The 133,911-nt window shown below is 42.5% G+C and overlaps 3 protein-coding genes across 4 annotated transcripts; 2 read left to right on the top strand and 1 right to left on the bottom strand.

Annotated features, from left to right (window-relative positions):
- Positions 1–13,561: 13,561 nt before the first annotated feature.
- Positions 13,562–85,185, bottom strand: PTDSS1 (phosphatidylserine synthase 1). The gene is made up of 13 exons (XM_008001153.3): positions 84,845–85,185; positions 73,579–73,670; positions 62,938–62,982; positions 59,942–60,066; positions 51,793–51,951; positions 47,227–47,378; positions 42,879–43,020; positions 40,716–40,828; positions 37,639–37,704; positions 28,785–28,884; positions 18,593–18,661; positions 17,778–17,847; positions 13,562–15,430 (listed from the first exon to the last, which is right to left on the bottom strand). The coding sequence occupies exons 1-13, from the start codon at positions 85,021–85,023 to the stop codon at positions 15,321–15,323; spliced, it is 1,422 nt and encodes a 473-aa protein (XP_007999344.1). The 5' UTR covers positions 85,024–85,185; the 3' UTR covers positions 13,562–15,320.
- A 224-nt stretch (positions 85,186–85,409) lies between these two features.
- On the top strand, positions 85,410–108,700 carry MTERF3 (mitochondrial transcription termination factor 3). Of its 2 annotated transcripts, none has more exons than XM_038000261.2 (8): positions 85,410–85,564; positions 88,403–88,746; positions 89,990–90,142; positions 95,952–96,141; positions 101,327–101,474; positions 101,850–101,921; positions 103,691–103,852; positions 108,433–108,700. In XM_038000261.2, the coding sequence occupies exons 2-8, from the start codon at positions 88,413–88,415 to the stop codon at positions 108,625–108,627; spliced, it is 1,254 nt and encodes a 417-aa protein (XP_037856189.1). In that variant the 5' UTR covers positions 85,410–85,564; positions 88,403–88,412; the 3' UTR covers positions 108,628–108,700. The 2 variants fall into 2 exon arrangements, with proteins under 2 accessions (XP_037856189.1, XP_007999345.2); XM_008001154.3 differs by having other exon boundaries at positions 85,428–85,689.
- Positions 108,701–112,518: 3,818 nt separating this feature from the next.
- UQCRB (ubiquinol-cytochrome c reductase binding protein) lies at positions 112,519–117,174 on the top strand. The gene is made up of 4 exons (XM_008001152.3): positions 112,519–112,603; positions 114,927–114,998; positions 116,160–116,326; positions 116,977–117,174. Exons 1-4 carry the CDS (start codon positions 112,585–112,587, stop codon positions 117,052–117,054), a joined length of 336 nt encoding a protein of 111 aa, XP_007999343.2. The 5' UTR covers positions 112,519–112,584; the 3' UTR covers positions 117,055–117,174.
- The last annotated feature ends 16,737 nt before the right edge of the window (positions 117,175–133,911 follow it).

The following is a 133,911-nucleotide window of genomic DNA, read 5'->3' as shown; positions in this document are numbered from 1 at the left end:
ACACTATGGTCTAAAGCTTGCAGTAAAAATGCCAAACACGTAGTACTTTGGAACCAGTTTATTCTTGTGCTAAGCAGAACTATAAAATAGTTAAAATGTCTTATCAAGTAATTTGCCGATTATATAGACACCACTTTTGTTTTTTATTTCATTCTTTAACTTATGTGGTAGTAATATTTAATACTTTCTGATCCAATAGTTTCAAAGTAAAACTTTAAATTTCACATTTCTTTTAAAGAACTCGTAAAGCGTAACAGTGACGTCATACTTCATAAGTGGTAAAGAAAGATGTAAAATTGGGAAACATGTTGTTGGGCATACTAGTAATTGGGTGAAAAGGATAAATTATCTCAAAATGAGAGTGTGCTGTAATTGGAAGGAAGGAGCTAAAGGATGTTTCTTTCAGTTAAGTAGTATAACTGGAAGGTTTTACTATTAAACATGGCTTTTACAAAAAAAGAAAAGAAAAGAAAGGGATCTGGGGGGGGTCATCTAATCTCACCTCTCACCCCAAACAGAGATCTCTTCTACAAGTATCTGTGGAAGTTCCAGTGTCAACTTAAAGGCAGTGAGCCAGTTCTTTTGTTTTCTAGGTTTTTGGTTATTATAAAGTTCCTGCTTTTCATCATCAAATCTGTCTCCCTTTGGGGAATTCTCCTATTGGTCCCAATTTTCCCCACGAATCTATAGCAAATAGTCACCCTTCTCATTGCCGTGACTGCCGTTCTTCACATGGATAAAGGGAAGACAAGCATGTGTTGACCACTTACTCTGCTCCAAACACATTCCAATAGTCCCACTCAATAGGGATGACAGTTTCTCATCTAAGGACTCTGAAGAGTCATTAGAGACATTAAGAGTCATTAGAGATATTAAGAAACTTGTCTAAGGTCACACCATTGGAAGTACTGGAGCAGAGATTTGAACACAAACTCACCGCTTTTCTACTACACTACACTGCCTCTCAAAACCAGCCAACGCTCTTTCAGTACAGTTGTCTACGCAGCTGGGATTCCAGTGAGCTATTTTTAACTCCACATTTCATTTCTCTACCTCCTCACAGTTTATGTAATAGAAAGCTTTGCAAAACACCTGCTGGAATTAATCCTTTTTTAAAAAAACATGCTTTTTTCCAAGTGTGTTCTGTAGAATGCTTGATCAGTGAGATGGTATTAAATAGGTTTTTTGGTGCAGGACTTCTCAGAACCTTTAATGTGCTAATGTGTCCTGTGAATCTTCAACAGAAACTATAATAGCGCGCTGCATTTCCCAAAGTTGAGGTGGGTCCTTTATTTTATTTTATTTTTGCTTAGGTGGGTTATGTACTCTGCTATTTGCTCATTTGTAGTATTCCCTTGATCTCCCAATGTGATAACTGTGTGTAAAAGCAATACAACATTAGCTCTGCATGGCTTGTTCTTAGTGAACCTCTGCTAATGCCCAGTGATCAATGCTTGCTTCTATAAAGATGGTCACAGACCACACTTTAATAATCTACTCTAGAATTTTACTGTGGATTAAGACCAAGCTTGTCGACCTGCAGTTTTCAAAATCTATTTTTTCTCTTCTCTCTCTTGATACAATACTTTCTTGTTTCTCAGGGGTTAACCCACCACAACTATGAACTTCAGCACCATATTTACTGCAACAGAAGCATATTTACTGCACCTGACATGGCCAGCTGCTGTTATGGGCTTCAGTTCTCTTCTATCCGTGTCTGCACTGCCTTTTCTAGTTTGAATGGGATTCTCTTGATGGAGAACATATAAAAGAAATCTAAACAACTCAGGTTCATGGTCAAGGCAGATTCCTGACTGATGCTCCCTCAGATTTTCATGTTACTCACAAAAGGAGGTAAATGCCATGGGGATAACGAGCTAGCCTGTGTGTCTTGCTACAGAACTGTTCTGACTGAGAATTAAAGGGTGAAGATGAGCTTCCTAGTGGCAGGGTAGGGGAAAGGGTGTGATGAAAAAGACGCTGATGAATATTTAAGCAACAGAAACAGTCCGGAATGGCTGGGGACAGAGATGAGGAGAGAAAGTGACTAGGGGCATGAGGGAGGGCTAGAGCGTGGCTTATGAGCCCTGATAAAGGGAAAATAGAAATCACAGAAGAACTGCAGCAGCGAGAGAGACACAATCAGATTGAACTCTATTCCCAAGGAGTAAACAGCCATTCTTTTGTCTCCTACTCTTGTTCTATACGTGGAGTTTGTAAGCTGTGCCCATTTCCTTTTAAATAATAGTCCTTTGCTTTTTCTAAACACCTCGAATCACCCTGATACTCCTGATACTCTACTTTTGCGGGGTTTTTTGCCACTCTTGATAAGCATCCTTGGCTGGGTGCATCCTATTTTTGTATAAACATGCCCTTTAAAGTTCTGAACAGTTGGTCAGTGATAGAAGGCTTCAGAGAGTGGAGCTGACTTCTGAAGATGAGAAATGTGGTGTCAGGGAAGAGAAAAAGAAGTTTGGTGGAAAGGACACATTCCCTAAGTGTATGAAGCCCCAAGGCTGCACAAGCAACGTGTGGTTCATCTTTAGTGGCTCATGGGTGGACGTGGTGTACAAGGGCAAGAAGCTAGGAGTAGGAATCTGAAGGTGGCCTGAACCCTGGCTCTGCTATTACCAGCTGTGTGGCCCTGGCCAAGTCATTGCACTACTCTGGGCCTCAGTGTCTTGACCTATGCAATGTAAGGGGTTCAACCAAGGCTTGACCCTGAGCCCCTCCTTCAAACTTCTTCGTTGCTCCTTGTCTCCCCTGTCTGCATGTGTATGTGTTAGCATGTGATAGCTATCTCATGCAGGGTGTTCTGCCATCCAGGCCACAGCCTCCTTCTTGAACTGTTTGCCAGTCAGAAGTTGGACTACAGATACAGCATCTGGGAGCAACTCTCCTTGGATAGGAAAGAAGGTGAAAATGTGCTATTCTGTTTTATTTCCCCAGTCATCTTTTAATGTAGCCCAGACTCTGGCTTCCATCAGCAGAAGAGATCAGTAGGTGGATTATGGGATTGTAATCTTACAGAACGACGAGTCTACCTCTCCCTGTGGCCAAGTGAATGATTCACGTTTGGCTCAGTTAACACTAGGGAGAAGTCAGATTAACACAGTCACTTGCTTGGAAATGGAGGTTGTTGCACATGGGGCTGGATTTCTTGAGAGCACACATTTTCAAAAAAGCACAAATATGTTTTGTTCAGGGATAAAATGTTCTCAGGGGTCCATCATTGCCTGTCTGGAAAGCTTGCAGTAAGCGGATGCAGGAGGGAAGGTCATTTAATAGTTCCCCAACCTAAACTCACCACGACAGGATAGAGTTAGGAGGATGAAAGATAATTAGTTCAGTTTGGGGAGAACCACCAATGGAAGTGCCTTTTCTTTAGGACTCTTTTTTGATCAGAGCAGTAACTAAGACTCAGAAGACACAGAAGGAAGAATATCTTCCCTAGATGCAGAGCAGATGCAGCCCCGGCACCCTAGACCCTAGGGCTCAGCAAAGCTCCGGAAAATCCCCCACAAACATTGCAGTCCCATCTGAAAACCAGAGGGGCGGTGGATTCCATCAGGAAGGAAGCAGCTCTCGTATGGAACTGTGAGATGCATTGAAGTGGATCCAGCCAGCTCCTTATGGGGAAAGAGCCATAAAACTGGAACTTGGGGACCTGCTGCAGCAGAACTTTTTGTTTTGCTTTTGTGGCCCAGCGAAGCACCCACTTGCAATACTCTCCATTAGCAAGTTGTTCCAGGGAGGTGACAAATCTCCAGAGGCCAACGGTTCCACCTCTTTCCTTTTGAGGTAGCCCTTATGGGAATCTCCTGGATGGATTAGGTTGATTCTGGGTGGATACCAAGCCCACAAAGGGATTCCTCATGAGTAAAGGGGCTGCCTGGCTGGAAAACTGGGCTCCTCATGGGGCAAGGGGTGGGTCTGGAGTAGACTGTGTTGGAGGCTGGAACTTCCAACCTCCCTGGCACTGTCTTGTGCTTTGGGAGTGACTTTCAGGCATGGTGACACCCAGCCGCCCAAGCGGAAGCACTATCACTGTGGGGTGGAAATGGAAAACAGAATCACACCAGAGTGCACAACAGTTCACTGCCCTGGGTTGAGCTTGTGGAGCAGAGTGCCTACCTCATAGTGCCCCCAAGTTGGTGGGACCGCCCAGTTCTTCAACCCCAGTGGGTGGAATAAATACCTACTGTTAAGAGAATTTGTGCCAGGTGCGGTGGCTCACGCCTGTAATCCCAACACTTTGGGAGGCCGAGGCGGGCGGATCACGAGGTCAGAGTCCGAGACCAGCCTGATCAACATGGTGAAACCCATCTCTACTAAAAATATACAAATTAGCCAGGCGTGGTGGTGCACGCCTGTAATACCAGCTACTCAGGAGGCTGAAGCAGGAGACTCGCTTGAACCTGAAAGGCAGAGGTTGCAGTGAGCCGAGATCGCACCATTGCACTCTAGCCTGGGCAACAGAGTGAGACTCCATCTCGGGAAAAAAAAGAAAAGAGAATTTGGGTGGGGTGGAAGAAGGCCTCAGCAGGGACATGCTGCACTTCCTGCTGGTAATGGCATGTCGAGATTTGAGCAGTTAATTGGAAAAATATGAGATGTGGCTTACTTGAACTTCAAGCAGGTGAAGCGAGTTATCCTGGTTATATTAGAGGTGGATTCACTGTGAAGTTAATGAAGCTATGCTCTTGAGTCCCCTCCCTTCCTTTGCATGGGTGTCTTCCAATATCCTGGGAATTAGCCTAGCAATGGGGCCACATGGCATTCATTTTTGTGAAATTTCAAGAGTAAGAGCTTTTGATATTATTTTTATTAAAGAACCTCTAGAATTGTGAACCCCAAATGGAGAACCCCACAAAAGCTGAAGTTTGAGTTATACCCACAAACTGGCATCCAATGGAGAAAATCATAGCCATCTTTGGGATCTGGCAAGATCAAAGCAGGTACTGGGGAGGAGAGTGGATGCCTTGGCACCTGTCCCAGCTCAAGTACTAATGATCAGAAATTGGTCCTCAGTCATTACCTCCAAAGGAAGGTTCTAAGAAACCTGGAAATAAGGTATTTTCTGATTAGCATCCCAACACAGGGGCTATCAATTTCTACAATTGGTGGAGCTCTTACAAGAAAAAAGTAAGCAATGCCAGGTGCGGGCCCTCAGACACAGCTGAATGTGCCCGCTAAAGAAGTGGAGGTGGCAGGGCCCTAACCGCCACATGGAGGCTGAGGGGCACATGGGCCAGAGAACCCTTACAGCATTTCTACAGAATCAGAGGGAACCGGAACCACCCACACCGGAAGTGTCACCTCCAGGGAGGGTTAGTCTGTGCCCTCTGTCCTGCAGTCTCACTCTGAGAGCATTTACTGAACACCTGCTGCATGCCAGGTGCTGGGGATGAACTCCCAAGGAGCCTGGAGTCTAGTTGAGATCCGCAACAGCACTGGTATCAAAGAGGTGAATAACAGCACAGGAGAGCACTTCCAAGTGCATCGGGGATAAGGGGAGTTTCACAGAAATAGAGTGTAGAGTGTTTGCACTGAGACTTGAAGCATGAGTGGAGCTTGCCAGGCAGAATGCCAGGGGCAGGCATTCCAGGCAGGAGCCTGGGAGTGTGGTGCACTTGGAGGGCTGTGCGGAGGCCCAGTGGTTCCACAGTGCTAAGCATAAGGGAGAAGCATGGAGATGTAGGGATCAGCAGGAGCTGATGCTGGACACATAGCTGGGTGGGATCCTGGTGCTCCCTTGAGATGCTAAGGAGTATGGGCTTTATCCTGAATCCCTCTCATTTGGCATCAAGCCCCACTGCTTCTCTCTGTAAGGTCTCTCTGGTTTGTTTCTTCCTCTCCATCCAAAGGCTGCCCTAGTTCAGGTCCTCACCAGCTCCTGCCTAGTTTATCACAATTGCCTCTTAATGTTTCCCTGCCTCTAAAAAGGCAGTCAGCGTAGCAGTGATAACAGCACATATTTACTGAACACTCATGACGGGCTGGACACTGTTGTACGTGCTTGTAAAAGATGCCTTTGGGATTTCTTCTTAACAACCCTGTGAGGTAGGTATTATCATTCCCAGTTCCCAGAGGAGGCAACGGAGGCACAGCGATGAAATAACTTGCCCAAAGTTAAACAGTGGTAGGGGCAGGATTTGAACCAGAAAAATCTGGTGTGTGAGCTAGAGTTCTTACACTCTCACATCTCAGGTAGAGGATCAAGATCTGCATTCTAGAAGATTACCTGAGTTACTTTCTTCAAACCTCTCGTTTCTCCATCTGCAAAATGGGGCAACAGCAGTGAAGATCTCGTGAGGAATAAATCAGAAAATCCATGAAAGGCACGAAGGAAGGGGCATGGCACACAGACTAAGGAAGCGTTAGCTTTGATAGAAATTATTTTGCCAAGGAGGGTAAAAACATCACATGCCAGTCACACTGCAACTCAACAGCACAAAGGTGATGTCACTATCCTAGAGTCCTAGTGAAAATAAGATATTAAATATCTTATTAAATATTAAACAATTTATTTGGAAAACCTCAATATTCCTTTTCCCTCTCCCAATTGGAGCAGCTGGACATTAAAGAATTTTTTAAAACAAGATAAAACCATTTGCAATATTTAAAAATCAAGGGCTAAAACAGTACAAATGAAAAAGGTTGAGGTAGTGGATCTCACACAAGATGCAGACCCTTGTTTCTGTCCTTGGGCCAACTCTCTCATGCCCATTTTGGGTGAGATTTCATGAAGCTGGCCGGCTCTGAAGCAGAGCGCCAGAAGTTGTGTTTACACCATTGTTCCAAACCTAAAAGGCAATTCTGCTGCTCGCAGCAATGTCGCCTGAAAAACCCGTGACAATACAAGATAATTTACAGGCCAACAATCACATTTTGGAGCATCCATTACTCTAGAACTCTGATTCTGTCATTTCCCTTTGTAAGTTTTCCCTACAAAACTGACTTCAAATACAAGGCTGATGCATCCATTTTTTTAATCACTTCCATTTCATAATCTATTAACATAACAGTCAACCACGTGAAAGTGAAAACTGATCATAATATAGCAGAGACTTCCTGTTGACTGATGTGAGTGCTCATTCAGAGGGTGTTTGGTGATTCTTTCATCTGCCCTGCTCTTTCCGCATTCCAGTGTGTCATCGAGTGTCCTCCAGCTGATGGGCATGCATTTAACAACACTGTCTACACAAGAGGGCACCATCTGGACCAGGGGAAGCCGCTGCTGCTTTCATGTATTTATTTATTTATTATTATTTTTGAGATGGAGTCTCGCTCTGTCACCCAGGTTAAAGTGCAGTGGCGTGATTTCGGCTCACTGCAACCTCTGCCTCCTGGGTTCAAGCAATTCTCCTGTCTCAGCCACTTGAGTAGCTGGGACTATGGGCGCACGCCACCACACCCAGCTATTTTTTTTTTTTTTTTTTTTTTTTTTGTATTTTTAGTGGAGACGGGGTTTTACCATATTGGTCAGGCTGGTCTCAAACTCCTTACCTCAGGTGATCTACCTGCCTTGACCTCCCAAAGTGCTGGGATTATAGGCGTAAGCCACCATGCCTGGCTGCCACTGTTGCTTTTAAGCCAACTTTTTATTATTAATTTTTTAAAAATGTGTGTATCTAGGAGGTATGAGTGCAGATTTCATACATGCATGTATGAAGGAATGGTGAAGCCTGGGCTTTCAGTGCACCCATCACCCAAAGTGACACTGTGCCCAACAGGCAATTTCTCAACCCTCCCCCACAACCTTTTGTCGTCTTTAGTGTCTATTATTTCACTCTGTATGTCCATGTACACCCATTGCTTAATGGGTATTTATTTATTTATTGAGACGGAGTCACTCTGTCACCCAGGCTGGAGTGCAGTGGTGCGATATTGGCTCACTGCAACTTCCGCCTCCCAGGTTCAAGCGATTCTCCTGCCTCAGCCTCCTGAGTAGCTGGGGTTACAGGCACCTGCTACCATGGCCGGCTAATGTTTTGTATTTTTAGTAGAGACGGGGTTTCACCATGTTGGCCAGGCTGGTCTTGAACTCCTGACCTCAAGTGGTCCACTCGCCTCAGCTTCCCAAAGTGCAAGGATTACAGGCATGAGCCACCGCGCCTGGCCAAGGGTACTTATAAGTGGGAACAAGATGCATACTTTTTTTTTTTAACGGATAATGGTGTTGGGCTTATCTCCTTTCTGTTGAAATGTCTTAGATGTACATAAACAGAAACTCTTTGGCAGACACACAGTATTGATGAATGGACCTGCAGCTGAGGTGATCTGGGTGGCCAAAGCATAAACATACGTGGATGTTACTGAGAACCACAACGGCCTCTCCTTCATGCCCTACGTGTGGTCTGGCTAGCCTTGCACTCAAGCTGAGCCTGGCATTTTGTGACTCAAATGTGGTCCAGAGAAAGCGACAGGAAGACACAAAGGGTGAGTGTGTGAGTGAATAGGTATTTGTGACATTATGTGTTTCTGTAGGTGGATACATTTGTGATTGCACTCAAGCTGAGCCTGGGATTTTGTGACTCAACTGTGGTCCACAGAAAGCGGCAGAAGACACAAAGGGTGAGTGTTGAGTGAATAGGTGTTTGTGAGATTATGTGTTTCTGTGGGTGGATATGTTTGCCATTTCAGGCATCCTATTCTCACGCACACTCCTCCACCGTCAGCATACTTAACTGACCACACCAAGAAAGACACGGCCCTATTCACTTTCATAGATGCTGCGGCAGGCATGGGCTGTTATAATAAGAGTTTGGGAATTTTGGGCTCTGGGTGTTTTTTCAGCTTTCACCCATCATTTTGAACTGGGACGAGGGAGGGTTTAAGGGGGAAAATGCTGAACACCAGCACAGCAATACCACACATTGGCTTCTGTGGTCTGAGAACAGCAGCAGGAATTCACGCGGTGATTGGCGGCTCTTTCCCACCTCAGCAAAGCCCGGGGCTGCTGCTGCCCAGGGTGTGAAATCTAAGCCAGGCGCTGACCCACCGCTGGAATGGAAACTCAGACCTTCACAGCCTCTTTGCTTTGTGGCTGTCTTTCTTGCTCGTGGCGGCAATCAGAAGTCTGTTCCCAGTTAGGGAGCAGAGCCTTGACTGATAAGAGAGATGGGAAGAGAATTTCAAAAATCTTATACGAAAACCTCCTCCTAGAAAAGTTGAGGTGGGGTGGGAGGAGGTTGCTAAGTGAGAACATTGGGGGTTATTTTGGGGTGGAGAGACACCAGATCACCAAGGTGGTAAGTGTGGAAATGTCACTGTCACCTACCATCCCATCCCCCTCCACGAAGAGTGGCATTTCAAAGTATTTGACCAGTGAGTCATCAGAAAAATGCTATGTTTTCATTTTGGAAAAACACTGTATCACAGCAGGACATTTTGCTGTTATCTGTTCTCCCAAGAAATACAGCGGTGGGGGAGGACCCAACCCCTTAGAAATTAAAGCCATATGCATACCATATTAAAAAAATAACCCACCCAGGCCATTCCATTATTGCTGACCATAGGAATTCAGTATTTATAATTTACATTCTTTCCCATACTTTGCTGTTTTTCAGACCTGAAAAGTAGAGGTTTATGGCCTCGTCAGATTGTAAATCACATTCCTGAGGGCAGAGGGAGCTGCTACAGGGGAGAGAAATTGCCTTCCAACAGTTTGCAGAATGTGTCAAAACACTGGGAAAGAACCCACGTGGAGTATGGGGACCCCGTTCAAGGGTGGCATCTCGACTGACTTCAGGCCACAGAAACACAGGGATGTCGAGGCCGGAGTCTGTCTACTCACAGGACACAAAAGACAATGAAGGCCAACACCAGTTATTTCGTCCACAGAGCACGCAACCAGCCAACCACCCCCAGAGTCATCTGAAGAGTGGCTTGGAGGTGTGGCCATCTCTAATCAAGCAAGCACCTGACATCTGAGTCTCCTTCCAAGGAGGAGGAGCAAAGGTGTGGCGGTCACCAGGAAACTAGCTCCTTGCCATCCATTTGCCAGCTCTGGGGCCAGTGCGGATCTATGGGGCTGTGGTCTGCTGATGGGAGTAAGACATGTGCACAAGAATCCAGGGAAAGAGCCTGGCACAGAGCCTCAGGCTGTGTTGCTCTGGCGGCTCCCCCTCCGGCCCCTCCTGGCCATGTGCTCTGTGTGCAAGCTTGTGTTACTACGGCTGGGCTGCTGAGAAGATTCAGGGATGAGAGGGAAGGGGTGCGGAGAGCCCCACACAGGGGTGTTTTGAAGGCTCCAATTCTCTGAATGCCTCTGTCTGGAAGTCATGTTAGTAGTGGCCCTAGTGAACTCATTCCCCTGCTCCTGGTCTGGATTTCATCCACTCTAAGAGAGGTGGAGGATCCCTAACATTTTGAAAGCTGAAGATCTTTCTTAAGCCTTTCCCACGCTGCACCCATAAAATACCTAATCAGTCCATGACGTATGCAGTTGGAGAGATGAGAATGAGCCCAAACAGCCCTTTGTCGGGCGGGTGGGAACAGTCAGGCTTACAGCCCAGATTTCCAGTATGGATTGTTACATAAACCTTGCCTGTAATTTGACTCTCTAATGAAAGCTATTGTGTGTATACTTCAGACACGAAAATGAAGTATTTTGGTTTTTTTAGTCTCAAATGTTAGAAAACCAATTTTCTTTTAAAGACAGACAAACTTCATTTCCTGTGGTTTGTAAAGCCACAAGAGTCTCCTTTACTCAGCATCCAGAAAGGGGCTACACCCTACGCTGGAACACCAGGCTCTGACGCCCCAGGATGACTGCACCAAGGGGCAGGAGGTCGCAGCTCTGAGCAAATCTTCCTGCCACCGCAGGGCACTGTCGGTGCCCACAGTTTGCAGACCCTGGCCAGGGTGATGTCTTGAGCGTTCCAGTACCAAAGAAAAACCAGCAATTAACTCCCGGGCACAAGAAGTACAAGCGCGAGCCCAGATCACTTAAAGAGGCTGGGTGGTTGGTTGCATCAGCTGTGAAAGCAAAACCCTTGGGTAAATTCTATGTTCTGAATGATGTTACTGTCCTCACTGGGGTTACGAGAGGGGAAGGGATCTGCCAACACCCTTCTCCTCTCTGTCCAAGAGGACAACAATGCTGGAGCTTAGGAGTCCTTTTTGCCAGGAAAGCAGGCAGGAAGCTTGCTGTCACCCGCCTCCCCAGCCAGGTGTACTGAATATGGAGGTAGAGACCAGGCTTCAACCAGAGTATTATGAGTATCAGAGTATTATTACAAGGGATAAATTCAGCTTAGCCCTGTGAGGCCTTGGAGGTACTTGGACCTGTTGCAAACCCTTGAACACTGTTAGACTGTGACAACGAGTATCTCTTTGCAGGAAAAGCAGCTTCAAAATTCCACCTAACAAGCTGCAGGAAAGGGGATATCAGAGTAGACCAAGTCACAGATGAACTTTCTGAAATGGACTAAAGGCATTTTTTAGTGAACATGGAAGAAAAGGAAGATTTTTACAATTCAGCATTCCTACAAACTAAAAAAAGTTCACATCCAACTGTTTTTTCTCTTCTTTGGTAGACATCAGTGAAATAATTCCTTTAAATTCACAGAAGATAGCAAAATTGGAAAACCATATTTATTTAATGCATCAAATACCAAAGTTCAATTAAGGAAACTATTGCAATCTTCACCTGAGATAGGCCCATCATCAGGTCAGAATAAAGTGTGATAAGGGAAATGCTGTAAAAACCTCTTATGGCATAGCAACGTGACTGCAGCCCACCAGTCTCAGCCATTACTGATACTGACCCTTGCAAAGAACCAAATCTCTGATATAATCCTGGGAATGTGCACACGCATGTGAAGGAAAGAGGTGTACTACGTAATGGAACACTGACAGACGTCTTAGCTTTCCTTACAGTTTTGTTTTGTTTTGTTTTTGATAGTCTCGCCCATCGCCCAGGTTGGAGAGTGCACTGGCGCAATCTCGGCTCACTGGAACCTCCGCCTCCCGGGTTCAAGCAATTCTTCTGTCTCCGTCTTCCAAGTAGCTGGGACTACAGGCGCCCGCCACCATGCTAGCTAATTTCTGTATTTTCAGTAGAGATGGGGTTTCACCATATTGGTCAGGCTCAAACTCCTGACCTCAGGCGATCCACCCACCTCGGCCTCCCAAAGTGTTGGGATTACAGATGTGAGCCCCGCGCCCGGCCAGCTCTCCTTACATCTTGATTTCAATCCTATAAATGGGAAATGGTATGGAGCACTATCTAGTCTACTGTGGGATTTCTAGTTGTCATAACAATAAGAACCATATAAACAATGCCCACCTGGTAAACATTAGGGTGGGCCCAGGAACTCTGCAGCAGTCACTGAGCACATTCCAGAGAGTGTGCATGTTAACCCCCCCAACCCCATATTTAAAGGGCTAGCTTCAGTCTGGCTGCCCATGGTTACATTTTTTCTTCCCCACCTTGTGTTCAGCTTCCCCTTCTGTGTTCAACCTCCTCCACTTCTCAATGACCCCGAGGGCCTCTGTAAGTGCAGAATTCTACCCGAAACCCTCCCAATTCCAAAGGGTGGGCCTTGGCATAAAGAGGCATCACTCCGGGGTGCTACACGGTGGCTTCTGAGGGAAGACCAAGAAGGCTGAACCTGTTGTATTTGGGAACTAATTTTATTTTCTCCTGGGTGAGCACCATAGGAGTTTACTGTAGAAGCAGAGTCCTAGTGAAAATAAGACTGGCATTGGTAGGATGTCTTAATCATCAAAATGCTTAACAGGTCCATGAAACATCCTAGCATTGCTGTGAGAGTGGTTTGGCCAAGGTTTCTCTGAATGGTGAAAACAGACACAAGAAATGTGGGAAGAAGCTTTGGGAAGACCAAGGACGAAAAAAAGGAAAAGAACCTAACACTCAGTGCAATGCTACTTAAGGAAAAACACGTAAACGGTTCTTCATGCTTTCGGTCCAAAACAACGTTGTCTCTTAAGAGGGAGGTTTGCAAACAGAGGACATGAGATCATTTACAATCAAATCATTTCAGATATTGAATGATGATTCTGAAACATGCATTCTATTTCCATCAATGTGAGGTCTATTTCCATACAAATGGTGAAAAAAGTAGACCAAACCCAGCAGTATGGCTTCTAAAAGGAATGGCAGCTGTGGTTCCGGCCAGCCATGGAAAGCACTGGTTTTGTAAGTACTATAGTAAAGAGCTCTTACTGAATGGAAATAGAAAGTTTCAACTCAAAGAAAGGGCATGGAAAGTATCTGAGGACCTTCCTGGCTGTTTCTTACAAAGCCATGGAGAAAAAATTGTCTCCTGTGCACCCTGCTCTTCACAACACCACAGTAAAGTCGAATTCACCACCTGCGAAACAGCTGCCTCCTGTAGGCTGGCCGCGGAGGAAGCACACGTGCTCCATCAGTTGGGCCAAGGCTACAGTCAGACGGGTGTGAAAGTGTCAGGCCCAGCGCTCCTGGAAAATGAACCCGGAAACACTCAGTGAGGCACCACAGGCACGAGAAAGAAGAGACAGGTGTCCAATGGGCACAAGTATGTCATGCTTAGAGATACAGAACACAGGATGAAACAAAAGACATTTATTTGCAAAGTACAATCACGTTTAAATTGTACCTATGTTTAAAAATGGCCTCTTTGATGGGTTATAAAAGTGCAGGCAGGTTTTATAAAACACGCACTTTGCCTCTCTTCTGTCCTTTTGTGGGAAGCAGGCGGATGCTGGCTGGAGGACATTTGAGAGCTTGGAGCTGAGGCTCATCACGGCCAAACCCCTCACTTGCCAAGGCAGCGGAGCTGCCACTGATGCTTCTCCACTCCCGCGGAATCTCCTATTGAGCCCTGGGCCCCCCGAGGACAGGATGTGACCCTGGCTGGCATGATTCATTCAACCCCTTCATCTCAGAATTCTTTTGCAGAAAAAGAAAAACATGACACTTCTATGGTTAAAGATTTCCTTAAAGAAGAAGAGACATCGAAACGAACCTTTGTGCTCTGTGAAATGAGGGAACAAAAGAGATTACTTTCAGTGAGTTGGTATTTGTAAGCTAATCAACTGGGTACTGGCCTCTTGTCAGAGAAAAAAAAAATCCAACTTGGAAACCATTACCACAGGAAAAAACAATGACTATGTTGTTCATTTCCTGTTGGTCACTTGGCAAGTCTAAGAAGTAGGACATATATATCCATAAGCCCTTTAAAATGCACATCTTTTCTTTTTTCTTCTCACTATATAAAACACATATATACTGTCGTAAAGTCACTTGAAAAACACACTGACTGCTTACAATCAATGGAAGATGCCAGTAGGATGCAAGAAAATGAGCATTTTACAGACAGACCTTTGATAGGCTTTAACGTGAATTGTTTTATTTAAAACAGGGATCCATCAGAGGTGGTGAACTATCAGGGTCAAGGTTCTAGAGCATGGCACAGATGAAAGGTAATACTCACCAGCACCTCACATGGGACTCAGTGACAATGTCAGCAACACACCATGGAAGGAGAACAAACCCGATGTAAAAGGCACCTGGCTGGGGAGAAGCTGTGGTGTTCACTGCCTCTCCAGCAGGTTTGCTTTTGTGCACTGTGGATAAGTCCGGATGAATAACATTGGGAAGGGAATAATCGGAAGCAAGGCTCCTATGCAGGCAGCTACCCTCTCCTGATTGGTGTACACTCGCCATGTGGTAGAAGGTCTTACAGGAGACTGAGGTTACCAAACAGGAATGCAACACTTGTCTCCCTTTTCTGCTCTAGAAGGAAGGGGAACCCTTCCCCCAATGTCAATTTCAGCAGTGGCTTCTAAAGGCTGTTAAAAAGCATCCTAACTTAAAAACAAATAACAACAGTAACCAAATAAAAGACAGAAAAGTGGCCTGAACTTAAATCAATCAATGGAAAGGTAGATTCATAAAAATAAAATAGAAACTGGCGACCAGTCCATTAACCATGGGGTTAATGCCTTGTCTGAAGGAAGATGTTTATGCTGCATCCACGATACAGCAGGCGAGGAGCTGCTGTTGGCAACTGGTAAGGAATAGCTACCGTTTCCCTCCAACACACCGCACTGCTACCGGTGACCGCATGCCAAGTGCTGAAGTTAGAAGAGACCCCACGTTGGCAAAGGCCCCCAGGCGATGAGCTGCCTGACGCGGCCAGGTCTGTGGGAAACAAGACTTACGATCTCAAATAATGACCCCCAAGTGCCCTCGCCTCTTCCTGCTTGCCCTGTGCGCCTCGACCTCCTCACAGGGAGATCCAAATGAGTTCCGTTTCCCTCTCAGTTCTAGGCACTCTGGAACATCTTTGATTAACCAGGGTTTTTCATTTCTTTCCAACGCCATTGGTGACTTTTGACTTGGAATGCCGATTCCTTCTCCTGGAAGAATGGCTTTCGTTGTTGCTTGCGTGCTTGGGTGGACTGTCTTCAGAACCTGGCCAAAGGAATCAGAGCACACCGTCACCCTGGGCTCTGGAGACTGGTGGCTGTCCCTTTCCAGACCACCCTAGGCTTCCCGGGGAACAGGTTCTTCCCTGATACGTGCACGCCCCCTAGTGGCCTCATTCACAAATGAAGGCGAGGCTCTCCAAGAACTAGTACTGAAGGAGCACACGCCCGGCACGGGGTTCAACGCAACAGCCCCCCAAAGTCTGGGTGGTTCCTGAAGCGTGTGTACATCTGCCCTGTGTATGATGGACATGGTCATGATGGTGAGGACCAGAAGTGAGAGCACAAGTGAAACGGAAGCCCGAACGAGGGGCAATTAGAACACACACCATGCAGTGCCCATCCTGCCTTGCAACCAAGGGTTTCCATCCCTTCACCCGCTCCACACCACCTTCTAAACCCGATGTCGGGAAAGATTCTTGACACTATAAAATCAGAGCTATTTCATGCCCTCTACCACTTGATCTGGAGAACATCTTTACAATTCAGGCCCCTGCTGCCCATGATGGAGGGCACTGGGCAGCCTCTGCCCTCCAGCTGAGCCTGTGGTCAGTCCCTGCTTGGCCTAGAGGCCAAGTCAAAGGGTTCTCTGCCCCAGGGCTCTGATCCAGCCCCATAGGAAATCGCCACCTGAGGCTGCCAACAAAGAAAAAGTTACCAGAGTTACTGTCTCCACTGTAAGTAGCATTTGGCTTAGACTAAGAGATTCTTTCCCCACTCAGAAGACTTCTGTTTTTGTTTGTTTTCTTTTTTTTATTATTCCACCTAGTAAATACATCTCTACTACTGCTTATTTCTTTTCAGTGGAGATCCTGTGAGTGCCAAGGTTGTTTGTAAGGGCATGGTTCTAAATAAGATACCTGGGGAGCTCCTCTGCCCATCTCTATCAGATTTCACAACGGGTCGCTCACTGATCAATTCCGTGATTCAGGAGAAATTCCCCAAAAGGGCGGCCAGCAACTCAGCAGGGTGTATGCTAGTATCTCCCCTGGGAGATCTTTAATGAACCTGATGCCAAAAGAACTTTGGAGAATGACTGCAACAGAGCGCTTTCTTCTCCATTGGCCCACCGTTTCTCTGAGCAATTTTGTGAACTAAAATTCAGTCTTTAGTATTTGTAATTTTCTTTCCTCAGCCAAGCTTCCCAATCAGCTTATAAGAATTGACAAGGAATTACTGTCCAATGAAGTCACCTCAATGTCATTATTCTACATGTCTAATTCTTTGAAATAACCAAGTGGCCCCAAATCTTCCCAAAGCGATCCTTAGAGGCCAGTGGAGGCTCCCTAACTACACGACTGAAATCTCTTACACTGCTCTGCTCTGCCTCTTGAATAAATGCCATTAAAATGATCCCCCTTTTGAAAGCCTTTTCCTTCTGATACACAATTCTTTTTTGTTTGTTTGTTTGCTTTTTGTTTTTGTTTAAGAGACAGGGTTCTTGTTCTGTCTTCCAGGTGGGAGTGCAGTGGTGCAAGCACAGCTCACTGCAGCCTCGAATTCCTGGGCTCAAGTGACCCTCCTATCTCCGACTCCTGAGTAGCTGTAACTACAGGCATGTGCCACCACATCTGGCTAATTTTTTAAGCTTTTTGTAGAGATAGGGTCTTGCTCTGTTGCCCACGCTGGTCTCAAATACCTGGCCTCAAATGATCCTGCCATGGCCTCCCAAAGTGCTGGGGTTACAGGCATGAGCCACTGCGCCTGGCCGGATATACAATTCTTCCTGTTCACTCATGATGAAAGCCAAGAGAACGTTCCCATCAGGGTGCTTGAAACAGTGTGGGGCCCGCACGAAGGGCAGAGCTACCTGGAGCCTCTTCTTACAAACCAAGTTTTTCACTCAGATCCTGTGAGCATTTTGCACGTTTCTTTTTCTTTTTTCTTTTCTTTTCTTTTTTTTTGAGATAGAGTCTCACTCTGCTGCCCAGGCTGGAGTGCAGTGGCATGATCTCAGCTCACGGCAACCTCCGCCTTCTGGGTTCATGCAATTCTCCTGGCTCAGCCTCCTAAGTAGCTGGGACTATAGGTGCCCGCCACCACACCCAGCTAATTTCTGTATTTTTTGTAGAGACAGGGTGTCACCATGTTGGTCAGGCTGATCTCGAACTCTTGACCTCAAATGATCCACCCGCCTCAGCCTCCCAAAGTGTTAGGATTACAGGCATGAGCCACCATGCCCGGCCATTGCATGCTTCTTAATAAGTGACAGGAGACATTCAATGGGTAGGCCTGAGACCCTTCAAGGCTTATATCATCTCCACTCAAAGAATAACTAATAATTTCACATCTCAAGGACCCAGTAAAATTTTAAACAACGAACAAGAAGATACCTTTTGTCCCTTTCCTGTGATGCCAGGAGATCTCTGGACTGTAGGTGCCATCTTCACACTCTGAGTAGGTCTAGGGAGAGAGACAGGCTTAGTGCAGGAATTTCAGGAACTCCCTGGGAGAAGTGGCAGGGCAAAAAGGCGAGCACGCTGCGTCCCTGCCTCTCCCAGGCTGGGATCATCACTGGCAAGTGACAGAACCTCCCTGTGCTTATGTTTCTCGGCTATAAAAACCAGGTTCTTTCCTCTCCCGGGTGATGCAGAATCAGTCTTCCACAACATGTCTTAAGTTCTTTAGACTGAAGGTATAAGTAAAGGATGAAATTGTTATTTTTACTGAAAAAAAATATTACTGTCTGCCAGACTGCCATCGTGTCTTAAAGTCACTCATGTCTATTTTCTATTGTGTCCTCATATCTGCTAAACGAAGGTCAGGGCAAGCGTTTGCGCAGAAGGGCCATAGGCCGGAACACAGGAAGAGGCCTCCACACAGTTCAAGAGCTGGGGAGAAAACCCAGCTTCCAAAAGCCAGTCCACGGCTTTCCTATCACTTTTTTTTTTCCTCCAAACAAACATAACATTTTTTTATCTAACAAAAGTTAGATAAAAATATTGATCTACTGAACAGAGCAGTCACAAGCAGGGCCAGCAACTGCTAGGGAATGAGTTACGACATGCAGTTTCTGCAGTGGCAGGACTGGAGGCCCTGACCTCAGTGTTCGCCTCGCCATATCCTTACAGGCATGTGCTCTGAGCTAACCTGCCGAGCCCGGGGTGATTATTTTAAACAAAGGCCATCCCTGCCTCTCCTTCCATACCTTTTCTCGGTGACCATAGTGTTCTGCATACCAAATCATGCCGTACAGACAGAGGAAAGTGGTGAAAGCCTGGAAGAGAAAAAAAATGATGCTGCACAAAAAAATTCAATTGCCCAGAACTTCGGGATTTCAATGGGAATTAATGCAGGACGGCTCAATGCATTGCTGCCGTCTGGACGCAGGTTACAAAATGGCTGGACATGGCGGAGATCAGACCTCAAGGGGAGGGTGCACACCCAAAGCTTCTGACAACAAAGATTATGATGAGACCACAGTTACTACCTGTGACTCTACTATCAGAAACCAAGAAAGACCATTTTCAGATGTGGGATATGGTGGGATGCGTTTTCTTGATAGCTTTGCAGGTTCTGTTGAAGAAGACATAGAGGATTCTATGTTCTAGTTCTGATTTTCAGGGCCCATCCTCTCCCGATTTCCTCATCACATGAGAGCGCTAAGAGGACTCAGTGTGTCAGCTTCTAGGGGGAAGAGGTCACAACGGGCCCTGAGGGCCCAAGGACAAACACTCCGGGGGCAGAGGGTGGGGAGCTCAGCGGCACAGGGCTGCCCTTGCTTTTCCAGGCTTTTGAGTGTCAGTGACCCTACTCTGACCCCAGTTTTTGTTTTTCTTGGTTATATGGATAGGAAAACAAAGAGAAAATAAAGATGCTCTGTAAGGCCCTGAGTGGAATGAGGAGGGTGTGGCCTGTGGGTGCCCAGAGGCAGGGACAACCTCTACTCCACACTTGCGCCACCCACTCGGCCTGCCCCCACACCCTAAATTATACCCCAATTTAAGAAAAGAAAAGCATAGACAAGAATCCAAAATTTCAAAACATGTCAAAAAAATCAAAGCTTGGGGAAAGTCTCTGGCTGCCTAGACTGCATACCAAAGGTGGGAGGGAGGGGGGGCGAGCAGGGACAGCAGGGCCATGAATCTCCCCAGCCTCACCTTCCCCACTGCAAGCAAAGCAACCAGAACAAAACAAGGTAACTGTCTGTTCCTTCCGAATTCCTCGCTTTAGAAACCCATTCACATCAAGCCATCCCGGCTGTCAAGCCTCCATCTCTCCCCCTGCATTTCCCGTGGACACCTGGGCACCTGTCATTTTCCTGGACCCCTATCATCTTGCACCAACTGTGGGGACAGCTGTGAGAGCATGGAGGACCTTCTCAAGGAAATAACTTTGGTTCTAAGAATCATAACTTTAGATCCAAAAGGTCACCTCAGAGACCATTAACTCCATTGCCTCTCATTTTCCAGAAGAAGAATGAAAGCTCAGAGAGGTGAACATTGGAGCTGGAACTCAGGTCTCTTGAAACCCCCGGATCTGAGTTTAAGGGATGGCTATTGATACAAATATTGGCTTTATGCCTATATAGCTTTATTTCTCCATCCACGTATCCATCCCTGAGGACGAAAAGCATCATGGGAATAGCAAACAGCAGCAACTTCCCCTCTTCACGGCCACAGTCTGGTGGTAAGGTGGGAAGGCAGGGGCTGTGAATTCTCATCATGGCAGCTTGCAGTCTAGCTTTGGCCCAGTTCCTTTATCAGTGACATTTCCTGGTAGCTGCTGGATACACAGTGCCATCTTAGTTCCAAAAAAGAAAGGAGAGCAACACTCCGGCTAGCCATCCTCTTCCGTGCCAGTTACGTGGAAGCAGGAACAGTGGCAGCGTGGAGAGCGAATGAGAAGCACAAGCAACGCCACTGGTTCATTTCCTATTAAACCCATGTGCAAACTGGCATATACCTACAGGTTAGGGAATTTTTTTTTTTTTTTGAGACCGAGTCTCCCTCTGTTGCCCAGGCTGGAGTGCAGTGGCGCAATCTCGGTTCACTGCAAGCTCCGCCCCCCGGGTCACGCCATTCTCCTGCCTCAGCCTCCCGAGTAGCCGGGACTACAGGCACCAGCCACCACGCCCGGCTAATTTTTAGTAGAGATGGGGTTTCACCGTGTTAGCCAGGATGGTCTCGATCTCCTGACCTCGTGATCTGCCTGCCTCGGCCTCCCAAAGGGATTTTTTAAAAATCTCATATCCATCAAAAAATTAGGCCACGAATGAATACATTAAAACTACAAAGTGAAAATGACTTCCAACCTTTAACATACTCTAATGCTTGCCCAGATTTCTTATATATACCAACGTTAAGTGTGTCATTTTCATGGCATGGAAAGAGTGGGAAGGACTAGAGATGATTTGCAGAGTGTAAGCCTGTGTATGCGTTAGGCCCCTTACAAAGAGCAAAACAGGACATTCTGGGTTTCACACAGCGGGGAGGGGGGTTAGGTTCCACCTCCCCAAACCAGAGGGCTGTGGGGAGGCGGGTCCCTCCACTAGAAGTGTCATTGCAAACTCTGACCACCAGAGGGCAGGCACGCGGTACTCTTCCCTTCCCCAGCCCCAGGCCCAGTAGGGCAGGCAGTGGCAGCTGCCGCTCCCTCCAGCGGCAAACCGCAGGCAGGCAAGTGGAGAAGGAAAGGTGCTTATCATCACAATGGTCACACAGAGGGTCTGTTGTGATTGCCAAATCTACTTCACCTGCGTACAAAGAGGCCCATTTTACACTTGTCCCAGCAAACGGAAGCCGGTAATTTACAGGTTTGCAATCACACCTGTGAAAATCTAGGCACGTACCCACTGAAAATGTCAAGGCTCAGATTTAAAATAGCAATTGCACACGTCGTTTAAAGAAAGGGCAGGGGAGCGAGAAGAAACTACATGGGATGACAGCCAGGCTGTCCAGGACCACGGGGGCTGGCGGCAACGAGAGCGCAGGACCCCAGCTTGGCTTCATTATGGTAATAAGCATTCAAATTAATGACAGCCGAGCAGACAACCACGCTCCTGGAAAAGCTTACTAACCAGCACCCGGGATCTTTGCTTCTGCATTAATCTCAAGCTCCTCCGTGTGCGCTCTCTTACCAGGCCAGGGGAGTAATTAGGGGCTTTGCTTCTCTGAGTGGTGCAGAAATCACAGTGTAACTTGAAGCTCTCTTATTTAATAATGTTCGCCTCTACTCCTAAGTCTGAGATCAATCTTGCTCTTTATAATAAAGGTCAGGAATATAAAAAAAAGTGCCAGGACCTTGTTTCTGCTCTTCTTTAAAGGCAGGCAGTGGAGACCCCTAATCATCCCGTCTCAGGGCCTCTTTTCAGGCCAGGTCCCTCTCTCATGTCTCATCACTGGTAAGTCTAATCAGAGATTCTGCTTGTCTTCAAAATCCTGCTCATCGTCCCTGGCCTGACGTCTTATTAAGGAATCCCAGCCTCAGTCAGCTCCTCTCCCAGAGGCATGTTTCCTGAGCTCGTAACCTAATCCCAGGACTCCAACCGCGCCCTCCACATGGGCTCCTCCCAAGTATTTTATTTCCACCAACATGGAAATAAATCTTCCCAGTGTTACTGACAGATTAGAATTTCCCATCAAACAGGACACTTCCACCTGTAAATTCTAAAGGTTCCTCAAACCCAAATCCCCTGAACCAAATTCACCTCCTCCTTTCAATGGGCTTCTCCTATATCCTCCAATCTGTCACTAGCACCAGTGGCCACCCAGTGGCACTAATTAGAACCTTTGGAGTGGCACTCAAGTGCCCTCCCAGTGATCACAACAGGAACAGCATCGTGTTGAGCGGATTCCTTAAACAACTCTCAGATCCAGCCCTTCCTCTGCATCTTCAATGCCTCTGCCTTGGTTCAGCTTCGGTTACTTGTCAAGTAGGCCTGGCAGCACCTCTGACTGCACCTTCGGCCCCCAACCCATCTTCCCTCTAGACTCTCCCAGCCTCCATGGTGTTTCTCCATGAGACACAGACCAGACCACATTGTTTCTCCACTTAAAAATCACTGGGGCTCCAACTACAGCCGCACAAAGCCCTTCCTGAGCAGGGGACCCTGTCCTACTCTTCATCCAACTCGCTCTCTTCACTGTCACTCCTCAAACACGTCACCACCTTCGTGAGCCGCTGGGCACTCTCACAGCTTCCTGTCTTTGTATGTTTGTCCCCCGGCCACTGGTCACCTGTATGTCGCAAGTCTTTGTTTCTTGAACTCATTCCTTTATTCTCCACGAAGCTGCCGAGTACTTCCTGTGCACCAGGCACTGTGCTTGAGACAGTGGGGCCAAAAGGATGACTTCAACTTATTCTTTCTGAGCAAGGAGTGCAGTGTGGAGAAGACAGATAGAAACAAAACAAATTCCACTGCACTGGGGTTAGAACTGAGAGTTACGTACAAAGCGCTACTGGTCCCAAGGAGGGAGCTATCTACTTGCCTTGGAAGTCAGAGCATATTTCATGGGGGGCATATGTTTAAGTTGGTTTTGGGGTATAAGTTTCACCAGGTAGATAAGGCAGGGAAAGTCTTTCAGATCAGGCAGAGAAAACAGCATGAGAAGGGAAAAAGAAGTCTGAAAGGATGACTTGTTTAGGTAACTACCAGCAGATAAGTGCAGCCTGAGAATAGAGTACACGTGGGCAGATGTGATGGCATGCTCCCACTATGAAGGTCCTGAACACACGAGCAGATTTCATAATTCATCTGGGAGGTTTCGTGGTGGGGGGCCTTCTTCCTTCTTGAAGTTTCTTCCTGTGTGGAGGAAGCTTCACTCCTTCCCTCCACCCCTCACTCCTTCCCTGGGGAGGAGTCACACCTTGACTGGTGACTCTAAAGAAGCCAGCATTTCCTGAAAAAGGTGAATTCTCAGTAATGAAGATGCTACTCTGATCCCCATATCTTTCCTCTATCTTGCTTATCTCTTACTTATTTTTTAACTCAGGTGGGGAAAAAGATTGTGTTATTGTGCCCTCTCAAGCCCCCAACCAGAGAGAATGATTCTTAGCAGGAGAAAGAGATTGAGTTCTGAATTTGGAAGATCATTTTGACAGCAGCAAGGAGAATGGATTTGGAGGGCAGAACGGCAAGAAAATGGGTGCTCTGACAGCCGCAGGGGCAGTGGGAATGGAGAGGAGATGGAGTTCAGCTACACTGTCGAATTAACAGAGCTTAGTGACTTGCTGATTCGAAGAGTGATGGAGGACAGGAAGCAGCCTCCAGGTTTTTAGCTGGGGCCCGGGAGGTTGGGGGAAAGCCAGCCATGCACTGCAACCCTTAAAAATCCTGCTCACGTATCACCAAGGAGCCTTCACTAACCCCCAGCATGTCTGCTGCTCTAAGTATCCTTTAGCCTTATGCACACAATCTTTTATAGTATTTATCACATATTAACATAATTAATTTGCATGTCTAATTGCCATCTGAACTCACAGATCCTTGGAGGGCAGTGATGAAGAACAGTTCCCTAGAGAGAATGTCTGGGTTTGAGTCCTGGTTCTGCCACTTAACTACCTATGTGACCGTGGGCAAGTTAGTGAGCTTCTTTGTGCCTTCATTTCCTCATCTATAGAAGAGGGATAAGAAAATACCTTCCCTCAAAGTGTGAAGATCAAATGTGGAATTCATGAAAGTGCTTAGAATAGTCTCTGGCATATAGTAGGCATCAGTAAATCTTATCATCGTCATCTATCTGTGTGGCTAGAGCCCTAGGCACAGCACGGAGGGGCACTCAGCAACTGTCTGTGAATGAAGCCCGGACTAAGAGGTCTGCACCAAGTGAAGCAGAGGTCAATGGGAGCATAAGAAATGGTGCATGTCCTCAATAAGTTACAATCATACAGACACAAAGGCTAACCCATGTAAGGAGGTATATTCTAAGTGTCAAATAAGTAACCGAAAGTCTCTAAAACTTAAAGAGAAATTAGAGGGGTCCCTACAGTCTGGGTGACTGCTATGGTTTGAATGTCCTTGCCACAACTCTCCTTGAAACTTAACTGCCAACTTAACAGCATTAGGAGGTGGGGCCTTTAAGAGGTGATAGGTCATGAGGGCAAAGCCCTCATGAATGGATTCAGGCTGTTACCTTGGGAGTGGGTTCTTGATAAAAAGCATGAGTTTGGCACTTCCCTCTCTGTCTGGTGCACTTGTTTCTGCCTTCTGCCCTTCCACCATGGGATGACCTCACTGGATGCCAGTGCCATGCTTTTGGACTTCCCAACCTCCAAAACTGTGAGTGGAATAAATTTCTTTTCTTTAGAAATTACCTAGTCTGCAGTATTCTGTTATAGCAACAGAAAATGGACTAAGACAAAATTGGTACCAAAAAGTGGGGTGGTTACTATAACAAATATTTGAAAATGTGGAAGCAGTTTTTGAACTGGCTAATAGGTAGAGGCTGAAAGAATTTGGAGGCACAGGCTAGAAAAAGCCTGTATTGCTGTAAAGGGAGCATTAAGGGCGATCCTCGTGACGGCTCAGAAGAAAAGAGGGAAAGCCTCAGTCTTCTTAGAGATTACTTAAGTGTTCATGACCAGAATGCTGGTAGCAATATGAACAGTCAAGGTCATTCTGATGAGGTTTCAAATGGAAACGAGGAGCAAGGATTGGAAAGTGGAGTAAAGGGCATCCTTGTCATATAGTAGCAAAGACCTTGGCTGAATTGTGTCCATGCCTGAAGGCTTTCTGGAATGTGCAACCTAAGAGCAATGAACTAGGATATCCGGTGGAAGACAGCCAAGCAGCAAAGCATTCAGGCTACTGTGTGGCTACTTCTGACTGCATACAATGAAATTCGAGAGGAAATAAATGACTTAAAGATAAGTTATAATTAAAAGGGAAGCAGAATGGAATAATCTGGAATATTCAAAGCCTGGCCATGTAAGGAGTGAAAAAGCATATTCCAAACACTAAGGGTAAGGCCACATGACTCTTAAAGAGATTACCACGGAAAGAAAGAAACCAGGTGCTATTCACCAAGAAAACGGAAGACCCCTGAAAGCAAAAGCATTTCAGAGATCTTCAAGGCTGCCCCTCCCATCACAGACCCAGAACTCGAAGAGGGCAGAATGGTTTTTGGTTACAGGCTTGGGGTGCCCTCCCTGGGCTCACTGACCAGGGCTACCTAGGGACTCTACTCCCACATTCTAGCAGAGCGCTCCTTGGCTGCCTTAGCTGTGGCTCAAGTGGGCCTTGGTGTGGCTTGGGCTACCACTCTGGGAGGGATAAGCTATAAACCGTGGTGGTGTCCGTGTGGTGTTAATTCTGCAGATATGCAAAATCCAAGAGCTGTGGAGGACATGGCTTCCTCCACCTAGATTTCAAAGGATGCGACAAACTACCTAGAAGACTAGGCAAAAACCCGCCACAGGGGCAGTGCCACTGCAGAAAGTCACTACTAGGACAATGCCAAGGAGAAATGTGGGGTTGGAGCCACCAGAGAGGAGCAGTGGCAGCAGGGTCATCCCCAACACCACAGAACTGTAGGGTCACCAGTGTGCAACTCCTGCCTGGAAGAACTAAAGCACTGGCCGAACCCGGCACAGCCACAGGGGTGGAGCTGCTGGGCCTGGGGGCCCAACTCCTGCCCCAGGCCAGGATGCAGAACATGGAGTCAAAGGAGATTGTTCTCCAGCTTTAAGATGTAATGTTTCCCTGTTGGGTTCTGGACTTACTTGGGACTGCTTATCCCTTTCTTCTTGCCTGTTTCTCCCTTTTGGATTTGCAATGTCTATCCTATGCCTGTCCCACTATTGTATTGTGGAAGTAGATGACCTGTTTGATTTCACACACTCACGGCTGGCATAGTTCTTCTTGGCTGTGGCTCAAGTGGACCTTGGTGTGGCTTGGGCTACCACTCTGGAGGGTATAGGCCAGAAACTGTGGTGGTGTCCATGTGGGATTAATTCACCTCAGGATGAATTGTGCCTTGACTGTCACTCATATCTGATTTAGATGAGACTCTGAACTTTGGAGTTGATGCTGGGCCAAGTTAAGACTTTTGGGACTACTAGCATGAAATCAATGTATTTTGTACGTGAGAAGCAGGGGTGAGGGGTGGAATGCTATGGCTCGAATGTCCCTGCCAAAACTCATGTTGAAACTTAGCTGTCAGTGTAATAATATTGGGAGGTGGGGCCTTTAAAACATGATTAGGTCATGAGGAGTGCACCCCATAAATGGATTGATGCTATTATTGAAGGAGTGGGATTGTTATCACAGGAGTGTGTTAGTGATTGTGAGAGTGGGTTCCTGATAAGAAGGGTGAGTCCAGTCCACCTCCTGCTGTCTTACATGCTCACTTCCACCTTCCACCCTTCCATCATGGGGTGACCCTTGCCAGATACTGGTACCATGCTCTTGGACTTCCCAGCTGTTAGAACCGTGAGCCAAATAAAGTAATGTGATTTAATTTCTCTGTCAACTACCAAGCCCATGGTATTCTGTTGTAGCAACAGAAAATGGACTAAGACAGGGACCAGAGAGGACTGCCTGGGTAGGTGGCCTGAGAAGACCTTTCTGGTCACTGCTGCCTGGGGGGCAGTGGTAAGGAGGCAGTTGGGAGGCCTGTGATTTGCTGTGGTGAGGAGAGTCTGTCTTGTCTTGGGAGTACTGCCTATCTCACCCTCCCTGTGGGCAGGTGGTTCTCTGGTACCCAGTGAAGAGGGCACCCTCCTCTGCCCCCTGCAGTCAGGTCCTATTACAATTCAGATTTGAGGTGCACAGGCCGAGAGAAGCATGGTGAAAATCTCTGGGCACTTCTGACACATTTCCCTAACCGATTCCTTACATTTAGTCTCACTGACATGGAAAAATATACTTGGGCATTAATTCTGTAGTTTAAATACAAAGGAGATCATTATTCCCTTCTATTGTTCAAGATGAAACAGGACAGAACAGGCTCACTGTGCCTTGGCACAGTTAGGATTTCTAACAAGTAACCCTAAAAATAGATCCTGTTAAAGGCGATAAAAGACACATTAAAAATACAAAGGTTAGTCTTGCCAAAAAAGAGAAAAGAAAAGAAAAAATTAGACCCAAATGTGATTAAGCCTGCAGATCCAATTACCGACTTACAGAAAATACAGAGGACAAAGACATATGTTAAATTACAAAATAGGATAAAAATAAGCAAAATCCAGACTGTGGGAAAATCTATAGGACAAAAGAGCTGCTTTCTTCAATGATAAATTACGAGGGAAAGAGGGTTAGTGATAGAAGGAAAACCTATGGATTAAGAGACTTAAAAGGCATGCCAACCAATCACGATGGGTGAATGTGGATTCAAATACATTGTTAAGCAAATACAAGTTTTAAGAAAAAGTTAGTAATTTGAACACTGATTAGGTACTTGATGATATTAAGGAATTACTGTGAATTCTTTTTCAGATATGATAATGGTAGGGTGGTTGCATTAAACCTAAAAAGCATCCTGAGCTTCTTTTAGTGATCCATCCTGAGATATTAAAGGTGGATCCGTTCCAAAATAAGTTAGGGGTTGGGGCCGTGAGTACAACATAAGAGGAAACACAATTGGCCCTGAGTTAATAACCGATGATGGGTTCATGAGGGGCCATCTATTCTCTCTACTTGCACATGGCTGAAATGTTCTATGATTATTTAGAAAGCCCAATACATTTTCTAGACTAAGTGAAAAATCTTAAGCTTAAATATAAAATAAGAACTTTTCTTCAAAATAATAACTTCAAATATTTAAATAAAGAATGGCAGTCACAAAATGTGTAACTGGGTGCTATCTTACTTCATTTGAAAGGTGAGGGAAGAGCCCCAGGGCAAAAGAACCAAGGCTTAGGCCGGCGTCCCTCCAGGCTCTTCCCTTCAGAGTGGAAGGTTATATCCAGACTTGGGTTATAACATGGGCCTGGAAGGCAGAAATTGCAGGATCGAATTAGCTTCCAAAACATATTTTATTGCCTTGAATCACCATATGTCCTTTTATATATAAATCCATGTGCAATGGTATGTATGTTAAGATGTAAACGGCATGATGATGAGAAAGCAAAGTGCACTGTGATCTTCCTTGTCCCTTCATGACAGTCCCTAAATGTGTAGCCCATGTAGACAGATTCCCATGAGTGAAGTAAATGCACGTGGGGTATACCTGATGAGGGCACTGGACTGTAACCTGTTGAGGTGACTCATTTCAGATATTGTGTAGGTGTGTCTTATTCTTGAAATTAGGCTGGTGGCCTGTCTCAGACAATTACAACAGAACATCTTTTTATAAAATTCTAAGGAACTTTGACACACAAGAGGGTTTTTCTTCTCCCTCTGTTTAAAGCAATACTATGAGAGTTTAGCTAATGCCTTTGGGTAAAATGCAATGACTTACCACGCAAAGAAGCCAAAGCACAACATAGAGTATTTGGGTCTTAGAGAAGAGATCTTGTCCAAATTTTATGCAAACAATGGCCTCCAGGAAACCAATGACCCTAATCAGACAGAGAACAGAGGGTAAGTATTAATCCATCTTACCAGAGGATACACATTATCCAAAATATGCATGATTGAATCAAAAAGTTCAACTTATCACGTGATTTCTGCCCCAAACACTGGTAGCAGGTACCCCACAAAATAACACTGTTCAAGCCAACGGCATTTACTTCGGAAATAATAAAGAATTTTTCACCTCTGCCTTCTTCCCAGACCAAAATCATGACTCATAAATTTTAATAGCTAGGGCGCTGGCATCACCCAACTCAGCCCCTCCATTGCTATAAGGGTGGGTGATCACGCCGCCTCTGCTGGAACCCTCTCAGGCACAGGGAACCTACTACCTTTGCAAGGTGGCTTATTTTTCTGGTCAAACTCTTTAGCAGTTAGAAAGTTTTTCTCTGTCTCAGGCTGGTATCTGCCTCCTATACCTCCTACCCTGGGTCCTGACATTGCCCTAGCATGTCACAGGTGAGAAAGCATCATTTCAGTGGAGGAACCCTGAAGGCTTTTTTACTGTACTTCTGAAGTCTAGACTGTGATTAAGAGGCTAGCTGGCTGCCACACAGGGTGAGTTTGACCCTTCCAAGGGAGTCTTTCAATAATTTGAAGGCATTAATCACATTCCTTCCCAGCCTTCTAAGAATTTCCAGATTAAATAGCCCCGTTTTTGGTGACAATATAAACCCTTTACCTTCTCTTGATATGTAAAAGATTGTGCTAAATACAATTTTTTTTTTTAAGGAAATGCCACACACTTCATATTTCCCCTTTAAGGCATTAAAAAAGCCACTCTTGTGTTCTGTATCTTCATTTATGGCTATAAAAATTGGGCTTTTCTAAAGGTTCAGGACTTGGAGGTAAGAATGGATGAGGTGAGGTTGACACAGTTGGCCATGAGATCCCAGGCAGCATAAGAATAGTGATTTCAGACAAGTCCATTTTATGCATTGCTTGCTCAAGATAAGATCTGGACATTCCAGGAATGGTGTACTCACACAGATGTTTTCTAAAAAGGCAAGAAGGGGCAGGGCATGGGGGCTCACACCTGTAATCCCAGCACTTTGGGAGGCTGAGGCGGGCGGATCACTTGAGGTCAGGAGTTCAAGACCAGCCTGACCAAGATGGTAAAACCCCATCTCTGCCAATAATACAAAAATTAGCCAGGCATGGGGGCACAAACCTGTAGTCCCAGCTATTTGGGAGGCTGAGGCAGGAGAATCACTTGAGTCTGGGAAGTGGAGGCTGTGGTGAGCCAAGATGGCACCACTGCACTCCAGCCTGGGCAACAGAGTGGGGCTCTGTCTCAAAAAAAAAAGAAAAAGAAAAAGAAAAAAAAGGCAAGAAGGGCTAAGAAGGCCTTTGGCACCCCAGCTTACTGGCAGACACAGTGGTCACTGCCATCATCAACAGTGCGGATGGCTCTAAACAGCTGAAGGCCTGAATGCCTGGAGTTAGAACCACGTCAGCAGAGCAGAAAGTCTCCGGAATGTGTCTTTAGAGAGAGTCTGGGGCTATCTTTTCCCCTAGCCCAAACCAAATAAGGTTTAAGGTTTAAGAGTGGTTGGCTTGAATCTTTAAAGCGCTGCTCCACAAAACGTATCACATGTGAGAAAGCATCATTTCAGTGGAGGAAACCAGGTTTTTTCACTGTACTTCTCAAGTCTAGACTGTGATTAAGAGGCTAGGTGGCAGTTACATGTTTGGTATTCCAGTCTGTGCAGTGAGGAGACATAAAAAGGATGATTTTATCTTTGGTTGGGACTTCCTGAAGAACTCCTATGTTGGGAGTGTTGGGCCCAGGACATAAGTGTGATTACCTACCCATAAGCCAGACAGAACACCCTGAGTTTATTATGAAAGATTTCTGAATATTCAACTAGACTTGAGGGCCGCTACTTTTTTTTTTGTTTTTTTTTTTTTTAATGGAGTCTAGCTCTGTCGCCCAGGCTGGAGTGCAATGGCACAATCTCAGCTCACTGCAACCTCTGCCTCCCTGGTTCAAGCGATTCTACTGCCTCAGCCTCCTGAGTAGCTGGGACTACAGGTGTGTGCCACTACACCCAGCTAATTTTTGTATTTTTCGTAGAGGCAGGTTTTCACCATGTTGGCCAGGCTGGTCAGGAACTCCTCACCTCAAATGATCCATCCACCTCAGCCTCCCAAAGTGCTGGGAATACAAGCATGAGCCAGCCTGAGGCCCCTTTTAAAAGCATGCTGATTGGCCTACTAAAGCTGTGTTTCTCAAACTTTTGTGATCTAAGACCCATTAAGAACCATGGCAAGAAACACAATTTTCACTGTGATTCAGTATACAGGAGCACACACACACACACACACACACACACACTCACTCACTGAAACAAAAGCTTCATAAGACAATTTGCATCCCTATTCTGATATTTTTCTATTCTATTTCATTTTAAGAAAATACTGGCCAGAACCCAATCATTGGCTTCATAATGGCCTGAAGTTTGTTTTTATTTTTATTTTTTTGTTTTTTTAATTTTTTGAGACTGTCCCTGACTCTGTTGCCCAGGCTGGAATGCTGTGGCATGATCTCGACGCACGGCAACCTCCACCTCCCAGGCTCAAACAATTCTTCTGCCTGCCAAGTAGCTGGGATTACAGGCTCACGACACCACACCCAGCTAATGTTTGTATTTTTGTAGAGACATGGTTTTGCCATGTTACCCCGATTGGTCTTGAACTCCTGAGCTCAAGTGATCCACCCACTTCAGCTTCCCAAAGTGCTAGGATTACAGGTATGAGCCACTGCGCCCGGCCAACCTGAAGTTTTTTCTGAAGACCAGTGCTTTTGAGTTAGCGACTTTAGGATATGATTTGCTTCAATGTGCTGAGGAGTCTTAGCTAAGCCATTGTCCGTGTGTGTGGGCACATCTCATGAAAAGGTGGCTAGGAGGAGGTGAGGGGGTCGGCTATGGGATTATATAAGTGTGGAGAGTCCCGGACTGAGGCCTGGGCATGGGAAAGGCACAAGGAAGGGCCAGGAATCAGGGGAAAGGGCTGAGTTGAGGTCAGGATAACATAGACATAGAAGGCCACCCTTAGGCTTGGCTTTTAGTCTGAGGGTATCCTAGAGGGTCTAGAGCAGAGGGTTTAACACGGTTCTCTCTCTCTCTCTCTCTCTCTCTCTCCATATATATATATATGTAATTTTATTTTATTTTATTTTATTTTATTTTATTTGAGACAGCGTCTCACTCTGTCGCCCAGGCTGGAGTGCAGTGGTGCAATCTCAGCTCACTACAACCTCTGCCTCCTGGGTTCAAGAGATTCTCCTGCCTCAGCCTCCCGAGTAGCTGGAACCACAGGCGCATGCCACCACACCTGGCTAATTTTTCGTATTTTTAGTAGAGAAAGGGTTTTACTATGTTGGCCAGGATAGTCTCGATCTCCTGACCTTGTGATTCGCCCGCCTTGGCCTCCCAAAGTGCTTGGGATTACAGGCATGAGCCACTGTGCCTAGCCAGTTTGCTTAATATATATTATATATATATATATATTTTTTAATTTTCAGCTTTTATTTTACATACAGGGGTTACATGTGGAGGAATGCTACATGTGTATATTGGACCCAGGTAGTGAGCATAGTACCCAGCAAGTAGTTTTCCCACCCATGCCTCGCTTCCTCCCTCCCTAGTAGTGAGCAGTGTCTATTACACTGATGTTTATGTCCATGTGTACTCAATGTTTAGCCCCCACTTTTAAGTTAGAATATGCAGTATTTGGTTTTTCATTCCTGCTTAGGATTATGGCCTCCAGCTGCACCCATGTTGCTACAGAGGACATGATCTCGTTCTTTTTTATGGCTATTATTCCATGGTGTCTATGTACCACATTTGCTTTATCCAGTCCACCACTGATGCGCACCTAGGTGGGTTCCATATCTTTGCTATTGTGAACAGCATGGTGATGAATATTCAAAAACCTTCTGCTGACTGAACAGAACTGTGTCAGAAGACAAGAGCAGAAGCAGGGAGGCTACTGCGCTCATCCAGACACGGGGGCTCAGGTTGGGGCTGTGGAGATGGTGAGAAGTGGTGGGAACCCAACAATCACATGGGCTCCTGTAACCACCAGCAACTGCCCCCACCATTACCTCTGGCCCACTAGAGGGAGTCCTCATCAATAGCATCCTTCCAGAGGGCTAACATTACTTTTCTACCAAGACTCAGAGGGCGGCTAGTTTAGGGCTGAGGCCCAAGGCTTGAGCACAGTGGGAGCCTGTATTAAGCCCACCAGTGTGAGACCACCTACCTCCTCCTACCTCTCACCCCCAGGGGGGCTGGGGGTTCCTCCGCACAGCTCAGCAATAGGTCCCTTTACTCAGTTCAACTTTAAATCTCTTTGAACTTTCCCAGGATAAGCTAGGTGGCCAAATTGTGGCTTAATGGAATTCAGTCAGGGCCTCCATTCCCTGTGGTGCCATCCACCATCCTGTATCTTGATTTGGCAAGGTTAAAAGGTAAATAAACATTTGGGCAGCCTGAGGTGCTTCTGCTGGGAGCAGGCACTAGAGATTCCTGACCTAGGGCTGGTTACTGGCGCACGTACTCCCAGCACCCCTGATTTGAGGAGCCAGCTCCACAAGGTGGGAAAAAAGATGATGTTAATGCAGAGCCCAGAGTCAGGAGCTCTTCGGTGAGTTGAGTGAAGCAGGCATGCTAGCAGGGTTGTTGTAGGAATCTGGGGGATGAAAGCTCTAGGCTAGTGTGTGTGAGCCAAACTTGAGAAGCAGAAGAGGAGTTTTTGGCTTTCCAACAAGACTGCACGTGGATTCTGAGGATGCCACAGCAATGCCGGGGACATGGAGGCCGGGTACCTGGCTGCTGCATCCCACACGCACTGCTCCACAGCTGCACAAGCAATCCCTGGACGGCTCAGAGGGTGGGTGAGCCCCTCTCCTGGCAGCCAGGGGCCGGCCTCCAATAACATGGATGGAGACGTGAATCCATGTTAGCTCAATGACCACACAATCACACAGGATGACACGAAGCGTTCTCCAAGTTCAGGAGTGAGCTTCTAGTTCTGATTAGCGGGGGCAAGGACACCTTTTTGGAGGAAGCGAGAGCTAAGTGTGGCATAAACAATAGAAACAATTCCTACTGTGCTCCTCTGAACTTTCTAACTTCCAAAGAATCCCCGGGGCAAGGAGGGGAGGGGAGAAGCGGGTCTTGGGTGGCAAACCCAAAACTGTTCTGCTTAGTCGTTTAGATACTTAGTAGGATTTGGGGCAAGATGCCATCTGAACACAGGGGGGTCAGCTGCTAAAAAAAAAAAAAAAAGCTTTGTAACTACTGTCAGAGCTTCTGAGATGTCAGTGGAGGTGTACTTGAGTGCAGGGAATGGGGTGTGGCAAGATACAGGGAGGATGAACAGACACAGTCATGAGGAGAAGGGGAACTGGCTATAAAGCTATACCAGCAGGACGGCGGTGATGCCCTTTTGCTGGGAAGGGACTCCCCTCCTGACATCTGTTCCCCTGTGTTTGCGCCCTCTTCCTAGAAGGAAGCTCATGCTCATAGCTGCATCTACCCTTTAGACAGATAGTCGGGGCTGGGTAGTGGCCCATGCCTGTAATCCCAGCACTTTGAGAGGTCAAGGTGGGAGGACTGCTTGAGCCCAGGAGTTCAAGACCAGCCTGGGCAACATGGTGAAACCCTGTCTCCACAAAAACTAAAATATAATTAGCTGGACACTGTGGTGCATGCCTATAGTCCCAGCTACCTGGGAGGCTGATGTGGGAGGACTGCTTGAGCCTGGAAGGTCAAGGCTGCAGTGAGCTGTGATCACTGACACTCAACTCCAGCCTGGACAACACAGCAAGACTCTGTCTCAAAAGAAATAAAATTTAAAAAGAAAGAAAGCCCGAACTATGGGCCTGGAAGAACAACAGAACAAAAGCACAATTATGAGAAATTGTAAGGAGGAGAGAGGGATAGAATGGGAAGTCAACAAAGGGGATTCAAAAGAGAAAAGTGAGAGGAAATCCAGGACAGATGTTGCAGAGGGAAGAGGACAGTTTCAAGAAGGCAGATACTGTATAGAAGATCCGAGAAGAGGATGGGGAAAGGACTGGCTGGTTTGGAGCTGACCTTGGAGAGCAGCAGAGGTGGGAACTTATTGTGATGGACACATTAGCAGAGGTGGGATAACAGGCAGCGAGGAAACTGGTCAGATGAGGAGCAGCTCTGGCTGCCTCTGGGAGGCAGGATGCAGTCCTGGGCCCTCAGGCAGGGTAGGCTCACTCTCCCGTGAGGGTCCACCCCATGCACTCCCAGGAAAAGGAAAAGCCAACTGTGCACTGCTGTTCCAGCAGACCCTTGGCCACCTTCCTCCTAGGACCAGGCGAAAAAACACTGCTTCTATTTAAACTGGGCCAATACTCTTTTTGAGGCAGAGAAGCTCAATTCTAATTGGGGTGGAATGGGGAAAAGACAAAGATGACATAAACCCCACACCTGGGGAATTTGTTCACATCAGTCTGGCCCCAAAACTCCCACCGAGCTGAAGGAATACCATGTGACATCTAAATAAAGAGCCCACCTTTCCACGTGGCTGCTTTCTCCCTGTCAGGGATCCCATTCCCTTGCTGGATGGCGCCCTCTCTTTGCTGAGTGCAACACCTTTCGTATAACAGGTTTAAAAGCTCAGTCTATGGCACAACTGTTAGGGATGACATGTATTTAGCTACAACAGCAAGTAATTCATAAAAACATTTTGAGGATACCATGTTTATAGAAGAGAAAGTACCCTCTTCAGGAGAAAAAGGTTGGAGTGCTGGGAAAGAACCCCAGGCGGGTACTCCTATTTGACCTTTGCCTTTCCCCTTCCACCTCCCAAAAGGCAACATTCAGAAAGTCACTATTTAGGGCACTGCTCCCTCTCATTTCTCCACCTTACCAAAGTCTGAGATCATTCCAAAATTAGTGAAAAGAAAGTTATAAAGCAGCTACTAGTGATTAAAGGAAACCACACACTTAAGTGTTTTCTGTTTTGATAGGAGAGGAAATAATGACAAAACGTCGGGGAGATAGAGCTGGGGCAGAGGAAGGAAGTGGGTGGCCTCCGGGGTCAGGAGAGCGGGAGGTTGTGGTTCCTGTTTCACCTTCCCTAGCTGGCAGTGTGGACCGTGCAGGGGGCAGCTCTCACGGTTGTTCACACTCACAGGAGGATCCACTGGGTGTGATTTATGAGGTGGGCTTTATTATTTTTCAGCACAGCTCACTGGTTCTCACAAGATTCATCAATCTTGATATCACACTGTTCCGGGGGTTCTCAATTCTCAGTAAAGCACACTAAGTTAGCCCAATGATCCCTCCTTTGCATTTCACTATATTTTAATCACTTTCAAACAAGCCACAACTTTCTGGGGCAGTGTTTATCACTCTTCGGCATAGTTAACTTTTTTCCTTTTTTTTTTTTCTTAAAAAAAAAAAAGAGGGAGAGAGAAAGACAAGGTCTTGCTCTGTCATCCGGGTGGGAGTGCAGAGGCACAATCATAGCTCACTGCAGCCTTGACCTCCTGGGTTCAAGTGATCCTTCTGCCTCAGCCTCCAGAGTCGCAGACTACAGGCATGTGCCATCATGCCTGGCCGACTTAAAACACTTTTTGTGGAGACAATGTCTCGCTATGTTACCCAGGTTGGTCTCAAACTCCTGGCCTCAAGCGATCCTCCCGCCTCAGCCTCCTAGATTGCTGAGATTACAGGCATGAGCTGCCATAGTGGAGTTTACCTTTGCCATTTCTCCCTCCGTGTGGATGGTGTTTTATGGTTGTTCAATTAGAAAGAAACTTGTCATGACACGACCTCTCTCTCTGACCCACCTATTTTCCTCAACACGTAAATCGATACAATTCTGTGGAAAAAGAAATCCACTCCACAGCAGAATAATAAGACCTTGCTAAGGACTTTTAAATATGAAGCAAAATGCACGTGGAAAGAACGCGTGAGTGGGAGAGAAGAGCTCAAATGCAGGAAAGCCCATTTCCTCCTTGGACAATCCTTTAGAAAGAGCGGCCCACATCCCTTCTTCCAGGACACAGGGCCCCCACACAAGAAGCGGGAGCGCTGCCTCTGCTCTGTCAGAAATCTGGGAGATGTGTGAATCCTCCCTCCTGCTATATCATGAACAAAGGAAACCAAATCCATCTTATCACCCTTTACACTGCAACCACTTCGGGTAAGAAAATCAAGCTTACAACACAGAACTTATGAGAAACAAATAACAATAGCCCTTAGTCTTCTGGGGTCAGGAGGAACCTTCCTAAATCTAACCTGAGTATCAACATTTTTAGCCTTTAAAACTATGTCACCCTTCAGAATCTAGATGACAGCTGGAAACACACACACACACACACACACACACAGAAAAATGGAAAGGAATGACATTAAAATATTAACAACAATTATCTCCAAATGGTTGACTTCTTTGGGTGATCTTTAGTTCCTTCTAGATCCTTTACTGAATTTTTATCATTGTGCATGTATTACTTTTTAATTGGGAGAATGTACTGTTTAAATATCTGTGAAAAGTAATTTCTTCTCTATAATGGGTGTGTGTGTATATATATATATACACACACACACATACATATAAATAAAATCTTGTCCACCTGCCTTCACAGAAAAATTATACTGAAAGGCTGTTAACACAGGGTCAAGAAATACCCAAAGAAATTTAGGGCTTAAGTGGTTTTTAAATCTCCACAATAACAGATTACTCACCCAAACACCCAGCACTGTGTTCCTACGCGCTTGCACTGTGTGTCGGTGAGGTAAGCGTAGTACTGTCTGAAAGAACAAAGTTGGAATTCATTGAGAGCTGCTGGAAGACCAGCAAGTCAGGACATAATTAAATCACTTTGACAGAGTGAATGTAAAAACCGTCCCTCCATGTCCTATGTCAGGCTGCCTGGTCTAGGTCTGTTCAAGAGAAGAGAAAGCCAGTGCCTGTTGAAACATTCCTGTAAGAGATTCAGCATTTGGGTTAGGCTGGAGGGAGCGGGGAGCATCATTTAAAGGGCCAGATTATTGTCTGGTCTGAGTGCCAGGGTGTTTGCAACTAACTGATCACAACCATTTACAGATTTCTTTGTTCCTTTTCCACTCCCAGTGCTTCACTCAAGTAGCCTTATTAAAAAAAAAGAAAAAGAAAAAAAAAAAAAAAAACTAAAAAGAGCCAGATTATTGGCAAAGGCAGTCTGGATTCAGTGGTAAGACTTTCACAGCCCTGCCCAAAGCAAGCCCGGGTGGGTGTTTCCATGTCTAGCTCCGTGGAGGTGACTCCAGAGAGTGAGCAGCACTGTCCATCGGTTGTCTCCTCTGGTTCTCTCCAGGACAAAGGTTGCTGATTGTAACCAGGCAAAAAATATACAGATTTTTGGCTTTCAGAAACTGGAATGGGACCCCAGCTATATCTCACTGCCATTGAGTGCCAATTACTTGGAATGTTACTGACAAGTTCAGAAAAAAACAGGCAATGACATGGTGCTGAAAGGCTCAGAACAGCACCATCCGGTAGAAATGTAATGCAAGCCATAAATGCAATTTTAAATTTTCCAGTAGACATGTTAAAAAAGTAAAAAGGAACATATAAAATCCATTTTATTAATGTGTTAAACTAATATTTAAACAAATATATTAAAACATTATAATGAAGTATTTTATATTCTGTTTTGGCCCCAATTCTTCAAAGTCTGGTGGGTAGCTTCCATGCACGGCACGTTTCATTGTGGACTGATCACATCTCTGTGCTCAACAGTCACAGGTGGTGAGTGGCTTCTGTGTGGGACAGCACAGCTTGGAGTCTTGGAAGTACCCCTGAAACTCAAGCCACCCCTGCAGCAGCAGCATCTGAACCAGAAACTCATCATCTTTTTGGGGTCACTGACTCTTTGAGGATTTGACGAAAGCTATGACGAAGGCATAACACTTTGCATTAAAGTTCAGGGGATTCACAGATACCTGAAGCTCATCCATAAACTACTGTCTCCTCACCCCAAAGACCAGAGTGAAGAATTCTAATTATAAAGAATGTAGCTTTTCCTCTAACTTCATATTGTCATGTCCTAATATGTCTTGACCATTTTAGCTACTTTACCCTCTAACTGGACCCATTTCCTTACATTGTACTTTATATTATCAGATTAAAAGCATGTTCACTCAAATATCTTCTCAAAGCAGATTCGTGTGAAAGTCTAATAAAGAAGGAAGAAGCTGGAGATGTGGTGTGTACGATTTACACTGAAGCCTCTAAACTCTCCTTTCGGAACCTAACATTTGCTAAATGGGGTGGCTGTGTTAAAATCCATTAGCAGCATGTCCATCTTTCCAAGTAATTTGTCAAAGAACCTCCTTACATGGGAACTGCCTCAAACAGTGTTAAGGGCACAGGAAGTGCCTGATTTTTTAAACAACGAGAGTTGTGGAGAAATCCATAGGGTATTATAAAATTTTGAGGATCTCTCAAGAGTTCAAAACATTGGATTTTTAGTGTCTAGTTTTTGTTTTGGAATGTTTAATACTGAAATTTTATGATAAATAATACATAATTTGCTATTCTGTTCTATGAAGAAACTTCTTTCCATTCTTACTTTATTGATTGCTCTTAATTTTATGAAAGAGCTGCAGTGAATCTTTTCTGAAAAAATTATAAAATCTCAAATTAAATTACATTTTAAATGGGGACTCTAAACCATTAAGAAAAAACAGGATTTATGAGATAATGACTGCAATAGACCACTGATCTATGAAGTTTCAAAGGGCTGCTGGCTTACCCACTCTTCTTTTCCATTCTGGTCATAACAAAAAGAACAGATGGGAATGTTAGGCTTAACTCCTCAGGACTTGGACATGTCTTACTTGGTTTGTTGAATCCAGGATCTGGAGATTTTTTTTTTTTTTTTTTTTTTGTAATAATGAATGATAACAAGAAGAGGTGCTGGCTGGAAGGTCTGTTTGACCAAGGTGTGGATCTACTGTCCTTGGCAAGTAAGGCCCGCTGCTTGTGGGGTTTGCAAGCACATTAAAAATAATGAAATAAGCAATCTTACAGCTTCTGAAAAGCTAACTCTTTTAACTGCTTAGATTATATTTGTACCTTTGGCAGATTTTTGGTGTTGCTACTCATTACTGCCAGTATTCCATATTAGTTATAAAACCCAAATGCTGTTTCTAAATAGGAAAAATGAAACAAATGAAAATGCTTGCTTTGAACCGCACTGGGACCAGCCTACTTGAGGGATGGTGTCTGAATAAGCCTCACCTCTAGGGCCCCACATGAATCCAGGGGATAATGGCAGGAACACCCAAGCTTATCTCAGTTGTCCTGGAGGACTGCAGGAAGGGTCTTTTTAAAAGGAAATTAAATTAATTGGGTCTGAAAAAGCTAAAAGCCTCATTCAAAAAATAATGTCATTTATGACTTCAGTTCTACCATAAAAACATTTGCATTTTTCCAGTAATCTCATTTTTAAAAAACTCAGCATCACTATGCTGTTATTTTTTTCTAATATGATGTTATAGGAGAAAAAAAGATCAGCAGTCCAAGACTGTAAAGGAATCTGATGATAATGGATAGTACTATTGGTGTGGTGTTGATCAAGTGCTTCCCTTTTTTAATGTCTGGTTAATGTTACTGACATCTGAGAACAAAACATTTTCTTCATATTCTGGATATATAATTCTTTATGATGATATTTTCATGGAAAATCTGCTAGTTTATGTGACTTTCCTTATGCTAAACAGGACAATCTAAAGCAAGTTAATGTTCTCATATGACAGTTGGGCTTGTGCAGAATTACCTCACTGTGGGAGCCGTGATGCCACCAATAAAGAGAATTCTACCCCAACTTAATGGATGACTGGCTTGGAACACAAAGATATGCTTCAAGAAGAAGGTATTCAACTCAGTCAGCTGAAAAAGACGGAGAAATTAGTCAACCTGGTACCTCATGCTAATTCAAAATCCTCTATTCCTTAAATAGACATTCTACAATTAGAAATAATTGCTATGTTCAAAGCATTTTCGGAGAATAGATGTGGTCTTCCAAGGGTTGCTATTCAAACTAGTTAACAGCCAGTACATTATGGGCAGGGACCAATTGGAGGCCCAGGGAGAGGTGGTGGGGGTGGTGGATAGGCACGTAGGGGCACAGGATATCAGCTATTTGTCATGTTTCCTTGTTTGTATTATTGTTACTCAGCTCACACGTGTGATCTACTGGGATAGTCAGGAGAGAAATGCTTTCAGCATACAGAAATCATGAAAGCAAACCTGTGCCACAGAACACCTATGCTGCCGTAGAGAAATCAGGCCAGGTCTAAGAGAATTCCCACTGTAGATAAGTAAGCTCTTTAATAATCGAAGCTTGAGGCCATGTGCAGTGGCTCATGCCTATAATCCCAGCACTTTGGGAGCCCGAGGCAGGCAGATCGCCTGAGGTAAGTTGTTTGAGACCAGCCTGGCCAAAATGGTGAAATCCCATCTCTACTAAAGATACAAAAATTAGCCAGGCGTGGTGGTGGGCGCCTGTAATCCCAGCTACTCAGGAGGCTGAGACAGGAGAATTGCTTGAACCCAGAAGGCAGAGGTTGCAGGCTGCAGTGAGCCGAGATCATGCCACTGCACTCCAACTTGGGTGACAAGAGTGAAACTCCATCTCAAAAAAAAGCAAAAGAAGAAGCTGGAGACACGTCTGAGAGATGACGATGGACTTGTGCAGCACACGCCTGGGACAGAGCAGATCCTCTACCAAAGGCAGTCCTTAAAAGTGGGTGTGAAGGGTTGGTCCAAGTTTCAGCTGGGAGCAGTAGTCCTTTTCCCTGAGGTTAGCATCTTCATGCAGTTCATCATGATAAGTAGCACAAAATATCTTGTGGCTGGGACATGGCTGCTCTCTGGCTGGATCCCGGATCCAGGTATGCTCCATCGCATACCACCAGGTGGTTCCACCCTAGCAGCACTATACTACCCTCCTTGACAAATCCAATCATTCTTCCTTCTAATATAAGAAAGCTTCTGCTTTCCATGACATTGGGCCTGATAAGGCAAAGCTTAATCCCAACCCATCTACGGTCCTGTTTTTAAAGGTACTGACCTCTCCAAACCATGGTGACTACTTACTTAACTATTCACATACACTTCTGTATGCATAAACTCCACTTATTGAGATGGGTATTGTCTCTGTGTGAACAAGGAAGATCGTCTGTCCTAAAAGTGACATCTGCTAATGTTTTCCTTATGTTGGGAGTATTCTGTGTTTATGTGTCCAAAACATGATTTCTGATGATTCTGAAAGATCCTCTTCAGGCAAAAGCTGGTTTCTCTTGACTACTCTCCAAAAGTTGTGAAACAACCTGGGGCCAGGAGCATCATGTCAGTCAGAAACACAGATGCTTCATAATCTTTTGCCAAGACCCTGGGCTGTCGGAATCACTTCCGTCGTGAAGTGGGCCACTTGGAAATACAGCTTCTCTCCACGGAGGACAACACTCTGGAGGACTCAGCAAAAGGCTCCAATTCCCTGGCACTCATTTAGCACCCTACAGATTACCCAAAGTGGTAACAGCTGAGGAACAATTTTAACCAATAAACACTAAATTAGGAATGTAAGAAAAGCCTTCTCATTTGCTCCTTTGGTCTTAAAAATGATCATTCTAAAAAACAATCCAATGCCTAACTCATTGGATGATGGATGCTAGACACAATTTATTTCATGGAATCTAACCTGTTTCTAATTTGTAATTCAAAGATCCATATTTTAAAGCTGTCTTCACAATGAGGCAAGACCTTAGGCATCATAATATCACTTTGCTTAATTATTCTACATGCCAGCTGCAGAATATTATATCTTGTAAAGTATGGCGCTGAAAAGCAATGTAAACCAACGTTAACTCTAAATTCCTAAAAAGTTTTTATTTTAGTCTTTGTTTTCCTCCCAACTTCTAGGCATCTGAAAAAATACCTGCCAGATGATCATGAAAAGGTACACTCCGGCTACTCTCTGAAAAGAAGATTTGGGGTCAAACCATCGAACATAGGTCCAGCTAGCAGGAGTGAACTGCAGCACAGCTCTCTTGATCTTCCCGGTGGTGGTATGAATGTCCCTGTAAGAAGAGAATGGCTCCAGTGAAAATCCAGAGATAAAGCAGGGGGAAAAACAAACCACAAGAAAAAAATCCTGTGCGCTGATGATTTTTATAACAAATGCTCAGGACAAAGAGACTGCTTTTTATTTGAATTGTGACTCAAAAGTCTCTATTTATACAGGTAAAGCAGGTGACAGAAGCACACTCAATGGGGAATTGTACTGATGACAGGCACAGGGCAGCAAGGAGACTGTTCCCACCCACTGCTTCTCTCCCAGGTAAAACTGCACACACTCCGTATTCTTGCATCACCCACATCACTTCTTTACCCTATTTCTTCCCCAGAGCAGTAAACACTTTGGGTTGATGAACAGTGATAATTAACCCTTCTTCATTTTCATCCTCGAAATTACTCAAAAGTTTCATACACCCATGAAAGAACTAAACAGTCCTATAATTTACAAATGTGGACATTAAGGCTCAGAGACAGCAAGTGGCTGCCACACTCAGCATTAGGGGTGGGTGTAGATTCCAGCCCTTCCTGTCCTAGTCCAGGAGAGCCAAAACCCAAGGTACAATAAATACTATTTAATAACTGGTAATGAGTCTTTAATTCCACAAATATTTATTTCATGAACTTTCATGTCTCCAACATTGTGCTAAGTGCTTGGAGGCACAAGCACCAACCAGTCAGGCCTTCTGTTCTACTGGATGGGAGCACGGAGAGTGATAGGAAACCAGGGCTGTTCCTTCATCCACCCACCTATCCACCAACAAACTCTACTGAGAAAACATCACAGCAAGAAGATCTGTGGCACACTGGTGGCAAAAAATAGAGACCATCCAAAAATAAACAAGAACTACAAAAGACTTGTACTGTAAAAATAGCAAAGTGCATAGAAAGACTGAAAAGAAAATGGGAATAAGTAGAGATGCAGCGTGATCAAGAATCAGGATATTTAATACAGCAAAGAGGTTAATTTGACTTAATCTGTATTCATTTATACATTTAATATTACTTTAAAAAACCACCAACATGAGTTTTTGTTGTTGTTGTCTATTAGTTGGCCTTATGTCTTGGGAACTTGACAAAATGATTCTGAAGTCAAATTTCAAGAATAAACATAAGAAAACAAGGAAGTATATTGAAGCGAAGTATATTGTAGCAGTGTTTAAGAAAGCAGACATCCTGAGGCCAGGCGCGGTGGGCTCATGCCTCTAATCCCAGAACTTTAGGAGGCCAAGGCTGGCAGATCACTTGAGGTCAGGAGTTTGAGACCAGCCTGGCCAACATGGTGAAACCCTGTCTCTACTGAAAATACAAAAATTAGCCAGGTGTGATGGCAGGTGCCTGTAGTCCCAACTATTCAGGAGGCTGAGGCAGGAGAATCGCTTGAACCTGGGAGACGGAGGTTGCAGTGAGCTGAGATTGTGCCACTGCATTCCAGCCTGTGCGACAGACTCTGTCTCAAAAATAACAACAACAACAACAACAACAAAAAGGAAAGCAGACATCCTGGTGCAAATTCAGACTCAGCTGCTTGGTAGCTATGTGTCCTTAGGCAAATTACTAAACCTAAGCCTCAGTATCACATCATTCCTAAAATGAAGAGAATAATAGTGTCTACTCCCAGGACTGATGCAAGGCTCAAATGAGATACTGCTCGTGAAGCTTGCTTGGAGCAATACTTGAAGCATGGCTACTATTTTTGTTAGGTTAAATGCTGCCTTAAATGTATTAAAAAGTGACTGGGCATGATGGCTCATGCCTGTAATCCCAGCACTTTAGGAGGCTGGGGTCGAGACTAGCCTGGCCAACATGGAGAAACCATGTCTCTACTAACAATACAAAAATTAGCTGGGTGTGGTGGTGCATGCCTGTAATGCTAGCTGTGAATTACAGGCGCTGGGGAGGCTGACGCAGGATAACTGCTTAAACCCGGGAAGTGGAGGTTGCAGTGACTCGAGACTGCACCATTGCACCCCAACCTGGGTGACAGAGCAAGACTCTTGTCTCAAAAAAATAAATACATAAAAATTAGAATTAAAATTAAATATATTAAAAAGTGTCCTTGCAAGTCAGTGACCAAAGAAAGGTTTAGTAATAAAAGTGATGGGGAAAACTGGTTAACCAATGTAAAAAACATTGTGAAATCTCCTCCTCACATCATATACCAAAATAAATTTAAGACAGATTAAACACTTAAAACAAGAAAAACCATTAAAGAACTAGAAGAAAGGCCAGGCGCGATGGCTCACGCCTGTAATCCCAGCACTTTGGGAGGCTGAGGCGGGTGGATCACCTAAGGTCAGAAGTTCGAGACCAGCCTGACCAACACAGAGAAACCCCATCTCTACTAAAATACACACACACACACAAAATTAGCCGGGCATGGTGGCTAATCCCAGCTACTCGGGAGGCTGAGGCAGGAGAATCGCTTGAACCTGGAAGGCAGAGGGTGCAGTGAGCCGAGATCTTGCCATTGCACTCCAACCTGGGCAACAAGAGTGAAACTCTGTCTCAAAAAACAAACAAAACTAGAAACTACAAGAAAATACTAGTTAAAATTTACCTAAACAAAAAGATTAACAGTATTTTTGATGTTTAAATAAAAAATCCACCACAAACTAGTTTAAAAGGGGATGACAGGCTGGGCATGGTGGCTCATGCCTATAATCCCAACACTCTGAGATGCCGAGGCGAGTGATAACCTGAGGCCAGGAGTTTGAGACCAGCCTGGCCAACATGGTGAAACCCCATCTCTACTAAAAACAAAAATTCGCCAGGCGTGGTGGCATGCGCCTGAAGTCCCAGCTACTTGGGAGGCTGAGGCAGGAGAATTGCTTGAACCCGGGAGGCGGAGGCTGCAGTGAGCTGAGATTGCACCACTGCACTCCAGCCTGGGCAACAGAGCGAGACTCCATCTCAAAAAAACAAACAAAAAAAACAGGATGACAAAATGGAAAATAAAGTCATTCATGGCAAAGTCTTAATAAGCTTAATCTATAGAAAGCACAAATAAAAGAGGGTAAATCCAATAGAAATTGATAGAAATCCAGTATCACAATTTTATGTGCGATAAATTTGACAAAGGTTTAAAAATGCAGTTCAAGGAAATAGTGAAATGGATACACATATATATTACAGATGAGATTATAAATTGGTACACTCTATTTCTAAGAATTTGTTTACCAAAAAAAAAACAAGACGATGCACACTAAGATATATGTCCAAGAACGATCACTCCAGTCTTCTTTATAAAAGCAAAACTTTGAAGCAACTAAAGGCCCATAAAATGGAACTGGTTAAATACTACATGGTTTATCCATATGTTGAAGTACAAAGAAGCCCTTTAAAATCATGTTTTAGAAGAATATTTAATGATGGGGGAAAATGCTATTTTGTTATATAAAGTAAACAAAGTTTTAAACACAATTGAAGCAACCACAGCTTTCATTATCACTATCATTATTCTTCCTTATCAATGGCATGATTCCTGCTGCAAACTGAGAAGCAAGTTTAACAAAGCAGGATAAAGCAATGCCGGCAGTGTGACTGTCTTCCACTGGAAGCACAGTGGGGCATGCAACTTAAAACTAGTCAGAGAACTTCCTGGATGGCAAGTGAGCTGAGTCAGCGAAGAAAAGGATGATCAGGCTGGCCTATGGGTACACAGGCCAAGTCTCAGGTGAAGAGAGGGGAGCATGGGCACAAACAGACCCTCGGGTGCCTAGGAGGGTATAGAGAAAGGATCTCCCTACTGGGGCAATGGATGTATTGACCATAACCAAAGACCATGAGAAGCCATCACAGGGGAATGACATAATTAATCTGATGTTTTCAAAAAGAACACTCAAGCAATGTTGTGGGAAGGACTGGAGGACTTAACCTGGAAACAGACGAATTGATCCAGGGATAGGAGTCTGAATGACGGCTGAGGCAGTTGGGATAAAAAAGAGGGAGTAGATTTGAGAAATCTTTTGAATTAAGAGGATGGTGTTAGGACCCCCTGAATACATAGGGTGAGAAAGAGAAAATCATAAATGTTTGAGCATTTTCTGAACAAATGCTTGAAATCAGGCTTATAATCATTTATGAGTTTCAGTTATTAACATGGAATTTATTCCTTATCATCAAAGACCATACTAAAATGGATTCCTACCAAAACAATTAAATATATGTCATGAAAAACTGTGATAATATCCAAAAAGAAGGCAACTCACTTGAAGCTTGCCCAGTGGTAAGTCCTCATCTCTAAAAACCGGCAAACGACCATGCCCAGCCAAATACCACCGCCATTGCACAACAGGATGTCCAGAATCACTTGATCCCACCAGCACTCGGCAAAATTGGGGAGGAGATGCATGAAGAAGAGCTGAGAAACACAAGAACCCATGGTTGAAATAATAAACAAAACTGGGTTACCATGCAGATAGATACATTTCCTTTTTAATAATACATTATTTCAGAAGAAGTCGTTGACATTTCATTTTTTCCTAATGTATAGAAAATAACCAACAGTAACAGGTTCTGCAATCTGTTTCTTATTTTTTATATTGCAGATGGCTTGCAAACAAACAGCACATAGCCAAACAGCTCTTCTCTTTTTGACACAGGGCTTTAAAGAAAGGATGGTCTCTCCTGAAAAATACTACCACTTAATTACCTTGGCTAACGACAATGTGACAAGAATCTGGGAGGGGAAAAGGAGAAAAGTTTCCAACCCTGACAACAAAGCATTGTCATAATTCTCGAAATTAGCAGCTTGAGAATTCAAGTTGTGCATTTCAAAAATATCCCCTAGATATTTAGGTAAAACACTGAGTAAGTTGTAAAAGAACAGTTAGCTCTTGATGACACGATGTAGGAAGCATGACAGTTTAATAGGAAATCTCACACCAACTGATTCACAATAATGACAATCTTTTATTAAGTGCCCATTGATGTGCAAGGTGGTGAGAGAAAAGGAAGTCAAGAGTCTTGATTTCAAGGGGAGGAGTCAGATGTTGTATTTTTGGGTTTTTTTTCTGAGACAGAGTCTTGCTTTGTTGCCCAGGCTGGAATGCAGTGGTGTGATCTCGGCTCACTGCAACCTCTGCCTACCAGGTTCAAGCAATTCTCCTGCCTCAGCCTCCCAAGTAGCTGGGATTATAGGCACACACCACCACGCCCACTAATTTTTGTATTTTTAGTTGAGTCAGAGTTTCACCATGTTGCCCAGGCTGGTCTCGAACTCCTGACCTCATGATCCGCCTGCCTCGGCCTCCCAAAGTGCTGGGATCAGATGTTTATCCAGATAAACAGAACCACAAAATATGATAGACTGAGGAAAGTGTTACAATGGTGTATAAATGGAGTATGGTGGAAAAAAACATGCATTCTGACTGAGGTTGAAGGTTCCTTTGGCCTCTGGAACTTTCCTGGAGACAGCTTCTGCAAGAAAGACATATTGGAGGGGGAACATTAAGGACAAGAATGACTGATTTCATGAGATGGAGATGAAGATGTGGGCATTCCAGGAAAGGGAAACAGTAAGATCAAGGGTGGAACAGAAGTCCTCTGGAAATCAATTTGTCCAAAACAAAGGACGTATCTGCTGTGTTCAGAACAGCATGCCCTGCCGTGTGAAGGTCCAATGTAAGGAAGTAAAATTATTAAGACAATGCCTGGGAGTTCTCTGGAAAGAGACAAGCCTGTAATTATAAACCTTTGAAGCAATATAATAAATACCGCAAAGATAAAACAGTATTCATGAAAGCATTTTGTAAGCTATAAACAAATTATAAATATGAGGAATTTTTTGTTCTTAATGAACCTGCTGTCAAGAAGCTACAGAGTAGCTGCTGCATGTGATGGCTTGTGGCTGCATTCTTAACCCTGGGGGCCTGGTACTACCCTTGAAGTGTATTCCCAGGTTCCAAGCCATGAGATGGAATCTTAACTCTTGTCCTTAGAGAAGACAGAAACTTCAGCAGAAGTCCATGACACGTATTTGCTGAAAGAAAACTATGCAAGAGAAAGTGGGATGTGGAGGACATCCTCCAGCCTAAGGAACTTTCCTTGAAGGTACCAGGTTCTGGGGGTGAGATGGGCCCCCGACAGACCCAAGTCCAAGGAGGAGGGGGCTGCATTCCTTCATTCACTACAGATTTGTGGACCATCTGCCGCGTAGAAGGCAAAGTCCTTGGGTCTGGGAATACACAGGCATGGGCCCTGCCCTCTTGAGGCACAAGGTTTAGCAGAAGAGACACTTATTGAGTGTCTAACATGTGACGAGCATTTCAAAGGAGAGTGGTGAGGTGTTCTATTTCCAGCTGTATGAAGATGGAGCACAGTTACTGGAGGGGCAGGGAAAGCCTTCCAGAGCTGAGCTCTGGAGACAGCTTGTTAGCAAGTGAAGGGCGAGAAGAGAGGGAAGAGCAATGGGGAGGACTCTGTGGCAGAGAAGACAGCAGAGGCGGCTGCAGCACCAAGGGCAAAAATGAGGCATGATCAGGCTGAGGCTGCAGGCAGGGGCCAGTGAACCTGGAGCCTCGTAGGCAGGGTTGGAAGTTTGGATTCTATTTTAAGAGTAATGAAGGCCTGGCACGGTGGCTCACACCTGTAATCCCAGCACTTTGGGAGGCTGAGGCAGGCGGATCACTTGAGGTCAGGAGTTAAGAGACCAGCCTGGCCAACATGGCGAAACCCCATCTCTACTAAAAATAAAAAATTAGCTGGGTGTGGTGGCACACGCCTGTAATCCCAGCTACTTGGGAGGTTGAGGCAAGAAAATCGCTTGAGCCCGGGAGGTGGAGGTTGCAGTGAGCCAAGATCGCACCACTGCACTCCAGTCTGGGTAACAAAGACTCCGTCTCAAAAAAGAGTAACGGACAAACACTAAAGAGCTCGGAGTAGGAAAGAGCCTTGGTCTGGTGGGGTCTAAAGAGGATCATTTGGCAATAAATAGTGAAGAGACAAGCAATTCAGACGGAGATGACCGTGGATTAGAGACAAGTGGGAGCAGAGGTCCGAAGAGACGTCAGTGGACGACTGGGTGCTTAGAAGACTACAGAAATCTATAGGGCCTGGCGACCACAGGCACTGGGAAGTAGGGAAAGAAGGTACAGCAGATGCCCAGTCTGTAGTGCAAGCAGGAAGCAAGTGAGGCTGACAAGGGCCAAGTGCCTCACACAAGCCCATGCAGCAGCCGGGTTCCAAAGACACTTGGAATTCAGAAGTGGAATGTGGTGTAAGGGCAGGAATGTGGGCTTCACATCTGGAATCCAATCCTGGTTCACCTAAGGAAGCAAGGCAGTGTGCTCTGGCTCCCCCATTTGTACAGTGGGAATCTGTATACACCGCCTTTCCCGGTTTGTTGTGAGGACTTAGAAGGCATATGTAAAGTGTTGGGCACTATTATGGATCGGTTGAGTTGTGTCCTCTCAAGACTCCTATGTTGAAGCCCTAACCTCCAATACCTCAGAATTTGAGCTTATTTGGAGATAGAGTCATTGGAGAGGTACTTTAAGATGAGGTCATAGGGAGTACAGTGAGCTGCTAATCCAATATGACCTGTGTCCTTATAAAGGGGAATGCTCGTGTGTCCTTATGAAAAAGAACACATGGGACTGGGCACAGTGGCTCACGCCTGTAATCCCAGCACTTTGGGAGGCTGAGACAGGCAGATCATGAGGACAGGAGATTGAGACCATCCTGGCTAACATGGTAAAACCCCGTCTCTACTAAAAATACAAAAAATTAGCTGGGTGTGGTGGCGGCGCCTGTAGTCCCAGCTACTTGGGAGGCTGAGGCAGGGGTCACTTGAACCCTCCGGGAGTCGGAGGTTGCAGTGAGCTGAGATTGCGCCACCGCACTCCAGCCTGGGCGACAGAGCGAGACTCCATCTCAAAAAAGAAAAAAAAAAAAAAAAAGAACACCATGAAGCCTCAGACATGCACAGGGAGAACGCCACGTGACCACGAAGGGGCCATGCATCAACAAGCCCAGGGACCACGACTGCCAGGAAACCACAAAGATAGAGGAGAAGCCTGGAACAAATGCTCCGAAAGGCTCCAGGGGTAACCAGTCCTGCCAATGCCTTGATCTTGGACTTCTGGCCTCCAGAACAGTGAGAGGCACATTAACGGAAGCCACATCTAGCTGGCACACGTCTCTAAGTTAGGGTCAGGACAATGATGAGCATGGAGAAGTATACTGTGCATGTGGCCAAATGCTGTTCACTGGGAATGATTAAGAATAACAGAACAATAAAGAGGTAGTTCCCATAATTTCATTTTGCTAATAGTTTTTCAAGACTATAATTCTTTTATTAAGTAAATACAACAAACTTTTGATTACTGACATATTAGAGCTAACATTTAGAATCCATTTTGCAGCTACCAAATACCCTGGATGCTCTTATAGTACTTGAACACACAATTCTATTATCTCAAACTGGAAGCTAGTTAGTAGGTCAACTGATCTATTGAATTCTAAGCAGATCTCCTCATTCCCATTTATTTGTCTTACTTGGAATTTTAACTTCATTCTTTAGCTTTATTTCATTTGTTTCTCTTTAACACTTGCAGGACCGAGGTACACTTTATTAAGTTAACAAGGAGGTTTTTTTAAATATTTGCTTGTTTTTTAAACAGAAGTATAAAATATTCTTATGGGATGGTTTAAATACGTTTTGTACCACAGGGGCTGGAGAATGGATTAACTGACTGTTAACGGACATATTTTTTCCAATATACAACCTACACACACGGCACAGTCTGGGGAACCCGCAATGCCCTCCTTCTTACCTCAGTCAGCTCCCAGGTAATACTGATTGTCCAGCAGAGACCGTAACTACGGATCAGCAAGGCCTTCATGGCCCAGCCCCAGAAATGTCCAAATGCAAATATATCAAAGTGGCTGATAATCCTCTCCCAGGTGATCACATGGCAGTTCACAGCATACTCCTATTTAAAATAAAAAAGTGAATAATTAGTGAAACTCTAGAAATCAACTTGCTTCCAGGATTCTGCCAGTAAATGAAAAGAACAGATATGACCTTGACAACTAATAAGTCTTGCTCAGTAACAAAAAGAGAAAGTTTTAATAACTTAAGGGTCTTGAGGGAAAATGGACAAGTATTTGAGTTTATAAATCAACACTGCTTTGCTGTGAATTGCAAAAGCTGCATTAAAATGAGAAGCAAAATAATTTTACAAAGGCTCAACATATCCTAAAGAGGTGGTATGACATAGATCATGTCATCTGACCACCGGGCAACAATATTAAAGCCAGTAACTACAGCACAAATACAAGATTCCCAATAGATTTGGAAATTTAAACACACATTTCTAAATATCATGGATTAAAGAAATCATAATATAATTTTTTTAATGTGCCATAACGATAATGAAAATACACCATGTAAAAATTGAACTTTAGAGGAAAATGTAAAGCCTTAAATAGTTAGGCTAGAAAAAAGAAGAAAAGCACCCAACTTCAGTAATTAAAAGAACAGAGAACTCCCCTCCCCCAAAATATATCAGATACTACATAATTTAAATATTAAAAATTACAAAGCTTTTAAGAATTTTGGTTCCGTTTCTAGTATCTTTGTTTTTGATTATACATATTTCTAAATAATTTAATATCTTATCATATGACTGCATGACAATCTGATAATATAACATTTATCGGGAATCTCTACATTTCACATCCTTTCTTCCCAAAATTAATTTGATAGGCAGTAGTAAGCATTGGCAAATATTCACCCCCTATTATCAGCCAGCTGAAAAAAATTCCATAAACTATAATAGTTTTAAATTCCAGAAATACTTTCTGAGAGCAAAAGAGCTTCCCTGTCTCTTCTGAAACCCACCACACATCAGATTTCCTTCTCAGATAAAATGCGTTTCAACTTGCAAAGCTGAACAAACATTTTTAAGAATTCTATTTTTTGAGAATCAGTATGATGTGAGATTATGCTGTGTAAATGGGAAATCTGGAGAAAGGAGGATAAAATTCAATAGGGATGAGTCAAGATAAGGCTTAAAAAAAAAAAAAAAACTGCCCTGCAATAAGATGAAAAGTCTCTTCCCGGACTCTGGAACAGCACGTTCTTGTCACAGAGAATCACAGGCTGACAGAGGGAAATGCCCTTAGGCTGAAGCAGGTTATATATTAGGTTAAGGAGCATGGCCACGTCCCATCAACTCAAATGTCTCAACCACCCCACCCTCTTCTTTACTCTGGAATACACTGTGTAGAGTTAGATAAGGAAGGGATAAAATCTGTTTTTAGAAGGCTACTCTTAAAGTAATCACAGCTTGCAGATAACTCTGGAGGCCTTTATACTCTATTAAGTATTTCTACGCTTTGACACGTGGGAAGGCACTTTAAAAATCATAAAGACCAATCCATCTATTTGCAGTATAGTTAGTAATGAACAGATTTGCCAGTTATCCCCTTCGTAAGACTCGAGGTCCCGGTCCTGGAAGGGCCACAGGGCACTGCAGTTTAAAGCAGCAAGATAGCTGCGTGCAGGCAGAACCCTGGGAACCAGGAGGAACAGGCTTTAACCGAAGACAGCGGAGAGCTGAAGCCTGGAAAGGGGGTCAAGTGGACAATGTCTGTGAGCAAAATATGGGTAAAGACAGATTCTGCTGACCTCCCAACTGCTCCTAGGCTGAACTTGGCAACCCTACCCTCTGCCTTGCTTGCTGGACACCTAACCAAATACCAAGTTCTATTCATTTTACCTCCCCAGGTTGTTCTTTTATCCACCTCACTGCCACTATTATTTCTTGCTTAGACTTCCGTAATGACAGCTTTCGAAAACTGTGGAATGTGTCAGGCATATAACAAAGTATAGATGATGCTATAATAAGCACCTGGGCATTCACATCCAGCTTCAGACTACAGAGAGATCTTGAAAATCATCATCAGATCATGGAATGTGCATGCATGTGTGTGAGGGTGTCTGGGGCAGGAGGACGGGGAGAAAGGGGTTGGGTAGCATGCCCGTCCCAGTGCAGAAGGATCTCCACTACTGCACACACTGGGTCTCCAGCCCAACTATCTGTTCACTCCTCTCTGGGGCAGTTGCTGACTTTGGAAGAAGAAAGAGATCCAACCTCTTTTAGGTCCTCTTTGGAAATTACCTGCCTACAGACAGCACAGGTTCTCATCAGCTCCCCCAGCCATGCAGCAACTTTTATGGGTCAGGCCCTGCTTTGTAGAAGAAGCTTGTGGTTGTCTAATGGGCGAGGGGAAGACAGGCTTGCTTAATTCAGCCCAGGTCTAAAGCCATCTGCTCCACTGAGCTTTTACAGGAAGAAATCAGCTGAGATTTTGAACTCTTGTTTCTGTTTCCAAACTCCACTAGAAATGGAGGTATTATTGATTGACCTCCTAAAACATCAACACAGGTCATGTAGCTCCTCTGCTTATAAACCTTCCATGGCCTTTTCGTACATTTAGAATAACCCAAACTCCTCATCCCAGCTGGCTCAGCCCTGGCCGCCTCCTTAGCCTCAGGCAGGGCCCTCTGCCTTGTGATCCCTACACTCCTTCTGTACCAGACTGGTCCCAGCTCCCCACACCCCCAATCAGGGCCTCTGCATAGGCTGTCCCCTTTGTAACGATTGTGCTTCCTTGAATCTAGGACATGCCTTTTTCACACTGTATTGTTTTGAGAATTAGGGTGACTATTTCAATATATTACAATGTGTAGCACTTTCAATGTAAGGTTTCTTTTTCTTTTTTCTTTTTTTTTTTGAGACAGAGTCTCACCCTGTTGCCTAGGCTGTAGTGCAGTGGTGCAATCTCAGCTCACTGCAACCTCCGCCTTCCGGGTTCAGATGATTCCCCTGTCTCAGCCTCCCGAGTAGCTGGGATTATAGGCGCGTGCCACCACATCTGGCTAATTTTTGTATTTTTAGTAGAAACAGGGTTTCACCATGTTGGTCTCAAACATGGTCTCAAACACCAGGCTGGTCTCAAACTCCTGACCTTGTGATCCGCCCACCTGGGCCTCCCAAAGTGCTGTGATTACAGGCATGAGCCACCATGCCCAGCCCAAGGTTTCTTTTTTTCTCCTCCAAAAAGTCATACCTATAATTGATGGTGCATCTTAAAATTGATGTTGACCTCGCAAAGCCATGACCAACCTTCACATTATAAAAAGAGAGACCACCAGACACTGTGTGCCTCCTAGTGTGATACGTAGCACCAGCTATGAAGCAGTCCCACTATAAAAACTGATCTGGAATCTAGAATCTCATCCAGCCCCTACACCTGAGTTCTACTTTATAGAAGATACAGGGGGACAAAAAGAACATGTTAAATGATGATACTGCAAATGCAGCTGCAAAATCCAGATGTGAAAAACCCTATAGAGTAAAGCAATGTGGTTTCTTTGACAAATAAACTTTCAGGAAATGATGAGGGGGAATTACAGATGAAAACAGATTTAAAAGACACATCAACTGCAATGTGTAAACCTTGTCTGGATCCTATTTTGAATAAATCAACTGTACAGAACATTTACGAAGCAACTGCAGAAATGTGAACACTCACTGCGTACTATTCACTGTTCAGTGGTTATGCTAAAAAAAAAAGAAAAAGAAAAGAAAAGCCCATCTATTTTAGGTTTAATTTCTGAGAACTGTTTCAAAATAATCCAGGATGTGGAATGAAAAGGTAAAATAAGTTTGGGCCTGTGTCAATAATACTGACACTGGGTGATGGGTACATGAGGTTATAGATTCTCTCTACTCTTGCACAGGTTTAAAATTTTTCATAATAAAATTCTAAAAAGCTGTTGAAATTGTCTTAGGGTTCAACAGCCAACAATTATTGGTTTAATTTGCCTTCTTGTAGACTCCAAGCTCCAAGAGGACAGGGAGCATGCCCACCCTCTCCCCACTCCCTCCAGCATGGGATGGTGTCTTATGAAGAAGAAAAGCGGGGTCAGCATTAATTCGCCAAAGACTGCTGCTTCAAGACAACCCAGTCTACAAACTTGTCTGAAATTTAAAGACATATTTTTGCATAGAATCAATATTTTAAAATGCAGCAACTTTTCAATTACACAAACAAACTGCCTCTAATGGGATTTCAGTGATCCAATTTACAATATTTATAATATTATAATATTCTAAGGGATTTATAATATTTTATAAATATTTATATTTATAATATTTTATGAATATTTATATTTATATTATATAATATTTTATAATATTAATTTATAGTATTGATTCTAAGAGAAAATGAAGTCTGAGTCTCAATGTATGATACCAGGCATGGACCATGGTCTATCAAGATTAGGAATAGGTAGCAGCATGAAGGAGTGGAGAGAGTAGGGACTCTGGGAAGCCAGGAATTATAGACCTGTCTTGCATAAAGGAACCACTAATGAATAGGTCCTTAGAATTGCAAAAGACAACTTTAAAGAAGTATAAAGGGATGGGATTAGAGATGAAGAAGATGAGGCTGTTTCAGCACCAGTTAGAACTCTACAAGCTGAACACAGCCTCGTGCTTTACCTTGGCAAGAAAGATTTCGCCAATACTTGAAAACTAGAGTTTAAAAGCCAGGTTCAGCTACTTGGGGGCTGTAACTGTGACATCTGGATGTCTCTGTGAGATCAAATTCCTAAGAAAGCCAAGTGTCAAGAGCATTATTATTCGATTCAATCTCCTCCTACTGGCTGTGAGAACTGGATCAACAGAGGCACACAAGCACATCCACCTGCAAGTCAGTTTACTTTGCAATGTGACCACTTTTGGTCAAAAATGCAAGAAAGATGTTTAGGAAAATATTACATTTGGGATCTTTCTCCCAATTTCTATTTCCTAAGGCTCCTGTGAGCATCAAAGCACTTATTTTTATGACTATATACTGGAAGCACACTCCAAATGAAAAGTACAGGTTTTGACGCCAGAGAGATCCATTGGCTTGTGTTTTCAGTGAGATACTGCATTTTTAGCTTCCATCTCCTCCTCTGTAAAATGGTGATATGAACATCTAGCATGCATGCATGAGGCTTACGTAGAATATAAAGTGCCCTGCACAGTGTCTGACAAATAGACAACTCATAATAAATAACTGCCATTATCCTCATAACCGTCATCTGCATTATCATCATCATGATAGGCTAAGATCTTCGTCAACCTCTGCCATTCTCTCCCTTAGAGTAAACAAATTTCAAAACAGACTTTCTCCCCTGAGACTGATAAATAATTTCTGGCATTCTTATTTTAGCTTTAAGCATATCCCTTAAAAAATTTACAGATAACAATCTTTAAATACCACTCTAAGAAGGATTTCACCAGTGTCACTATGGGGGAATGATTATTTCTTGGACCTTTTATTAAGTCCCTTTGTATTACTTCTTGTTTGTCAAAGTAAGCCCATCTATGGCCCAAATTCCTGTTCTCCTTTTCAGAAAAGAATTAACCTGTACCAAATGTTGGGATTAAAAAACATTGGAAACAAACACATTATTATATAAAATAGTCTGATATTGTGATTCATAATAAATAAATAATTTGGTCCTTGTCCCCACTTCCTGGCCCAGAGCTCCTGAAACCCTTGCAATTTTCCTGACCAACAGGGGTGCCAGGTGCATCTTTTGTTCTAATACCTGTTCTTTGACCCCAGTTACTGACACAGAGTTCCCAATCCCTTGGAGTTTCCTGGGTGATAGGAGCATCTTTTGTTCTAATGAGGTGACTTGGTAAGTTCCTGGGTGGGGGCTGGTTATCAGAAAGACCAAACCATGATTAGAAGCCTAGAACTTTCAGTCCCACCCCCCATCTTCCAGGAAGGAGAGCAAGACTGGAGATTGAGTTAAAAATTGATCATGGGGGGCTGAGCGCAGTGGCTCACGCCTGTAATCCCAGCACTTTGGGAGGGCAAATCACCTGAGTTCAGGAGTTTGAGACCAGCCTGGCCAACATGGTGAAACCCTGTCTCTACTAAAAATACAAAAATTAGCTGGGCGTAGTGGCGGGCGCCTGTAGTCCCAGCTATTTGGGAGGCTGAGGCAGGAGAATTGCTTGAACCAGGGAGATGGAGGTTACACTGAGCCGAGATTGTGCCACTACACTCCAGCCTGGGGGACAGAGCAAGACTTCATCTTTAAAAAATAAAAAAAAATAAAAATTGATCATGGGCTGGATGTGGTAGCTCATGCCTGTAATTTCAGCACTTTGGGAGGCTAAGATGGGTGGATCACTTGAGGTCAGGAGTTCGAGACCAGCCTGGCCAACATGTTAAAACCCTGTCTCTACTAAAAATACAAAATTAGCCAAGTGTGGTGGCACATGCCTGTAATCCTAGTTCCTCAGGAGGCTGAGGCAGGAGAATCCTTTGAACCTGGGAGGCCAAGGTTGCAGTGAGCTGAGATTATGCCACTGTGCTCCAGCCTGGACGACAGAGTGAGGTGCCATCTCAAAAAAGAAAAAAAAAAAAGGCCAAGCATGGTGGCTTATGCCTGTAATCCCTGCACTCTGGGAGGCCGAGGCAGGCAGATCATTTGGGGTCAGGAGTTCGAGACCAGTCTGGCCAACATGGTGAGACCACCGTCTCTACTAAAAATACAAAAGTTAGCCGGGTGTAGTGGCGGGTGCCTGTAATCCTAGCTATTCGGGAGGCTGAGGCAGGAAAATTGCTTGAACCTGGGAGACAGAGGCTGCAGTGAGCCGAGATTGTGCCACTGTACTCCAGCCTAGGCAACAGAGTGAGATTCTGTCTCAAAAAAAAAAAAAAAAAAAAAAAGTTCAAGCCTATGTGATAGTCTCCATAAAAATCTCGGAACTCTCAGGTTCAGAGTTTCCAGGTTAGTGAACACATCCACAAGCTGGGAGGGTGGTGTACCCCAGCACCACAGAGACAGAAGCTGCTGTCCTCAGGACTCTGCTGGACCTCGCCCTAGGTACCTCTCCATCTGGCCGTTCACCTGTATCCTGTACCATGTCCTTTACAATAAGCTGGCAAACTTAAATATTTCCCTGAGTTCTGTGAGCCATCATAGCAAATGATCATGCACAAGGAGGATACTGTGGGAACCCCTGATTTGTAGCTTATTGGTCAGAAGCACAGATGACAGCCTGGACTTGCGAGTGGCATCTGAAATGTGGGCAGTCTTATGGGACAGGCCCTTAACTAGTGGGATCTCATGCTAACTCCAGGTGTCAGGAAAGTTGGAGAATTGGTTGGTGTGGGAAAAACCCACACATCTGGTCACAGAAGTGTTCACCGTCAGTGAAGAGAAAAGTAGTTGGTTTTTCCCATATAATTAGTCTCTTCAGTAAAAGCCAAAATAGAGTCGTTTTAGCCAAGAATACAATTTTTTTGTATGGTTTAATAAAAATAATAGTAACAAATGAAATAGCCTAAATCATTACAACTGGCCTCTCTGTGGCAAGCAGTGGGGCAGGACCAAGGCATCAGAGCCAGAGAGTGCAGGTGCTGAGGGTGAGGCTGACAGGTGCAGGGGCAGCCGCGGTGACCCAGAGCCTGGGGTGTTGGGGGCACCATGGCAGACCTCACAGTAGGCCTCACAGGCAATGCTACTTTGTTCACTTCACAATAACCCCCAAGTAAGTATTACTATTTCAACTTACAAAAAAATGGAATAATCTAACAAGTACTTTGCCCAAAGTCCCACAACTACCAAGTAACAGAGGCAGAATTCACGCCCAAGGCTGTCTGACGATAAGGAGTATATTCTTCCTCACAGACCCATCTGCGTAATGAGAGGATATCCTTTCCCTGGACTCTATCACCTGTGGACAACCATGCAACTCAACAACCCTCCCAAAGACCTGGTTTCTAGGTAACTACACAGGAAATATAGAGAAGGAACAATTTAAAATGTCAAGTCTACTACCTCTTACACCCAAGAAAGAATCTACCAGTTTCTCCAAAGGGCCGCTGACAAGTACATACCATGACATCTGCTTCCCTTGTGGCATATCGAAGATTTGGATCTAGCCAATACATGAGAGATTTAACCTGCTCGAAATTCAGGAAGAGTAGGAATACCAGGAACAGGAAGTAGAGCACACTGAGTCCTGAGAGAAACAAAAACATGCTGAAGTTTAGAAGAGATCCAATAGTCAGACACACACATTACACATTAGACTCGAATGGCATTGCCAAAACCAGACACTAAGATTGTAGCACAGCCTGTCAAGACTCCTCTTATAATCTGGGATTTCCTTTGATGAGATAGTCTGATTCACAGTCCTAATTCAGATTGAGAGGGGTCAATAAAACTATCTCTGAGAAACTGATGCTAACTTAGATTGAGACTTGAAGGACCGCGAGGCAAAGGGTGTGTGGGGTGAGTGTGAGGATCACACGCGACATTCAGGTAGAGAACGGTGTGCAGGTCGGTTTCTGAAAAGAGAAATGTCTAGGACCCAATATGTGGCTAGAGCACTAGCAGAGAAGGGAACAGAGCAAGGCAGCCCTGAAGTCAGGGCTTAAAGGCCACGGCCAACATTTCAGATTTGATTGTAAGTTAAGTGGGGAAATAAAATGATCTCGGTAATATTTTAAAAAGCCAACTAAGTGGACTGGAGGAGGGCCAGGCTGTGTGTGGACAGTACTACTGGTGTAAGGTTCAAGAGGTGGCCCAGGGCCACTTATTTGAGACTTACACTCCACATTAGCCCTTGTAGGCATTATTTCATTGTTCTGTCATCTCATAATTGCTATCCTAATAATCACTACGTGTAATTTAAAAAAGAAATGTTAACAATGCACTTTTAGAAGGCAAAAGCCTGTCCAATACATTTTAGAGAGATTTCAGAAACCATCACCAGGGGTTTTGTGGTTTCTCTTTCTCTTGAACCCATTGGAATTAAAATGTTTATGCGGGACATTTAGAGACCGTGATACAAATGACCTTGGATCACAGCGTCCATCCAAACTTGGCTCAGCGCTAATCTCCAGTGAGCCACTCCGGAGGAGAGCACGTCCGTGGCTGGCATGAAATCCACTGCAAGCGCTATAGTGCCAGGCCTTCCAACAGCCACCCCTCTCCAGGCCTCAGGGAGCTCAAAGGAGGCCAGGGTGGTATGTGGCCAGCCAATAATTGCGCATCCTAGGGCCCAGGGAATGCACATTTTTTAGGCAAGTCGATATGAGAATTGCCTTCAATTTGCTCTTACGCACCACCCATTTTTTACTAATTTTTACCACAAATGCCCCCCACTACACTTTTTAATAATTATGGTCCTCTTGAATAATTACATTAGGACAGAAGGAATCTGTGGTGCAGGGATTCTCAATCTGGAGTTCTCGGTTGGGCTTTGAGGTCTGTGAAGCCCTGGACACTATATGCAGAACTGTGCATGGTGAATGTCCATGGGTGCACACATAGGGAATGGGTCTATCTATAGGTCTCATTGGATTATCAAAGGGCTCCATGCTCCCAAAAGGCTCTCAGGAAGGAAATAAAACTGCTTATTACCTACCATAGATCATTTGAAATAGGAAGAATTCAGATGTGTCCAACTAGCTGAAAATAACTTATAACTTCAAACAGCACTATTAAATCAATGGGAGGTATGTATGTTATAGCCAGGACTATCTTTTTGAAAATGTAAATGGAATCAGGTCACTCTGGGAAAAACCCTCCCGTGATTTCCCCCTGCCCTTCCTGCCCTGCTCTGTACCCTGGCCCACAGTCCCCATGATTACGTCTGTGCCCGATGACTCTCTGAGCTCTCTCCTACTCTTCTCCCAGGGCTCACTATGCTTGGGCCACACTGGCCTGGAAGTGGTTTCTAGCTGTGGGCTATTTTAGCAGCTTTTCCCTTCGCCTGGGATGCTTTCCTCCCCCAGAATCTTTGCAGGCTTGGATCCTTCTTTGTATGACAGTTTCAGACTCGGCATCACTCCCTCAGGCCTCCCATCACTCCTCAAGCTAAAGCAGACACCAGCTCCTGTCACCTCCCCTGGTCTTAACTAGCTTCCTAATAACTTCAGATAGGTGATATTTTTTGATTACTGATTTGTGTAATAGTTTGTTTACTAACTGTCCTCTGTCTCCAAGTGGAAGGGCAGCTCCTTCAGGGCAGGCTCCTGTCTGTCTGGTCTTCCCTGGTGGCTTCAGGGCCCAGAGCAGCACCTGTTACACAGCACACTCAGTGAATGGCTGCTGAGTGAAAAGCTCACCAATCAATTCAAAGAGACTAAGAGTTACCTAGAAGCTCTGAAGACTGAAAGAACAATAGGCAGCCTTTAGCAAAATAGCAATTTCTTAGAGTTCTTGTACATTTTTACATAAGGTTACATTTACCAAACCTAAAATGATTCATTTGGTGACTGATTTAGGCCAGATGAAGCCAATATCCAAAGTTCTGAAGATTCATTTTAAATCCATTTAGGTGATTTCACTATTTAGACTACAAAATCAAGTAAAAATAAGACATCCAATATTTATATGCTTATTTGTAACCCTTAGTTCAAATTAGGGTTCTTTGTCAGAAGTTTTTTTTTGTTTCTGAGTTCTCTCTCATTCATAACACTGAAGAAATTTGAATTGCTTTGTTTTCGTTCCCTCCCAGATGCTCACAAGACAAATGTGCTCATAGTAGGCACTTGGGCTTGCACTAGTAAAAACCAATATGAAAACACACAAAGGAAAACAAGAGATATTTGCTTAAGTCAAATCCTGTGTACATTAAGAGACAGCAACATAAAGAGGCATGTGGAGTTGAAACAGTTCACGTGTAAGAGAATTTAAGTCATCATCAACACTTCATTTTGTGTCAAATAATTTTAAGAAACCACGTATATTAGGAACATCAAAAAGTAAAAAGCTAGAATAAAGTTTTAACTATTAAGTGTGGCAAGTAAAAGTCTTAAAGTGATGAACAGAAAAAAAGATTAAAAAAATAGAACATCCTTTTACACTGCTAATGGAAACTCACCAAAAACCATTCGCCATAAGGCTGGATGAGGTCGAGTGAACGGACCTGCAGATAAATAACATTATAAAGTTAGAATGAACTGGTTTCAGAGAAGGCTAAAACTTAAGGTGCTGCTGATCTCCATACAGATAACAATAAGATAAGCTCTCTACTGTTAAAAGTGGTTTTTTTTTTTTTTTGGTTTTGTTTTGTTTTCTTTGTCACATAAACACTTTGAGGTCAAAGTTTGGTTGAAATGTTTTCTCCACATTATAACAACTGTCACCACAATCATCACAGGCACCACTCCCCACAACAGAGATTTTTTTAAAGCTTTGTCTTAAGAAGTCAGAACGTAATTTCCCATGGAAACAATGTTGTAACAGTGAGTGGGTCACCAGGCTAGGCTTAAGTGTCTGTGATATATATTGTACCTTAACAAGTAAAATGTCCCAGCTGTCCAGGAGCTCCAGGGAAAGAGGTTCTGGACAACACAGTCATCATTGTGTGCGTGCATTTGCGTGTGTGTGTGTGCATATGTGTGTGTGCGTGAGAGAGACAGAGAGAGAGAAAGAGAGAAAGAGAAAGAGAGAGAGAGAGAGACTGAAAAATAACAGAGGAAAAAGAAACACTGTGTGGCTTTTGATTATGACTTGTGCTGACAAAACACCTCTGACATGGCAATCCAGTTCAGACACAAGCAGATTCTACACAACTGAAACAAAAGTCTCATAGGACAAAACTTTCCCTTACGACAAGTGATACGCCAATACTTTCTCTTTTTTCAGTAAAAAGCAGAAGAAGGAGAAGAAAGCAAGCTGAGCCTTGACCTTACACCTCACAGCTATGGAAAAGCACCATTCTGGTTAGTACCTGTTCTGTGCAGGGCTGCTCACGCCTTTTGAACAGCCTTCCTACACTTGCAGAATTTCCAACGTTATGAATCCCGTGTCCCCAGGAGAGACACCAGAGCTTGTTTCCCAGCCTTCTTTACAGGTAGGGCTCGGTCTGCAGTGGCACTCATGCCAGTGTTGGCCTCAGGAGCTAGTGACAGTGAAGGGAGTAGGCACAGCTCTCCTCTGTTTCTCTAGCCCTGGCCAGTAGGGGCAGTAGTCAGGTGGTGGCCATCCAAAGTGGCACTCCCTTAGAATCCATTGCAGAAGTGACACTGGGGCAGACCATAGCCCACGCTCACTGGGGTTTCCTCCTTAGAACAGTTCTGGGGGTGGTGCCTGTTTCTGGAAGCTCAGACTATGGCTGGTTTCCAAGCAAGCCTATGACACTGTGAGCCACTCCTAGTCTTTAACAGGCTCTTTAATGAGCACAGTCAGCTTCTGTTGCTTGCAATCTTGAATCCTATCTGAGGCAAATATTCCACTGTAATTTTTATTCCTGAATTCATTCTAAAATCATCTATATATTCTTAAAAAGACCACACTGAAACATATTTTAACTACTTTCTTTGGATGAGTCAAGTTCTTATTACGAAAATCAGTTACAAGTACCCCCCACCATTCAAATCTATCAGTTCCTAGGTGGCAGTTCGGATGGTGAGTTTGGTTCATGAGAGACTCTGCTTTATTCAAATGTGTTTGGTTCCTGCGTTTTGGATGGCAGGTAGTGAGAACTCAGATGGTTAAGGGTTTATTGAAAATTCATCTAAATCTGTTTGATTTCTGAGTTCTAATAGTGAGGGCCCAGACAGTGAGGAATACCTATAGTCCTTTTCAAAATCAGCTGCTTCTTTCTCAGAAAGTCACAGTGAAGGTTATAAACCAGGATCCCCCACCAGGTAATATGAAACCACCACCTTTTGTCAAGTCATTGGGAAACTCATGGCTAAAACTGTCATCTTTTCAGTTATTTTCATTTCCAAATACTCCTCTTTACTCATGGTAGGTGATAGCTCTTGACTTGTCACCGTAAGTGACTTCTGTATTTTGGTAGCCTCCTGACTTGCAAATATTACTTCATTTTTATGTTGCAAATGACAACATAAAATTAACCTTTTAGACATAAAATGGGACGTTAGTTTTCTGTATAGTTTCCTCTTATAAGATTCAACTCTAAAACTGTATGACCTATTATTTGGCTTGTGACAAAATCAGCACTTAAAAATCCTATAATGTTATTCTCAAGAGTAATCATGACAGGAGTCAGCAGTACCTTCCTGAGCACTTACTATGCACCAGGCTGTGGAATGAGACACCCCCACACAGTGTCATAAGGACTCAGTGACAAAGGTGTCATCATTACTCCCACTTTACAGATAAGGATACTGAGGCAGAGGAACCTGCCCCAGGTCATGCAGCTCATGGAATCTACCTTAGTTCCATCAGAGCCTCCTGTGTCACCAGGTTGAGTCATAAGGAGCACCTGGGGACTTTCCTATGAACTTTCACAGAACTGGGTGAGCTCAGGAAGAGGAGAGGGTTAGAGAGGGTGTCTGAGGGTTGAGCCTGGACTGGTTTCAGAACCAGGAGACCGAGGGGAAAGAAACAAGCTAGGGGTGTTTAGAGCTGATGCAATAGGGGGAAAGGCATGGCGCAGGCTTTACCGTAATGTGGAACTGATAAGCTGGCTCAGGAAAAGCAAGACCAGGGAAAGGGCAGGGAACTGATGGCTCTAAAGATAAAAGCCAGGGACCACCCTAATCCAGGGAGGTGGGAACCACTGGTAACTCTTGCCTACAAAAGGTGAGATAAGGCCCTGGAATGTAAGGTGACCCTTTCAGTAACTAACTTCAAAACCCAGTCTAGGTTTGATTTCAACCATCAAATCTTTATGTGAGGCTTGTCATAACTGCCCATGGCCTCCTGGGAAAAAAACTCTGAATTTTTTAAAGTGGTATTTTAGAAAGTACATTTTCGTAGCATTATACACTAACAGTGCAATCTTTACCATCAGACAGCAGTAAAAGTATCATTTTACTTTTTCAAAAAAAAAAAAAATTGAGGATGAGGCTGGTGTGTTCTAGATTATAAATCCTGATACTTATGCTCACTAGGTTACCTGCACCTGGCCACTCCAGTCAAGTCACCTTTGCAAAGCCTAAGGGTGTACGTGCCAGGGGTAGGGACACAACTGGGGAGGAGCCCCACCTTCCACAGCATCACCTGCCCGGCATGAGCCCCACCTGTAGCATCCTATGAACGTTCATGTCATCTCAATGCCTTCCTCACAGATCTTGTTTCCCAACAGACTACTGACTACTTTCCCAGTGGTCTTGTTAAGGCAGGCTTCCTTCTCTTCTCTGACCATTGTTATGGTTTTGAGGTTATTAGAAGGGCTCCGCCTCATGGTTGCTTTCCACAGGAGTTCCTACTCCTTATCTGTGCTTTATATCCCATTTGATGAAGGTTGCCTGGGAGAATTTGGATCTGTGGTGTGGTTACTTACTCTCTTGCTTATGTTGGAGAATTGGGGAAGACTTCTTAGGGCAGTGGTGCAGCAACAAATGCTGGGTTTTGGTTTTCTTATGAGGGACATTTAAAAACTATGTGTTTTATTTTCTTTATTGTTCCTTCCACCTAGACTACATCATTTTCTTTTTCTTTTCTTTTCTTTTTTTCTTTTTTCTTTTTTTTTTTTTTTGAGACGGAGTCTCACCCTGTCACCCAGCTGGAGTGCAGTGGTGCGATCTCAGCTCACTGCAGGCTTCATCTCCCAGATTCAAGTGATTCTCCTGCCCCAGCCTCCCTAGTAGCTGGGATTACAGGTGCACGCCACCACGCCCAGCTAATTTTTGTATTTTTAGTAGAGACAAGGTTTCACCGTGTTGGCCAGGCTGGTCTCAAACGCCTGACCTCAAGTGATCCACCTACCTCAGCCTACCAAAGTGCTGAGATTACAGGTGTCAGCCACCACGCCTGGCCTAAAATACATCATTTTCAATCAGATATTAAGAGCAAGATTAATTTCAAAAAAAATAGAAACCAAATGTCTTCATCATGAGAAGAGCTAGCATTTTAAAATCTACATCAGAAATTAGAAAATAAGATCATTGCCTGACTCACCAGAAACAGTTATACCTATAAAAAATTCAGTGTACAGGACTTCACCTTAGGGAAATACAATTATTTTAATAAAAATCAGACACTGCCTGTCCAACAGCTAACATTTGTATCCTCAGGCCAAAGGCCTCCTGGCAGACCCTCTTAGTCAGCTTCTCCTTTTGATTATTATTAGTTAGAGTTCTTCGAGGGAAATTTGAGAAGGTGAAAAAAAATGATCTCTAGGCAACTTTCAAACCTAAGGAAAAGAAAATTCATTTATTTATTTATTTGTTTTTTGAGATGGAGTATTGCTCTGTTACCCACACTGGAGTGCAGTGGCGCAATCTCAACTCACTGCAACCTCCGCCTCCTGGGTTCATGCAATTCTCCTGCCTCAGCCTCCTGAACAGCTGGGATTACAGGTATGTGCCACCCCACCTAGCTAATTTTTGTATTTTTAGTAGAGAGGTTTCACCGTGTTAGCCAGGCTGGTCTTGAACTCCTGACCTCAAGTGATCCACCTGCCTTGGCCTCCCAAAGTGCCGGGATTATAGGTGTGAACCACTGCGCTGGACTGGAACTTTTTTTTTAATAAAAAGTAGTGAAGCAGGGGACACAGGATGGAAGGAGAAAGGAACTCTTTTTGTTTTTGTTTTTAAATTCAGAAGATAGTGACCTTTTGGATCACTTTTAAACATCAAGGAGACATGATTACCATTATCTTAGCAAAGAGAAGTCAAAGGACAAACAATGATAAACTCAGGAAAAACAAGAAATACTAGTTTCCCACTCTCCTCAAAGACCTTAAAAAAGTGCTGCGTGCAGCTGAGTGCGGTGGCTCATGCCTGTAATCCCAGCACTTTGGGAGGCCAAGGCAGGCGGATCACCTGAGGTCAGGAGTTCGAGACCAGCCTGGCCAACATAGTGAAACCTTGTCTCTACTAAAAACACACAAAAAAATTAGCTGGGCGTGGTGACGTGCACCTGTAATTCCAGCTACTCAGGAGGCTGAGGCACAAGAATCACTTGAGCCAGGGAGGTGGAGGGTGCAGTGGGCAGAGATCATGCCACTGCACTCCAGCCTGGGCAACATAGTGAGACTCTGTCTCAAAAAAAAAAAGTGCTGAGTGGTATTTCTCTTGCAGACAACAAAAGGAAAAAAAGGAGGGCTTGTTCTGTGAACTTTTTCCAGGTGGATTTATTACTTAATTCAACATATGTTAATGAGAAGTTACTGCCGGCCAGGCACTTGAAGTACAGATGAGGCTGGGCTAGTTTCGGGGCCATGGCAAGGTGAAAAGGGGATGAACAACAGTTAAAGGGAGTTCTCAGAAACAGGAAATGTACACCAGAAGGACTCCCGTTGAAAGAAATCTCCAGCCAACTGGAGACTCAAATAGGTTTCTAAATTTCACTCCAGTGATAGGGTGGTATAGTTAAAATTACACATACACTTGAGTGTCAGTTGCTATAATGGGATGAAGGTAGCAATTAAAACATTTTTGTAAGGAAGCCAAAAGAGAATGAAGAGGACAACTGAAGAGGCAAAGAGGGCAGGAGAGAAGAAGTGTAAAAGTGGACATCAGACCCTCTCCTTCCCCTGCTCTCACTGCCAGCCCTCTCCCTCCACATCTGCTTATGGGACTGAAGGAAAGAACCACCCTGGGACCTAATCCTGCCACTCACCCTGTTGATTGTGACACAAAATTTTGTTTGAGTGTCCACTCCTCTGCCATATAACTCAGGGGTGGATTCTAAACCAGCGGAGATAATCCTAGTACCCTGTCATTCTTCTAGCCAACAAATATCTGTTGAATATCTACTCCTCTAAATACTATAAATTTCTGTCCCTGGAACTGATTGAGAAGAGACATGTGGCCCAATCCTAGTCAAAGACATGTAAGTGTCCTGGAGGATCACTAGAAAAGGGGTCTCTACTCAAGTAAAGACACACAAGATGAGATGGTCTCTTCATCTGCTGGCCACTGCCTGCCACTATATGGCTGGCACTGCAGGAGCTATCTCAAGGCCAGCAGGGCAAACTGCAGACTAGAAGACAGCAGAACAGAAAGGGGTAAAGAAGCTGGCTCTTCACAGGTCACTGAGCTGCTGAATTAGTCAGCTTGCCAACCACCCTATCTCAGAACGTCTTGTTATGTAAGAAAATAACGAATTTCCTTAGTGTTTAAGCCATTTTGAAATGCATTTTCTATCACTTGTAGCCAAAGCATCCTATTATAAAACCCTATGGAGAAAGTCAAGGGCCTTCTTTGTTATTTAGACTCTACAAAAAGAATCACAAGGCTCCCTTCCTGTAGGAGCTGACCAAGTCTACCACATAGATAACATATATAAACTCACACATACTTGATGAGACAAATGGACACAATCCACTTTTGGCCTATATACAGCCATGCAGGGCAGCATTTACCAGGTCAAGGATAAATGCATTTCAAGTTGCCAAAAAATTGTTCCGGGCATGCTATCCACTGCAGGCACTTCCCCAAAACTGTCTGTGAAGGGGAGGGCACGTTTGGGCTCCATTTCTCCCATTCATTTTCATTACTTGAGTTGAGAATATGTGCCAAGGGTGGGGAGAATGGAAAATAAGGGGACAAGACTGAGTGAGAAGGGGCACGTACACTCCAGTCACAGAGGCAGCCGCTGGGCATGGGCTCCCGGGGAGGCCTGTGGCCTGAGAGCAGGCAGGGAGGCCACGCACCTCACAGGCACCCTGCCCAGGGCCCTCCCAACTCCCCACCATCTCCACTGGCACCTTCCAAAGCCATCCCTAATTTGAAAATATTCAGTAACATTCTTTTATGTGGAAAAGTTAGTTTTACTACTCTTAGGTAAGGTGTGAATAAACAGATCTTCAGAAAACAAACGAGGTAAACACAGTATGTTTGCTATATATACATGGCTTCAAGAGAATCCAAGTCCTCCTTTTGCTGACTAATGTCCCAATCCCTCCTGCACAGGACACTCAACTGCCATCCTCCTTGTTTATATCTTCTATACCCATCTGAAACCTTATTGTTGGCATGGTCTGCCTTTCGGTGAATGGTGTGTGTGTGTGTGTGTGTGTGTGTATGTGCCCGGGAGGAAAAGAAAGGATGGTAGGGCAGAAATAGAGTAGAAACAGGATACAGTAGGAAGGTTTAGATCAATGTGTCAGCTCCTGCCAGTCACAGACAACACACGGGCAACGGAGCATCGACTCAGTCACCACCCACCTCCTTTGTGGGATGCAAAGCACGCTACGTCCAGGCCAACTAAGACCCCACCCTGGGGGAAAAGACAAACCAGAGACTGACAGAGAAAAAGAGAAACAGGAGGAGACAGAAACATATTATGGAGAAAGCCAGAGATAAAGCATACCACAGTGGACCTAATATGAGATATGACCAGAGCAGCACCGCGGAAGGAAAATGCACAGCTCGTGCCCTGCCAGCAGGCTGACATCAAAGGCTGGGGGACATGGTGGCATGCTTCAGCCTTCTCACTGGTAAACCGAGCTGACTGAACTAAATGAGTTCTGTGGCTCCTCCTCCCTTTGTGTGTATCGTAAAGTCCATGCAGCCAGGATAAGAAAACCGAGCTTCAGTTTTATCTTTCCAGAATCAAAACAAAAGCACAGTCCCACAACGAGAGATTGAGCAGGTAAAGTCAACTTTGAAGATTAGAGGACTTCATTGGGGAACAGAGGGGCAAAGCCAGAAGAAATCACACAAAGTGTTACATCAAATAGATTTAATCCCCTTAACCTTCAGTGCCTTTTGTACCTCAAGAAAAACATCTGCTAATGAAGCCCCAGTACTCAGCTCCTGCTAAAGACTTAGAGAAGGGACGGCTGTAAAATCACAGCTATTGAGAGACTATTCTTTTTGAATCCTCACACTTCTAAAACAGCTCTGGGCTCAGAAACAGCAAAATTTTTAAAAGGAGCCAAAAAGAAACCTTCAAAGCCATGAAAAAGTAACCCTTGAGAACTAAGCAACAAATAACACAGGTCAAGGAAAGCTGAAGACTTAAAGAACAGATCTGATACCTTTGCACTGATCAGTTTCCTGAGGACATATGCATGTATCATGCTCTGATTGACTGATAAGGGAACAAAAAGACAGGACAGAGGACATAAGAGAAATAAAAGAAAAATAGTAATAGAGGGCACAGACCAATAATGGTCATGGCATTGAGTGATGACAAAGAAGGACGCAGCAGATCACAGGATACAGAAGGCAGAATGGCTGAGGGGAAGGGGAATAAACTGTCACTACCATCTGAATAGTCACCTAGTCATGTTTCAGAGGCTCCAAATGCCTGCTTTGGTGGTGGTCAGCCTTGTGTTGGTATGGAACCTGAGAAAGAGTTCGCCGTTTCCTTGCTTTGAGTTGTATTCTTAGGCCACCTTTGTATGGAAAGGCCAGGGTCCAGAGCTCAGGGAACCCACCCTTGGCTGGCCACTTATGCCATATACAATATGGCACTCTTGAAGGAGAGGAGGGTCTACATAACACCCAAGCACTCCTCCAACCTAAAATTCAACAAGAGGGAAGGGAAAGTTGGCAAATAGCCAAAAAGCTGTTTGACATCAGGGATTTTTTTCAGCAAATTTGATAGCAGGAATCCCAGCTACTTAGGCAGCTAAGGATGGAGGATTGCCTGATGCCAAGAGTTTAAGACCAGTCTGGGCAACATAGTGAGACCCCATCACTAGCTACAAAAAATATAAAAACATAACTGGGTGTGGTGGTGTATCCCTGCAGTCCCAGCTGCTCAGAAGGCTGAGGCAGAAGGATTGCTTGAGCCCGGGAGTTTGAGGATGTAGTGCTCTATAATCACACTTGTGAGTCGCTATTGCACTCCAGCCTGGGTGACAGAGCAAGACTTCATCTCTAAAAATTAAAAAATAAAAGTAAAAATTCTACAGCAGGGTCAACACCCCTTTATTCCATGACTTACCCATATTATGCACAACTTGTCTTCATGCCCTGATAACTGTGCATTACCAGCACCATCAATCCTTACGGAAAAGCCAAACTACATTTGACATATCTGCATAAGGTACGCAGATTTTCATTAGAAAATTCTTTTTAACTTAAAAGGTTGAGTGGCTGGAGAGCTAAACTCAGCTCCCAAATAACCTGGCTATGTAGAACAATTCATTCTCTGAGGGATTCAGAGTCATGGTTTTAACAGCATGATTATTATGCTCGTCTGCTACATACTAAAACCACTACGTTCTTGTAAACATAGTGCTACATATGAGTCTGCCTCCAGAGTCCATGTTCATAATTACGATGGAAAACTCGCATTATTATTATTATTATTTTGAGACTGAGTTTCACCCTTGTTCCCAGACTGGAGTGCAATGGCATGATCTTGGCTCCTGCAACCTCTGCCTCCCAGGTTCAAATGATTCTCCTGCCTCAGCCTCCCGAGTAGCTGGGATTACAGGTATGTGTCATCACGCCTGGCTAATTTTATATTTTTAGTAGAGGCGGGGTTTCTCCATGTTGGTCAGGCTGGTCTCGAACTCCCGACCTCAGGTGATCCACCCACCTCGGCCTCCCAAAGTGCTGGGATTACAGACGTGAGCCACCGCACCCGGCTGTTGTTTTTACTCTATCTTCTAGATGACTCGTATCTCAAAAAAAAATAGGATAAAATTCCACTGCCACCATCTTAGGAAGCCTGAAGGCCTTGACATGGAACATTTCCAGGTAGCATCTGATAACATTCATAATGAGCTTCTTACATTACACATTATAGCCTACTGAATAGCATGAACAGTTACAGAAGAAATGCATCTTAAAGCATGATATTTAAAACCCGAGTAGGGCCGGCCCATGGAGAATAACCCTTAAGAAAGACTGGAACAATTTCCAAATGTCATAGGTGTTAAAAAATATATATATATAAGACAAGAGTGAGCGTTTAGAAATGACTACGGAGAACAAGTAGAGAATATTCTAGTAGGAAGTTACTGAAAGGAAATAAGAAAAAAGAAAGCAACTTTTAAGGAAGAATTTAGAGGAAAGGGATGAATTGTGAGCATGGCAGAACACCAAACTTGGTTTTCAAACAAAAGCTTTGCTTCACTCATTCCATAATCATGATAGGGGTAAAATTCAGAGTAATCCTTGTCTTTTTTTCCTGCTGATGAAAATTCATATCCTAAATGCATAATCAGCAAAGCTTATGGTGATAAAAGATCACTTGGGACAACTTATTTAAGTAATACTCATTACAGCATTGACCCTGTCCTTAGCAAAAAAGAAGAACTCAGCAGTAATGGAGTATTTTATGACCCAACTGATAATAACAAAAACAGCAACAAAAAGAACCACATTTATTGAGAGCTTATAATTTGTCAGTCATGTTCATAGTGTTTAACGTGCACCCATTTAGTTAACCCTCACAACCGTACCTATCTGTTATCTCCATTTTATAGAAGAAACTGAAGCATTGTCAGCATTCTTGGGAGGCTTCCCTGGGGCTAGGAAGTGGCAGAATGGGCAGTCTGCCTCCAGAGCCTGTGCCCCTAACCACTACACAAAACTCAGATTATTTCTTTACTCCATCTTCTAGATGACTCACATCTCAAAAAAACCAGAAAGGTACAATATATAGGAGAAATGTGGTAATGCATGACGTTACTTACCATTGGGGAAAGCTAACACACTGATGATAAGAAAGAAGAAAATAACAGAGAGGATGCCTCTCCAGATGTTGTCTTCTGGAACAGAGTCATCCCTGAAAATAGAAAAACAACATTGAGCATTTACTTTCAGATCCAAATAGAAAACCTAGAGGAAGGAAGATTTCCATGTTCTAAAAACTAGGGGACTGCTACATGTATGACAGGATTGAACTTAGGTTCTGAAATAAGAGATTATACAGATCATACAGTACTTCTTAGATCATTATATGTCCAAAAAGGAACTAACAAACTAATGCTAACTGCTAATTTCATAGACCTAATTATAAAACCAGACTACATAATCAGACACGCTTTACCTTCCAGTGAAGTGCACTTTTAATAGACACCTAGCAATTGAATATCTGCCCAGAGGTTATAAATGTGGCCCTCAAAATGCCAGCCTGATCTTTACGAGGGTACTTATGATGCCTCTGGCTTAGGTAGGGAGGCCCAACATCCAATTTCCAGGAACACCAATTTTTACTTAAGAATGGCTGCACACTGAGGGGACACAATGTCCTCATTCAGACTGACATCACATTATTGACATTGGGAATGATGATGCAACAGTAATAGCTCCCATTTATCTATCCACTGTGTGCCTGGCACTGACCAGGCAGTTTATAAACATTATCTCTAATGATCACAAGTTTGCAAAATGAAGTCGTATCAACCACATTTTGCAAAATGAGGTTGCAAAAGTTCAGAAAGATTAAGTAACTTGTCTGAGGTTGTGTAGGTAAGACGTTGCTAAGCTGGCATTCAAAACCAGGTCTGCTAGACACTGAAGATAATGATTGTTCCCCCAAGCCAAGCTGTCTCATGAAAAAATGATCTGTCACCCTAAATCAGCCTGACTTATGTTAGAAGAGGCACAGGGTTGGTATAAGAGACATTTACAGGACACACAATATGTAGGTTACAAATTAAAAGCAAGGTTGAAATTAACAACTGTTGCATAGGAAAAGAAGGTTGATTGTAACTCATATTTTATAATAAATATATTCTGGAAGATTCAAAAAATTAAAATTAAAGATTCAAAAAAATACTGGAAGAAATTGGAGAATTAAAAAAAAACAAATGAACCTCAAAACAAAGCAATCAACAATCATGAAGTGGTAAATTCACATGGCAAAGAAATCTGTAACAAAATCAAAGGAAAAGAGGTAAACTTGGGGAAAAAAATTTATAACTCATATCAAGACAAAAGACTAATTTCCTTAATATGCAAAGCATTTTCCTCAAAATCAACTAACAGGAAGAACAACAAATGAACACCGAAAAACAAACAGAAAAACGGGCAAAGGATATGAAGTTTGTTTACAAAGTAAAAAAGTCTAAATAGAAAAATGGGCAAAGCATATGAAGAGTTTGTCCAGAGAGTAAAAAATCTAACGCTCTCAGAAGTGAAAAGACGGTCAGCCTCACTCACGGTAAGTTAAAATAGAGACCGTTTTAAAAGTCTACCTTATTGAAAAACGGGCAAAGGATATGAAGAGTTTGTTCACAGAGTCAAAAATCTAACGCTCTCAGAAGTGAAAAGATGGTCAACCTCACTCATGGTAAGTTAAAATAGAGACTATTTTAAAAGCCTACCTTATTGAAAAATGGGCAAAGGACATGAAGAGTTCAGGCAAAGGGTATGAAGAGTTTGTTCACAGAGTAAAAAATCTAAGGCTCTGAGAAGTGAAAAGATGGTCAGCCTCACTCACGGTAAGTTAAAACAGAGACTGTTTTTAAAATCTACCTTATTGATAAAGGTAAACCTTTAATGACTGAGCTGGGGAGGATATGAAGAAACAGGAAAATAGGCATATGCTCATACATCGCTGGTAGCAGTATAAATAAATCGTCTTTATGGAGGCAATTTGCCAATATTTTAAGTCTACAAATGCATATACTCTGTGACTCAGCAATTTTACTTTCGGGTATTTATTCTTTAGATAAACTCTCATTCATGCAAAAATGACATATATCCCAGATTGTGCACTATGGCATTACATGTATTCTTAAAAAGTTGGAAGCAATCAAAATGTCCACCAAAAAGAGACTAAGTAAAGAAATTACAGTCCAGTCTTGCAATGGAAAGCTAGGCAGCCATTAAAAAAAACAAGGAAGCTTTTTAAGAATCAACTGATTCATAATAATTTAAAAGATGTCATTAAGTAAATAAAGCAAATTGCAGAATAGTGGGTATAATAAGCAACTACTTGTGCAAAACAAGGTGGGGGAATGTGCATGGGTATGTAGCTTATAATGTATGCTTATACCTGCATAGGATGTCACTGGAAATCTACCCCAAAAAATGGTGACACTGGTTTTCTCCAAAGAGGAAAAATGAGGGGTTGGGGAGAAGTATGGAGAGAGGTATTCACCACATACCCTTTGATGTATCTTGGATTTCAAGCGATGTGAATACATCATTCTTTTTGAAAACATTAATTAAAATTTTAATTAATGGGTTATTATTAACCACAAATAAATGGCTATGGCAAATCAGTAAATTCGTCTCTATTTAAAATTATCTACCAATCAAGATGCTTGAAAATGTACATCAGCACTAAATTTATAACTAAATGAGTAATACATTAGGATATAAAACCAATGAAATGGCAGTTTTGTAAATTTTGAGCAATTTTATTAGAAAAAGAGGATCAAATGGATGGCCTAGTTTCAGAGGGGGGAAACTGTTGATTAAATGGAATAAAATAGCAGTTGGGTCTGAAAAGTTGGCAGTTTTATATTTGTCTAATTAGGAAAAAAATGTATTAATGAAAGACAGTGAGGTCTTTGGATAAACTGAAAATACGCAGTATGGGAAGATCAAACTTCTGCAATCAAAGATTAGGAGATAGGAGAGTGAGTTTACGAAGCCATGTGAGTCCTATCAGACTAGAGGCCCCAGTGTCACACTCTACTGTGAGTTTTGAGAGCAGAGAGGGTGTCCCCACCTCATCTAGAATAGCCCCTTACCAGTCTGTGGTGGTGGTGCACAAAAAGAACAGAATCCCTGACAGGTGAGGACGCCAAACTCCCCTCTGGCCACAGGGCAACCTGAGCACACAGGGCCATTCTGTAAGGTCTGCTGTGAGTCCCTCCTTTCTGAACCCCGAATAATCCAGAGATTTAACCACATGCTGAGGTTTCCATAGTTAATCATGAAACAGAACTTGGCTACAGAGTCCAGATGAGTGGACCCCAAATGAGGGACAAGATCTAGTATCCATGGACAGCCACTATATTCTAGTGGCTTTGCATGTTAACCCTCTGAATCTTCGTAACACTCTAAAGCAGGAAATGATCATAATCTGCATTTTACTGATAGGGCCTGGCCCCAAAGTACAAGCTCTTTCCCCTACAGGAGACCATACAGTGCAGTGACTGGTACAGGCTGGGGCCAGACCACCAGCCTGTGTGACCCTGGGCAGATTACTTAACCTCTCAGTGCCCCAGTTTACTCCTCAGTAAACAGAGGATGGTAATAGTTCTACCTCATAGGGTTGTGTGAGGATGAAATAACTGAAAACGTGTAAAGCACTTAAAACAGTTCCTGGCACAGAGGAAGTGTCCGTTATTATCATGAGTTCACAATGTTTAAATGCCCTTCATTTATGTCCACTCATTCCTTCATCAAATTAATGCCTATCATTGGGTAGGGACTCTTTGAGGTCGGAGATGAAGAGACATGGCCCTTATTCTTGAGTGGATCAAGATAAAAAAGGACAATGAGACATTATCTTAGTATAGCCTTGCCCTGAAGGAAATGTTTTTCATATATAGGAACTGTCTCTGACAGACCTCAAAAAAGCCCGGGTATTCACCTGTGATTGGCCCTTTGGTGGGGTTGTAACTGTCTCCTACGGCTTTGTGAGGCTGCAGTGTGGTTCCTGCTTCTCAGGAGAGATCATGACTTGTGCTCTGGGCTGCCCAAACCTCATCTCGACTCGTCCTGGTCCAAGGGTACTTGCTCAGCTAAGATATTTCGGTTCACAGCAACAAAAAATAAGAAGACTCAAAGCTTTCCATTGTGATGCTGTGTGTGACACCTCCTTGACTTCTTTCCTGGGTCTACTGCAGCTACTAACAACAAAATGCCCCAGTCTGCAGTGCCCTGAACACTCCAAAGAACTTTCACAGCTGGTATTTTATTTAACTGCTCCACAGTTCTGTGAGGGAAGGCAGAGCAAATATTATCTTTGCTTGAAGGATGAGGAAAATTAAGCTCTTGGTTTATCTTGCCCACAGTCACACACAAATAGAGGCAGAGTGGAAGTAGGTATGAAGGCTTCTGGAATGTTGGCTCTAGGTCAAGACTGCTATTATACATTCTCCAATAAGGACACAAACAGACAAGCTTAGGGAGGCAAAGTCTTCCTCGCTGTCTGCTAAACTTAGGAGATGCTCCAGCATAGCACCGACCACATATTGTGAAAATACCAAATGTACAGCTTAAAGTAAGAAAGCTCCCTAGGGCACAAGTCCCACCTCGTTTCCCCAAGGTAGCTCTGGTGCCTGGCACAATGCCCTGGCACACAGTAGGCATCCACTTGCCATAGTAGGTGGTAAGAATGAGCAAGATGATATGGCAGAGTAGGCCAGTGACTCAGGTAACATGAGCAGGGAGTCTTAGCCTGACCCACGGGGTCCACTGGCAGCGACTTCCCTCTCCCCTTGCAGAGTGTTGGCTACACAGGGCTATTGAGACCATCAGCAAATATCTAAAAGCCCAACAAGTTTTCAAACACCTTGGCTTCTTCTGCAGAGCATTATTTCAGCTAGGATAGGGAACTACCCAAAAAGACAACGTCTTAACAGCAGGAAAAGTGTCAGGAAAGCCCTGAGTTTAAAAAAAAAAAAAGTTTGCACTCCAAAGAATTTCTGGACTCCGACTCTGATTCTGTCTCAATTTAATATTTGAGTACAGGAATTTGACCACAGGAGTGGTAACTTCAAGAAACCAAAGCAAACTCCATTCACTTGCCTACAATCTTTTAGACAAGTCTTTCTCCCTGGGGTCAGGCAGCCAGGAATGTCTAACCTTTATTATGATTCCTAAGGCTTCTAGGTTAATTGTCCCTCTCCTCCTCCCATCTTCTCCCTCATTACCCTTAATATGAGTCCTTGAAATAAAGACCTATAGGTTCATATTTAGATAAGTCACTGTTAAGGATCATCTTTCCCAATAAAAAGTTTAATCCCAGGTTACACGGTAGACCAATGTTAAGTAGCTTAGGTATTACCTTTAATACCACATTCATCTATTTTATAGAAAGTTATGATCCTCATCAAGAATTATGGGTGAGATATCAACTAAAGGAAAAGAAAGGCGATTTTAAAGTTCTTATTGAATAAATGATTTCATGCATTCCATTCATTCAGCATTTACTGGATGTCTATCCTGGGATGATTAAGATAACTGGCCTCAAGAAGCTGACACAGAAACAAATATTATGACATGTGAGATATAATAATAAGTATTTGGAAGGACATAAACATTTCTTCCTCTGTGCTTCTTAGAACAATTGAGAAAGGTATCTTGGAGGGGAACCATCCAAATGGATCGTGAAGGATGCCAAGGGTGGCATCATGTGTGGGCAGGGGGTGGTGGGAGGTGCCTTCCAGTCTGAGAGATGGCAGCCCTGCCTATGTGTGGGACACGTGAGCTGTCAGGGCATGTTGGGTGTTGGGTGTTGGGTGTGCTGTGTATGGAGGGAGGGAAACACATGGGAAAGTAGACTTACTCCATTACAAAGGACCCTGGAGTCCAGCTAGTACTTTCTTATAGGTGAGAGGCATCTACTGAAATACCAATGTCAACTAGCTTTGGTGTTATCTTTCATACCATACTAATTTCATTTTATGGAAAGTCACAATCCTTGTGAAGAATTACAGCTAAGTTATCAATTAAAGCAGGAGAAAGGTGATATGTTTTAAAGTATTTATTGGATAAAGGAGAATTTTAAACAGGGAAAGATGGGACCATGATTTTTGTCTAAAAAGATCATAGGGGCAGCACTGGAGGGAGGGGGAGCCAGGCCCTAGGAGTCAGCTATCCCAAAGGGTTGGGAGTTTGCTGAGCAAAGGCTTGGGAATGGAAAGAGAACAGTCCCGAAAGCTGTAAAGGCCCAATCAGACCTGCTGAAGATAAACCAGATGGTGAACTCCAGGTTGGGAGAAACCTAGGCTAGAAGCAACAAGGACTATGAACTGTTGAATTGAAGTAAATGGGATGCCGGGGCTGAGGAAGCAGTGCAGGCTGACTGGACTAGTCCTGGTTTTGGGATTTGTTAAGACTGAAAAACTGTAACTTCTCTACAGAAATCTGGGGCAATAGGAATGATGTCACAAGATAAATTGTGTTCCATCTGGTAATAGAACTACATCTAAAATGCTAAACACAGTTTATTCACAACAGATGAACTTGAATTAAGATGAACTGCTTACTAAAGAGGAGTCTGAAAGGCAGCAGTTCCTAGGTATATAATCTCTGTGGGCTGAGGCATCATCTAAGCCAAATAAATATTTAAGTCACCCAAGTACCCATTCACTGCAGAAGACCCCAAAGAAATATATGGCACATTTCCCCCCCCCGCTTTAATAAATTAGAAATTGTATTATGGACATAAAACTCTGGAAACAAGTATAAGAAAAAATATAAAACATTAAATTCAATAAAAAATTTAATTCAAATAGTAACCAGGGAAAAGAAATATTAACAATCAATGATAACTGGACCTCAGGTGCAACCTGACACAATGTTCACCTCCAGGGCTGGTTTAATCCTAGCCCATAATGGCTAGTTAGCACTTAACATTGCTAGTGTCAGGGAACAAGGGCATGCAGGGCTTTTGTTGCTGGGAGAGAAGGAACATGATGTATACAAAGGAAACAGGATCAAAACAACTGAATCAGCAGTATCAGGGGACATTTTCTACTGGTAATTTATGTGGTCAAGAGGGAAAGAACAGGGAAGGCTAGCAAGTATCCATAAGCAATGCAATACAGGTGGCCAGAAGTACGCCCCAATGATATGATGGTGAACTGGATTTCCAAAGCCAATAAGGGAAATTAAGCAAATATCATTATTAACAAATCAATCAATCAATCAATCAATCAATCGGTCTGTCTGTCCATTTCCCTGTCCTTGTCTGTCTCCTTAGTTCTAAATCGAGGAGAAATGAAGCACAGACAAATTGATGATCACTTAAGTACCTAAATCCGCAGAAAGGCAATCTCCTCTAGGTAAGTAACCATTTTTGTTGGACAAGTGCTAACAAAGGCTGATTCTACTGTTTAATGGCAGGTGCCTCTTTAGGAGAGGTGGGCTTCTTTGAATGTGAATTAATACATTCTGGTGTTTACTAAATCTAAAGCTTGAGTTTTTCAAACTAAAGGCATTCAGTATTTCCAAGTTTACCAACATCTGAATGCAGAGTAAATATGAGGGTATCTTAAAGGTAATTATTATACTCTGAGCTTGAGACAAAACGTTTCCTTGCCCTACTTTGGCTAACAAACTTCTAAGACATATGCATAAGCATTTATTTATAAAAATACTATTTATGTTTTAATAGAGATGGGGTCTTGCTATGTTAGCCAGGTTGATCTTGGACTCTTGGCCTCAAGCAATCCTCCGACTTTGGCTTCCCAAAGTGCCAGGATTACTGGTGTAAGCCATTGTGCCCAGCCTACTTATTCTAAAATGTGGGAAAATAAGTTTTTAGTTTTCTTTTGAGACAGAGTCTCACTCTGTTGAGTGAGTAGGGTGGAGGCTGGAGTATGGTGGCATGATCACAGCTCACTGCAACCTCTGCCTCCTAGGCTCAGGTGATCCTCTTACCTCAGCCTCCAGGTGCATGCCACCACGCCCAGCTAATTTTTGTTTTGTTTTGTTTTGTTTGTAGAGATAGGGTTTCACCATGTTGCCCAGGCTAGAAATGAGCTTTTTCAAATAGGAAAATGATTAGGTAGTATCTAACTTTACTTTTAATGATGGTGATAAAGACAGGAGATTTAAACACTGTGGTTTAACAGGGAATTGGCCTAAGGGCCATCTAGCAAAAGAACTACTTGACAAATCCACACTTGTCTCAGACTTCAGTGCAAGGTATAATCCTCTGTAATCTTTAATTCTTGCTGGATCTCTGAAGCATGAGACAGTACCCAAGTACTGTTTCTCACATACTCGTTATATGACATCCCAAAAGTATCCTATCTCCTTGTTCTCTTAGACAACTAGTCTTTGCAAAACAAACTTTAAGACATATTTTTTAAGTTTTACTAAAAGAATTGCGCTGAACAATTGTCCAACTAAAATCTTTATAAAATAAATATAAGGTACTGGAGTTAATCATTACAAAAGAGCATAGGATAAATTCTCATTTAAGAAGTCGTTACTTTCCATCTTTATGGAGGAAGATAGAGCTATCATTGTAATGCCCCACTTAGGAGTCACAAATCATAACAAAAAATGAGTAAGATTGAGTAAGTACTAATTCTATTAATGGTGCTTATGATTTTATATAAAGCGAAACTTGTTATTAATTCATTATGTGATTTCTGTCTCTTTATGAAATTAGTGGAAGAAATAAAATTGTTAACATTTTTGGACGAAGCCACAGTCTGAGGTTCAGATTATGGTTCTTCTATTATTTTGGACAAGCTGTTAAAATTCATATTCAATTCTTATACTTTCACCGCTGCAATTTATTGACTGCCTTGACAGAATATGATATAAAAAGAAATTTCAGAAGAATGTGACTTTTTATATCAGAATAGAGGAAGAGAAATCTATTTAAGGACTTAGAATCATTATTTAAAACAAAATGCCATAATTATTTTTCTAATTTCCAGAGAAACTCCCTCACTAATTTCATTATTTCAAACCCACACATAAGATGAAGTTAAACTGAAGCTAACATGAAACAGGTATGTATGTTACCTAATGTCCATTTTTCCAATGCTTTTATCCTTCTCAATTACAGAGCATATGACATCCTCATTCAATAACAAATATAACTTAGAAGACAGTAGCATACAATGAAATCACATCATAATAACCACTAATGTTTATTAAGCACTTAATACTTCCCATGCACTGAGCTAAACACAGATTATCTAAAAAGATGAACTTAATCCTCATGACAGATAATCCTGACAGATTAATGTATTGATATTTTCATTTTACACATAGATAAGGAAACTGAGGCCTAGCAAAAGTATGTGGCCACACAGCTATTAAGAGATAAAATCAGGCAACATAATGAAGTATTTGAAAGTAACCATAGTTGGGGACATGACTAATTTCTCTCCGAAGCTAGAAATATGTCTGGTCAGGTACTGTGGAAAGGTCTGGTCTTATCCTGCTGCACAGCCTTAGCAGATTTTATAGTAATAGTGGCAAGATCCCTCAATCATTAAAGAGTAAGTAATTGTTAAGCTTTATACCTTTAGGTAGATTGTCTCAAAAGGATAAACACCTACATAACAAGAACCAAGAGTCAAGTGAATCCCAGAGGTAAGGAAAAAGTGTGATGTGGGAGGATACTAGTTTTATGAGGATTTGAAAAACTGCAGTTATTCCCAAGGGAGGCACCACCAGCACTTGTGCGTGTGTACGCAAACGACTGTGTAGAAGACAATTCACTTTATGTTGTACAGCGCTGTCACATATGTCACAATACATTTAGTATCCTTTAACTGTTCCCCCTCCCAAATACTAGAAGTTCTTTCAATCCTTGTGACTACCCTATATATATATATATATATATATATATATATATATCCCTGCACATGTTCTGCTGACCCTGACAGAGAACCTTGATTGCTGGATAAAATTGCTGGGAGAGAAATAACTGACATGAATTGTATATTGTGCTCTAGGGACTCTGCTAAACGCATTCACACACATTCATTTAATTTTCATAAACCTATATAAGTGGATATTTCATCCCCATTTTACAAGTGTGGCCCCTGAGGCTCAGAGCAAGGTTATGCAACTTAACTAAGGACACACAGCCAGGTTTGAAAACAACAGTATGGCTCAAAAACTACACTACTCTAAGTTGGCCTTTTAAGCCACAATGGTGAGGGAGGCGTGACTTCCCTTTCTTTAAAGAGGTTCATTCAGAAAGTATAAATCCTTCTAAGTAGGAACCAAGGTGTGTACCTCCTTATAAACCAAGGATGAATAAGTTTCCTAGGTTAGGAATAAGGGGCCACAGGCGCAGTGCCACAGTTACATGAGGTGTGTTCAAGATTTGGGCTGGGCAGCTCCTCTGAACAGGTACATATTAGAATGTGTGTGTATGTTTTCCGGGGAATAATAGAGATGTGTTATGCTGTGTGAGGTTTATGTGTTTCATTTAACACACCGCAGTTAGTATACACCAGGCACCATTAAAATTGCTGGACAGGATCACATTTCAGCACGTATGTTAGGAAATGAGTGAGCAGGGTATGCACTGCGTGATGTGTGGCGGGCTGGTGTCTGTGCAGCCATGTACCCAGATGATGGGTATTGGGCTGTGCTGGAAAGGAAAGGTCCGCTGTGATGTGTGTGTTTAGAGTGGCAGTTTGTGCCGTGGTACAGATGGTAGTGTTTGAGGCTGGGGGAAGGGTTATGCTGGATAGATGACTTGTGTGCAATGCATACGGGAAGTGCTGCACAGGAAAGACCGTGTATGTAGCACACATGTGCATTTTTTATGTGTTACGGATAGTGCCGAATATCGGAGTTCCTCAGGAAGGGATCTAGGCTGTGTCCTGGGCCTGTGTATGGTGCCTGTAGGCGCTGTGGATTGGGGTGCTTTATATGTGTAGCGGTGTGTGCTGAAAGTGGTGCATACGAGATGATTCATGCGGTGTGCTGGGTAGGGACGGGGGCTGGAACGGTGCAGAGGAGGGGCCCGCGTCGTGATGTTGTGTGGAGCGATGCTGAGTGCGGTGGGTGGGGGGTGATCGTGCTAGGTGGCTCGCGTGCGTTCACCGTGTAACCGGAGGTGCTGTATGGAGAAGGGGCACTGAGGGGTGGGGGAGCAGGCTAGCGTACTGTGAGACACCGGGCGGGCGGAGGGGCTGCGTGGGCGGCAGGCTGCCAATGCGTGTGAGTGGAGCAGCCAGCCCGCTTCCTCACCCAAAGCCATGCCGGGCCACCCTCCCCGCCACCCTGCCTTCCGCCTCTTGCCTAGCCCTTGGACGCGCCCCTGGCGCGGCCGGGCCGCCCCACCTGGTAAAGGCGAAGTACATGAGGCTGACGATGGTGAAGCTGAGCAGGGTGATGGTATGCGGCCGGTAGAAGAAGTCAATGGTGATGTCCTCCACTTGCTGCTCGTTGATCATCCGGAAATGCATTTTGTAGTTCACATCATCCTTGCTTAGGGTCCGGCTCCCCACGCAGGACGCCATGGCCCGCCTCCCCGTCCTGCCGCGGTGGCGGCGGCCCCAGCCCGCGGAGGCCGGGACCCCGGGGGTGACTAGCCACAGTGGGCTAATTGCCGGACGGCGAAGCCGGGTCTGGCGCCCAGCAAAGGCTGGGAGCGGAGGGAAGCACAGGAGCGAGAGGGCGGGGTCGCGGCGGCGCCACCGCGGCCTGGGGCAGGGGGCGCCGCCGGCTGTCCCCACGCTGTCATCCCGGCTGAGGCATCTCTACGCACTCGAGAAGCCTTCAGACTCCAAGTCCACAGTACTTCAAGGGAGTGGCGAGCCGGAGAAGGCTATCTGCTGCCCCTGGCTGACTCTTTTCCGCGCACGTAGCCCGCTGTCTCCCCACGCAACCCGGCACATGGTCTCGCCCACTCCGGCCGCAGCCCACGTGGGCCGGGGAGCGCGGCTGCGCCGGGCCGGGCAGGCTGAGGAACCGGCGTGTGGCACTGGTGGACTGGGCGTGCGGCCCTGCGAGTCGGTCGGTCCCGGGGTCACCCGCTACGGGGCGCAGGCCTCGCCACAGGTAAAGCAGGAGCTGCCTCAGCGCGAGGATCGCGGTCCTGGCAGGAGTTCAGGTTCCGGCGCACCCGCGTCCAGACCGCGCCCCAAGGCCTCAAGGGCCTTTAGGTTTTCGCGGCCCAGTCGAAGGTGATTGGTTTTGTTTTGTGTTTTTCCCTGGCTGGCGTGAAAACTCAACCGTGTTGACTAATTAGCGCGGTGTGAGAAGCCTCAGGAGGGGGCTCTGCCTTCCTGCGGAAGTTTGGGGGAACTGAAATGGGCTAAAATGGCCTAGGAAGTATTGAGAGGCCCTTTATTAGGAAGCTACCCCCATACCTCCCTTTCTTTCCTGATTTCATTTATAGCCTTTCATAGGTAGAAATCTTGAACCCTATTTCAGTGCCTTTTTCTAGCGAAGCACTGGGCACTCATTGAGAACCGTATATATGAATTGTTAATAGACTTCAGAGTTTCTTTAAGGGTTTTCTGTAATTTTCCTGATGAAAGGAACTTGTTAGAAGACTTCCGGTTACCACCTCACAGGGCTTTTATACACATCTGCTTATCCCCTACCCGCTTTTGCATACTGTGTAAGCCAGTGAGTTAACTGTACTTGCCATTGATTTATTTCCATTCCGCAAGCATTAGAGCAGTACAAGGCTCTGGGAGAGTGGAGAATAGTCCCTGGAAGGGTGGATCCAGGGATGAGACCCAGCCTTGCTCTCGTGAATGAACAATTAATCAATTGTTAAGATGTTTAGGCAGCAATGAAATAATGTGGAGAAGATAGTGCACTTGTAAATAAAAATGCAAGGATAAACATTAGTTGTATGCACAAAGATCTTTTAATGACGGGATGAAATTTGAAAGTGAATCTTCCTGATGTTTAAGGGGTATTGAGTGTGGAAAGGCTTCAGGATGAATTTGGGATTTCAGAAGTTTGAAGTAGGATGAAGTGCTTAGACGTCAAAAAATGTTAGAGCTGATAGGGGCCTTAAGAATCATCGTATTGTACCCTTAGCCTTTTAAAAAAGCATTATTTGAAGAATGGTTATTGACCCCACACCCACCCCACATCATGGGCTAGATGTTTTGTTAGACTGCTACCAGAAACAGCCTTGTCAAGGTAGCACAACCGAGGTCTTCTGGCTTCCAATTTAGTGCCCTTATGACTACTGTGCAGAGAATGAATGTTGTAGGTTTGAGGGAAAACTTGGCACATTTGGAAGCCCATTTCCTACCAAAATCTGACAGAAACCACCTATCCCAGCAGGGTATTGTGAATACTTATTTCTCTTCTAAAATCATCGCAAAAATACTTATTTCTTTTCTAAAATCATCGCAAAATGGGCCGAGCGCAGTGGCTCACACCTGTAATCCCAGCACTTTGGGAAGCCGAGGTGGGTGGATCACGTGAGATCAGGAGTTCGAGGCCAGCCTGGCCAACATGGCGAAACCCCATCTCTATAAACATACAAAAAAGTAGCCAGGCGTAGTGGCGGGCACGGGTAATCCCAGCTACTCGGGAGGCTGAGGCAGCTGCCGAGAATCGTTTGAACCCAGGAGACAGAGGTTGCAGTGAGCCGAGATGGTGCCATTGCACTCCAGCCTGGGCGACAAGGGCGAAACTCCGTCTCAAAAATAAATAAATAAGTAATAATAATAAATAATTGCAGGATGAAAGGAGACTTTCACTTTCGTAAAATCTCTTTCAGCAAACTTCCCAAAACTATGCATCTCCAAGAGGAGATTAGACCCTCAAGTATTTGGTCTAATTTAGAGCATAAAACAAGCCGAATTCCACTATGTAGAAAAACAAAGTATAAAGTTGTAGGCCGCAATTAATTCAGCAGAATTCATTTGTATTTGGTTGTGTAATCAATAATAATGGCTAACATTTATTGAGCATTTCTTATATCCTGACTCTATCCTGTGTTTTATATGGATAATGTTATTTAATGTAAGATTATATGCATCAAATTTACCTTTCTTATTAACTGGCTAAATATAAATCCCTTCATATTCCTGGAGTTTAACATAGCACTAGCCTTTCCTGATAAAAATCTTTTTGAAAACTACTTTTTCAGTCAAAATATACAGGTATTAATTGCTGGTTGCTTATTTATTTCTGTTACCTGGTTTTGTTTGCTAGTTTGGACCTTTTCTTTTTGAAGGCTTTTTTCTTCTTTCCTACAGTGAAACAAAACTTGACAAAACTGGTTTTGTTCAATTCCCTTTGGAAGAACAGCTTTATCTGTGAAGTAATCAACAGTGTTCAGCCCTGAGAATGAAGCAAGAAACTGCTTTCACTGTTCTATATATCAATAATAATAATTTGATGATTCATTTAGGACACAGTAGATTTCTGTTTTTTCATTTTGGGACAAATTTATATACATAAAATATAAAATGCATTTGAATAATTCAGTGTTACTTTGATCAGCAATCTGCTGCAGAAACATCCTTCACACCAAATTTCAAGAACACTTAATTGCATCAGCTTATTCTCTTTAAATGATTAAATTAACAGATTAGTGAGGTCTGCTGTCATTTGAACATTTGCAGATTTTTGTTTCAAGCATTTTTCTTACACCAGTGATGTTGCATTGTTTTTAAATTGTAAAGTATATCTTTATTTTTCCACTCAGAAGTTCCTGTCTGTTGGTTTGTAACTGAGATTGCCTTGTTGTTGGATTTTCCTGTGCATAAGAAACATCTCACTATTTTAGACTAACTATATTTAAACACCTTTCATTTAGAAAAAAATAATTTCCAGTTTATTTTTTTGTTGTTTGAATACTGTTTTAAACATTTAAGTAAATTAAATTTCTCTTCTTTTGACGGTTGTATCTTTCCTTTGTAGACTAAGAAAAATGGCTTTGTTAGCCCAACAGATACCCAGGTGGTTTAACTCAGCTAAGTTGAGGAGCCTCATTAATGCTGCACAACTCACAAAATGTTTTACTAGACCAGGAAGAACATTGTTACATGGCTTTTCTGCTCAGCCTCAGATATCCTCTGACAATTGCTTTCTCCAGTGGGGATTTAAGACTTACAAGACTTCCTCCTTATGGAATAGTTCCCAGTCTACTAGCCCAAGTAGTCAAGAGAATAATTCTACCCAAAGCAGTCTGCTTCCTTCCATGAATGAACAGTCACAGAAGACACAAAAGATACCCAGCTTTGATTCTGAGCTGTTTCTAGAAGGTAATTCTGAACTTTCAAAAAAGTCTCCCTTTCTCTACTTTGGCCATTTGATCAAGCTACCTGTTTACATTCTGCTAGCCCATTTCAGGTAATATTTTTTATCAAGAAAGAAAAAGAATAATACCGGTTCTATTGATGAACTTCTATCATGCCTTTATTTTACTGCTAAGAAAAAAAGTTCGTGGGCTAACGTGTAAGATTATTTTATAGCTACACATATAAAACATTTGCTTTCTAAATACTTTGTTGTTTAGATTCTTAAAACAAAATTATTCTAGTGGTAATTAGTTTTATTAGGGTATAATTATATCAAGTAAAATTCATCTTGTGGGATATATAGTTCTATGAATTTTGACATATGCATTTAGTGTCTAACAACTACTGCAATCAACAAATAAAACAGTTATATTACTCCAGAAAGTGCCCTCATGTCGCTTTTTAGTCAGTCCTCTCCTTCCTATGGGTCCTATTCTAGGAATATTTCACTGGTAATGAAATAATATAAGGTTAAGTAGAATATGAAGGAAAGAGAGCTAGGGAGAGGGCAGGGAGGAGATGCTGGCTATAAATGATGAGAAAGGCTAGTTAATGATTAGAGGCAAAAAACAGAACAAGAAATCACAGACCTGATTCCTAAGCTTAAGGTATTGTGTAGTTCTAAGTATCTTCCATACTGCGTTTGATTTTAAAAAAACAAAAACAACTTCAGAATCAGCGCTGTACTAGAGAGAGTCACATCTCCTGTAGAGAGGACTACAGGTTGTAGAAACAATCATAGAAGCCCTCTTAAAGATGTATTTGAGGGTAACTTGAAGGGGAGGGCATTGGGTCAAAACAAAGTCTTTCAGGATATAATTGCTTTAATCCATGCAATTCAGACTGTTGGCATATGTGTACTTTAGGCCAAGTTAACAGGCTATGGTAAACTCAATCTCTTTCAAAATGCGCTCGAAAGTTAGGTAATCTTTAGCATTCTCACCTACTGATTAAGTGAAGGAAAGGCATTGTGTGCTTTAAAATTTACCAACAAATTTCTAATCTTGGAGGAACAGTAGTTAGTCTGTCTAAATAGTTGTAACCTTACCTCTTAAAAGGTGAAAAATTGGGGTCTTCTTGGATATTTAATTCTAAAATCATCCCGAGATTTAACCATTGAAAGAAGCAAACAAGGGAAGAGCCAGTCTTTGTAGAAATAGTTTTAAGTGTGCATATTAGAGCACTAATTTGTTTCTCTCTTTCAAAGAACTGGATGAATTGCCTCCATTGTCTCCAATGCAGCCAATTTCAGAGGAAGAGGCTATTCAGATTATTGCAGACCCTCCATTGCCACCAGCTTCATTCACACTTCGAGACTATGTGGATCATTCTGAGACTCTGCAGAAGTTAGTTCTTCTAGGTAAGTTTGACTAAACTACAAGTACTTTTTGTATGTACTCTTCATTACTTTTTTTACTTTTTTAAATTAACAATTTAATCTATACTAAGTAGTATACAAACATAAGCAAAAGTCAAATAGTATAAAAAGGCTTCTAGTGAGAAACTGTATTCCCTGCCTCATCCTTGCTGATCTTGCATCCTATTCCCCAGATGTATCTACTTAACTTGTATCATGGTTTCTGTTTGTGTTCAACCTCCTTATTTTAAAATAATTGTTTATAGTGCTGTTGTTTGATTCATCAGCTTTAGACATCATTTGATCTCTTGTATGTACACATCTACTTTTCCTGTATTCTTTTCAATTCTCCTAATATAAATTACAATTTTAGATCAATCAGTAGTTAAATTATGACTATAAATATTGCTATCTGCCCTAACAAGAAGTATGCTACCATTATTTACCTTCCTGTACAACTTTTCATTTTTCCGGCATTAATAGTTGCCTTGTTCTTCATTTGATGAATTGTTTTGTTTGTTTCTGGGGTTAAACTTTTCCATACTTTCCAATAGCCACTCAGGACAGTTTTTCCCAGGTAACCCTATGAGATGATGTATTCCATTTCTCCAGAGTGGATTGTTCCCTGCTTGTCCCACTACCCTGACCTCCTTCCTGAAGCCACCGTCCTCCTGATTTGGATGGTTTCTCTCCAGGCCTACTCTATAGCTGTCTTCGCTTGTTGACCATTAGGTTGCACTTGGATCTGGATGGCTGAAGGGAACCAGGGGATCTCCCTCCAAACTTTAATTTAGTCATCTTATTTTTAGTCTGGCATTTTATTACAAACTTTTGCTTTCCTCATTTTCTCTGGGTATGGTACTTCTCATACTTGATTTTCCCAGATAATGAATCTCCTTTCTCCTGGTGCATTGAGAGGAACTGGATTTGGGGGAGGTCAGATTTCTCCACACCGAATCCCCCAGTTTTTAGTCTGCACCTCACCTCTAATCTCTCAGATTTCTAGGGACTCCAATTTTGGAGACTTTGGAGTTTTTCGTGGTACTGATCACTTACCACTTGCCAGATTCTCATTTGCAAGCATTTCAGTGTCGTCTTTCTCCTCTCTGATAAGGCTGTTGCCATGCCTTCATCTGTTTTCAGATATGTGGGGATATAATCTCGTTTCCTCAAAGAAGGATCTTTTTTTTTGTTTCTCATTCCTCATATTTTTGGGAGGTGATTTTTAACAGGAGAGGAAAAAGAAAAACCTTTGCTCTGTTAGAAACTTTGGGAGTCATCCTTGAATTTTTTTTTTTTTTTTTCAGATGGAGTCTCACTGTGTCTCCCAGGCTGGAGTGCAGTGGCGCCATCTCAGCTCACTGCAACCTGCCTCCCAGGTTCAAGCGATTTTCCCACCTCAGCCTCCCTAGTAGCTGGGATTACAGGCGTGTGCCACCATGCCTGGCTATTTTTTTATTTTTAGTAGAGACGAGGTTTCACCCTATTGGCCAGGCTGATCTTGAACTCTTGGCCCCAAGCAATCTGCCTGCCTGGGCCTCCCAAAGTGCTGAGATTATAAACATGAGCCACTGCACTCAGCCTATCCTTGATTCTTATTGCTTTTGTCCCCTTCCTCTTTACATCTAATTTAACACCTTATCCTATGGATGCTACCCTCTTTATTTCTTTCAAATCCATCCACTTCTGTCATCCTACAGTCACTACCTTGTTTAGGTCCTCATTTGTCACTGAGTGGCTGCAGGAGTCTCCTATCTTGATAGTCTTCTCCTCAGCAGTATTGGCTCTGATATCTTTACAGTGTTAGTGTTCTTTCTGAAATGCAGATCTAAGTCAGTGACCTACTTAAAATCCTTCAAAACCTTCCTATGGCATCAAAGCTTGCGCTGATTTGGCTTCTGCTTACCTGTTCAGCTCATGGCTTGCCACTTCCCTCCTTTGTTTAGCCAACTCCAACAACTGGAGAACATCACTGAAGTCCAAGTAACTTCTAAAGTGTCTTCTTGACCCTGCAGACAGAGTGACCCTCTTCAGGCTCTCATTTCACTTCCTGCTTACTTTGATCCTAGCACTCATGACACTCCATTATAATTGTATACTCATCACTCTGTGCCCAGTTACCCAAATGTTACCTGTATGTTTAGAATGGCCTTTGTTCTCAAGAAGCTTCAAGTCCTCAGAAACATCTAAATATTAATGCAAGGATGAAAGGCAAAGTGATAAGTCCCACATGAGAGATGCAAATAAAGTGTTCTGTGAATCAGCCTAAGTGTCCATCAGTGGATGAATGGTTAAAGAAAATGTGGTATATTTATACATTGGAGTACTAGTCAGCTTTGAAAAAGGAGATCCTGTTATTTGCAACAACATGGATGAACCGGGAGGATGCTATGCTAAGTGAAATAAGCACAGAATGACTAATGCTACATGATCTCACTTATATGAAACCTAAAAAAGTTGAACTCTTAGGAGCAGAGGGAGCTGGGGAGTGGGGGTGGGGAGGAATGGGGAGTTGTTGGGCAAAGGGTACAAAGTTTCAATTAGACAGGTGGCATAAGTTCTGGAGATCTATTGTCCAGCATGATGATGGTAGTTAATAATAATGTATACTTGAAAATTGTTAAGAGAGTAGATTTTAAGTGTTCTCACCACACAAAAAAATGATGAGTATGTGAGGTAATGAATATGTTAATTAGTTTGATTTAATCATTCCATTATGTATTCAGATGTCAAAACATGTTGTACTCCATAAACATATAATTTAAAAAATGTACATTCAGAGGTAGGAAAATGATGATGTCTGCTGTGAGGACGTCACCTTTCCTCTCGAAACAGCTTTCCCTGTCTTATGGCAGGTGCTATGGGTAATACAAGATAAACTAAGACACAGTCCCTGTCTTATCTTTTTTTCTGACACAGGGTCTTGCTCTGTCTCCCAGGCTGGAGTGCAGTGACACGGTCTTGGCTCATTGCAGCCTTGACCTCCTGGGCTCAAGTGATCCTCCCACTCAGACCCCCAAGTAGCTGGGACTTTAGGCACATGCCATCCTGGCTAATTTTTTTTTCTTTTGTAGAAGGGGGTGTCACTATGTTGCCCAGGCTGGTCTCAAACTCTTGGGCTCAAGCTCTCCTCCCACCTCGGCTTTCCAAAGTGCTGGGATAACAGGCATGAGCCACCATGCCTGGCCCAGTCCTTACCTTTAAATAATTTACAGTATACATACAGGTTTGGAATATGTTTCAGCCATTCCTTTACCTGTATGCTGATACTTCAACAGCATGTGTTAGAAATAACTTAAATAATAGTAACTTAAGGGAGACTTATTTGCTTGGTCAGACAGTATTTTTGAGTACTCAAGTCCTAGTTGCTTCTCTGTTTGCTTCTGAGACCCATTTTCTGCCTGATCTGTGTCCCAGGAGGCCAAACCCCTATGCACCAGGGTTCCTATGCCAGCTGGCTTCTTGGCAGCTTCAGCCAGCAGGAGGCACCTATAGGACAGAAGGTAGAAGAGCCAGGTGGGGATATTTTTCCCATGTTCCTTCCCTTCTTTGGGTCCTGTACCTGCCTCGCTCCATGACAACAGCTCTCTTGAGCAGCCCTTCCTTAATAGCCTGTAGTCCCTCTGTGCCTTGGTAACATTTTGCCTCCTTGTCTCTTTAATGTTGGGAGGGTTCTTGTTTGTTCTCTTAAGGCTGCTCACACCGCTGTAAGAGTCCCTTCATTAAAGTCCTTGTCATTTGTGCTTTCTAGGGCACGTTGTATAGCCTGCTAGACCCTGATTGATGTACTAAATACGTGTAACCATAACTGAATACAATGGTAATATTCGTAATTACTGAACTGATGAGGTAAAGCCCAACTAGACTGGTCACCTAGAGGTTAGAATCATTTACTATTCTTTTTTTATAACCCCAGTGCCTAACAGAAGTGCCTGGTCCGTAGTGGGCATTCAGGGACTATTTTTTCAAGTTAATGAAATGAAGTGAGCCCAAGTTATTTGCATTGAGAGCAGTGTGCATTCCTGATGAGATTCTGCTCTCCTACTGCTGCTAAAAAAGCAGCTTTTCAGGATTTCTGTTCGAGCACAGTCAGGGTGTGACAGCTCATGCTGAGCAAGGCACTTCAGTTCATGTCAGCTGTAATATTGAGTTAAATGTGAAGTCTGAACCCTTTATGTTATTTTTAAAGCATCTGTTCTCCCGTTTATCACAGATTTTTGGAACTGGTTTTCATCTTATTTATTTGTCCATCTAATAATTGGATTTATTTTTCTACTAATATTTAAATTACAAAAGAATTACATCTGGTTGTCAAAAGTGCAGATATTATAAGAGAAGGACCTCTTGCCCTCTCTTCATCCCCCGTTCCACTTCTCAAAAGTAACCACTATTACCAATTCGTGGAAAAGCTTTCCAGACCTTTTTCTACACATAGGTTTTATACTTTTCTGTAACCTTAATTTTTTTTTAATTTTATGTTTTTCTAGTAGAGTTAGTATAGATTTAGATTCTTTATCTAGAATTAATTTCATATAAGATATAAAGAGAATTTTTTTTAAAAAAGTATAGCTAGTGGTCCCATATATTTTAACAAATAGTCTATCTATTTAATCTGAAATGCATATTGTTGTATAATAACATTTTTTAGTTTATTCTGGATCTTCATTCTGTGAGTGTGTGTATTAGGCTGTTTTTACACTGCTGATAAAGACATACTTGAGACTGGGCAATTTACAAAAGGAAGAGGTTTAATGGACTTACAGTTCCATGTGGCTGGGGAGGCCTCACAATTATGGCGGAAGGTGAAAGGCACGTCTCATGTGGCAGCAGCCAAGAGAAGGGAGCTTGTGCCGGGAAACCCCCCTGTTTAAAACCATCAGGTCTTGTGAGACTTACTCCGTATCACACAACAGCACAGCAAAGACCTCTCCCCATGATGCAGTTACCTCCCACCAGGTCCCTCCCACACCACATGGGAATTCAAGATGAGATTTGGGTGGGGACACAGCCTAACCATATCATTGTGTCTATGTGTATTTAATCCATTTCACTCTTCATGGGCATCTTTTATCAATACCTGTTTAATATCAAGAAATTTGGATTTATAATCATATTTGGTTCTAATATTTGGAGTTATAATGAATATGTTTTTTTTTTTTTTAATTGTGGATGCCATTAAGAAGTTTTAAATGTGGAGGTTTAAGGTTGTATATTTTCTGCTTTGTTGTATACTTGAAGGGCTATGTGTTCACTTGTTCTCAAACATTTCTTGAGTTTCTTCAAGGGACTTGTCTCAGTGCTAAAGACCTAGAGATTACAATGATGAGTAAGGCACAGGGTCATTTTTATTCCCCCTATGATGGGAATCATAAACATGTTTTTAAAATAATGCTTATAACTAAGGAAATAATAAAATCTTCAGAGACAGTAACATTTTATTCATATTGTTTGTTACCCTGCAGAATTACCAGTTACTACGGGGTTCATTAGGAACTGACAAACTTCTGAAACAATATTCAAGAAACCTTAGACAAAGATGATGACCCTACTCCAGTATGACTTAGTGAATTTGTTTTGGGGGGAAATGTAGCACTAAATGCTCTATTTTCCTCTGTACTTGATTTTTAAAATAAATACTATGTTGTTTCTGCAACCAAGTTAGTTTAAAAATATTTAGAAGTTTCTATTGATCTATCTCAGTGTTCCTTTGGATAGGTATTGATCTCCATCAGTAATTTCTTGTGCTTATGTATATGAGTTTAACGGGTGAACTAAGAAGTCATCTTCAAACAGTATTTATAATTTATTATAGGAGTGGATTTGTCCAAGATAGAAAAACATACAGAAGCAGCAAACCTCCTTCTGAGACTGGATTTTGAAAAAGACATTAAGCAGATGCTCCTGTTTCTTAAAGACGTGGGTATAGAGGATAACCAACTGGGAGCATTCCTGACAAAAAATCATGCAATTTTCGCTGAAGACCTTGAAAATCTGAAGATCAGGTAGGACTTTTAAAAGGATTATCGGCCGGGTGCGGTTGCTCAAGCCTGTAATCTCAGCACTTTGGGAGGCCGAGACGGGCAGATCACGAGGTCAGGAGATGGAGACCATCCTGGCTAACACGCTGAAACCCCGTCTGTAGTAAAACATACAGAAAACTAGCTGGGTGAGGTGGCGGGCGCCTGTAGTCCCAGCTGCTCGGGAGGCTGAGGCAGGAGAATGGCGTAAACCCAGGAGGTGGAGCTTGCAGTGAGCCGAGATCGCGCCACTGCACTCCAGCCTAGGCGACAAAGTGAGACTCGGTCTCAAAAAAAAAAAAAAAAAAAAGGATTATCATATAACCCAAGTGGTTATGAAGGAAATATATGTGCAAGTTATTCTGTAAGTCTCTGCTGCACAAGAGTCTATGGAGATAATGAACATGAAAGTTATTTTTTTGTTATAGACCTTTTTTGATCTAAATTTTTACAACAGTTCTTTTATTCAACTACCTATTATTATTATTATTATTTGAGATGGAGTCTCGCCCTGTTGCCCAGGCTGGAGTTCAGTGGCAAAATTTTGGCTCACTGTAACCTCCGCCTCCCGGGTTCAAGTGATTCTCCTGCCTCAGCCTCCCAAGTAGCTGGGTGATTATGGGTAGCCACCATGCCTGGCTAATTTTTGTATTTTTAGTAGAGATGGGGTTCCACCATGTTGGCCAGGCTGGTCTTGAACTCCTGACCTCAAGTGATCTGCCCATCTTGGCCTCCAAAGTGCTGGAATTTTACAGGCATGAACCACCCTGCCCAGCCCCATTATTATTTTTATGTTTTCAACTTATTACTGAGTCAGTAATTAACTCTTTCTCTTTAGAAACTGGAATAAGTTTTTTTCTTAAATAAAATCATCAACAAATAACTAACTTATCTGAGAGTACACTTAAAGATAAGATCTTTTGTAGTTTTTTTGTCTGGCCAATTTTTGTTGTTAGATGTTTGATATTGTCGTGGCAAATTACTATGTAATTTGCTTAATCATTTCCATAAGTTGGCTATTTTGGTTGTTCCTTGTTTTCTTCTTTAAAGAGCACTTTTATAAACATCTCTGTACTTCATTCAACATTCAAAGAATTACTGAATTTGTGAAAATAAATACAGTGAGATATTGATCCATGAGGTAAGAATCCTGCTAGGCATTGGGAATATCACAAAGAACAAAACCCCTGTCCCTAAGTTAACATTTTGAATTCATCATCACCCCCACCTATCACCCAAGCCAGTCTATATTCCCAGATTCACTGAATGCCCTTTTGCCCAACTCAGAAATATTGGTATTAATTTGCTTTCTCTTCTTTTATCATCTACATCTAATAAATCATGAAAGCCCATCAGTTCTTCCTTTCTTATAGCTCAAATCAGTCATGACATTTCTCTGAATCTTTGCTTTGACTGTTTTGCCTCAGTTCCCCATCATACCACACCAAGACTACTGCAACAGTCTCCTAATTGGTCTGCCTCTAGTCTTGATCCTCCAGACTGTTCTCCACACTGATGTTGATTCTCACTACATTTCAGAGAGCTTTGCAGTTCCTTAAACCATCATAGTCTAATGTCTTTTCTCGGAATTAGGAAAAAAAAAACGAAACAAAAACTGCATTTATTAAATTGAACATTTGAGCCCTTCTATATGCGAGACACTGGCCTAAACTTTAGACATCAGAGACAGTCTTTCCCTTCATGAGAGTGATATTCTGGTGTAATATAGATAGGCTATCACAATACAGAGGGGAGAGAGAATGATTCTAAGAAACTAATCTGACATATCCAGCTCTAGTCTTCCTGGCTGTCAGGAACACTAATTCCCTCTGCAGTCAAAAACCAGCCTTTTTGCTCAAGATTTATTCCAAGAAAGCATGAATACCAGGAGGGTAGGCATCATTTCCCAGGCTGCACTGTTATTGTTAATAGCCCCTTTGTACATGGGAGTCGCAGAGAGGTTAAATAATTTGCCCAAGATTACACACCGTTAGTATAAGCAGCAGAGTAAGTGGTTTCAACTCCAGTTAATCAAACTCCAGGGTTCTGACTACTACATACTGTCTCTGCATTTAATTCTTTGACAGAAACTTAAGCTTAGTAGCTTAAGTTACTTGCTCAAGCCATACATGCTCCTAATAACTGAAGAATATTCTCACATAGGTAGCATAGTCCATTGATTCCTAATCATAGTCCATTGATTCCTAAGTTTTTTTCTTTTTTTTTTTTTTTTTTTTTTGAGGCGGAGTCTCGCTCTGTCGTCCAGGCTGGAGTGCAGTGGCCAGATCTCGACTCACTGCAAGCTCCGCCTCCCGGGTTTACGCCATTCTCCTGCCTCAGCCTCCCGAGTAGCTGGGACTACAGGCGCCCGCCACCACGCCCAGCTAGTTTTTTGTATTTTTTAGTAGAGACGGGGTTTCACTGTGTTAGCCAGGATGGTCTCGATCTCCTGACCTCGTGATCCGCCCATCTCGGCCTCCCAAAGTGCTGGGATTACAGGCTTGAGCCACCGCGCCCGGCCTAGTTTTTTTCTTAAATAAAATCTGGCTAAACCTGGCTGGCTATCAAATTAAGCTGTAGAACGTTTATAAAAATTACTTAGAATTTTGTAATACGTCATGCAACCACATATATTCAAAAGAGTATACAGTAAAAAAATACTGAATAGGCACGGGTGTGAGAACCTTTATTTAAATGAACTTTGTTACTGGTTCTGATGTATGCAGCAGTCTTATTTATATAACAGCTGATTTCATGGACTTATTTTTTCAATAAAAAATTATGTTTAAAAGATCCTTGTAGAATTTTCAAATGAATAATTGGCATTTTAATTATTTAAATACTCTTTTTTTTGGTTGGGTGGGCATTATATCTTAATTTTTTATTGGAAAAATCATTACAATGTAGACAATAGTTTTGATAATTTTTTAATCAAATGCCAAACCTTGCTGCCAAAAAAACAACAAGTAATACCTCCTTTTCTCCTACTTTGTCCCTTGGCTTTCCAGGACTCACCTATGGATACAGCTGCTGTTATCAGGATTTTTTGTTCAACCTTCTAGGAATGTTCTATAAAGCATATATCTGTGTATACACACATGAATACAAATACATAACAATTGGTAGCATTTATACATACTATTCTGTATCCCACTATCTTAACTATATCTTGGAGATTATTTTTTCTTGGTGCTGCCTATTCTTTTTAACTCTAGTACAGTCCATGCTGCGGATCTCCCTAGTACCTGTTGATAAGCATGGAGTATGTTTCCAGTCCACTGTTAGGACAAGGCTGCAGTGACTTACTTTGTATACTTCTGAAAAATCACACATATTGGTGCGTCTCTGTAGGACATATTTCTAAAAGTGGAAATGCTAGGTCAAAGGGTATGTTCATCTGTAACTTCAGTAGATATTGCCAAATTATCCTTCAAAGGGGTTGTTTTCCAGCTTATACTCTCCCCAACAGTGTACAGAAGTGCCAGCTTCCCTGTTATCCTCACAAATACAGTGCTATCACACTTTGCTTTCAGTTCATTGTATAGATAAAAAGAATACTTTATTTGTTGGTTTGGAGCATCAAATGTTGAAACATGGAATGTTGTTTGGAGCATCTTTTCATATGTTGAATTTCTGTCTACATTTCCTTTTCTGTAATATATCCTTTGCTATTTTTTAACCAGGCTTTTTTCTTTTTTGGTAAACGTTCTTTTATATATCAAGAAAATTAGTTCTGTATCTGAGACATGTTGCAGATATTTTTCCTAGATTGTCACTTGTCTTTTGACTTCATTTATAGTGGGGTGTTTTTTTTTTTGTTTTGTTTTGTTTTGCCATGCACTTAAAATTTTTATATACTTAAATTTATAAATATTTTAACTATTTTTAAAGGAGTAATAGTCATGTGATTATAAAGTAATATAAGTTTTGGTATATAGTATGAAAATACCATAGGCTTTAGATGTAGGCATGCCTGAGTTCACATCTTAGTTTTGTCAGTAATTAGGTGATGATCTCAGACAAGTTATTTAACTTCCCTGAATCCATGTTTCCTCAAGTGTAATGAGGAAAATTTACCTGGCTCACAAGTTTTTTTGTTTTTCTGGTTAGAATTAAACAAAATAATATCCTGATATATTTTAGACATTTAGTAAAACTATCTTTTACTATGTTCTTAGATTTTTTTAAAAGTAATGTTATTTTATAGTCAAGCTTTCTATATTTTACTAACTTACATAGTTTAATTTTCAGAAACTTAGCAGGAAAATATCTAAGTTAACAAAATACATATTAAAAAACCATAGTAAAAAATTATTTATGAAAATACATATTCAGGCCAAGCATGGTCACTCAAGTGTAATCCCAGCACTTTGGGAAGCCGAGGTGGGCAGATCACTTGAAGTTAGGAGTTGGAGACTAGCCTGGTCAACATGGTGAAACCCCGTCTCTACTAAAAATACAAAAATTAGCTGGGTCTACTGGTGCATGCCTGTAATCCCAGCTACTTGGGAGGCTGAAGCAAGAGAGTCACTTGAACCTGGGAGGCGGAGGTTGCATTGAGCCAAGATCATGCCACTGCACTCCAGCCTGGGCAACAGAGCGAGACTCTTCCTGAAAGGAAAAGAATAGAAGAGGGGAAGGGAGGGGCTCAGTAAATATACTAACCTAAAAAATGCTTCTCTCAGTTGTAACCATTATTTCCTTAATTTTCTTAATTTGTGTTATTTTCTTAATTTGTGTTTTTCTGTTCTTATCCCCCCAAAAAAATAACAAAAAAACTTAAGCAGAAGCTATTTCATTCTTTCTTACCAAGTAATAAACCAGATTAATTGAAAAGAGAATCTAAAGGTTGGTGCAAAAGTAATCATGTTTTTGCTATTGAAAGTAATGGCAAAAACCACAACTAATACCTATTAGTGGATTTCAGAATTATTTTCTGTTTTTAAGTGTAAATGGAAACCATCTAGAGTTGGGTGAATGCTTATTTTGTTTTAAACATGTTTTTGCCATTTTTGCCATTGTTACAGAATGCTTTTATTTAGTTAGTAATTTAGGATGTAGGAGCCTTTTTAAAAATAGCTGTTATTTTGGAAAGCAGCATGAGACTGTGTCTCAAAAAAAAAAAGAATGTAAATGTTTATCACATGCGTATATATTTATGTTTCTCTAGGGTGGCTTATCTGCTTTCAAAAAATTTCAGTAAAGCAGATGTTGCACAGATGGTCAGAAAAGCACCATTTTTGCTGAACTTTTCAGTGGAAAGACTGGATAACAGATTGGGATTTTTTCAGAAAGAACTTGAACTTAGTGTGAAAAAGGTAAAGAAAAGGAGAGAATTTGTTTATTTCCATGTCTGGTACATTTTAGTAGCTGATAAATCTCATGTTCCTAACAGATGCCCGGCCCATGTGAATCATATACATTTCTGGTATTTTTTGTACAAAAATGAATTATCCTGCTAGTTTAAACATAGAGCTACATCATTTTATAATACTTAATCAAACTGGTTCCTTCAGTTTTTGTTTTCTTTTTTTCCAAACAGTACTAACATTATATATTCCTGGGGTTCCTATCATTTTTCTGATTGGGTCATATTTTAAGTTTTAACTTTGTGTCTTAGTAATGCCTTAATTCTCCAAACTAGTTAAAGATGCACATATAGTAATACTAGATTGTTCTGTTTGCAACCACAGACTAGAGATCTGGTAGTTCGTCTCCCAAGGCTGCTAACTGGAAGTCTGGAACCCGTGAAAGAAAATATGAAGGTAGGACAACTTTAGGCTTTTGAGAAATCAGTTTCTTTAAGTGTTAAAATCCTCTGAAGAGAATAGATTTTGCTGTCATCTAAAAGAAAACTAGACTTTAAAATAAGTTATTTCTAAAAAGAGAAATAGGAAATTATCTTTAACAAATGTCTAGCAAGCAGTTTGTTTCAGTTAATATTTTCATGTTGACCAGGTATTAACATGAGTAAATCACCTTGCAGACATTGATACCCACAATCCTAAAGCAATAGATAGGGATATAAGTGGTACCCTGAAACTGTTTCTGTTGCCCATTGTGGGAGTCTGATGTCTTTGTTACCTGGGCAGTGTTACCAGTCTACGAAACTACTCCTGTTGGCCAGCATGACAGTCTGTGTATGTCTCAGGGAGTTTTGGAGGCTGGATCCAAAAGACTTCTGTGAAAAGAGTAACAGACAACACATTGCTCTCCTTTGCACCTGTCCCAATTGCCAACTCTCATTCTATCACAGAATGTACCAGACATTCTTTACTGTCCTTCTGCAAGAGAATAACATGAAGCCAAGAACAGCTGACTAGTTAGTATATAAAGCTGTAGTAGTATTTGAAATATTATGTAAGGGCTGTTTTCTGAAGTGAACAGTTCAGTCATTAAATAAATCATTATTGAGCTCCTGCCCAAGCGCCATGCTGGGGAGACAGCTCCTCCTCCCAAGGAGCTTACAGTCTAGTGGGGGATCAAATCCAGAGTGATGGGGGCAGTTACTTGGTGGGCGCACACAGGACACTATGGAAGCAAGTAGAGGACCTGGCCCATGTTTGGTTGTTTAGTTCCTTATCTCTGCTTGGAATGTTGACATGTCATTTTTCAGACAACATATATGTCGGTGTGCTTGGGAGCAAAAGCTCAAAAAGCATTTTGATGACCCTGCTGCTGAAGGACGTGTTTGGTGTTGGGCCCATGCCTCTGACCTGCAGCCCTCCCATGTCACTCATTCTCTCTCGTAATTATGGTTGCCCCTTTGGTGATCTTCATGATGATCACTGTGTAGCTCTTTCTCAGCAGAGGGGTTTGAAATTCCGGTGACCCCAGGAGCCGGAAGCTGTAATTCCCTGAAGGCACTGGCATAGCTGTCTCCAAATTTTAAAATGTTATTTTAAGTTTAGAAGAATCATGGCCAGGCGCGGTGGCTCACGCCCGTAACCCTAGCGTGGGAGGCCGAGGTGGGCAGATCACTTGAAGTCAAGAGTTTGAGACCAGCCTGTCTAACATGGTGAAACCTCATCTCTACTAAAAATACAAAAATTAGCTAGGCGTGGTGATGGGCACCTGTAATCCAGCTACTTAGAAGTCTGAGGCAGGAGAATCACTTGAATCCAAGAAACGGAGGTTGCAGTAAGCTGAGATCGTGTTACTGCACTCCAGCCTGGATGACAGAGCGAGATGCAGTCTCAAAAAAAGAATCTTGTCCAGATGCGGTGGCTCATGCGTGTAAGCACTTCGGGAGGCCAAGGTGGGTAGATCACTTGAGGTCAGGAGTTCACGATCAGCCTGGCCAACCTGGTGAAACCCTGGCTCTACTAAAAATACAAGAACTAGTCAGGTGTGGTAGCATTCCTCTGTAGTTCCAGTTACTTGGGAGACTGAGGCAGGAGATTGTGCCACTGCACTGAAGCCTGGGCAACAGAACGAGCTCTATCTCAAAAACAAAAAGAATCAGCGCAGCCTTGCCATGGTACCAAAATAACTATTTCTACTTATTATTCATAGCAAATTTACTTTCGTTTAGGTTTACCGTCTTGAACTTGGTTTTAAACATAACGAAATTCAACATATGATCACCAGAATCCCGAAGATGTTAACTGCAAATAAAAGGAAACTTACCGAGACATTTGATTTTGTGCACAATGTGATGAGCATTCCCCACCACATCATTGTCAAGTTCCCACAGGTAATGCCACTCACAGCTCTCTCTGTAAGCGCTGCCATTGCGCTTCATTCAGAGCTGCTGTCCAGCTGCATGTTTCTGTACACTGGGAGGAGTTTACAACTTTCAGGGCACAAATGTACATCTCCTGAGGAGAAATCAGTGATTAGTCTGTTTCCCTGGAGTTTCTACCTAGTCCTAGTTCTGTTTGTTGGAATCAGGCAGAACAAATCGAATGTAGTCTCTCTCATGTTTTTCTCCACTTAACTTTGAAATAGATCACTTCCCTTAAAGGTCTTTTTACTGCTACATGTACTTTTTAGTCACAGTTTATTTAAATCCATGAATCAATGAGCCATATTGTAATGATCCCTATCCCAATATAAAATTGTTCCAGTTTGCCATAATGTCCAAGCCGTAATTATATTTTCTAAGCTAATCAAACTCTTGTATTCTTTACCTAGTGAGTGATATTATCTGCTGTTCACAAGAATATTGATCTTGAATATTACTCTTTAAAAGCAGAAACTTTGTCTGATTTATACACTGCCAAATCCCCAGTGCCTAGAACTACAACTGGCACTAAGGGAGGCGCACAATTAATATTTGATGAACAAACGAATGATTGGATTTTATCAAAGTAATCCTTTTTTCCTATTTCCTATGCAAATAGCCACTCAGTATTTATTGGATAAATGACAAACTGAATTTTTATTTAAGTGATCCTTCTACTCCATTTGCTAGAACACGTGTTCCTGTTTTTGAAAAAAGATGGGTAAAAGAAATATTACCTTAATATAGCTCTCAGAACTAGACTGCATTAGGTCCAGTTCCTTCACATACAGCTATATTTATTTGCCTATTATACTTCACGAGGAATGGGTCTCTAATATAGGATTTTCCTATTTTACCAAACATAAATATACTCATTATAGAAGTGTTAGAAGCCTACAATTTTGTGAATTTGACTCATGGAGTAATTGTAAAATAATCTTCAACAAAAAAGCAATGACAGTTTGTTTTTCCCTGGGTTGGTGGGTAATTCAGGGACCACAGATGATGGTAAGAATATATGATATTGTCCCCTCCTAGCCTTCGTGGTCTGTCATTTTTCCAGTATATCACTGAGCATCCATCAGTGCTAGACACTGGGCACTGAGGATACAAAAGTCAAGCAGACATGGTCTCTGTTCTTGTGGAACTTATAATCGAGTGTGGAAGACAGGTTTTAAAATAGAATTGCTTTGGTCGGGCGCTGTGGCTCACGCCTGTAAACCCAGCACTTTGGGAGGCCAAGTTGGGCAGATCACAAGGTCAGGAGTTTGAGACCATCCTGCCTAACACGTGAAACCCCTTCTCTACTAAAAATACAAAAAAAAAAAAAAATTAGCCAGGCGTAGTGGCGGGCGCCTGTAGTCCCAGCTACTGAGGAGGCTGAGGCAGGAGAATGGCATGAACCCAAGGGGCAGAGCTTGCAGTGAGCCAAGATCGCGCCACTGCACTCCAGCCTGGGCGACAGAGCAAAACTCCGTCTCAAAAAATAATTAATTAAATAAAATAAAATTGCTTTATATGATGGTAAAGAGTCCTAATCCGAGCTCCTACAGTGTGATTTAGAAGTGGTAGGAGAATTATAGAAGTAATAACAGCAATTGAGTACTTACTGTGTGCCAGCTCTATCTTTATTGCTTTATTTGTATTAACACAGTTAGTTCTCATAACAACCATGTGAGGTAGATGTTATTATTACCCCTATTTTACACATAAAGAACTTAAGCTTAAAGAGATTTAAGTAACCTGTCCAAGGTTACCCAAGTAACAAGATTGGGGCACAACCACAATTAGAACTCCAGCAGTCTAGGATCTGCTAGAAGTGACATTTGAATTGTTTGTAGAAGAGTGAGTGGTGTTTGAAAGATGGAGAGGAGCTTTCCAAATAGAAGAAATTATAAGCTGACCAGATGTATCAAAATCACTTAAAAACACAGATTTTTAGGCACCCCAAACCCTTGCTTCTGAGAAGCTCTATTGTAGAATTGTGGCTTCCAAATTGGGATTCTCAGATTCCTAGAGTCTGGGTGGAATTATTGGGGGAAAAAGAACAGAAAAATAAAAAGCTTATTAATGAAAAAATACATTAACAGACAGTAAGGCTGTGAACGGGCTGATATAGACTTTAAATTTTTGGCTGGTGTTTAAATCTCAGTGGTGTGGAACTAATTTTCTCATGCAGATAATATTCCTGGTTGGCAGATCTGACAGGATTAATTAAAAATGGGGAAAGAAGTAATTTAGTCATTTCAAAGAAGAGATCGTGGAAGGTAGAGGATAACAAAAGCAGTTTTAGGGTAATGAATGTGAAGAAATCACTAGGCTAAGGAAAGAGGTTATATTCAGTATCCCCCGAAACCTTGGCTCTCCCCTTCCTCTGTGATTTTCTGTGAAGGCAAAGCTGAAGTCCACCTTAGGATTAGAGGGAACCAATAATTCTCAGGCTAGGGGCACTTTTTCTTTTTAACTCCGAAGAATTTAATATGTCATTAATGGGATGAAATTTTTGTGCCAATGGCAAAGTAGCCCCTGGTGGCCAACAACCCTCCTCCTGCACCACCACACCCATAAAAAAAGAAGGGAGAAACACTTCAATCTGAGCAGTAACTTTTGGACTTGAAAGAGTATACAACTCTCTAATGATGGAGTAACTTTGGACCACTGGAGAAGTAAACATAATATCTACTCATAAGCTAAATAAATGCTTTGAAGTGTTATTATATTTAGGAAATTAATAATAGTTTGGGAGCACCAGAACCGTTTGTGGTTTTGTCTGTATGCTGGGTGATAGTTGTTTTTTGGTTTTTGGTTTTTTGAGACCGAGTCTGGCTCTGTTACCAAGCTGGAGTGCAGTGGCATGATCTCAGCTCACTGCAACCTTCACCTCCCGGGTTCAAGCGATTCTCCTGCCTCAGCCTCCCAAGCAGATGGGACTACAGGCACCCGCCACCATGCCCAGCTAATTTTTGGATTTTTAGTAGAGATGAGGTTTCACCATGTTGGCCAGGATGGTCTCAAACTCTTGACCTCATGATCCGCCCACCTTGGCCTCCAAAGTGCTGGGATTACAGGTGTGAGCCACCGTGCCCGGCTGGGTGATAGTATTTTAAGCCAAGAATCACTGCATTGGAGTCATACTTTAAAATATATATATATATATAACTTCTTACATCTTCATTATCCATAATATTGTGATCATGGGAATTCAATGATCAGAACAAGGGCAGAATAGCAGAGACTGAAAAGAGAGATGTTCTGTTCCAAAAGCAAGCCAATCCCATGTTGAGGTAGCACCCTGTACTTTTTTTAGTCACTCTTCTCATAGTACTTTGGTTTTCAGCAATTGCTTTTCATAGTGTCCTTTCCAACTGATCTGTTACTGTTTTTACTTGAATGTAGGGAAAGAGGCCTAGGGGTTGTGTATCATGTCCTGTGTTCACATTGTGTCTGTAACAGCCAAGAGGAGAGCTTGAGGCAGGCATAATATTGAAAGGGCTTCCTCTGAGCCTCGCTAGGGGGCCTCACAGATCTCTCAGGCTTCAGGGCTGTAGCTCAAGTCTGGCCAGATCTCCCATTTCTCTCTTCTTTCTGCAGTCGGCTGTAGAGCCTTGCCTGCTTCTGACTCCTTTCTAAAGTTGCTGCTCACTGTGGTTTTTAGGAGTTTTAGTTTGAGGCAGGTAAGACATACTTTCCCAGTTGCTCTCGCAGAGGTCAGATTCATTTCATTTTGATTCTAGTTAAGGGGAGGTGTGGGAATTTAAAAAAAGAGAGAGAGAGGTGTTACAGATTATAAAAACTTATCTTTTTTTTTACAATAACATCTTGATCTCTAACATTGGTTCTCAAACTTGGTAAATATCAGAATCATCTAGAGGGCTTGTTAAGACAGATTTCTGGGTCCTGCTCTCAGAGTTGCTGATTAAGTAGTTTTGGGGTGAGGCTTGAAGATTTGCCCTTTTTTTTTTTTTTTTTTTTTTGAGACGGAGTCTTACTCTGTTGCCCAGGCTGGAGTGTGCAGTGGCAGGATCTCGGCTCACTGCAACCTCTGTCTCCTGGGTTCAACCAATTCTCCTGCCTCAACCTCCCGAGTAGCTGGGATTATAGGCATGTGCCACCATGCCCAGCTAATTTTTGTATTTTTAGTAGAGATAGGGTTTTGCCATGTTGGCCAGGCTTGTCTTGAACTCCTGACCTCAGATGATCTGCCTGCCTCAGCCTCCCAAAGTGCTAGGACTACAGGCGTGAGCCACCGCGCCAGGCCGAAGATTTGCTTTTTTAACACATTCTCCTCTGTCTCTGGAGCACTCAATCTTCTTTGCCCACATTATAGCCCTTAATTATTTTATTATTGTTTTGTATGTTGATTTTGAATCCCTTTTTCTAGTTTTTTAACAGAAAATATAGGATTTAAATCCTCTGGCATTTATCCTACTTACTGAACACGTGGTTAGTACTTTGTATTGGTTAACCTATTAAAATTTTTGCCAAGTAAACTTTTTAATATTTCATCCTCCAATGTGCAATGTTTTTTAAAAACTTTTTTTCTTTTCTAGGTATTTAATACAAGGCTGTTTAAAATCAAAGAAAGACACTTGTTTCTTACCTATTTAGGAAGAGCACAGTATGATCCAGCAAAACCTAACTACATCTCTTTGGACAAACTCGTATCTATTCCTGATGAAATATTTTGTGAAGAGATTGCCAAAGCATCAGTACAAGACTTTGATAAATTCTTAAAAACGCTTTAGATTTTTATGTATGTGAAAATGCAATATTGTAAAGTGAATATATGTATGAATAAATGAATATATTTTTAAATGCCTCGGGTCTCAACTGATATTGGAAACCATTTGATACTGTAAATTTGGGTACATATACTGTGGTAGATTTTTCATCAAGTTCCTAGTGACTCAATTCTTGTTTACCTTTTCCTTCTTAGAAAATACAGCAAGTTCAGAGAAAGGGAGAGAGTTGGTTTACTTTAAGTTGGTGCTTTGTCATTCTAGTGAAGATGAAAACGGAGGATTTTTAAAGTGGTTTCATTATAAAATGGCTTTATTTCATTTGAACTGTTACAAGTTTCCAGAGCACATACTACATTAGTCATCTAATATCTACAGCTCAGATAATGCCACAAAGCACACTTCATTTTGGATTATCTACATTGTTAACTTCTTGAACACAGATATTCACAGTTGGCTAAGAATCAGGAAAAGGAAAGTGGAGTTTAAAGATTAGGGGCAATGAGATATAGTGAAAGGCTTAACTAGCCTTTGACTTATTGCCAGTAAACAAAGATTTGTTTTCTGTTTATGACGTGTTATCCTGGGCAAGTGATTTCATGTCTGAGTCTTTGCTTTTTTATTTGTAAAATGAAGTATCACAACTTCAGTTGTCTGCGTTATGATCACCAGATTGGGTAGACTGTTAACACTGGTAACCCCCATGAACCACACCTGGTATTTGCACTGTTGTGTAGTTAGTCCTCTCCCACACTGACTCTGGGCCAATGTGATGTGGCCCAGGGGACATTTGTCAAGCACAGGCTTGATAAGAATTTGCACATCAGGGCTTGCCCTCTTGGAACATTTGCTCTTGGCACCCTAAGCTACGGTATAGAGAGGTCTGGTTACTCTGCTGGAGAAACTAGGTGGAGAGAAAGATGTCTGTCCAAACCCCAGCTTTTTCAGCCATGCCAACTGAGTACCAGACATGCATGAAGAAGTTATCTGGGATGTCCCAGCCTTAGCAGACACTACACTAAGCAGAACAACCCAGCTGAATTCAGAATTGGGAGAAAGTGAGTCACTAACTTTCGGGGTAGTTTGTTGTGCTGAGGGTTTTGTGGTATGCTGGATGCCCTTCAAAAAACCTCATGAAAAACTAAATTTGTAATTGGTCAGGGCCAGGTATAGTGGCTTTCCTGTTACATATTTTATTCATGCAACTGACATTTGAGTTCCTAGAATACAGTGGTGAGTGTGACATAGATAGGTGCTTTCATGGAGTTCTCCAATGGATGAGATCAACAAACAGGAAACAATAAAAAATAAGCTGGGGACACCATGGAACCATCCTGTCCTCTCTTTGTATGGCTCACAACCGCATTTTGCCTTTATGAATAACCCACTGAACAACCTTAGTCAGAATAGTCAAGTCGTGCTGATACAATGAACAATCCTAAAACCTCAAATGATTGAAAAACCACAAAAGGTTTTTATCTTATACATATCTCTTAGGACCACAAAGGCTCTGCTCCACATCATCTTTAGTGATACAGGTTGATGTATCCTGTCTCCATCATTTCTGGAGTGTTACCAGTCTATGGAAAAGGAAAGGAATGTGAAGAATTGCTCTTAAAAAGTTATCACATTTTTCTTGGCTAAAGTGTCACATGGCCATACCTAACTTGGAGGGCAGAGAAAGGCAATCCCTAATCCTGTGCTGGGAGGAAAGAAAACCAAAATTAGTTTTTGAATCAACATTAATGACTACCAGCAAACATTCAGTCTCTAGCTTAATTCCTTAGGAGCTGGATTTTGTGACAATTTTGGGTTTCTGATCTTTTGATATGTCTTTTCTTGTCATCTTCACCTGTAACCAGCAAGCTAAAACATAAAGGGTAGAAGGGAGGAGAGTTTATTGAGTACCTACCCTCTGCAGGGCAATGTGCCAATGTACATATGTATTGCATTTCTTCACATCTTTCAGACTTCACTTTGGCTAGTGTAAGATAGAAGAGATCATTCATCAGCTTTAGTGCTGCATACAGGACTGACTAATAGAAGAATTGTAGCAGCATGGAGATAGAAGAAAAAGGAAAATCAATAGAATCTTAAAACTGGAATGTGACTAAGATCATTAAATCTAACCTTTTGAACTTACGACGAGACAAGGTTCTATTCTATATTGTCCCAGCTCTGAGCTTAAAACTGAGGGGAAAAAAGATATCACCGAGTAATGGTAGAAGTTCACCAGTAACTATCAGTCATGCCAGTTCCCCCCAATTGTTTTCTGTCTCTAGATGTTTATGCCTAAGCCTTCACATGTTGGGGCTGAGACCTTAAAAGTTAGCAAATCTATATACTTCTCTTTTGTCTTTAAATTATGTGCAAATTCTGCAATACATCTTAGATTTAATCTTTAAAAACCTTTTCTTCTGGGCGTGATGGCTCACGCCTGTAATCCAGTATTTTGGGAGGCCGACGTGGGTGCATCACTTGAGGTCAAGAGTTTGATACCAGCCTGGCCAACACGGTGAAACCCCGTCTCTACTAAAAATACAAAAATTAGCGAGCATGGTGGCATGTACATCTGTAGTCTCAGCTACTCAGGAGGCTGAGGCACGAATCGTTTGAACCCTGGAGGCAGAAGTTGCAGTGAGCCAAGATTGTGCCATTCAGCCTGGGTGATAGAGGCTGAACAACAAAAAAAGAGGTGACCAAAAAAAAAAAAAAAAAACCAACCAACCAAACAAACGAAAAACCCAAAACCTTTTCTGACCTAACCTTCCACTAAAATAGCTAGATGTAGATCTTCAGCTGGAGAAACCCAAGGCCTGAAAGGCTTGGTGTCTTTCCTGGATTAGTAGTGTTGCATATGGCCCTAGAATTAAGGAGCCCCAAGTTTGCATCTGGATTTTCAGATTCTGGAAGAAGAACCTGGACTCTTCTAGTCATGTCCTCTTGGACAAGTTATTCAACCTTTCTGAGCCTCAGCTTTCTCCTATCTACAATGAGATAATGACAGTACTTTTAGAATTAAATGACAGTGTAGGGGAGTGAGAGATCACCCCTTGGCTCTTCTGTGGGCTCTTTGGTTGGATCTAGGAACCAAATTGACACAAGACAGATTAACAAGAGAAAAGCATACTAATTTTACTAGTTTTACATGCGCATGGGGATCCTCACAAGAGAGTGAAGTGGCCAATGTAAGATGCCTTTATACTTTTTACACGAACTACAAATTAGAAGAAAGGGGATCTGGCTAGGGGCAGTGAATTTCTTGAGGAGTCATTAGGAGAAACGTGGGTGTGGTGGGGTGTAAACTTAGTGGAAGATAAGGGTTATTTCGGAAGGTATATTCAGGTCCAAAGCAGCTCCCAGTTTCCAGTCTCTGGTGATGGGTGCTATTTTCTCCCTCTGGTAAGGGACGGGTACTCCGGAGGAATCCTGGAGGAAGCTTTACGGCTTGTTGCATGCAGGAAGAGATGGGTCATCAAACCCTTTCTGAAACTACAATTTCTCCAACATTTTCTACTCGAAATAATCAGTGTACCAATTCCATATATTTTTGGGATGGCGCATCCATCAGTCCTTCAATAGAAAATAAGACGATGCTCTTAAAACATTTAGCTTCCTGCCTGGCACAAAGAGCTGAATTCATACTGCCCACGCTCTCATAGCTATTAACAGCAAGTAACAGAACCCAGCTTTAAGCCTCGGTCTCCTAATTCCTAACCTATGTTCTTCCCATCACATCACAACCAATACTTCTTGGAATGTAGCACGCAAAATGCCCCGCCTACTCCATTGGCCTCACCCTGGCGGAGAAGTGCACACGCAGGAGCTCAAAGACAGCCGTCAGAACTGCGCCTGCGCAAGCGGCGTTTCTCGGTTCGCGATGTGGCGTAACGCGCCTGCGGACTGGGCCCAGCGTGTCCTCTATGACTTACCCAGAAGGCAACGTTTCATTTTCTGGTCAAAATGGCTGGCAAGCAGGCGGGTAAGTGACTGGGGGGTCTTCTTGGCGGGCATCGTCGCGCTCCACCGTTTATTTTCGCTGCAGCTCGCTCCGTTTTCTCTCTTCTTTGTAAGTGACCAAGTTTGTCGCGGAAGGGAAAGTGGCGGCTTCAGTCCAGCCAAAAGGACGTGCTTCCCCACTCGTTTGTTGTTCCCAGGCCGGGCTTGCCTGTATAGGGTTGGGGTGTTAACCCGCTGTTTGTGAAGGTGCCCGCGGTGGCTCTAACAGCCCTGGAGTTCCAGCTGCCTGTGCTCGGAAGTCCTTCCCCTCGGCCTTAGAAAAGTTAAAGGTCACAAGAAGATAACTAGTGGATGACTTTCAACCAGAATGAGCTCAGTGCTTTCTTCTATGACCCAGGTGCTCTATCGTGTGCATTGGCCCTATAAATTCTCCTGCCAGTGCCACGAGGGAGATATTAATTTCCCGTTTACGCTGATAAGACAACTGAGGCAAAGTGACCCAAGGAAGTAGAATTGGAAATTTGATTGCACCCCTCGCGCTTCTCAAACTGTGAATCAGAGACAGTCTAGCAAGGGATACGAGCGACGCTTCACATTAACCTTGGATTATCTAGAACGTCAGCTTATCAGTAGGTTTGGAGAAATTTGAATTTATTGTAGGTTCAAACAAATTTATTGTGGAATAGAATGCAGATATTACTGGAATATTTAAAACAACTTGAACATTAAGTTGGGTTTCCTTGTTTTTTGTTTTTTGTTTTTTTGCTAATCTCTGCCCTCTGGCGGTACAAGTTGGAGTATCTTTTTTTTTTTTTTTTGAGACGGAGTCTTGCTTTGTCGCGCAGGCTGGAGTGCAGTGGCACAATCTCGTCTCACTGCAATGCAACCATGTTGGAGTAGCTTTTAAAAAATATTGATCCTTTTCTCCCTGCCCCCAGCAATTGTGAAGCTGTTAGGAAACATCAGGTTGCCAGAAACATCCGCTAACCTAATTGACATTGAGCTTTTTGGGGGTGGGGGAGACTTTTTAAATAATTATTTTATTAATTTAGCAGATATTGAAGGAGTCTTACTAAATTCAAGACACTGATTCTGTGCGTGTTTGGGAACTACATAGACCAGATCTCAACTCCCATTAGCTAACTCTGACCTTGGGTGGGATCACTTCTGTAAGTCTGCTTCCCTTGCTGTAGTAAGAGGCATGTAAATAAATCAGCTAATGTTGGTAAAGCAAATAGGAAAGTGGTGCACAGTAAGTGTTTAGTGAATATTATTCTAGTCACTGATAGGTGGTTAAAAATAATCTGTCTTCCACAAGTATGTTTGTAGATTGTTGACTGATACTTGTTTTTCTAGCAGCAGTTTTATACATGACTCTTCATTTCCAAGGAGATGTGCTGAAGCCACGTAATCTGTAGTGCACTGAGTTTGCAGGCAAGGAGGGCTGAGTGAAAGAGAGTTTGCTTTCCTTCCTTGGTAAGGAAACGCTAGACAAAATTTTAAAAGAAAATGTAAACTTGTTCTACCTCCCCTTTTGTAAAACGCCTCTTCTAAAATGTCAGGTACGGTCCTGCTGTACTTGGACCCTGCTGGGTTACTTCATCAGACTCAGCCCGTTCCCCAAAGAATTTTAAAATTACCCATTTCTCATCCGTTTTCAATATCTATTCCCTTGGGGGGAACTTAGTTGCTTAGGAGGAGGTAAATGGACTTCTTTCACTAATCCATATTAATGTTTAAATGACTAATGGTATCAAAATTCTCCCCAAAATACACATATTTTTAAAGAATGTAGCCAAATGAAATAACTGTAATGTCGAGTAAAATTTTTACAGGATGAGGGTCATTTAGACCTGCCAGCCTATGCTGAAATCTCACTCTCTTTTCATACAACTCCAGCTCCTTTGAAATGAAAAGTTTACAATTATTTCCTGTGATCCATTTATGAAACTACAAATGATAGAAATTTCCAAGTCCTTTTCCTATCTCTCACCCCTTCATTTCTGAAGGTAACAGGGCAGGCATAAGGGCACACGATGTACCTATGCATCTTTTGTACATTCAGTGTTTGAGTTTACCCTCTTCTTCCTTGACTTGCCACCATTTTCCTGCAGCCACTTTTGCTTATAAGTAAAATAAGCAAATTTTATCAACAGTTTATAAACTTTTTTCTTTTAAATCTAATTCTTTTTTGATTAAATTCTTGCTGTATATAGTATATACTTTTAAAAGGAAATTTCTTTATATGTTTGCATTCATCAGCAAGATAACTGAGTACTGGTTGCTTGCCCATCAGTGTGTTCATATAGTATAATTGTAGCAACTAACAGTGTGACAATGATCAGTTTCAGCATCAGGCAAGTGGCTGGATGGTATTCGAAAATGGTATTACAATGCTGCAGGATTCAATAAACTGGGTAAGCATCTGTGCTCTTTAATTTTTCTTTTTTTTCTGAGAATATTGCTTTTACAAGTGTTACTGTGGTTCCAAAAAATATTTCAGTTCTTGTATACATCAGAAGATTTTAAAATTAAATCACATTATGTTAAATCCAGTTCCTTTTTAAAATTTTTTTGAGAGGAGAGGGATGAAAGCCTCTAAAATGTTTGACTTGGTAATGATTTAAGTAGTAAGACATTTTCCTTCTACACCCCCTCTCCCACCTCTACCGCTTAAAATTTTATTTATTTGAGACAGAGTCTTGCTCTGTCACCAGGCTGGAGTGCAGTGGCGCAATCTTGGTTCACTGCAACCTCCGCCTCCCGGGTTCAAGTGATTCGCCTGCCTCAGCCTCCTGAGTAGGTGGGATTACAGGCGTGTGCCACCATGCCTGGCTAATTTTTTTTGTATGTAGTAGAGACAGGGTTTCACCATGTTAGGCTGGTGGCGAGCTCCTGACCTCAGGTGATCCACCTGCCTCTGCCTTCCAAAGTGCTGGGATTACAGGTATGCACCAGTGCGCCCGGCATTCCACTTAAAATTTTAAGTTTTATAAACACTGAAAGTAGAGATTTTTCAAATATTAAAATTTTATCATATCCATGCGATCATATGTTTCCTAAGCTTTTTTAGAACTTTGTAATTTGCCATGAACTTCATCTTTTGCTATTGAAGCTTGAAGAAAGTGTAAGCAAAAGTCACTGGTTCCTTAGTATACTATTATTTTAAGATTCATTAATACCTTGATCTCAAATTTAAACTATGAGAAAGTAGAGATGTGGTTTATTAATGTGTGTTTAAAAACAAAGTAAACATTTAAAATATTTTGTAAATGGTTTAGATAAAATATGAATTTTGTGGCATTGGATTTTAAGAGGCTCATATATTGTTTCCATAGTCTAGCTCAAGAAATAACCCGTTATATCAAGTAATAACTCATTACTTTTAATGGCAAAACCGCAATTACTTTTGCACCAACCTAATGTATGAAGTGCATTGAATTTCCTTTGAACCTAGTGATTTGAATTCGATAGTTCACCAAAAGTTGTAAGTTACAAGTCATAAAGATATTTTACTAATTTTAAAAAAACGTGATTTTTGAGATGCATGTGCTATCTAACTTTGTCGTCTATCATAGGGTTATTGCGAGATGATACAATGTACGAGGATGAAGACGTAAAAGAAGCCATAAGAAGGCTTCCTGATAACCTTTATAATGACAGGATGTTTCGAATTAAGAGGGCACTGGACCTGAACCTGAAGCATCAGATCTTGCCTAAAGAGCAGTGGACCAAATATGAAGAGGTAGCACAGCTTTATCTACCTGACAATGTTACTCATTAAGGATTGAGTTTTAGAAACGAGAAACATGTTCATTTGCATGGTGTTAGAGTTTTCTGAGTCATGTCAAATAAATATTCTGTCAATAGTTTGGTGAGGTTAATAAAGCAAATGTTATTTCCGTTTTAGAAGAAAGCCACATTGACTCTTACATGTGAAGTGATTCTTCTGAAATCACTAAGCAAGTCTCTAATATAGAGAGCCAGGACTAAAATCCAGGTCTGTTGCCACCCAGGTCATTGTTCTACCTCTGCACTCTGCTTCCTACTTAGATGAAAAGATCAGCCCATTGAGTGGCCCTCCAGATCCCAAGAAGAGCTTCTATGAAGCAAACTCTCACCCCTTGAACTGCATTGAAACTAGGCAAAGGCCTGTAGACACTCATTTCTTTTTCTTCCCCGAAAGACTTCCCTCTCATAACCTATCAAAGCAACTTACCACACTATCACCACAGATTTGACATTTTAAAAAGCAGATAGTTCTTAGGTTGAGAATATGTTTTCTAAAATTGGAAATTAAAAAGTAATTTTTTTTTCTTGTTATTGAAGACCTGTTGAGTGTTTGGGATATATCAGTACGCGATGGTAACATATAATATTTCATTCATTCTTTAGGAAAATTTCTACCTTGAACCGTATCTGAAAGAGGTTATTCGGGAAAGAAAAGAAAGAGAAGAATGGGCAAAGAAGTAATCATGTAGTTGAAGTCTGTGAATGCAGCTGTTATGAAGATGGTTATACTTGAAACAAACAATTTTAAGAATTATTTGGTCTGCAGATGTTTTACTTTAAATAAATGTCTATTGTAATGGCTAGAGTTTTTGAATTCCAAACCTTACACTGAATAACTACTGAATCCATTTACTGTTAAATTTTTTTCCAGACTTTCAAGATATTTTTAGTCGTGTTTAACTGCTACCTGGAGCTCAGAGGCCACTTTATCAGTTTTCCTCACTGGTTGGATAGCCTATCAGTTTATGGAAGGATATAACTTCCGTAAGTTACATCCTTGTGGAAGCTACTGAATAAAAGAAGGGGGAGTGCACCCGCTAGTTTGCCAGGATTGAGAAATAGCCTCTTCACTGCTATCCAAATAGATTTGATTTTGCATCCTATCGTTTAAAAATAAATTATGTATTCACCCCAACATAGGCATGCTTAAGTAATATATATACTCCTGTGCTAACATGTATACTAGAAAACAAAAAGTAGACATTAGAAAAATGGAAGTATAAATACAAATCATACTTGTCCCCATATCCCAGTGACTTTTCCACTTTGGAAATAATTGTTATGAAGTTTAAGGGTTGGATACTAATCAGTTAAAAGTTTTAAGATCATAGGGTAATTTTTTAAAATATAAATTAGAATCATTGGCTAGGCATGGTGAGTCATGCCTGTAATCCCAGCACTTTGGGAGACTGAGGCGGGCAGGTCACCTGAAGGAAGGAATTCGAGACCAGCCTGGCCAACACGCTGAAACCCTGTCTCTACTAAAAATATAAAAAATTAGCTAGGCGTGGTGGTAGGCACCTATAATCGCAGCTGCTCGGGAGGCTGAGGCAGAATTGCTTGACCCTGGGAGGCGGAGATTGCAGTGAGCCTAGATCACACTACTGCACTTCAGCCTGAGCGACAGTGGCTCTGTCTCCAAAAAAAAAAAAAAAAAAGAAATTAGAATTATTTAGTGTTGTCATTTCCACTCCTAAATTCTGAAATGCTTTCTTTGGTGGAGGTGAGAGTGTGGAGCCACAGCTAGCAGAGAAGGAACAGTAGGACCTGCAGCCTCCCTGGTTTTCCAGGACAAGTCATTGCTGTGTGTGGCAGGAATGCCTTACTTCAAATAACAAAACAGTGTGAGAAACAAATTTGTGTTACATTTAAAATTTGTAAAGCAATGAGAAATGTGTGTATCATGAAGAGCATCTTCAAATTTTTGCTAAAATAGCCTCTTAAATTCCCTAGGAACCCGCTTCCCCCGCTGGTTTTTTTTTTTTTTTTTTTTTTTTTTTTGCTAGTCAGATTATTTTTCTAAACCTGTCCTTAAATCATGTCAGTTTCTTTTGTCTGGTTCAAGACAACAAGATTACTTGATAATGGTTTTGCTCAAGTCACATTGTGACAAAGTTTTAATGTCCTACTTTGCAGAAGGAGGCCAAGAAGATGGGCTGTCTAGAACCCCTTTTAAAAGCATTTGTCTATTCAGAAAATTTTCCTGAATAGATGTCTCCAAAGTCTCTTTTAATTGTGATTTCAAGATCACTTTTGCAGGACTCTGGTCTATTCGTTCAGACATCTACCATGTACGATTACAAGGAGACTAGAACTGAGGCATCTCAAGGAGTACTGTCAAGGTGTGTAGGGAGCTGGGTGGGTGGAGGGAGGCTGGGCTCTGACACTAGAAACCATGCTTATGAATGCTGTTAATGTTTAAAGCAAGCCTAAGGGCACTGCTGAAGGACAGGGGAACAAATAGAACTGACCAAGATTGAGGTATAACAGGAACCCCCAGGCTATCCACCTGCTCAAAGTAAAAAGTGTGGTATTACATAGGGCAACCTCTGATTTTGTAAGAGTTCTTCCTAAAGGCAAAGTGTATGCCTATTCTATGTTTCCAGATTACTTCATTCTTCTAAATGAGAACAAGTGTGCAAAAGTTCTTTGAACACTATATCAATGTTTTGTGTTCATTGTAAATTATGGTTATTGTCCTGCTTGTTATGAAGACTAAGAAAGTAGATCTAGTATTTGGCTCACATAGGTGAATGGGTGAGAATTTGTTAATCCATCAGTGAAGTCCTTTCATTTGAAAGAGAGAGCCTTTCTTTTATCAAAAGCTGTCCTGTGTGAAAAATCACCATGAGAGTGCCGGAAACACACAGGCTTGTCCTGTAGACAGAATGATAGAGTGATTCAGAGCTAATTCTGGGTTAGACTGCACAGGTCTGAATCTTACTTGCTCACTGTGTAGTGCTTTAGGAATACAATTTAACCTCTCTGTGCTTCAGTTTGTTTGGCCCTAAGAGCTAATGATAGAAACCTACTTTACACAGTTGTGAAGATTGACTACATGTCAAGCACTAACAGTTTTTGGCACATAGTATGCATAATGTAAATTATGTGAGGAGAAGCGAGAAAAAATAACTTGGGAAAACGCTGAATATCACCAAAGTCGAATAGCTAACCAGTAGCTAAGGTCCAAGGTCTCCTCTCTTCCTTCCATGTGGCACTCTTGTTTCTGGTCCGTCTACTCCCCTTGGGTGTCACCTCCTTGAGTGAAGTACCTGCTGGAGATAAGAACAGTGGAACTGGATCTGCATGACAGCTTTGATTAGGATGTAGCTAAGACTTGGCTATCTCCCTGTTTTGTGTTTTGGATGGGTGATATTTTAAAACTGCCAACATTAAAATCCTGCTAATTTGCTTTGTACAGTTTAAAATGTTTGATATCTTTTATTGTTTAAAGTTTGAGATTGGTTTTGAATATCCGGTTTTCCTACATCTTGAAGAAGGATATGTTTGTTTACTCTGAAGTGGTCTAGTTCTGTTTTTCTGTTTTACTATACTTTGCAAAAAAACAGATGGCTGGCTTACGTTCATTGTTGTAGTGCACTACCTAGCATCACTCAGCCTTCCTGTTGTCAAGGTGTAGGAAGCAGCGTAAGGGATGTTGGACCTTAGGACCCCCAATTGCTAGCTCTGGTCCTGGTTCCAGATTGCATGGAAATATTTGGTAACATTCTTGCACTGAGCTATCATGGTCTGAATATTTATGTGAAGCTCTACGAGTGGTACCAAAATGTTAGTGATGGAATTTTCACTGATGGCACCTTTTCCTGTTTTTAAATTCTAGAATCTTAATAAATCCCAAGTGTACATTTTGGTAATGATTTCATTTAGCTATTTACTTTAACTCTTTTAAAGCATTAACTCTGCACTAATTTTGACTTATGAAAAGATTCAGCAGTAAGAATAAAAACTGGGCCAAAGCCCAAAGTAATAATCCTTCACAAATAGGATGGAGTTTTAAAAATATGGGCATCCTGTGTGTAGCTTTGAAAATAACCAAAGTACTTAGAATTAAAAAGTTAGGTGAACATAAAAATTGTCATAACCAAATCCTTGACAGCTTGATGGATGAAGAGCAGATGAGTTTACACTGTATGGCAGGAGGCATGGATTTTAGGAGGGACAGCAACAGAGAGGGATGTTTAGAAAGTGAATAAGACACATAGCTCTTTGGAAAATAAGGAAAGTCCCTTTATTAGAACAAGGCATGAAATTCTGCCACTAGGTGGCGATGCCCCATAACTTTACAACTTAGGGTACATCACACCAGCACTATGGAAGATTTCTCCATTCTGCACCCCACCAACTCCCTCCCCTCCTTCATTTTTCAGGATGACAACACCTTAGAGGTTTATGGCCATCAGGAGAATTTACTACTAAGCTATATACTGATGTAATGAAATCTAATATATGTTGTGCAATGAATTATGAGATGTTATTTAGTTTCAGGATTTTATTACTTCAATCAGTTATGACCATATTTCCTTTTATATGATTGCACACTCTTTAAACATACCAGATGACTGTATAAGGAACACCTAATAAAGTCTATAGATGTTAAAATATTTTAAATGTTTTAATTTATATGCCATAATTTGTTTACATTCTGGTTATACTGGTGTTCATATTAAAAGCCATAACATGTTAGAATCTGAGATCTCAGGTCGGATAGTGCCTCTAAGTTATATTTTACTAAGAAATTTTATTGTATTAGCAATTGAGCAAGGAAGAAGAACTGAATCGTTATAAGGTGGTTAATTTTTAGCATAGATGTCAGAAAGCCTGTTCATATTCCAGAGGCTTATGATAAACTAAATTGTCATTCTGGATTCTGATTATATCTCCTACAGAGAAAGAGTGTATTATTTCTTGAACTTTTTATTTGAATACATGTGCCTATTTTTGCATGCATGTAAAAATGTAATTTTAAAATAAACCCCTGAAAACTTCTGGTAACATTATCCAGTTGAATAATTGTTCTGTTAGTATTCTAAATATTTTAAGAAAATTTTATACATATCTATGACAATTGTATTCACAAGCCAAACCAAAAAACGATAATTATTTGTTTTACAAAGGAGTCAGCTTACAATTTATCTCTTATGCGTGCATTTAAAATGTGGTCTGCCACTAAGCTGGAAAGACTGATCTGAGGCCAATGATTTAGGCAAGTCATTAGTCTAAAGACTGGCTTCCTCAGCTATAAAATGAAAGGCTTTGACTAAAAAGTCTTTAAGACTCATTTCAGTACCAAAACATTCTGGGTCTGTGATTTAACTTAACGCACTTTATTGTTGGGATGAACTAATACTGATGGAATACTAGCTTTGTACTAGGCACTGTTCGTATGTTGTCTCTTTTAATCCTCCCTGCAACCTTCTGGCATCGCTATAATTATGCCCATTGTATGGAAGAAGATATTGGGTTTTGAAAGTACATTTTATGTTTGTTCATTATATAGTTTTGTGGGTTATTTTAAATTGATGTATGTGTTTATATTCCAGGCTAGGCAGAAGATAGGTAGAATATAGCAGCCTCATCACTGTTGAACTCTGGGGCTAGATAATTCTTGTTGTGGGGGCCTCCTCTGTATGTTATAGGATATTTAGCAGCATGCCTGGCTTCTACACAGTAGATATCAGTAACACCACCCGCCTCCAATTGTAACAACCAAAAATGTTTTGAGACATTGTCTGGAAATGTCCCCTGGGGGAGCAGAATTGCCCCCAGCTAAAAACCACCAGTGTAGGGAATACAGAGAAAAACCGAGATGGTAGAGACAGGTATGCAATCAGATACATGAAAATGTAAATATATATGTACATACTGTGTGAATTGTCCACAAAAAACATGTACTGGCTACTATGGAAACATGGAGACGGTAAATTAACTCAACCTGGATGGGAATCAGGGCCTCCGATAATGTGGCTGATTCCAGAAGAGTAAGCAAAGTTAGCCAAGCCAAGAAGGGGGTGAAGGGCTTTCCAAGCAGAAGAAAATGAGCCGGAAATGCTCCAAGGCATGGAGGGGCAGGGCGGATGTCTAGGTAAGGACAGGCAGTTTTGCACTGATGGAGTAGCAAATGTCAGCTGGAGAGTCATGGGAGATGAAACTTGAGAGATGAACGCCATATTGAGATGCCTGGACTTCATCCTGTGAGCAGCAGAGTGTTTGGATAGATTCTGGGAAGTGAAAATGTTGGGGCAAAGGGGATGAATATTTGAAGTTTTTCAATACTGGACTTCCAATTTGCTTTTCAAAAGTTTATAATAATTTATATTCATCTAAGCAATCACGAGGGTCCCTTTATTGCATTCCTGCCTGCACTGAGTGCTCTCATTAAAAACAATCTTTGTGAATTCGGTTGGAGAGTTTCTTGTTTAAACTTGCATTTCTTGGATTGAGTAGCTAGACTTTTTTCCATATGCTATGATCAAGTTGTTATTTTTCTTTCATCAGTCTTGTTCATGTCCTTCGCCTATGGGCCTATTTTTACTTTTCACAGCCTTTTCCTTATTTGTTCAGTTTTCCTCGTAGCTCCCTCTTCGCCCTTCCCAAACCTGGGTCAGTTCTTATCTATTTGTATGAGGACTTTATATGTTTAGATAAATTTTTACTTAAATTTGCTGAAATGATATTTTTATTTCATTGTTTGAATTTTATTTGAGGTTTTTTGGATGCCTTTTCAACTTGGTTCATGGTGGGTTTTGTCAAATGGAGGTCTCTGATTTTTATGTAGCACAAATTCTCAGTCCTCTCCTTTGTGGTTTTACCTCTGAGGTCATGCTTTGAGAAGTCCTCTCTTTACTCCAAGGTTTCATAAATATCCAGCAAGGTTTTCATCCAGTACTTTTAGGTATAAGAAACAAAAACATAAATCTTCAATCCCTGTGGAGTTTAGGTATACGGTGTGAGCAGAGTATATTTTTGAGAGATATTAGAAGGTCCAGTTGGCCAGACTGGATGGCAGTTAGATGTTTAGGAGGTGGATGTGAGGAAGGGTAAAAGAGAGAGGTCCAGAGGGGCTCCACCAACGGGGGTCTGTTAAGGGTGATGCAGCCTGGTAATCAGCCCCTTCTGTGGGCTTGTCATTCTGTGAGATGTTGGCTGTGCTGCGTATTCCAAATCTACTGTTGTCCCTTCTGGATTCAGCTCTGTACCCCAGGAGAGATAAACTGATGTAAAGACTGCACAAACAGACACTTTTGCCTTCTTGTTTCTGGCTTGGTCTTGGCCAGCCAGTGTGGGGGAGGGTGACCACCTGCAAGAGAGGGCAGATGAGAGAGACAGGGATGTTTATTCCCCAGCCCACGTTCCTCTGAAGAAAGCTACAACTCCTGTCAGGCAGCCCCTCTCAAGATTCCTACAGCTCTCCCTTCCATCCCTCCCCACTGTGCTGTCCCTATCAAAGTTGGTTCTCCTTGACCTTGCCTGCCCTTCGTTAATTGTCCCTTCACTGGACTTTCTTTGGTTTGCCTGACTGGGTGCGCCACACTTTCCTGCCGGGACCCTGATTCACACAGAACTGGGCTGCCCTTGAGAATGGCTGGGTTGCCCCATGAGAGAACCAAGTGCTGCCACTTGGAACTGGTTTGTGGTTTGTTCCTGGAAAACCAAAGCTTGCTTCTTTGTGGTTAGCTAACTCATGCCCCAGAGTCAGACTCCAGGAGACCACACTAGTTCCTGTTGAAGGGAGTGGCCTTCCAAAGCCTGGCTTCTACCACCCCCACCTGTCTGCCTCTACCCATGATAGATCTGCTTCCAATCAGAGATTTACTCTTCTACACAATGTAATGCAGGTAAATGCCAGTGCTAAAAAGATGCCATATGATAGAAAACAGAAGGTATGTCCATTCTGAAAACATTGTGTTCTCTTTCCTCCTGTTTTAACTCCCTCTTCCCCAAATGCATTCTGCAAAATTCTACCTCCAGCCTTTGTTCGTTCTATTCTCAGTCCCCTGCAATGCCACTTGCAATCCTCACCATGCTCTCTGTTTGTCTAAATTCTAGATTTACTCTAAGACAAAAATTAAATTCTGCCTACTGGGACAAGCTCTGTCATCCCCAGGCACTTGATATTTCTGTTTTCTTTGACTTAGTAAAGCACTTACTGCTTCAACCAATCATTTCTTATTTAACAATAATGAATACTAGTTACCTAGTGTTCACTGTGGGCCATTTTAGGTTTTGTCTATTCCTTGAAAATTTTTCCAAGGTGAGTACAATTTTCCTCTTTACAGAGAGGTTCAGAGATGCTAGGTAATGGGTTCAAGATCACACTTTGCAAGTGAGCAAATGGAAACTTAAATTCTGTCTTCCTTGAAATTGCTATGTTGTCTCTTCTTTTTTATTTAAGGTGTACAGCACAGTGTTTTGATATACATATATGTAGTGAAATGATTACTACAGGCAAGCAAATTAAAATATCCATTACCACAATAGTTACTTTGTGTGTATGTGTGTCTGGTGAGCACCTAAAATCTATACTTTTAGCAAATTTTCAGTTTACAATATAATTAATTACAGTCACTATGCCGTACATGAGATCTCTAGACCTGTTTATCTTATATAATTGCAAATTTATATCCTTTGACCTGCCTCTCCCTGTTTCCTGATCCTCCCCACTCTGGAAACCACCGTTCTTCTCTGTTTCTATGTATCTGACGTGTTTTAGATTGCACAAATAAGTAAGATCACGCAGTATTTCCCTTTCTGTGTCTGGCTTATTTCACTTAGCATAATGTCTTCCAGGTCATCCATGTTGTCACAAATGGCAGTATCTTATTATTTTAAGGCTTAATAACATACCATTGTGTGTGTGTCTGTGTGTGTGTGTGAGAGAGACGGTTTTTTCATTCATTCATCTGTTGGCAGACGCTGGTTGTTTCCATATCTTTACTATTGTGAATGATACTGCATTGAACATGTGGGCACAGATACCTTCTGAGATGGTGGTTTCATTTTTTGGAAGCATATATCCAGAACTGGGATTGCTGGATTGCGTGGTAGTTCTACTTTTAATTTTCTGAGGAATGTCCATACTGTTTTCCATAATGGCTGTGTGCATCTACATTCCCCCCAGCAGTGTGCAAGGGTTGTCTTTTCTCTACACCCTCACCAACACTTGTTATCTCCTGTCTTTTTCATAGTAGTTATCCTCATAGGTGTAAGAGAATATTTCATCGTGGTTTTAATTTGCATTTCCCTGGTGATTAGTGATATTGAGCACCTTTTTACCTACCTCTTGGCCATTTTCATGTCTTCTTTAGGAAGATGTCTATTCAGGTCGTTTGCCCATGCTTTAATCAGGTTATTTTATTTTTTATTTGGCTTTTCAACAATGCTGTTCCACTCTTACCCTTATTTTTACAAATTCAATTCCATTTTGTACTCATCTTCTGTTTATACTTTTCTTTCTAAACTCTATTTCTTAAATGAAATCTTTAGTTGTGAAAGTAGAGTGATCATGCTGTCTCTGAGGAGATGACATTTGAACGTTGGAGAGGAGCCATCACAGGAAGCCCTGGTTCTTTAGGTGGGCTGTGCAGAGAATCACCTGGGAAGCTTCAAAACAAACAAGCAAACAAACCCCAAATAACCTGATGCCTGGGTCCCACCCCCAGAGCTTCTGCATTAATTGGTTTGGGAAGCAGCCTGGGATGCAGATGGTCTAAATGTGTAATTGAGGCTGATAAACATTGATCTAGAAAAGAACATTCTTGGCAAAGAGGACAGTGAGTGCAAAGGGCCTGTGGTAGGAATGAGCTGGGGGTGGCTGAGAAGGAGTCGACAGAGAAGGCCACTGTGCTGAATCCAAATGGAGAAGGGAGAGTGCCAACCCTCAGGTCAGAAAGGTAGGCACAGCCACCCCATGGAGGGCATTTTAGACCAGAAGAAGGAGTTTAAATTTTACTCAAATGCAACTGCAGGCCCTGGAGGGTTTTTAACAGTGAAATATGATTATAAGGCAAGTAGTACATATAAACTACCTCATTCTTTTTAAGAAATGCATACAAGTCTGGATTATGGATGTACCACAATTTATTCAACTACTTGCCTGTTGATTGACATTTGGGTTGCTTCCAATTGAATGCTATTACAAACAGTGCTGCAGTGAATATCTTTGTGCACTTGTGCTTTTGAATTTTGGTAGGATAGAGTCCAAAGGCTTAAAAAATTTAGATGGGAAACACGGTTGGTAGGGAGGGGAGAAAATCATTTAAGGCTCCCTGTCATGCAAAGGAGAGAGATCTCAGCTCAAGCATCTCAAATGCACATTCTACATCAGCCTGGATAAAGCCAGGTTTAGCAGACCATCAAGATTTTGCAACCAGCCACTGGAGTGTCCTACAATAACATTGAAGTGTGAGAAACACAGACACACCCAGCATTACTGAAATGGACATTTACTTTCTCATTAGGTTTTAATACTATCATATGTTGATTACATTGACTCTGCTTTCAGTTCTGCCCAAGTGATTTAGCTAACATATTGTAAGTTTACTCAGCTTTTTACAGTTCTATCATAAATCTGAACAGAATTTTCCTTTTAGAGAAGTATATGATTTTTTATAATTTCCATTGTCTAAAGAAAGAGCCTAGTATGAATGTTTAATCTCAAAAAATTTTTTTCTTAAGCCACTTCCACCTTTTTTGCACATTTATATGCAAACAAGATTTAATTTATTCATGCAACTAATATTTATTCGTACATTGTGCTAGGTGTTGGTATGGAAAGGTGAATCACATTCAGTCCTTGTTCTTACTGAGTACAGTCTGGAGGGGGAGATAGCCCAGTAAGCAGACAATCACAACTCAGGGTGAGAGAGGCTCCTTCACAGGAACCAGGATGTGGCACGGAGCATAGAAGATGGGTACCCAACTAACACTGGGGTGCAGGCTAGAGGCGGGTGACATTCAGTTGGTAATAAGCAACTGAAATGGACTGTGGTTTAATTCAGCAGAAATTTGTATTGAGAGAATATCATGGAATCAGTGAGAAGATGTGTTAGTTTTCTATTGCTGCTGTAACAAATTAACAGACTTAGTAGCTTAAAGCAACACAAATTTATTATCTTATAGTTCTGGAGGTCAGAAGTCCAAAATGAGCCTTATGGAGGTAAAATCAAAGGGTTGCGAGGGCTGGCTTCTCTGGGGAAGAATCAGTTCCTTGACTGTCTGAGTTTCTAGAGGCTTCCAGCGTTCCCTGGCTCATGTCCACATCATTCCATTGGTGTAGACTCTCTACTTCCATTGGTACACGGCCATCACCTATCTGTAACCCTCCTGCCTCCCTCTTATAAAAGCTCCTGGAATTACACTGGCCCACTTGGAGAATTAAGGATATTCTTCCCCCATCTCAAGGTCCTTAACTGCATCACGTCTGCACAGTTCCTTTCTCCATGTAGGTTGACATACTCACAGGTTCCAGGGAGGAGGATACGAATATCTTTGGGGAGGCTGTTATTCAGACAGAAGGCAAGAGAGAAAAATGCAAGAGAGGTATGGATAGCCTCAAGTACATAGCCAAGGTCCTACCCAGGACCTGAAGCATTGCACTGGCCACTGCAGCTGTAAGCCCCTGCTGCTGCCCTGAGTCATTTCTCAGCTATCCTTATGCCTGCGTGATTCCTGCAAGACAAAGCTCTGGAGTTGGAACACATAGTTGGTGAAGCCTGGTTCAGGCATACCGAGCCAGCTATCAGGAGAAGGCGTATAGTTTCTGATGCTCTGGTAACAGCATGGAGAGGTTTACCTTCCACCAGGACTCACACTCTGAAGGGTTCCTTCCCTCCACCCAGCAGGCAGCATGTTCAGATGCGGGATTCTGATGTGGACACATCTAAGACCTAGACACCACAGGAAGGAATGGATAATTTGGGGAGCAGGAGGTGCCTGGGCTGGGACTGAGAAAGGGTTTTAGAGTAACTCCGGTGAATTCTTTTGTCTTTGTTCAGGTAACTCATTTAAGGACACTTGGGCCCGTTATCAGGTTGTCATTTTCAAAAAAAAAAAAAACTTTGCTAATACAAGAGATCTGAAAAGAAATCAAAGCTACACAATGCATTTCAAGAACATACAAACAGGCTGGGAGCAGTGGCTCATGCCTGTAACCCCAGCACTTTGGGAGGCTGAGACGGGCAGATCACCTGAGGTCAGGAGTTCAATACCAGCCTGGCCAACATGGCGAAACCCCATCTCTACTAAAAATAGAAAAATTAGTAGGGCGTGGTGGTGCATGCCTGTAATCCCAACTACTCGGGAGGCTGAGGCAGGAGAATCACTTGAACCCGAGAGGCGGAGGTTGCAGAGAGCTGAGATCTCGCCACTGTGCTCCAGCCTGGGCGACAGAGCAGAATTACATTGGCCTACTCGAATAATTTAGGATAGGCCAAGTGCGGTGGCTTATGCCTGTAATCCCAGCATTTTGGGCGGCTGAGGTGGGCGGATCACGAGGTCAGGAGATGGAGACCACCCTGGCTAACACGGTGAAACCCCGTCTCCACTAAAAAATACAAAAAAATTAGCCAGGCATGGTGGTGGGCACCTGGAGTCCCAGCTACTCGGGAGGCTGAGGCAGGAGAATGGCGTGAACCCGGGAGGCGGAGCTTGCAGTGAGCCGAGATTGCACCACTGCACTCCAGCCTGGGCAACAGAGCGAGACTCCGTCTCAGAAGAAAAAAAAAAAAAAACGCAGAGATTCATGTACAAGGATGTTTATGGCAGCATTATTTATAGTAGCAAACATAGTTAAAGTTACTGTTCAAACACAGTTAGAGTTACTGTTCAGCTATGGGAGGATGACTGGTGGAATATTATTCACCCTGTAAAAGTTATATTCTCAAAGGGTACTTAAGGATATGGACAAATGTGCATGCATTCTTGTTAACTGAATTAAAAAACTGTTTCAAAACAAAATATAGGATACCAATATTATAAAAAACCATGTATGGGTTTGGAAAAAAAAAGACTAAGCAGTAATTTTCCATAAATTTTTAGAGGTTTGTGCCACAGATCTTTTGAAATCTATCCAGATTGAAACTCCATAGACTAAAAGGGTATCCCTGATTACTGAAATTATAAATGATGTTAACCCTTTTATGTATGCTTTTTCATATTTTCCAAATTTTCAGTGAATTGTTTTTTTAATCAGAATGTGTTCTTTTTAAAAAAATTAATGGTATTGGAAAAATTAATTTGTCATATAAGGAGAAAATCAAGAAGAAGAAATACATATATGGTACAATGTTTTTCTTAACCAGGAGTGTGTTTCGTAACCTGGAGTGGTTCTGATGTATGACACACACCCAGGCCCCACCCTAGAAATTCTGATTCAGCATGTGTATTAATCTGGTTTCACGCTGCTGCTAAAGACGTTCTTGAGACTGGAAAATTTACAAAAGAAAGAGATTTATTGGACTTAAAGTTCCACATGGCTGGGGAGGCCTCACAACCATGGTGGAAAGTGAAAGGCATGTCTCACACGGTGGCAGACAAGAGAAGGGAGTTTGTGCAGGGAGACTCACATTTTTTTAAACCATCAGATCTCATAAGACTTACTATCACGAGAACAGCACAGGAAAGACCGCATGATTCAATTACCTCCCACTGGGTCCCCCCAACAATACATGGGAATTCAACATGAGATATGGGTGGGAACACCGGCAAACCATATCAGTATGCAAACAAACACACACAAAAAACATGAGAGTCATCTGAATGCCCTGACCAAGGATTATCAGCATAGTATAACTCCAAACATGTACATGTTTCCCTTATTTAAGATAAGACTCCAAACCTTCCGCAACTGGAATGCCCCATTTCTCTTCAGTTTTTCGTAACTAAGATATCTGATGATTCTTCAGTTTTTCTGCTTTTCATTTCTCCACCTCCATATTACTTCTTAATAGCATGCATCTTGCTGGAAAGCACTATCATAACTTATATCTTGGAATTCTCTCATTCTTTAATATGCATTTTGGATTGAATCTGTGGCAGAACCCTCACAAATAAGTTTGCCAGCATTGCAGGCTTTGCTACCATTTAAATGATTTTAAATACTTAACTTCGAAAAGTGTCTTTTATTGTCCCAGTTTGGAAGGTCTGGGAGCAACTTCTTGACAGCAAGAAGAATAAGTCCTAAATTGCCCTCCAGACCAAGGGTCAAATCTTAATGCCTTTAATTAGGAATCTGAAAGACTCAGTAACTTGGTGATCAAAACTCGGTATGAAAGCAACACATCAGATGTCTTTCATCAGTGGGAGAGCTTCCTAGTGGAAACTGGTTGAGAAGGCGAAGAACATGCTGAACCATTTGCTGCAACTCGCTTCTGGGGTTCGAGGGCACCTTATGTCTCTTACTCCAATATTTGCAACACAAGGTGATCATGAATGGGTTGGCCAAAAAAAGAAACAGTCACGTTGGGGCTGGTCACTGGGTTTTCTTTTTTCTCCCTCAATTGCTTTTCTTTTCAATGGACATTGAAATTTTGATAGAAGATTTTGTTAGCTAGCTAACTTGAATATTGAGTCCTAAATACATTGCTTAGCTGACTGCCCCATATTTTAAGCCTTTAATTGTTGAGATTATTATCTAAAGATCACGAAAAAGTAAGAAAAACTGATTTGCCAATGAACAACTGTTTCAAATTATAACTTGGTTGACTTAAAAAGCAAAATATCAACATCAGACCTTAACACTTCAACTTGGAACACGGCTTTGGGGCTTGATTGAATTTATAATCTCAATTTCACAGCTCAATTGTTCTAGGAGAAAGGGCTCTGTGGACTTTGGTTCAGAGATTTAAGATAGGGATTTGAGAGTAGAGGGGTTGGTGAAGGCAGTTGTTGAAATATCTGAAGAAATTCTTTCATTTGACAAATAAGTTTGTGTTTGAAGTTTAGGCATTGTGCCTGAGTTAAGCAAAAACAGAAATATAGTATTTTTACGTTTCTTTCTGATAGTTTAGAAAATCTTTACATGAATCCTAACCTTAACTTATTTTTACTCTGGAATCTTCACTGTCTTTCAACTGTCAGCAGTAATTACAAATAGGAGCCATCTCTGCTGTGAGTTGACAGAGGTAGCTCAGTCTCATCATAATCCAGAGACACTTTGTGAAGTCTGGACACACTGGACATTTCAGGAGGAAGATACAGACAGACCCTGATATATGAAGAAATGGGATTGTCTGAGTAATTGAATTAAACGATCCTGGCTGAGTAATTCTGTATTTCAGGCAATGGGACATTGGGAATACAGTGGTGAATAAAGCAGATAAACTGTCTACCCTTGTGACACAGTGACAATAAATTAGACTTTTGAGAACAAGGCGTGGGAGAGAAGAATTAATTAGACATTCTGTCTGTATGAAGGTTGAGCAGAGGTGCTTAGCAGTGAGGATGAGCACTCTCTGGACTTGGTCCAGGACTGTGCAGTTTCTCTCTCTCTCTCTCTCTCTCTCTCTCTCTCTTTCTCTGTGTGTGTGTGTGTGTGAGAGTATGTCCATAAATTTTTGGGTGCTGGCGAAGCCTCATAGAATGGTATCTGCTATGAACTGAATGTTTTTGTCCTGCCACCAACCCCTAAATGTATATGTTGAAACCCCTAATTCCCAATATAATGGTATTGGAAGTTTAGGTCTTTGGGAGGGAATTAGGTCATGCGCCCTCATGATGGATTTAGTGCCTTATAAGAAGAGACAAAAGAGAGCTTACATCCTCTGTATCTCCTGTTTGGCATGTGATGTTATGAAACAGTGGCTGTCTACAAACCAGGACGAACATGCTCACTAGACACCAGATCTGTTGGCACCTTGATTTGGAACTTAGCCTCCAGAACAATGATAAATAAACATTTGTTGTTTAAGCAGCCCAGCCTGTGGTATTCTGTTATAGCAGCCTGATCTAACTAATACGGCATCTAATAGATCTTTTTTTCTGTGTTATGATTATGAGGCTTGTAATTTTCTAGTCCTCGAACTGAATTCAAGCTACATACCTTTGGTGGGTCACTGGATGGATATACACATATTATGTCCAGCGTTTGCACCTCAATCTCATCCACATTTGAGGGCGCTATGCATTTTTCTTCTTTCTCATCAGGGTGAGCACCCATCCATGCCAATGCCATGTTAAGGCACTTCTCAGGCCTCTCTGATTGGCTGGTTGGCAGGCGTGCTGGCAGCTAGGAACCCTGTGCCTAGGTCAGCATGGCAGTGAGACCTGTATTCTTGGCAGGACTCAGTTCGAGAAGCCAATGCAGCTGCTGTTCTCTCCCTATGTGGTTCTCTCTGCTCTTCCAAGCAGCCTTCACTTGCTGCCCTCCAACCATGGGAATTGGGGGTAGGCATGTTCCCCAGGCTACTTAGCCATTAGTCTCATACCTTTCCTTAGAGGACAGGCTGGGTCTGGATTTGGGGGATAGTTAAGGGGCTCTGAATTCAGACTGTCTGGGTTCAAATCCCAGCTCTGCTGTTTATAAGCTGTGTGACCTTAGACTGGTTGCTTAACCTCTCTGTGTTTCCACTCCCCTCATCTATAAAAATAGGGATTATTATAATATTACTTATTTCCTAAGATGATGATGATGATGATGATGATGATTGAAATAGAGTCTTGCTCTGTTACCCAGGCTGGAGTGCAGTGGCGTGATCTCGACTCACTGCAACCTCCACCTCCTGGGTTCAAGCAATTCTCCTCCCTTAGCCACCCGAATGGCTGGGACCACAGGCACCCACCATCATGCCTGACTAATTTTTGTATTTTTAGTAGAGACGGGGTTTCACCGTGTTCTCCAGGCTGGTCTCAAGCTCCCTACCTCAAGTGGTCCTCCTGCCTTGGCCTCCCAAAGTGCTGGGATTACAGGTGTGAGCCACTGCACGTGGCCTATTTCCTAAGTTTATTGTGATTAGGTAGGTAAGTGAGCGGAGCAGTGCGTGGCACTTAGTAAGCACTTGATATGTGTGGCTTATTATGATTTCACAGGTTGTAACACACAACTAAACCCTGACCTTCAGATGTCCAGTACTGAAACAGGCTCCTTTTCACATTTAGACTTCTTTGTTTCCACATGAAGTGACAGTGGCTGGAATAGAAAAGGGGCTTATTTTACTGATTTGGAGAAGAGCAGCCGCAGGGAAATGTGACCTGGAGGGCAACACGAGGAAAGTGGGTCTGGGTCCCCAGAAGTCAGTATCAACAGTTCCAGACCAACCAGCTGGTCTAACAAATGAGAAAAAGCCCTGCTCCTTCCCGTTTCCCCTCAAAGTCTTGACCTTTCGGGAGTGTGACTACCTATGAGTAGTGGAGAGTGAGAGGAGCAGGTGAAAGAGGCAAGGGTCTATTCTGTTGCTTATTAGTAACTAGGGAACAGACCTCGGGATATGCATGGATTGCACGTGTTCATTCTCTCCTAACATCCACCCTGCCTTCTCCACCCCTACCTAACCACTGGCACTGAACAGAATCATCAACAAAGGT

The sequence above is a fragment of the Chlorocebus sabaeus genome, chromosome 8, assembly GCF_047675955.1.
Source record: "Chlorocebus sabaeus isolate Y175 chromosome 8, mChlSab1.0.hap1, whole genome shotgun sequence".
In the NCBI taxonomy this organism is placed as follows: Eukaryota; Metazoa; Chordata; class Mammalia; order Primates; family Cercopithecidae; genus Chlorocebus; species Chlorocebus sabaeus.
Note: the sequence above shows the minus strand (reverse complement) of the source record. Positions and strands in the feature narration are given on the sequence as shown.

Bases quoted from the DNA above. Each gene is read 5' to 3' on its own strand.
- PTDSS1 (XM_008001153.3), bottom strand. From the start codon at position 85,023: ATGGCGTCCTGCGTGGGGAGCCGGACCCTAAGCAAGGATGATGTGAAC. The intron at 62,983-73,578 runs GTAAGTAACGTC...ATTTATCTGCAG, and splicing joins TGTGTTAGCTTTCCCCAATG to GTCCGTTCACTCGACCTCAT. The intron at 43,021-47,226 runs GTGAGTTGCCTT...CTCTTCTTACAG, and splicing joins TACCACTGGGCAAGCTTCAA to GGACATTCATACCACCACCG.
- MTERF3 (XM_038000261.2), top strand. From the start codon at position 88,413: ATGGCTTTGTTAGCCCAACAGATACCCAGGTGGTTTAACTCAGCTAAG. The intron at 90,143-95,951 runs GTAAGTTTGACT...AATTTATTATAG, and splicing joins GCAGAAGTTAGTTCTTCTAG to GAGTGGATTTGTCCAAGATA. The intron at 103,853-108,432 runs GTAATGCCACTC...TTTCTTTTCTAG, and splicing joins TCATTGTCAAGTTCCCACAG to GTATTTAATACAAGGCTGTT.
- UQCRB (XM_008001152.3), top strand. The intron at 114,999-116,159 runs GTAAGCATCTGT...CGTCTATCATAG, and splicing joins TGCAGGATTCAATAAACTGG to GGTTATTGCGAGATGATACA. The intron at 116,327-116,976 runs GTAGCACAGCTT...TTCATTCTTTAG, and splicing joins AGTGGACCAAATATGAAGAG to GAAAATTTCTACCTTGAACC.